Source organism: Leopardus geoffroyi, chromosome A1 (genome assembly GCF_018350155.1).
Source record: "Leopardus geoffroyi isolate Oge1 chromosome A1, O.geoffroyi_Oge1_pat1.0, whole genome shotgun sequence".
NCBI classification, from domain to species: domain Eukaryota; kingdom Metazoa; phylum Chordata; class Mammalia; order Carnivora; family Felidae; genus Leopardus; species Leopardus geoffroyi.
Window position 1 is genome coordinate 123,183,034 of NC_059326.1, and position 144,179 is coordinate 123,327,212.

The 144,179-nt window shown below is 37.8% G+C and overlaps 3 protein-coding genes, 2 long non-coding RNA genes and 1 pseudogene across 6 annotated transcripts in view; 5 read left to right on the forward strand and 1 right to left on the reverse strand.

The window, feature by feature from the left end:
• The first annotated feature begins 10,135 nt into the window (after positions 1 to 10,135).
• LOC123601652 lies at positions 10,136 to 11,087 on the forward strand (annotated as a pseudogene).
• Positions 11,088 to 14,089: 3,002 nt separating this feature from the next.
• SPINK5 (serine peptidase inhibitor Kazal type 5) lies at positions 14,090 to 90,770 on the forward strand. 2 transcript variants are annotated; one of them, XM_045493168.1, is made up of 33 exons: positions 14,090 to 14,223; positions 15,714 to 15,739; positions 19,610 to 19,737; positions 21,638 to 21,710; positions 37,580 to 37,707; positions 40,040 to 40,103; positions 41,200 to 41,327; positions 42,751 to 42,817; positions 46,611 to 46,738; positions 48,070 to 48,157; positions 49,463 to 49,590; positions 50,834 to 50,915; positions 52,304 to 52,431; positions 53,932 to 54,010; positions 54,334 to 54,461; positions 57,081 to 57,129; positions 59,128 to 59,255; positions 61,093 to 61,180; positions 63,891 to 64,018; positions 64,665 to 64,731; positions 65,842 to 65,969; positions 67,538 to 67,640; positions 69,270 to 69,397; positions 72,617 to 72,686; positions 73,586 to 73,713; positions 74,134 to 74,212; positions 77,317 to 77,444; positions 78,456 to 78,528; positions 79,611 to 79,738; positions 80,629 to 80,728; positions 85,022 to 85,152; positions 87,404 to 87,494; positions 90,470 to 90,770. In XM_045493168.1, the coding sequence occupies exons 1-33, from the start codon at positions 14,169 to 14,171 to the stop codon at positions 90,476 to 90,478; spliced, it is 3,186 nt and encodes a 1,061-aa protein (XP_045349124.1). In that variant the 5' UTR covers positions 14,090 to 14,168; the 3' UTR covers positions 90,479 to 90,770. The 2 variants fall into 2 exon arrangements, with proteins under 2 accessions (XP_045349124.1, XP_045349132.1); XM_045493176.1 differs by lacking the exon at positions 15,714 to 15,739 and having other exon boundaries at positions 14,100 to 14,223.
• LOC123605749 lies at positions 49,758 to 50,827 on the reverse strand. Its single transcript, XR_006715871.1, has 2 exons — positions 50,678 to 50,827; positions 49,758 to 49,943 (listed from the first exon to the last, which is right to left on the reverse strand). It is a non-coding gene; the product is annotated as an uncharacterized LOC123605749 (long non-coding RNA).
• A 9,853-nt stretch (positions 90,771 to 100,623) lies between the features above and the next one.
• On the forward strand, positions 100,624 to 104,274 carry LOC123601698. Its single transcript, XR_006714243.1, has 4 exons — positions 100,624 to 100,744; positions 102,453 to 102,495; positions 103,506 to 103,615; positions 104,104 to 104,274. It is a non-coding gene; the product is annotated as an uncharacterized LOC123601698 (long non-coding RNA).
• An 8,746-nt stretch (positions 104,275 to 113,020) lies between these two features.
• On the forward strand, positions 113,021 to 118,172 carry SPINK14 (serine peptidase inhibitor Kazal type 14 (putative)). The gene is made up of 5 exons (XM_045485380.1): positions 113,021 to 113,091; positions 114,176 to 114,321; positions 115,402 to 115,439; positions 116,549 to 116,685; positions 117,941 to 118,172. The coding sequence occupies exons 2-5, from the start codon at positions 114,252 to 114,254 to the stop codon at positions 117,984 to 117,986; spliced, it is 291 nt and encodes a 96-aa protein (XP_045341336.1). The 5' UTR covers positions 113,021 to 113,091; positions 114,176 to 114,251; the 3' UTR covers positions 117,987 to 118,172.
• Positions 118,173 to 141,797: 23,625 nt separating this feature from the next.
• The window catches only part of SPINK6 (serine peptidase inhibitor Kazal type 6), a 13,175-nt gene continuing 10,793 nt past the window's right edge, over positions 141,798 to 144,179 (forward strand). Inside the window, exon 1 of the mRNA XM_045485521.1 lies at positions 141,798 to 141,911. Within this exon, the coding sequence (XP_045341477.1) occupies positions 141,854 to 141,911 (58 nt within the window). The 5' untranslated portion in view covers positions 141,798 to 141,853. The remainder of the gene's footprint in view (positions 141,912 to 144,179) is intronic.

Consider the following 144,179-nt stretch of genomic DNA (forward strand, 5'->3'; position numbering starts at 1 on the left):
TGAGCCACACAGGCACCCCCTCTCTGTGCACTTTTTTTGATCAGCACTGGGTGATGTGTGGAAGTACTGAATCACCATATTATACAACTGAAACTAATATTATGCTGTACGTTAACTAACTGGGATTTAAATAAAAACTTAAAAAAAGTAGAAAGTAATGAAGGTGGAAGCTGGGTGAGGCACACTGGTCCTCCCCTTTCTACATGAAAACAAAATACTTTTATTTGTTACATATGTTATGGTTACATTCACAATCTTATTTGAACAAATTTTATTGTTTAAGCATTAAATTCAATATAGCAAAGACAGAAACAGTGTAAGCCCCAGAAAAAGAACAGAAGACACTTAGGAAAGTTCTAAAGGAACAGGAAGAGAGGAAGTTAGGAAAGCAGTCTTTGGAGTGGAAATTTGAGATAGGCCATGGTTACAACAGTGAAGAGAGTCAGAAATACAAATAAACCTTTAGAATGTGGCCAATTGTGAATACCTAGGTAGCTTGGTGAAGTTCCACCAAAGGTAAGAAGCCACTCAAAGAAGGTCCTTGGAAGTTAGATCTCAGAGGAGTTCAGCCATGGAGATGCTAATGACAAAATAATGATTGCAAAACAAGGAAGAAAAGGATAGAGAGAAGGCTAAAGTAAAATCTCCAGGGTTCTACATCTTCTCTTAAAAGTGTATCTCTGGCCAAGATGGATTCTGGATTTGTGTATACATTCTGCAGGCAGTTGATGGTACAATTTTTAAAATCAGAGATGAGAAACTGGCCAATCTAATAAATCATTAAAAAATAAATACTTGGCTTTTCTAACAGTACCCTTATGCCCTCTCTGGGTCACAGCAGAATCCCTTGTTCCAGAAATAACTGTCTCATCACCAAGATAATTAATAAAATTTGAAGCTAATTCTGGCTAGGAAGCATAAGGCAGGGTTTCTGAACATCTCTATTGGCATTTCGGACTGGGTAACTCTTTTCTGGGGGCCAGAAGTGCTTTCCTGTGTATTACAGCATGTTTAACAGCATCCTTGGCCACTATCCACCAGTGCCATGGAAGATCCCTAATTGTAACAACTAAAACTATCTCCAGATATTGCTAAATGTCCCCGGGTTGTGTGGAGAAGGGGGACAAAATTGCCTCCAGTTAAGATAGAGTAAAGCTAATAAAATGTAACCTAGAGTCCAAACCATTACATAAAATTCTATGTATAGATGAGTCTGAGTTTATTCCCCAAAACACAGGGTGTGAAAGAAGAGTCAATCCCCAAATCAGGCATGAGTAGGTGATTGAAAAGGTGTGGGAGAAAGCACATGGAGCTGGAAGTCAGGAGACGTGGAATGAGTTTCAGCTTTGCTGTTCTCAGCTGTTTGTCCTTGAATTTATGGCTTCCCCTCATCGGCCTTACAAATAAAATGAAGATTTTGAAAATACTAGAATATACCAAGACCCATTCCAGTTCAAAGACTATAAGTTTGTGACTATTCATAAATGTTCACCTAGTTCTTTGGCTATTGAATTCTCACAAAGACTAGACACTCAAGAGGGCTGAGTGTATTTTCTTGTTGAGGCCTAACCTGACAGGTTTCCCCTCTTTCTTTCTTTTTTTTTTTTTTTTCTTTTCTAACAGGGCTCCATGCTATATCTACCCTCACTGTTTAATTCTATGAGCAATGGAAGGAAAAAGTGTGCTCTGGCAAAGGCATCTATTTTGCAATATTCATTTTTTTTCTTTCTAGCAGTTTTGCTTATACAAGCACTTTTTGCTGGGCTCAGAAATGTAATTCAAGTGGGCAAGGAGTCAAGGGTGAACTTCCATGGGAATTGTTCTCTCCATTTGACTCTCTTCCCAGAAAACAAACGTCAGAGGATATTCTGCATTTCCGCCATAAGTAGGCTGCCATTTTCCATTGCATCACAACTTTGAGAGATTACTGTGACTCCCAAGAGTTGTTTTCAGAGCACACCAGTTAATTAGGTGACAGACAACTGGGTGGAGTGATACTTTATTATTCTAGATGTCTCCACACCCACGACGGATTTGGCCTGGTGCCACCACCAGCCACCCTCACAGCAGTGGCATCTTACTATTGCAGCCACACCCAGATGACAACAAATCATATTTTTTAAGAACTTTAATTAAAATTGCATATATTAATTAATCTAAGGGCAAAAAAAAAAAAAGAGTGTCAGCTCTTTCTTTCCCACTCTCCTTTTTTTTTTTTTTTTAAGATTTTGAGATGTAATGAGCTAGCCTTGTAAGTGAATGTGGCTAATAAATATATGAGTTGAGGCAGCTTGAGGCACATAATACCAGTATGGACCAAGAACAGCAATGAACTTAGGCTTAGCACCTTATAGCTCATGGAATACTTCCACTCTTACTGTTTAATTTTATCTTCACGACAAAACTGATTTGTAGATGGCAGTATTAGGTGTATGTTTTAAATGAGAAAATGGGCTAAGAGATGTAAATAAATAGGTTTAAAATTGCACAGATAACTTATGGGACTCATTTTTTTTTTTTTACTCCAAATCTTACACTTTTTTTCACAGCTGTTCCCTATGTGACTTAATGATAGGATATTTTAGTCCAAAGAGTCATCATGTAATTTACTATCTACTGAATGCTGTTCTAGGCATTGTTGCCTTTGAAGACTGTATTTTTTAAAACTTTTTTTTAGTAGGCCTTATTTTTTAGAGATGTTTTAGATTCACAGCAAAACTGTGTGAAAGGTACAGAGATTTCCCATATACGTCCTGCACCATACATGCATGGCTTCCCCCATTATCAACATCCTCACCAGAGAGGTACATTTATTACAATTGATGGACTCATCTTGACACATCATTATCACCCAAAGTCCCTAGTTTACTTTAGGGTTCATTCTTGGTGTTGTAGATTCTATGGGTTGGAACAAATGCATAATAATATATGTGTATCCTTATAGTATTGTACAGAGTAGTTTTACTATCTTAAAAACCCTGTCTGAAGGCAATGTTTTTATTACATTGGTTGATATACTTGATCAGTAAAATTTAATTAGTCTACCTTCATTTTGTTCCTTTTGTCAATTTTCCGAGGTGCCTTGCCTCATGAGTAATTTAGAAATTTAATCCATGTTCACAGTCTCACTTCAGCTAAAAGTGAGGACTGGAATTAAAATGCAGACTCCCAAATTCCACATTAAGTACTATTTGGCTGTATTCATGAACTTGCTAATGAGTTAAAGGCCTAAGATGGACTCTTAACAGTAGGAAAAGGCATTCCTCCCACCCCCATCCCCAGAGAGCTGATAAAATATTCCCTCTCTTTTAAAAGAGGAAATATTTGAAAATGTAAGAGCTTAAAATGAGCCCTTTCATTTTCTGACCTATTTGAAAAGGTGTCACTTTTTCATGTTTCAAATGACCTGTCAGTCCATCCAGCCACATGTGGCTATTGTTCATTGTGGGTGACCCAATTCCTTGCCAAGGCCTCACCACCTGGAGTGCAATAAGCTGTCCAAAGGAAGGGGCAATGATGAGGAAATGACTCCTCTACCCTGGAGGCTATTAGTTTGTACCCATAAAATTAGGCCCCGGTTTTTGGCACTTTCCATAAAATATTCAATACTTTCAAAGCCCAAGAATTGGATTTCCCCACCGTGATCTCTAATTCAATATTGTCAACAGGGTAACAAGAAGACCTTTCTAATAACATCTAACACTTGTACTCTCCATACACCAGGACTCATCTGAAGTCTTTACAGGAATTACCTCATGTAATCTTCATGGCATCACTATTAACAATTTTGAGTTTAGCAGTGAAGAAATTGAGACAGGGAGTTTCGGTCAATTGTCCCTGGCCACATATCACAAAAGCCAGTTTCTGAATCCAAGTAGCATCGGTACAAAGCCAAACACTTAACTTCGAAGTTTAAAGTACTTTTGGCTCTCAAGTAGTCTTCACTATGTAATTCACACTTACCAATATAATAGTGGCTTTGGCTTTTTCACAGAATCATCTCAATCTGCTTAACAATGCTGTCAAATGGATGATACTCTTATCATGGCTTGCATGACGTCAAAATGCCAGCAAGTCACCCATTTCCAAAAAATCACTGGTCTTCTATGGTGCACTTTGGAGAATTGATCTTCCGTACCCAGACATTGTCAGGCTCCACCTGTAGGAGATGGTTCAGGAAAATCCTAAAACATTTTACTTCATTTTGACTGGACTCTTGAGTCCAGTCCATTTCTTTCTTATTTTTTTTTTAATTTTTTTTTTTTTTTTTGAGAGGCGGAGAGAGACAGAGCGCGTGTGGGGGAGGGGCAGAGAGAGAGGGAGACACAGAATCTGAAGCAGGCTCCAGGCTCCGAGCTGTCAGCGCAGAGCCTGATGAGGGGCCGAACTCCCGGAACGCGAACGGGAGATCACGAGCTGAGCCCAAGTCAACCGACTGAGCTACCCAGGCGCCCCAGCAGTCCATTTCTTTCGATTGATGTTTCTTCTCATTACAGGTTCTATTTCCTATTACTCTGTTAAGTTTTTATTGTAGACTAGTCATTGTCTTTACTCTGTTGGGTGATAAATATTTTTGTATTCCTCTGTTCTTGAGCTTTGTTCTGAGACACAGTTAAGTTACTTGGAAATAGTTTGATACTTTGAAGTCTTGATTTTAAGTTTTTTTTTGGATGGAACCAAAGCAGCCTTTGGGGTTAATTTTGCCCCACTGCTAGAGCAATACCATTCTCAGATCACTAACTGAATGACAAGGTTTTTCCCTTTTACTGATGAAATACAAGGTATCTCCTCTCCTGTTTAAGTTCTGTATATTGTTCCCTGTAGGGTGATTTTTTCCCCTCAACTTGAGTAGCTTTCTCAATTACATTTACTTCTTAGTTCTCAGTTGAAGACTATTATTTGCAGCAGCTCTCTGAAGACCTTTCTTTGAAGTTCTCTTCTCTTAGTCCATGCCGTGTGATTTTTTTCTTTTCTTTTCTTTCCTTTTTCCTGAGAGAGAGAAAGAGAGAAAGAGTGTGTGCACACACATAAGCAGGGGAGGGGCAGAAGGAGAAAAGGAGAATCTTAAGTTCCATTCTCAGTGCAGAGCACTAAGCAGGGCTGAATCCCATTACCCTGGAATCATGACCTGAGCTGAAATGCAGAGTCAGACTCCAATGACTGAGCCACCTAGGCACCCCATGCCATATGAATTTTAACTCCCTTTGTCTCCCCAACTCTCAGCTGTGTATCTGCATTTAGGGAAACAGCTAGACTCTCCCTGGGTTTTCTCTCTCTGTGTAGCAGCCTGAAAATGCTCTATAGACAGTGAGCAATGTAGGTATTGCTTACTCTGTACTCATTCCCTCTCCCAGAGATCACCGACCTGTACTATCTGATGTCCGATGTCAAAAAACTGTGTAGTTTTTCTGTTTTTTTTTTTTTTTCAGGTAGGAAGAAATATCCTTTCCCTGTTACTACTCCATTGTAGCCAGAACATAAATCTTACTTATCATTTAAAAACAAACCAGTGAACTCCTTAGCACACATACTAATTTCTGTTTCTCTTTTCAGGATATAAAGCAGGTATTTTCCTTTTCCCACCTGTCTTCTCAAAGCCTTCTCATAATTTACCTTCTAATGAAATTTTGAAAAGTATATCTTTAAGCATCTTTTACATTGTTAGGAGACCCAAAGGTCATTGGGAAAAGACAATAGAATCTTGATTCATTAAATTCCTGTCTGATTCCAACTTTAACCATTTACTGCCTTTGAGAAATTTCCTGTATCTCTCTAAATTTCTGTAAAATGGGGATACTAACAATATTATATGTCTAACCTACTCACCAGGTTAGTAATGAGGCCCAAATGAGAATATGTATTTTAAAACACCCTTTCGTACTCTTTCAACATTTTCTCCTCTTTTTCTTTTTTTAATTTTCTTTTTCTCTTTAAGTAATCTATGTGCCCAACGTGGGGCTCAAACTCATGACCCCAAGATCAAGAGTTGCATGCTCTACCGACCCAGCCAGCCAGGCACCCCTCTCCTTCTTTTCTTTCCTAATATCACTGAATTAGTGTTTAGATCTATCAAATATGAGATTGAAAAAAAAAAACATATCAGAATAAAAGTCAAGAGACATGAATTCCTTTGCCAACTCTTTGGCTAATAGATTTGAGGAAAAATCATTCAATCATGCTGATTTTCAGTTTTACCAACCATGAAATGGAAATAACAAATTATCTACTTACTTTAAAGGGTTAATATGAGGATCAAATATATAAAATATAAACAGCGTACACATATTTATACTGTGTACAAATTGGTATTGTACTATACAGTATTCTATGAGTATTATTATTCTGGAATAAAATTTACATATAAGTACAGTATAATAATAAGGTGAATACCGTTATTAATGCTAGTAACTGCATAGAGTTCTTAAATAATTTCCTGTACACTTTAAAAACACTTCTCCCAGGGGAACCTAGGTGGCTCAGTTAGTTAAGCATCTGACTTTGGCTCAGGTCATGATCTCATGGTTCATGGGTTCGAGCCCCGCATTGGGCTCCGTGCTGACAGCTCAGAGCCTGGAGCCTGCTTCTGCTTCTGTGTCTCCCTCTCTCTGCCCCTCCTCTGCTTTGGGTTCTGTGTCTCCCTCTCTCTCCCATTCCCCTGCTCATGCTGTCTCTTACTCTTTCAAAGATAAACATTAAAAAAAAAATTAAAAACAAAACAAAACACTTCTCCCAGAAGCATAAGTAGTATATTCTAAGAGTGAGAGAAAAAATAACTGCTATCTTATACTATAGACTAAAGCTAGTTATTGCATTTTCCAAGAGTGTTCTTGTGGTTGGCAAATAAATGTCCACCACTTACAGCTCCTCACTCAGAAATATTAAAATTACTTTTAAGGACAAATATTTTCTTAACTAGATTAGTTTTTTAGTGAGGATTTGAAACGCATTAATATCACCTGGGCGATATCACTCAAAATAAACCAAAAACCCACTAGATTCAAAATCACTTTCACATTCAATTTTAATTTCAACTCCTGCCTAGCTGTTAGATAACTAACTAGTGATACAGTAAAAACTGAAAATATCAGATAAAAGAAATTACCAGAGCAAAACTTAGGTTCTCATAATTATTTAAGGAATGATGCATTCTGATTGTGTGAATTTTTCAGATAGGTGAGTTTAAATACCTATAATCCCAGATCATTTTTTTAAATTGAGCCTGATTTCATCAGGGAATCCCCCTTCAGAGGCTAAATACCTGTGCTAATATACTAGCTTTACTCCATGGACATTTTTTTAAAAAACACTTTCACAGATTTGACTGAACAATGATTTGTATGATTGTTTTCCACCACTTCCACTAGACCATAACCTCTTAAAGATAGAGGTAATGACTTTTTATTCACAAATCTAACACTAGCCTCTCACACAGTTCCAGGCAAACGTAGGCATTTAGTCAATATTTGTTGTATTCATGTGGGAGTACTATGCAATCTGCTGGAATACCATAGCACCTCACTTTGGACTCACATTTTTAACTTTTTAAATCATTTGGTCCTATACCCTAGAACTCTCTGATTTCAAGCTTACTATTCATCCCTTTATTGCTTTTTTCTGTCTAATGAATAAAGATTGTCACATGACACAATCAATGTATTACTTGATTGAATGAAATTTTTCAAGTCTTAAGACCTAGATACCACTCTCAGCTTAACCACCTACAAGCCAGGTGCTTGGTGTAAGTCACTGTGCGCATGCTTCACTGGTGTGTCCCTGCGTGTCCAAATCTCTCCTTATAAGGACAATGGTCAGTTTGGGTCAGGGCCCAACCCTAATAGCCTTATTTTAACTTAATCACCTCTTTAAAGGACCTATCTCCAAATGCAGTCACATTCTGAGGTATTGGGTGTTAAGGCTTCATATATGAATTTTGGAGGGACACAACTGAGACCATAACAGTGAGTGTCTGAGATAAGTTAATTACAGGTGTAGGTAACATGGTCTCTACAGTGCAATATTTAAGAGCATGGGCTTTGGAGTTTGACTGCCTTTACTTGCAATGTAAAATCTACTTCTTATAGGCTGTATGACCTTGGGAAAGTTACAGAATTTTACCAAACCTCAATTTCTTTACCTGTAAAAACAGAACAAAATGGTTTCCTTTTAGGTTTTCTGTTATACCTGTCAGTTAGTACACAATAAACGCTAGCAAATTAGGGGCGCCTGGGTGGCTCAGTCGGTTGAGCGGTTGAACGGCTGGCTTCGGCTCAGGTCATGATCTCCTGGTTGACGAGTTCACACCCCTCATCTGGCTCTGTGCTGACATCTCAGAGCCTGGAGCCTGCCTCGGATTCTGTGTCTCCCTCTCTTTCCGCCCCTCCCCCGCTCATGCTCTGTCTCTCTCTGCCTCAAAAATAAATAAACATTAAAAAAAGCTAGCAAATTTTATATTTCTTTGCAAATAATTTTATACAGATATATAAATCAAAAACACAGATTATCTTTTCAAAATTTTACTTATAAATATAGCAATTTTGTTCTTGCTTACTGTACACATAGACACATAAATATTTCACATATAAAATACACAATATTCTTTCAACAAAATTCATTATACTAGCTAGTTCAAAGTAATTCACTGTGATTTTTTCCCAAGGACCATAGCTCCACAAACTTCTGTTTTGTAGAGTCAGAATGACTCCTAGGAGACTCCAGAATGTACTGAATTTCCAGGTGATGGACAGTGTGGAGTCATGGAGCAGTGGTTCTAGTAGCATCAACTGTAGGGATATTGTATTTTAGAACAAATATAACCCAGTATGTAAAAGTTAATCCAGTTAAAAATTAGGTATTGAAACTTTCCTGTTTTCTTAATCCTAATCTAATAAAAGCAACGATATCTATAAATAGTAGGGTCTGTGATCAAACAGTGCCCATCCCATCTTGTTCTTAGATAAAATGAGATGCTTATCTATAGTTTCTAAGGCTTTGTGGACAAACAGAGGGGAATTTCCAGAGAGGGAGTGAAGTTAGTTGTTAATGGAACAGTGCAAGATAAGAAGGTGAGTGAAGGCTGTTTTCCAGTTAGCGTCTTTCAAAAAAGAGAATACAGACAGACCTGTTAATGGGGAAAAATATGAGAATTATAGAAAAGGAAATTAAGGATAAGAAAATAAGAAGTAAATTACTTCATCTTCTAAGATCTATTAGGGTATATACTTTACAGTCATGATCACAACACATTTATTTTGCCCAAGCCATTATGGGTGAATGGTTTTGTGTGTGTATGTGTGCAATTGTATGAGTGTGTGAGAGCAGGCATGAGAAGAACTAAATGATCAGTAGCACGCTGTCCCTAGTTTACAGCATTATAATGTCTAGATTCTCTTTGAACTCCCTAAAAGGCTCTGGGAGAGCTTTATCGGGTGTATAAGGTGAGCAAGAGGCAAGGCTGGGATTACTTTCCAAGCTAGTTCCTGATCTGGGGTTCATTCATGCTACCATCTGGGGCAGGTAAGAAAAGAATAACACGTACTTTGCTACCTCACCTGATTGCATAAACAAATCAAGACAGCTAATAATGGCAGATTGTTTTGAAAATGCAGAAAGTGATTTTATCTTGAGAGACTATAGTTATTTATTAAACTATGGTCATCATCAAGGATATCTCTGCATAGAAAAAGAAGATTTGAACCACGGTCTGATAACTTCGGATTTAGGAAATAAATTTGGCCTTTAGCAACACTACTGGTCTACAAAATCTCGTTTGCTTTTATAGTTTTCTCATCTCTTTCCTGTGTGTCAATATCCTTGATGTGAATTCAGATTCTGGACCACTTGATACCTGTTTTGAACTGTAAAGTTTATATTTCTTGTACTCTAGCTTCGTTCCTTCTTCATGAGAAGAAAAAAGGTTCTACATGTTTCATGAATAATTGAAAGAGTGAAGAAAAAAAAAAAAAGATGGAATTTGGAATTTAAGGAAAAGTACCCACGCTCCCTGCCTGCCTTGCTGGCGCGTCCCTGCACCTGCGCAGAACCTGCTCCTTGAACGCTGGGGGGGGGGGAGGTGGGGAGGGCGCGCTTCCGGAGCCAGAGGACGCAGGGGCCTGCCGGGCCCGCACCTCCTTGCGTCAGTCCCCAGCACTCTGCAAGACTAGAAGGGACAGAGGAACCTGTCCGGGTTCCCTGCAGGGCAGGAAAAAAGGGGAAATGTCAACATGGAAAAAACTCTACGATGAAAAGAAAGGAAAGCTGGAAGCCAGGCTAAAGCCGGAAGATGAAGGGAAATCCGACGAGGAAAAGAAGCTGGAAGTGGAGGGGGAAGCCAGGGCATGAGGGAAGGTTCCAGAATGGGAGACAGCCAGATGATGAGGGACAACCAGAAGATGAGGGAAAGCAAGAAAAGCCAGGCAAGTCCGAGAATGAGGGAAGGCCGCAGTGTGAGAGCAAGCCAGAATCCCAGGCAAATCCTGAGAGCGAGCTGTGGGATGCGGAAAAACGCCTGGCTGAAGATGACATGCCCAGGAAAGCAAAAAGAAAAAACGGACAGGGGAACAGACGATTCCCCCAAGGATTATCAGGAGGACTTACAGAAAGGGCACTCGGGCAGTGTGAGGAGATGATGAGAGAACGTGGAGATATGTCAAGGGCTCAGGAAGAGCTAAGGAAAAAACAGAAAATGGTTGGTTTACATTGGATGCAAAGAGATGTACGGGATCCATTCTCGCCAAGGGGACCATGGGTGTCAGGAAAGTCACGGGTGGAGGTAGGGGCCAAGTGGGTTTACATGATATCCCATATCTCTAATGCCTTTGGTCTTAAATTCTGATTTCTCTGATGGAAATATTGCTGACTCTGCTTTCCCTGGCAGGCATTTGCCATACTATGTGCTTTAACCTTAAGCTGATACTTTGCTTTAGCATTAGCTAAACTTTAGCTTTAACCTTTAGCTGATACCTTGCTTTAGCTGACACTCTTGTTGCCAGCAGCCTTTTGATCCAACTGCAGTGTTCTCTGTCAGTAGGACATTTTCACTCATGTGCATGGAAGAGGTTTTCATGGTACATTGTAAAATAACAATAAAGAAAAACAGTTTTCAGAACCACACTCACACACAAAAGTACTCTCATAACCCATAACCTCATTTTTCTAAAACTTCAATCCCATTCATTTGAATTTAAATGTTGTGGTTGTCAGAAACATGGAGTAACTAACAGAGTATGTGATGAATCACCTCTGGATTTAGAACATTCCTGAAATGAAATGGAGAAAAAGCCCTGATGTCAAGAGGCAACTGGTTTTCCTTCCAATATTGGGAGTGCTCATTGAATCTTCTTTTGGCTCCCTCTCCTCATAGAAGAGGCTATCCATTCCAAACTTCTTATTCACCATTTCAGACGTACTGGGTGTCATTGAGGAGCACTTTTCCAGTAAGAAGGAAACCAACTCCTCAACCTTTCCTCATAGCAGAGATTCTTTAGAGATGCAATAATTTTTTGGTTCTTTTGTTCTGCCTTCACACCACTTCCACTCCTGGGAATACTATCCATTTGGGCTAGGTTTGGGGTTCATTGGAGCATATTACACAGTCACCAATTCTACTTTAAGTCATTAAACTTCCTTATCACCAGTAATAGAGTGTATTATTGGGTCCCATTTCATATGAATTGACAGAGCAGATAAAAAATAAAAAATCGGTACTGGTGTGTCAATATTTAGAAGACACTTGTACAGAAAAAGCTAAGGAATCAATGGTGACTGAAATCTTGCAATGACTTTGACAAGTTTTAAACAGCAAATGGTCTGATTTGTTTTAGGTATTGTGGTTTAGGGCATAATAAAATGGGGGTGCCTGGATGGCTCGGTTGGTTGAAGGTCCAACTCTTGATTTCAGCTCAGGTCATGATCCCAGGGTTGTGGAATCGAGCCCCAAGTCAGGCTTGCACACCAAGTGTGGAGCCTACTTAAGGTTCTCTCTCTCTTTCCCTCTGCCCTTCCCCTGCTGGAACTTGTGCATGTGTGCACGCTTCCTCTGTTTAAAATAAAACTTAAAAAAAAGAAAGAGAGAATATAATAAAATGAAAAGGAGAACTTATATCTTGACTTTTTAATCTTAGTTCAGAACGTGTTGGGGGTGTTATTCCATGATGAGTAAACTTAAACCTGTTGTTGAGGTCCATGTCCAAGTGATATTGACTTTTCTTGGGATCTTTGACATTAACTAATACACCTACACCATTATAATAACATAAAAATGCAAAACCAACTATAATTAACTATAAGACTTATCACTATACTCAAAATTATTCTAAGCCTTACACACACACACACACACACACACACACACACACACACACAAGAATTTCCTCTAACTCTTACAACAATTGTATACTGCAATTTTATTACCCCTGTTTTGCATATTGGGAAACTGAGGCTGAGAGAAAATAAGTGATTTGCCCAAGGCAACATAGCTAGTAACCAATGAGTCAAGATTTGGACCCACATCTATCATACGTCAAAGCCAAGTTCATTTCCATTACGCTGTGAGGTTGCAAAGACAGGAATAGAAACAAATTTCCTGACTCTCTGTTCCATTCTCTTTCGATTACGCCATGATGGATATCAATTTTCTAATCTATAACAGTAATGCAGTTTGAATTTGCTTTCCGTAGACACTCATTTTACCAAACTATTGGAAGAAACAAAGCACAGACCTTGAAACCAATGATTATACTTTTATAGGAAATAAGTTATTTCATTAAAAAAAAAAAGGAAAAGGAAATACTCTGGCTTTGATGGTATCCAGAATATTGATATCATTCTCAAATTGGCTAGCCTTAGATCAGTTTTCTGGAAGAACCTTTAAAAGGGTTTTGATCCCATAAAGTTTAAAACTTTCCCTCTATGAATGTAGAGACCCTTTGGAGTACTGGAATCAAACCGTTGGGCTCTGGCTTCAACCATTTTTACATAATTTTTCAGGTGCTTTCTTGAGCTACTGGAGTAGAGTAAGCAGGTAGACAAAAGGCATTACTTGTAAAATGGAAGAAGGAACTAAGGAGAAGATACTATCTCTAGAAAAATGTTACATTGATATATTGGTATTTTTAAATACTTTATTCTTTCTTTCCTCCTTGGGAGACTAAATAATGAGTCAACATAGGAGTAAACTAAATTTAGGAGAAAATTGGTTGAGACAAATTTTTAAAACAGTCATTTGGGGAGTGATGGGTTGTGGAAACTTAAAGCTGGAGACTCTAATGTTTATGATTACGATGTTTGGTTAGACCAAACAGTGAGACCTTAGAATGTAAAATGTCCTTCAGGTTGAGAATTTTTAAAAGTAGTTATGTGCAAGCTTTGATTTCACACAGTTTCTGCCTTTACTAATGCGTGATGGAAGCCATGAAAAAAGTTGAAAAAAGTGTTGAACTTGTGGTCTTCTTCAAGTACCACCCTTGAGTCTTCCTTCTAAACTGTGTGTTCTGGGGAAAGTCAGTGTTCCTTTTCTGAATTTCAGCTTTCCCATGTACTCAGTGTTAGAATCTTGCTGGGTTAGCTCTGTGGGTTGTTAATTCTAACTTGTACATGAGTCCATGGCACTGAATTGAGACACTTCAAAACATCTGCGGATGGAAGCAACAGCTTCTCTCACTACAGGCAACTTTCTCCAGATGTGGGAATCTGTAAGTCTCTGACTAGTAGGGTAATCCATCTGTCTTTTTCCCTCCCCTCCCACTTATGAAGGGAGCCCAGTTAGAAACATGTTTGTCTGAAAAGTAATGTGTCTGGTCTTGGTGAAGAATTCAGTTCTTAGATACTAATAACCGTGGAGTATTAAACTTTAATGACATTCTTGGATTCAATCTATCGCTTTTTGGGGGAGGTATCATGAAAACATATTAGAACTGTAGAAATAAACATTATTGGTTCAAATCTGCTCCCTTGACAGGATGCTAAAGGATGGAAACTAAATTGATGTGGTGTATTAAGTCTAGCACGACCTTGAACAACTGGTTTTATAATGTTGCTTGTTGTTGTGGGTGTCACCAGTATTTGCCAGTATATATAAAAAGTAGGCTGCATCTCCACGGGTTCAGTCTTAGAGCACCAGCTGGTGAGCAATGCACGGAGCAGACTTGTAACCAACTTACATCATCTTCAACATGAAGATAGCCACAGTGCCAATGCTTCTGACCCTGGCTCTTTGCCTTATACAAGGTGAGCAATTTGCATGTAATCTAAGCCTCTTGCCACACATGGTAAAGCCCTAGGCAGGGACGTGTCTCCCTCCCCCTACTCCTAAAATGTGTGTTTGTATGTATATATGTATGTGTGTATGTATAATCTTGAAATATCTTGCCAGACAGGGTTTTGAAGGATTACATATGTGGCTTAATAAATAGCTATGTTGTTATCTTTAGAAATGGCAAGTAGTTTGACATAATCTGAATTTTTACCAATGAGAAATCCTTCTATTAATTCTTTATTAGTTCTGAAAAGCTAATAGATTCTTCTTCATCTTCCTGTAACCAACTACATCAATTCATACTGAAAGGAATTATGTATGTAGTAGATATTTAAAATGTAGATGTATATTTCATATATATATATATATACATATATATATAGTACTATATATAAACAATTAAAAATCAAATTCAATCATCTATTCCTATTTTAAAGTAGCAGTGCCTTCTAGTATATTTTATTTTTGTATTACCACATCCTAAATGGAATGAGAGCATCTCTCCTAAAGGGTAAGAGACTTTTATAAGAAGTGAAAGGTAAGTTTTTGCACTGGCTATTTGAATTTGAAGGAAACATGAATTGCCTAGGCTCAATCTTCTCTGAAGCATTTGCATTTTTTAAAAGAAAATCTCAGAGATGAAGAGTCTGGAGATTATTATACATAAATGATGCCACTTTCCTAAAATAAGTGTGTAGGTACAAAAGGGAGTCTGTTGGGGCGCCTGGGTGTCTCATTTGGGTAAGCAACCTACTTTGGCTCAGGTCATGATCTTGCTGTCTGTGGATTCAAGCCTAGCACCCGGCTCTGTGCTGACAGCTAAGAGCCTGGAGCCTGCTTCAGATTCTGTGTCTCCCTCTCTCTCTGCCCCTCCCCCACTCACCCTCTGACTCTCTTTCAAAATATAAACATTAAAAAAGGGGGGAGCTGGAGTCTGTTAATGAGAGAGTATAATAGCCTGGGATTTTAATTATTCTTAATTTTTGTCAAATCTCTAATCCTTGTAGCTGTTATAAGGAGGCAGAGTTGCCAGAATTCAGAAAATTTAATTTTATGTGTATATATGATATAAACTTTACGCTACACTATACTTTTAAATTATAATTGCTATGATAAACTTGGTATTTGTTACATTATAATTTTAAGAGAGGTCTCTCATACTTTTCTGTGAAAGGATCTTTTTGAAATCAGATATTTTGAGGGGGTAAGAAAGTATATGAGTATTATTTTCCAACGTAATTTAGACTTTTATGAGTGACTGGACCTCTGTGAGTGTACGTGCTGATTTCTTGGTGCAGTGCCTTCATTTTATTTGCCATTGTAAATTTTAATGTGTTCAAAAACAATTTGTGGTTTTATAACATATTGCCATTAAAATAAGCAAGACACTGCACTGAGTGAATTGTTTGTTTATTGAATAGTTTACATTCCCTTAACTTTGGTTTCTATATTTTTGTCCCAGATGCTGCCAGTGAGGGTGAAAATCAGGTTAGTCCTGCTTTTTCTGTTCATTGAATCCATTCCAAGATCTCTAAAGAAAAATGATCTGTGGCCAACACCTTCACGTTAATAATACAGACATATTATACTGATAGGTACTAATAGCTTTTGTTAAAAACAGAAACAAGTCTTTATGAAGGAAGACATGAATCATACAGACGCACACACACACACACAGACACGCATGTCAATGTACAAATGATGATGGATGTCTGCAAGAGGCAGTCTACCATGCTAAAGGAGTGCTTCAAAATTCCATAAACAGGGGCACCTGGGTGGCTCAGTTGGTAAGCTTCTGACTGCTGGTTTCGGCTCAGGTCATGATCTCACAGTTTGTGAGTTCGAGCCCCAGGTTGAGGTCTGTGCTCACAGCACAGATCCTGCTTGCGATTGTCTCTCTGCGTGCCGCCCCCCCGCCCCCCCCCCCCCCCACCGCGTCTTCTCTCTGTCTCTCTCCAAATAAATAAACTTTTAAAAAATTCCATAAACATACCAGTGAATTAGTATTGTTCAGTTTAACACCTGAAAAAGTAACAACATACATAGAAAGCTGAAGTGAGTGCTCTTGTGATTATTGCGTATAAAGGGGTTGTCTGTACCTAGTATATATTTGTATATGTATGTCAGTGTATGTATTTCATTCAGTTAATATTTACTCAGCATCTACCATTTGTCAGACCCTGTTTGAGATGTTGGAGATATTGGAAAGTAAGGAAACAGACAGGAACCCGGCCCTTGCGGAACTTGGATCTTAGTGGAGAAAAACAGACAAGTTAATGAGTCAATTAATAAAATGTATAGCACATTAAATAATGATTAGTGTCACAAGTAAAATGAAGTAGGATGGAAGGTAGGAATTTCTGGGGATGGAGGTAGTATCATTTCTTCTTAGGATAGTCAAGAAGTTTTCTCTAAAAAGACAGCATTAAAACAAAGATCCAAAGCCTGACTCAGGGCTCTGTCTCACCAACCGTGATGTCATGACCTGAGCCAAAATCAAGAATGAGACACTTAACTGACTAAGCCATCCAGGCACCCCCTGTAGAAAATTTCACCATAGTCCTATTATTTCATCTAAGTTTGCTGTCTGAGGAGAGGCTCAGAAACCTCTATGGAATAAGTAGGGTAGTAGAGTAGAGTAGAAAAAACTTGGATTTGAAGGAGTCAGAGAACATGCTCACTTACATGTTTTATACTGGCAAAAAGAAGAGTATTGTATAAATATCGCTGTGCATGAAGCCATAATTTGCTTTTTCAGACTCTATGATAATGGGTGGTGATTTCTGATAGACATTTCTATTTTTTAAAAAATTTTTAAATGTTTTTATTTTTGAAGGAGAGAGAGAGAGAGAGACAGAGCATGAGTAGGGGAAGGGCAGAGAGAGAGGGAGACACAGAATCTGAAGCAGGCTCCAGGCTCTGAGCTGTCAGCACAGAGCTGGATGCGGGGCTCAAACCCACTAACTGCGAGATCATGACCTGAGCTGAAGTCAGACGCTTAACCGACTGAGCCATCCAGGCAATTTTGCAAATGGGACTTTGTACAAACTCTATTTCTTTTAAAAATAAATTTAGCCACCCTTTATGTTGGCATAGGCAAGAAGAACACAAAGAAATAATTATGTCTCTGGAAATATTTCTGATAGCAATCTTTGTATTTTTTGTCAGAAATGAGAAGTATTGATTTAATGTTTCTTATGGTCCTGGAATTTTTATTTTCCAAATTCAGTATCTTGAGTTCTTGACAGCTCCAGAAAAGCATGTTGAATGTTATAAACATGACCCGGAACAGCACAGAAAATGACTGTAGTCATCTGCAAGGATCTTTACCATACATTTAAATTTGTTATCACAGAAGGGTTATTATAGTCAAAAGCACCTTGTTAGTGCCCTAACACAGAATGGAGGTGATGCCAGCTCCTGGTGGATTGTATTATGATGTTGGAGAAGAGACAGTAGAAGACAATGAGCTATGTCAGAGCCAGTAAAGGAAAGAGCTTGGCCCTGGAGGGCTTTAGTTTTTCTGAGACATGTGGAGAAGACATGAACAACAACAATAGCAAAACAAAACAAAATGAAAACAAGCCAAAGGCTGTTTTTTTCCAGGGAAAAACCCACCTCCTGCTTTTAATTTTTATGGCCTTTTTTCTGTTTGCCAAGAGAATCCATTGGATTATTTCACAACTCAGAAAAACAGCATTGAGTTCTATCTTAACTCACAAGGGATATGTTTCTATCACAAAAAATACCAAGCTCTTCTCTCTGTGACAAAGTTGCATCTAGAATTTTGCATTTTTAGAATCAGTTATGTCTGGCAAGCTAAGCAGTAACTTTCCATGTTGGCATAAGATACTGTAGAATCAGAGGCTCCTGGGTGGCTTAGTTGGTTAAGCGTCAGACTCTTGGTTTCGGCTCAGGTCATGATCTCACAGTTTGTGAGGCTCACAGAGCCTGCTTGGGGTTCTGTCTCCCTCTCCCTCTGCCCCTTCCTTGCTCATGCACACTCTCTCTCTCTCAAAATAAATAAATAAACTTAAAAAAAAAAGATACTATAGAATCAGAGACTACACAGAGCTCAAGCAGCCCAGTCATCAGTCAGTTGCCAGAAATTATTACTGTGCTACTCAGATAACATCACTGGGTGGTGATAATCATTTTCTGAGGTATTTTAGTAGGTCACCATTAGCAAAATTTCCCAGGGCTTGTCTCTGATATTATTTTTTTATTCCTCTTCTCCATTAATTATTCTGCTAGTGCTACCAACTGCCTCCCATGTTAAAGAAGCTAGGTGAAGTACATCATTATCCATTAGTATCCATTAGATGGTAAGCACAATTCAGGCAAGGATGCTCCTGCCTCATTGCTCTATCCATACACCTAGCTATATACATGGCACTTAGCAAAGTATATTAATATTGTAATGACTTTTTGTTAACTGATTGAATGATTATTATAAAGATATAGGAGGCTGGACAGAATTCTATGATCACTTCTTTTGAAGAGGTTGTATTTGTCAGAGTTGGACACAAAAGCATCGTTTAATTTTTTTTCTTATGTAAACATGTTGAGGCAGTATTTTTTTTGGCAAAATCAAAACAAAATAAAAACCCCACAGAACTTACATTATAAAGGCTTCCTCTAAATACCTAGTGGATTTTCTAAACTGATAGCAAGTATGACATATTAAATTAGTACTGTATGAGATAGTGCAAATGCACCATTGATTTTAAGTTCCTAGAAAATAGTGACATACAGAAAGCCTTCCATGAAATATATTGAATTAACCTTTTCAGTAGTCTTTTCATGTTCCTTTTGACGGCAATTATTATCGACCTACTGTGTGCTGGGTATCTTATATGCATCATATTCCAATAATAATAATAATAATAATAGCAACAATAATAATAAAGGAGGAGGAAGAGGGGAGAGGAATGTGATTATTGATTATTTACTATGTATCAAGCACCTTTGAATGTTTCACATACTTATAATATTTAATGTTCACAAGACATATGAAACGTATGAAACTATATCCTGTTTTTACAGATAGGGTAAGTTAGCCATTGAGAACTTAATTTGAGAAGGCTATTGGGCTTGGGAATGACAGCCCTGGAATATGAGGTCAAGTCTTTCCATTTTACTCATTGTTTTAGATGAATGCTTATTAAGTGGATTTTCAATCCCCAAGGGACAATCCAGTCATTATTTGAATTCATGTTATTTGTGTCAATTGAGTGATTGGCTTCGATAGAAAGCAGGTAGTGGTCATTAAATAATATTGCTCAAGGAAGTTCTTAGAAGGTAAAGCCTTGGTTTTATGAGCTTCAGTAAACACAGTTCTTTAAATCTTTTCCTTAGGAAACCTGCAATGAATATCGGGCATTGATGAAAAATGGAAAATTATTTTGTTCCCAAGATAAAAAACTTTTTCAAAGCCCGGATGGAAGAGCATTCATCAGCAGGTGTGCCACGTGCAAAATGATCCTGTGAGTAAAAGTTCTCGTTCTTTTGAGTGTTTGAGTTACCAGCTATTCTCTGAAATAGTAAATGTCTTCTTTTTATATCCCATCAAATGTACTTTTCTAAATCTAAATGGTTAAATAAAAATGCTTAGCAGAAGTTGGATAAGTACCTCCTACCTGGAAAGATTTTTTTTTAACTTATATTTATTTATTTATTTATTAATTAATTAATTTATTTATTTATTGAGAGAGAGAGAGAGAGAGCACGCTAGGGAGCGGAAGAGGGGCAGAGAAAGAGGGAGAGAGAGTCCCAATCAGGCTCTATACTGTTAGCGCAGAGCCCTGCGTGGAGCTTGATCTCAGTAACCTCGAGATCATGACCTGAGCTGAAATCAAGAGCTGGACCCTTAACTGACTCAGCTGCCCAGGTGCCTCCTGGAAAGATTTTTAAATCGCTCAAATGGTATTCTAAAACATTCCAGAGGGTAGAGGGTTAATACCTTATGTAGCACTTAATAGTCTTCTGAGGATATAGTTCCAATTTGAGTTTCCTGACTCTGGGAAAAAAGAATTCTTAGTTGTGTTAAGCCCTGACTCTGTGGTACCCTCAGGACTGAGAAAAGCCACCACCACCAATCCCCCCCGCCCCCGGGAATGATGCCAAGCTCTCCTTATGGCAGCCAAACGGTAGAAGGCTTTAAGCAGGACACATCTTGCACCCTGACCCTGTGAGCTGCCAGTGTCTGTAGACACCTAGGATTACACTAGGATGAGAAGGTCTAAAGAATTAATTTTATTTTCTACATCCCAGCAGCTCAGAAAGGGTGAGTGTCCTGAAAGTTTACCAACATCTATGTAATGCTTCTTAACTTGACTTCCTTCTCTCTGATGACACCCAAAGGTGGAAGAAGGCTTGTTATCAATAGAAAATCCTCAAATCAAAGTGTTCTATTTTGTTTTTGAATAGGGAGGTCATCTTTAATTTCTGACCACCATCAAAACTTCAACACTGATACTAAGCCAACACTAAGCTGATCCATTTAAGATAATTATGTTATAATTAGCTTTTTAAATGCTAATTAAATCTCAGGGGATTTAATTTGACATAGTCAATAATATTGGGATAATGAAGCCATGATCACACATGCTGCTGCTAGTGAAGAAACTGTGGGAAGATGAAGGAAAAAGATCAAGATTTAGGTGGGGATGTGGGGAGACCTATGGCAAATTATTCTCTTGAAACCTGAATGTAAACTAGCAGTTGTACTAGTTACTACAAAGCTTCCTCCTTGTTACATAGGATTGTCTTGACAGGAGACTGAAACTATAAACCTAGTACATTTACTGAAAAATAATTTAAAACAAAAGTAGAATGCCTTGAGACATACAAGGCAGTTTATCTCTTTGAAGTCATTCACTCAATTATTATTTTTATCACTTACTTAAATTATGTCGGAATAAACTCGGTTTCTTAATCTGGAAAGGAAACTGTGCAAAGCATAAAAGCTATCCTCAAATTTCTGAATTTTCTCTGTGGGACCTTAGAGTGTAGAACCAGAAACAAACAGACAGATTTTGGTTCAGTGTGAACATGGTCTTTCAAAGAGACTATTCCAACAATGGCAGAGATGGCTTGTAGAGTTGGTGACCACCTAGATGTTGAAAGCACTGAAAGGGGTGGGGGAGTAGTCATTATGCAGTTAAAGGTAAAGATTCTTGCCTTCTGTGGAACCATATCTGAGATATTTTTCAGTACTGAGGAGACATTTATGGTACCTTGGCTCATTTCTGCATGTACCTCACTTCCGATATACCTGATTGAGCTCAGGGTAAGAGTCAAAATTAAGTTTGACATGTATGCTATTATCCCCCAAATTGGGAAAACATATCTAAGCAAGCTATGCTCTTCCTTGCTCTCTTCCAGGGAAAAACAAGCAAAATCCCAGAAGAGGGCTAGGCATTTAACAAGAGCCACTCAGGCCGCTGCCCCAGAAACGGTGAGATTATTTGAAGTCAACTTGTCATATTTACTTTCAAGATTATGTTTGACTATTTAAAATTATTTGTTTATTTCCTAATTACTAGGTCATACCTGTTGTGAAGCCAACTACTTAGGAAGGGAGGGAACATGGCTTAGTCCAGGGGTGGGCTAACTATCTGGTACAGCTTGTCCCTATGCCCAACCCATGACCTAACTCTCAGAAAACATTTTGGGCACTGACAGACGCTAAGAGGTGGAGTAAGTGAGTTTGATGTCTGCCTTCCATAGCCATTTCTCATTCCTCCTGTCCTTTCTCGGCTTCACCAAGAGCCTTCATGGAACTATTAGAACTAAGCTCAAATCTCAGAACTCTTATTTATTGTCTATGTCACTTGGACAATTTATGTGTCTCTGCGTCTCAGTTTTTTCATCTGTGAAATGGAATGTGGACCAAATAAGAAACTAAGTTTAAAAAGCCAAGTACAGGGTTTAACATGTGTTAGCAGGCATCTGATTCCTTTTCTTTGTTTTTTCTTTCCTTCTTTTATTTCCTCCTCATGTCCTTTCTGATACCTGTAGTTTCCCTAACTCAACTAAAGTTGCTTGTTTGTACCTATTTTGTAGATTGGAATACAGGCTAATATTTGTTTGAGAAAAGTGCTCTGTGGTAAAAAAAAAAAATTTTTTTTTGATAAAAAATCAAATAAAATGAAACCATACAGCTTCCAGCCACCACACAATGATTTCACTTTTTATTTTTTTATGTATACACAATTTTTGTATTTCTACAAAAAAATAAGAATTCTAGACCCAGATTAAGGGAAATTTCTAGGGTACACCGTGTCACAGTAAGTTATTGACAAAGCTGGGGTTACCACTAGGAATCCTGACAACTCATATCACTATAGAGCTCCTCTGTAGCTTCTTTTCCAACATCTTTCTCCTCCACTCCTGTCCCTGACACATAATTAAAATGATCAGTCAGGGGAGGCACACCCAAATTGCTGTAACATCCCTGGGCTAACCGAGCTAAAATTTTCCCTGTCAACGTTACTCAGGTCTGTCTGAGAATCTTAGCCTCCACAGTAAATCTAGTCAACCAAATTCTTTGCTTGAACTCAACCAATCTCACTTCCAAAACAATAACGCAGTCACCACTCAATTGGTTAATCCCTGAAAATCCTTTATCTGAGCAAAAGCGAGCTGCTTCTGTGCTCTGTAAAGTCTGTGGAGATCAGAAAGGTTTACTGGTAAGTTCCAATTTTGCCCTTACTGGTCACATTTAGAGAGAGGCTCCTTCAGTAAGATCTATTCTCCTCCACCTTCTCTTCCCCATCTTTCTCCTTCATGAGAAACTAATCAGTGATGTTTTAAAATATAAAATACAAGGAAATACAAACCAAAAAATGAATTATACAAACATACCAATTTTAACAAAACTATTTCTAAATATTGCTAGTCAGATGTTTTCACATGTAGGCATATATTTGCTGAATTTTAATCAAGTAGGATTTTTAAGAAATAAAATTTTGGAATTTGAAGACATTATACCTTTCTGTTATCATTTTATGCCTGAGTTATAATTTTTACCTCTTAAGTTCTTATGGTTACTTTTTTCCTACCTAGGAAAGTACTTGTAAATTAAGGTAGTTCATATTTGTCTCTGGGCCTTTCAGATAATTTCTGTTTAGATTTTTACTTATTTGTGTTTGAATCAGTTCATGTAATTACACTGTTTTTGTTGTTACTTTCTGTCTACTATAAGAGAGAAAAATCTACCCACTTTTTGTGCTTAGATTCCTCCCATCAAAAATCAACCCTGATACTCACTTTCAGAATAAGGTGCTCTTCCAGTTCAAGAATTTTCCTCCTACAGAAATCCTTTCTCTCTTGCACCATCAATTTCTACTTCACTAGTATGTCATTTTTTCACTTTCCAACTCTAATATCCAGTCCATCTACAACTGTCATTGGTGTTGCCTCCAAAGTATATCCCAAGTATGACTCCTTTTTTACCATTTTCATTTCTACCACCCTCGTCTAATTCCTCATAATCTTTAATGTATTTGGTCTGTGTAGAGACTTTATTTTTTAATTGATTGACTCATTTATTTATGATTTAGGTTGCCAACTGTGTAGGATATTAAGTTCATATATGTGTATGTATGTGTTCCTGAGTTCCTAGATGAGTTCATTGCTTTAATAACTAATAAGGCAGGTCCCCTTTCTTAATTCATCTTTTTCAAAGTTGACTTACCTATGTATAGACCTATATTTCCCCCCTATATTACAAATAAACAGTTTATTCAGTTTATGAAAAAAATCTAACTTGAGTTTGGAAACCCAAAGTAATTAGGGATATGAAGAATTTATAAATTAATTTGAGTAAATTGACTTTTTAAAAATGTTTATTTATTTTTAAGAGAGAGACAGAGTGTGAGTGGGGGATGGGCAGAGAGAGGGAGACACAGAATCTGAAACAGGCTCCAGGCTCTGAGCTGTCAGCACAGAGCCAGGTGTGGGGCTTGCACTCCCAAACCACAAGATCATGACCTGAGCAGAAGCTGGACGCTTAACCGACTGAGCCACCCAGATGCCCCTAAAATTGACTTTTTATAGTAGTAACTTGACCAACTCAAGAGCACAGAATACCTTATCATTACTTCATAATAATTTCTGTGTATTTCATGAAATCTATGTTCTCCACAGAGATTTTTATGATTTTTGCTAATACCTACAAAATTTGTAATTTTATTGCTATTTTGATTGGTATTTTATTTATGGTATTTCTTTCTGGTTATTGCTGGTATAGAAAAATTCTTTTGATTTCTACAGGTTAATCTTACACTGAATAGCTTTATGGCATCTCCTGTTAATTCTGATAGTTTATCTATTAATTTTATCATTTTTTCTTGGTAGTTCATCACATTATCTGCATAATAAGAGATAGTAGGTGTTTCATAACTTCCTTTTGCATTTCATCACTCCTTTATTTCTTTTTCTTTTCTTGTATCATTGGCCAGGATCTAGAATTCAAAAGTTAAATAGTAGTGATGATAATGAACATCAGATTGCCCTCTCTTCATATATTAAAAGGAATATATCTAAAGTTTCTCCACTAAGTGTGTTTACTGTAGGTGTTTTTTAAATAAACTATAGCAGGTTTAGAAAATTTTCTTTCTGTTCTTAATATTCTAAATCTGTTTTGATCATTGTCAAATGCCTTTTCTGCAACTATTGAAATAATTTTCTAACTTTCCTCTTTCAGTCTATTAATGTAATAAATTTCTTGATAAATTTGCTAATGTTAAACTATTCATGTTTTCTTAGGGTAAATCATACTAACCTTAATATATTTTTAATATTTTTAATACACTGTTGAATTATAGTTAGTATTTTATTTAGAAAATTTGAAACTATTTTCCTAAGTAAAATGAATGTATACTTTTCTCTTTTTAATTATTCTTATCTGGTTTTGAAATCAATATCAAATTACCCTGAGAAGTGGCACTTAAGGCTATAGCTGAATAACAAGGTTAGCAAATCCTTTCCCCAAAAACCAACTATAAATCTAGACAAAATGGACCAAAACAACCCTTATAACATCTGGAAATTGACCAGTAGCCTATGTCAATCTGATAAGCATTTATGCTTGAAAAACTGCTGAACTTTGATTTAGAACAATGGGAGTCTGTGATGTTCTTCTTAAGGAAACTCCCATCTCACTCTTGTTGTTGGGTTGGTATAGAATGTCCACCAGTTGGGCAGACTATGAGGGTCAGCAACTGCACTGTCTTATTGAAGTAATTTAGAGCAGTGGGCAACAATTATATCCAGAGGTGTTTTCAGTAGATGTCATGATCTTCACCCAGAGTAAAGACAATGGCCTGAAGTGGTAACATGGTTGAGGCAAGCATATTTCTGGCTGGGTCTTCATACATAGGCAGCAGAGAGTAAAGAAAGACCGAGCAATTCACAAAGTCTTCGTTGGCCATAATATTGTGCACAAGCACTTAGAAAACACACATGAAAAAATCCCAGTGGAAAGCAAATGCCAAGGTAGATGTAAATGTATTCTGAACTTTGAATGTCCTCCTCAATATACACAGGCCTATCTGTAGGGGATGGAAGCGTTACTAGCTTGAGATGTTTGAGCACAAACTGTGTCTAATCATTGGCCATCTGCTAAGCTATAGAGATATGGAAAGAAAAACCTAAAGACCCAATCTTAAAAAAATAAAAACTATAAACATTTTTTTAGCAGATGTATCAACAACTGTACATTGTGGGACAGCAAGAAATCAGAGAGTTAGCCCAGCCAAAGATGCAAATACGCAACACAACAGCAAAAATATTCTTTATAGTGAAATCATTATCCAAAATGTCTAGCCATCAACAAAAATTATGAAATATGAAAATAGTAACTGGAATGTATGACCCCTACTCAGGGGGAAAAAAAGCCAATGGAAACTATCTGAATGCCTCTGGGGGTTAGATTTTGCAGACAAAGGCTTGAAGCAGCTATTTTAAAAGTGTTTAAATAGTCCAAACACTATTTAAATAATTGAAGGAAAGTATAATAACAAAGAATAAATAAATGCATATTTTCAGTAAATAGAGATAGAGACGGAGATAGACAAAGATAAATATCTCAAATAGAAATTCTGGAGTTGATAGCATAACTCACACAAAAAACTCAGTAGAGAGGCTCAAAAGCAGCTCTGAGGCTGCATAAAAAAGAGTTAGTAACTTGTAGAAAGATAAATAAAAATTAACAATGGAAGTAGAAAAAATATTGGTTAAAAATGGACACAAAGAGTCCCTGAGGTAGTAAGCATGTCAATACATGTGCAATAGAAATACCAAAAATAAAAAAGATCAAATAAACAGAACAATTATATGAAGGAATAATGGCCTAAAATGTATCAAGTTTGATTTTTAAAAACTTACTCTTCACATTCAGTAATTGCAACAAGTCCCAAATAGTATGAATACAAAGAGATCAACACCTAGGCCTATCATGATTAAAATGCTGAAATCAAGAGAAAAAATTTTAAGTGGAAAAAGAAAAATGACATGTTGTATATAATGGTTTCAATTAATGACTGGCTTCTCATCTAGAATAATGAAGGCCAGAACACAATGGTATGACATGCTCAAAGTACTGAAAGAAAAAAAATGTTTCTCCATATTCTATATTCACCAAAATTAACCAATAAAAATTAAGTCAAATAAAGACATTTCCAAATAAGTGAAATTGGAGAAAATTTATTGCCTTCAGACCTGTTTTACAAGTAATAATAGGGTAGTCTTTTAGATGAAAGGAAATGACTTCCAGATGGTAACTTGGATTTATAGAAAGAAGTGAAAAGAACCAGAAATGGTAAACACATGGGTTAAAATGAACTACTTTATAAATATATTTCCCTTATTTTTACCTAGTTTCTTTTAACAATATAATATTTTATAAAGCATTAACTATAATGCTGTTTTATTGGGTGTATAGATAAAATATTTAAGATAACCATAGTACAAAGGGGAATAAAGGAAATGGAGCTATATAGGGGCAAAATGTCTATATTTTACCAGAATTAAATATTAATCTGTAATAGATTGGGATAAACTGGGGTGAATATGATAATCACTAGAATAAGCAGCAATAAAATGATATATATAATAAATACGTAAAATCAACAGAAGTATTAAAAAGACATACTAGAAATATTTAACCCAAAAGAAGGCAGTAGTGGAAGAACAGAGAAGTAAAAAGGGTAAGAGTATATTGAAAACAAGCAGAAACATAGCAAATATAAATACAACTATATCAATAATTATACTAAATGTAAATGATTTAAACATTCTGATCAAAAGTCAGAGATTGTTGTTTTATTAAAAAAAAGCTACTATAACTATCTCCAATAGATACTCCTTAGATCTACAGACACAGGAGTCTGAAATGAAGAGTGATACCATGACAAGTATAACACTAAACAGCAGGATTTGCTATACTACTATCTAACAAAATAGACATTAAGTCAAATATTATTGGAGACAAATAGGGACCTTTTATAATTTTATTTTTTTAATGTTTTTATTTTTATTTTTGAGAGAGAGAGCGTGGGCAGGCAGAGAGAGAAAGGATGACAGAGGATCCAAAGTGGGTTCTGCAGGCTCTGTGCTGAAAACAGCGAGCCCGATGCAAGGCTCACATTCACAAACTGTGAGATCATGACCTGAGCTGAAGTCAGACACTCAACCAACTGAGCCACCTAGGTACCCCAGGACATTTTATAATTTTAAAAGTATTAATACATCAGGAGATATAACAATTATAACTGCTCTTACTCACAGAAGCTCGAAATGTGTGAAACTAAATATGCTATAAGTAAAGAAAGAGACAATTCAACAATAATAGTCAGAAATTTTAATACTCTACTTTTAAAAGTTGAAAGAGCCAACTAGAGAAAATACCATCAAAGATATAGAATACTTGAACAACACTATGAACTAACTGAAGTATAGGGAGTATTTCCCCAATGATTGCAGAAGGTACATTCTTTTTAAGAAACAATGGAACATTCTATAAGATATCTATCTCAATAAATCTATTATTTTTTTGAGAGAGAGTGAGAGAGAGTGTAAGTGCGGGAGAAGGAGGAGAGGGAGAGAGAGAGAATCTTAAGCAAGCTTCATGCTCAGCCCAGAGCCCAATGCAGGGCTGATCCCACAACCCTGGGATCATGACTTGAGCAGAGATCAAGAGTTGGGTGTTCTACCAACTGAGCCACCTAGGAGCCCGTATCTCAATAAATTTAAAAGAATTAAAATCATACAAAGTATGTTTTCTGAAAAATAGAATTGAATACAAAACCAGCAAGAGAAAGAAACTCTGGAAATTCCCAAATATTTGCATGTTAAGCAGCATACTCCTAAAAAATTGATGGATAAAAGAAACACTCCTGACAGATACTAGAACACAATTTGAATTGAATAAAATTTTTAAAAACATAGCAATTCGAAACTTAGGCATTTAGCTAAAGCATGCTATAGAGCTCTAAATGCATAAATCAGAGAAGAAAGTTCACAAGTTAATAATCTTAACTTCCGCATTAAGAAGCTTAGAAAAAGAAGAGCAAGCTAAATCTCAACCAAGCAGAAGGAAGGATATAATAAAGACTAGAGCAGAAATCTATAAAATATAAAACTTTATTAAAACAATAGGAAAAGTTAATAAACCAAATATTGGTTCCTTGAGACAAATCTTTAAATAAATTGACCTAAAGAGAGAGAGAGAGAGAGAGAGAGAGAGAGAGAGAGAAGACAATACTTACCAAAATCAGGAATGCAATTTGGGATATCAATATATGCCCTGGAGAAATTATAAGAATTATAGTAGAGTATTATGAATAAATTTGTGCCATAAAAAAGTAGACAACTGACATGAAATGGAAAAAATCCTAGAAATAAATGAATTATTAAAAACTGACCCCAAAATTAGAACATCAAAATACATGTATAGCAAGCAAAAAAATTGAATCCATTATTAAATCAAAGAAAAGTTCAGACTTTAGTGGTGATCCCCAGCAAATAATGAAAGAAGAAACAGTATCAATATTTTATAGACTCATTCAGGAAGTAGAAGAAGTAACACCAGCCAGTATTATTTTGATACAAATTCCAAAAGAAGTGGAGCATGTGGGTGGCTCAGTCGGTTAAGCATCCAACTTGAGCTCAGGTCATATCTCAGTTTGTAGGGTTCGAGCCCTGCATCAGATTCTGTGCTGACAGCTCAGATCCTGGATCCTGCTTCAGAGTCTGTGTCTTCCTCTCTCTCTGCCACTCCTCCAGTCTATCAAAAATAAATAATAAACATTATTAAAAAGTTTTAAAAAAAACAAAGGAAGATAACACAACTACAGAAAAACTACTGGCAAATATTACTTATAAACGTACATGGAAAAATGTTTAACAAAATATTAGCAAACAGAATCCACAACATAAAAAAGATAACACCATGACCAAGTAGGAATTACTCTAGGAATGCAAGATTGGTTTAACAACAGAAAATCTATTACACCACATTGATAAAGGCAAAACTACACCATTATTTTAATAGATGCAGAAAGGCATTTAACAAAATTCCACACTCATTCAAGAGAAACACACTCTCTTTCACACACACACACACACACACACCTACCAATAGACAAAAGTTTCTCAGCTGATAAAGGACATCTATGATAAACCTATAACTAAAATCATACTTAATGATTAGAGGCCAAAGAGATTGAGAAGAAAGCAAAGATGGTTGTTCTTACCGCTCTTATTCAACACACCACTTCTATTCAACATTGAACTGGAGGGTATAGCCAATATAATAAGGCAAAATGTTTTAGTTAATTAGAGACATTCTGCTTGGGAAAAAAACCAATTTTTTTCATTGTAGGGACATGATACTATATATAGAAAATCCAAAAAGAAAATAAACTAGAACTAATAAATGAGTTCAGCAAGATTTCAGCATGCAAATAAATAATGCAAATTCAATTTTATTTCTGTATACTAATGATGAACAATCGAGAAATTATTATCAAGATGACAATTCTCCCAAAAGTAATCTATAAATTCAACATCTTCCCTACCAAAATCCTGTGGCAGGCTTTTTCTTTGGTAGAAATTGACATTCATGAACATTCATGATTCATGGAAAGAGGTCAAAATACAGTATCAATATTAACAGGAGTTGAGAACCTCCATGGACGACTTTCAAGGGTTTAAGACTTCAGCAGAGGAAGCAACTATAGATGGGATGGAAAGAGCAAGAGAACTAGAATTAAAAGTGGAGGCTGAGATCTGACTAAATTTCTACAATCTTGTGATGAAACTTGAATGGATGAGGAGTCACTTCTCATGGATGAGCAAAGAAAGTAATCTGAGCTGGAATCTACTCCTGGTAAGACGCTGTGAGGATTGTTGAAATGACAACAAAGGACTTAGAATATTCCATAAATTTAGTTGATAAAGCAGTGGCAGGGTTTGAGAGGACTGCCTCCAATATTGAAAGAAGTCCAAATGGCATTGCATGCCACAGAGAAATCATTCATGACAGGAAGAGCTCATCGATATGGCACACTTCCTCGTTGTCTTATTTTAAGAAATTGCAACAGCCACACCAGCTTTCAGCAACCACCACCTTGATTATCAGCAGCCATTGATACTGAGATAAGACTCTCAACTAGCAAAAAGATGAAGACTCACTGAAAATTGAGATGATGATTAGCATTTTTTAGCCAAAAAAAACCTATCTTTTAATTAAGGTATGTACATGGTGTTTTTTAGATGTAATGCTATTGCACACTTAAAACACTAGCATAGTGTAAGCATAACTTTTGCAGGTACTGGGAAACCAAAAAATTCATTTGACTTGCCTTATTGCAGTATTTGCTTTATGGTGGTGGTCTGGAACCAAACCTGCCATGTCTCCAAAGTATACCTATACAAACATTTGGGCTTCAAATGAAATCCTTGAAACAACAGAAAAGCAACTATGGACTGGAAGAAAATTTCTGATTTTCATATATTCATATATTGGGTAAAAGACTTCTATCTGCAATATAAGGACTGCTTACAGCTCAGACATAAGAAGACAATTCAATTAAAAAGAGCTGTTACACTAAAAACATCTTAATGGCTAGTGCACACTTAAAAAGATGTTTTACATTGCTATTATGTAGGGAAATGCACATTAAAACCACAATGAGGTGCCATCACACACCCACTACAATAGCTATCATATTGTAATCATAAAGACAAAAAAAACCCAAAATGTTTTTAAGGTTGTGGAGAAACTGGAACACTTGCAGATTTCTGGTAAGAGTACTCGAGAGTGCAGCTACACTGGGGGCACCTGGGTGGCTCAGTGGGTTTAGCATCTGACTCTTGATTTCGACTCAGGTCATAATCTCAGGATCATGGGATCCAGCCACAAGTGGGGCTGCACGCTGAGTGTGGAGCCTATTTAAAATTCTCTCTCCCTCCCCCTCTATCTGCCTCTAGTTCCCTAAGGGGGGCAAAAAATGCCACTACTCTAGAAAAGAGGTGGTCACTTTCTTAGGTGAAACATCAATTGACCATATGACCTAGCAACTTTGGTCCTAGGAATCTGCCCCACTGATGTGATAACATATGTCCATATATATGCCATGCATGTGAATGTTCATAACAGCATTGTTTTTAATAATCCCAAACTAGAAATGATCTAAGTGTCTGAAAGTCCACTGGTAATGGAACAAAATGAGCTACATTTATAGAATGAAATATTATTCTCAAATAAAAAGAAAGTTATGATATGGATGAACCTCAAAAACATTAGGCAAAGTGAAAGCCAGAGTCAAACAATTGCATATTTATGATTCCATTTATAAGAAGTATAGAGGACAGGTAAATTTATAGTCAGAAAATTCTGTGGTTGCCTAAGGTTAGAGCTGGGAACTGGGATTAACTGTTCGTGGTCATAGTGGAAACCCCTTGGGGTGACAGACATATTCTAAAACTGAGTTATGGTGATGGTTGTAAAATTCCATAAATTAACCCAAAATCATTGAATTGTACACTTAAAATTCATGAATTTTATGTTAAGTAAAACCTCAGTAAAACTGTAATTGTTTTTCAGTTTACATGCTTTCTCAATTTTTGGAATAACATAAATTATTATTATTCAATATAAGTTTTTCTCTTAATTTGAAATTTTAGAAAAATTGATTTGAAGGCTATTAGGACTGTGGCATTTTGGGGAGGGATTATCTCAGACCAGTATATCAGTTGGATTAATGCTTTTGGTCTGTTCAACTTTTCTTATTAAACAATGGAGAGTGTTTTATACTTTTTTTTAAGCCATATCTCCATTTTGGTTTTCAGATGTTTTAGCATATGGATACTCCTAATATGCTTTTATTGTATGTATATCTCAACATTTACACATTTATTTTCAATGGTCATTGCTTGTATTATTTCCATATTCTCTTTCTCATATCAATTGTACTAGAAATCTATCTTACCAGCTGTTTTTGTTTATCTTCTCTATTGTTTATGTTATCTGTGTCACTCATTCTTGTTTCTTTAATCTTGTTGTCCTGCACATCTTATAATGGATTGCACAATACCTAGTTTAAAATTTTTAACTTTTAAAATTCTATGACCGGGGTACTTAAAGATATTGATGATTATCTAGAGATTGGTACTTCAAGTGTTTCCATTTGTCATTCTTTGCCAAACATTCTTTAATTTTCCTCCCTTGCAAAGTTATTCAGTAATACATTCTTTATATTATTGATTTGATTATTTGATTTTGGCCTATTTTAAATTAACTTTGATTTTATTGAATTTTGGTCAGAGAACATAGATCATATGACATTGATCCTTTGGAATTTCCTAACACTTTTTTAGTGACCTAATAAGTATTCAACTTTTATAAATGGTTCTTATGTCTTGGAAAAAGTGTTTATTTTCTGTGTCATGGATGTAGTTTTCTATCAAAATATAATGGCTTAAGCATCTTAACTTTTTACTCTTGATCTATCAGTTTCTGAGAAGTGCATGCTAAAGTCTGTAACTCCAGCTACTGATTTATCTAATTCTTTTTTTTTAATTTTTTAAAATATTTATTTATTTTTAAGAGAGAGAGACTGACGGCGCGGGGGGGCGGGCAGAGAGAGAGGGAGACACAGAAACCCAAGCAAGCTCCAGGTTCCAAGCTGTCAGCACAGAGGCCAATGTGGGGCTTGAACCTATGAACAGTGAGATCATGACATGAGCTGAAGTCACTTGACTGAGCCACCCAGGCACCCCTATCTAATTCTTTTTTTTTTAGTTTATTTTTGAGAGAGAGAGAAAGAGAGACAAAGAGAGACAGAGAGAGGGAGGAAGAAAATCCCAAGCAGGCTCCATGCTTTCAGCCCAGAGCCCGACGCAGGGCATGATCTCATGAACTGTGACATCATGACCTGAGCCGAAATCAAGGGTTGAATGTTCAACCGACTGAGCCACCCAGACGCCCCCTGGTTATCTAATTCTATCACATACTGATGGTTATAGTTTGACATAGTTAAAGCCTGTTTAATTAACTGAATGAATGCTCAGTGATTACTATGTCTTCATGTTCTGCTTTTTCTTTTACTTTATATAGAGTCCTTCTTTGTCACTTATGATGCATTTTGAACTGAATTCTATATTTTTCGTATTAATATTACTGCATTTGTACCTTGTATCCTTTCTTATCCTGTTGTTTTAGTATCTGTGTGTTTTTTTTTTTTAATTTTTTTTTTTTTCCTCAACGTTTATTTATTTTTTGGGACAGAGAGAGACAGAGCATGAATGGGGGAGGGGCAGAGAGAGAGGGAGACACAGAATCAGAAACAGGCTCCAGGCTCTGAGCCATCAGCCCAGAGCCTGACGCGGGGCTCGAACTCACGGACCGCGAGATCGTGACCTGGGTGAAGTCGGACGCTCAACCGACTGCGCCATCCAGGCGCCCCATCTGTGTGTTTTTTAATGTTAACTTTTCTCTTATTATCCATACCTGATTTGATCCTAATTTTTAAAATCCAATAACAAATTATATTTTAACTTGTGTGTTTAGCTCATTTACAGTTTATTTCTGTTTTTCTAGGACTTGGTTCTCCTAATGTTTCATAGTTTCAGTTACCAGACTTTAATAAAAACATATTTTAAAAGTAGTCTCTTTTTTCCAGCTTTTGTGTGATGATGAGTTAAAGGTCGCATATCTATTTTTGTTCTTATTATGACTACCCTTAACCAAATATCCATATTTATAATTATTTATCACTATTGCTAACATCTTTGTTAATTTTTAAATTTTTTTTTCAACGTTTATTTATTTTTGGGACAGAGAGAGACAGAGCATGAACGGGGGAGGGGCAGAGAGAGAGAGGGAGACACAGAATCGGAAACAGGCTCCAGGCTCCGAGCCATCAGCCCAGAGCCTGACGCGGGGCTTGAACTCACGGACCGCGAGATCGTGACCTGGCTGAAGTCGGACGCTTAACCGACTGCGCCACCCAGGCGCCCCTAACATCTTTGTTTATTGTCAATATCTGTATTTTCTCCCCTAACATATGTTAGGCTAGTCTGGTTTGCTTAAAATTCCCTGAACCTCCCCCAATTTGTTATTGACCAGATAATATTTTTGATTTGCTATGTCTATTTCTCTTTCTCTTGTTTTTTCAGTTTTCATTAGTTCTAGAAATGTTCCCTATTTCTTCAAATATTATTGTCTATATATGTTTGCCTCCTTTGGGGGACTTCTAATTCTATTCACCATGTTCTTTAAATGTTTTATTTTAAAATTTTGTTTTCCTTTATCATTGCCTTTTATAAGAGTTTCTTGATCTGATTGTCTGGTTCACAAATTCATTAGGTATGTGCACCTATCCTTCTTTTATTCTTTATATTGTTTTATTTATTGCCGTTTAAATATTTCCATATCTAAAACTTCCAATTTTTTTCCCATTATAACTTGTTTCCTGTTTCACGTTGAAGATGTTTTATCTCTCTAAAGCATAGTTACACTCTTGATAAATTATTTTTCTATGCATTCCAATAATTCTGCTTCAACTGATACTGAATATTGCTCACATTACCATATTTCTTTTACCTTGTTTTGCTCCTTATGTATACAAATATTTTTACTCTTAAGATTCCATGATAGCTTTAGTTACTTTTTCTGCTACAGTGAGTGAGATGGTGTTTAAGGCCACACTTCAGGCTCTGCCTCTCCTGTTGAGTGTAAGGATAGGAAAAGGGATGAAGCCCGGATCAGAATGTTCTGGAACCAGTGTTGCTCCTCCAGTTTGTTCCCTACTCCACAGGTTAGAAATCCATCTGTCCGCTCTCAGAATCTGTTAGCAATAGAAAGAGGTGTTCTCTGTAGGTTGTGATCTACCAGCCCTTGGAGTTTGGAAGGGGAGGAGGAAGTGGAGTAGTAACTACCTGCACCTGTTCTCATCACCTCACAGCTGGGCTCTTGATCTGCCCTGTCATCACCCTGCCAACACCTGTGACCTAGTATGCTGCCTTTGCTTTTGCTGGCGAAGGGGAATCACAGTGATTGTCCCAAGTTAATAAAATCAATCCCTATCACCCATGCTTCTGTCGTTTCTCCAGAAATGACCTTAGAGAGAAAGCTAGCAGCTCTCCTGCTTTTTCCTTCTACTTCAGCCACACTTCTTGGTGCCTCTTAAACAGGACAATCTAGTTCCTATCACAAATCCTTTGCAATTGTAGTTTCTCTATGCCTGAAATAGTCTTCCCTCAGATCTTCAGTGGCTGGCTCCTTCTCATTAATCCCATCTCACCTCAAATGTTACCTTTACAGAGAGACCATTCTCGACACTGTATTTAAAATCACCACTATTGTGGGTATTGTTCAGTTCATTTTTCATAGCATTTATTATAATTTAAAATGATTGTATTTATGGTCTTTGTCTTCTCATCAGAACGCAAATGAACAAATGAACAACCGAACAAGTGAAATAACACATAGAGCCATTACTTACCCTGTTTCGCCTCTATTTTAACTTCTTCCTAAACATATGACATGAATAGTTGGGCATGTCCCATAGCTTTTCTTTACTATTCTACATTCTTTTTCCTTTTTTATTGTCTTTCCAAGGTCCTCAATGTCACCTTTGGTTCACAAATTCATTATATATTTGTATCCATTGTACTTTTATTCTTTGTATTGTGTGACATACTAGGTCACAGGTCTACATTGTAAGTTTTCCGCATTTACATTTAAAATATTTTTGTTATGACAATAACATCAAAAATTTATGTTGCCCTCTGATAACTGAAAAAATACCTAGTGTTATTATTTGCTTTTAGATAGAAATTAAATGCAAGTTAACTTGAGGTCTTCTTTAGTTAACTCATGTCACAATAGTGTTGCCAAATAAGGTTTCTCAAGTGTTCACTTGATCCCCAGAATAAATCTGTAATATGGACAGGGTGTGAATTTCCATTTGTCAGGCAAGGAGGAAAGCGAGGTTCAAAGAGGTGAAGTGAGTGGGTGGCAGGTCTGAGATTCAAACGCTGGTCTCCAGGTATCACCTCAAGCAGTTGCTCTCTCCCTGCACAGCTGTGTCCCTAAGTACATGTCATATCACTAGAGCTGAGACTTGGGCATTTGTTCCGTCATCCAAAAAAGGTTGTTTAGTCTTATTGGCCTGATTGTCTGTGGGGAAAATGTTTAAAATAACAACAAAACAACAACAGTCAATGGTTACGGAATGCCATGCACTATTCTAAGTGCTGGGCATGTATTCATACATTGAAACCTCTTTGTAATCCTAAGAAGTTAGTAATATTGTACACGTTTTGCAAGTAAGAACACTACAGCCCAGAGGGGTTAAGTAACTCCCAAATCACAAAGCCAGTATGTGGGAGAGTTAGAATTATGAACCCAGCAATCTGGCTTCTGATCACTATCCTCATCTGTAATAATAAAAACTTTGTTACAGCCTATAGTTACAGAGAGTTTTCATATCCATTATCTACTGGGCCTCATTACTACTCTGTAGAGAAGACAGGCAGGATTTGACAGACAAACAGGAAACTAAATTTCACAGAGGTGCCTGACTTGCCCTACTGAAATCACATAGAAATTCTTTCTCCTGAAATCTAGTTGTATCTCTGTTCTTGGACCATGTTTTATTAGCCGTGACTTTTTTAGTATACTATAGTCTCCTAAACCTGTTTTGTTCTCCAGTGTAGTTATATTGCTGTGGGTTTAAAATATTAACTCATTTATGTACCTAAGGAATATTTTATCTCTTGTATTTTGATATTCCTTGATAATGTCTCTTGCAGTTGAATTGCGATGATTTCAGAAAAGGAGAAAGAAATGGGGGTTTTATCTGTACTCTGGATTATGCAGCTGTTTGTGGCACTGATGGGAAAACATACAGCAACAAATGTATGCTGTGTGCTGAGAACGCGTGAGTATCTGCAGCAGACTTTCTCCCTAATGCATGCTCTCCGAATAATTACAGGACACATTTTTTTCTTATAGTCTTTAAAATATCAGTTCATTTTGTGGGAGTTAGCCATCCATAAATTATTAGGACCTCTCCTTTTACTATATTCTTTTTAAATTTTTTTTAATGTTTATTAATTTTTGAGAGACAGAGAGAGGCAGAGTATGAGTGGGGTGGGGGCAGAGAGAGAGACACACACAGAATCCAAAACAGGCTCCAGGCTCTGAGCTGTCAGCACAGAGCCCGACGTGGGGCTCGAACCCACAAACTGTGACATCATGACCTGAGCCGTAGTTGGACACTTAACTGACTGAGCCACCCAGGTGCCCCTCCTTTTACTATATTCTTAGGGAAAAAAATATGTTGTGTCACACTTTATATTTTACAAAGCACTTTTGTGTGTAATTTATCAAATAGTTATCAGTGTCTCTGTGAAGTAGACATCTGATATATCTTGGTACATGCACAGATAAGTACACATGTATGTATATGCACATACATACACATACATATACATACAGACACCTATCTATTTCTATGTGTCTAGGAGTGTATCTTTTCTCACAGAGAATTATTTAATCATCAAAGTATTTTTTTATTAAATGCTCTGTAATTTATAATATTAGAGTAGATTAATTGGAACTTTTTTTTTTTTTTTTTTTTTAATTTTTTTTTTTTTTTTTCAACGTCTATTTATTTCTGGGACAGAGAGAGACAGAGCATGAACGGGGGAGGGGCAGAGAGAGAGGGAGACACAGAATCGGAAACAGGCTCCAGGCTCTGAGCCATCAGCCCAGAGCCCGACGCGGGGCTCGAACTCACGGACCGCGAGATCGTGACCTGGCTGAAGTCGGACGCTTAACCGACTGCGCCACCCAGGCGCCCCTAATTGGAACTTTTAATATTGAACTTCTTTCCATTTATTTGACCTTTGTCACATAGCTAAAGCATCTCACTGTCCAATATTTTATCCCTCTTTGATTCTTTCTCCACCCTCAATGCTAGTTTGGTTATCAGTTGTCTTCAATCAACAAGATGGCATACCTGCTTTTCAGGTTCTGGTTTGTGCCCTCAGTCTTGAATTGTCTACTCTTCAGTTTTTGCAAAAATGTTAAGAACCAGTGCTTGAGGCTAGTAAAGGATATAATAAATATTCGGTCTTCAAGCTTCTGCAAGCTTTATCTTTCCTTGTAATTAGTATCTTTACCAAAACACAACTGAATTAAATCACTCTGGTCCCTCACATTACTCCATTTTCAGAGATGCACTCTGAAATTATGCCTTCAACTCTCACCAGTGGCCAACATAAATGAAAACACAAATAGACATTAGGGAGAACAGACAGGCTTTGTTAGATATGCATTTTGTAATACTATTATGAGCACACTGAACAGTTAATGACTACTGTGCTTTATGTGGGGATCCTGTGATAGATTCTTTAACTCTCTGTTTTAGGTGTAAATTTCTCTCTCCTGATTTCTGGTGTACTTCTTTTATAATACAGTGATAGCCATACTGCTCATTGTGTTTCTGTCTTAGCTCTGTCTGCTAGAAGACTCTGCAATAACATTAGGATTCAACTTTTTTCTTTCCCTCAGTTGATATCTTTTGATATGACTTTTTTCTTATCGCTTTTAATGACTTCATTTTTCTCCTTATATTGGTCTTTTATTGTTACACAAATGCTGTGGTTTTTATCTTTTTATAAAGTAGAAAGTGTTTTTTACATTTATGGTTCTGTTTTCAGATATGGTTTAAAGGTCTATTAGACCAAATAAAATTCTTAGGACTTTAGGTACTTTCCATGATAACTAAAATATTAGCATCAACCAAACAAAGAATAGTATAGTAGCAAGTTACATCCAATAAACTTGAATTTGTATATTTAAAAAAAAACCATCAATGACAGCAGCATAGTTTTTTGGGGGCATATCTACTTACAAGGTGTAGTTTTTCCCTCTCTCCTGTTATGGATCCCCTCTAGACACAGGAAGGAAAATTCTGGAAATCATATTTTCAGGTCTGAATCTTATTAGCCCTTCAACGTGATTCTATTTCTTTGACTTCAAGGTATAAACATAGGCTCTCATTATAAAGAGTAAGTCAGGAAAAGAATGCAGTGTGACATCTGTTTTCAAGGGTAAAAGAGAATCATAATAAGTTAACTTACGTAACTTACCTAATAAGTTATTACGTACTTTCAAGGGTAAAAGAGAATGAAAATAAGTTATTTTTTGAATAGTAAGATGTTCTGTGATGCTAAACTTCTGTGTCTACTAACTTTCAATTCCAGCAAAACCAGGTCCCAAGTTGGCATAAAAAGTGAAGGGGAATGTGAGACCAGTAATCCAGAGCAGGTGAGGACAAGTGTCAAAATGATGGAAACCCTTGGGAGGCTGACCAGAGAGAGAAAAGATGCTCTCCTCTTCCTTCTTGGGTGGGGTGTGAGGAAGGAGGCAATTTCTGCTCATTTAAACATGGCTCATTTAGATGAAAAGCAATTGATAGTTCCTGAAACTGGAACCGCTTATTTTGGTAGTGAGACCTTTCAGCTCTCTTTCTGCTTTCTATGAAAAAGAGAAATCAATCAATCAATCAGTCAATCAAAACAAAACTACATTTGTAGTTGAAAGGGCATTATGCATCAGGCACTTAACCTGAATTGAAACCCTAGCACTGTCACTTGCTGTCGGGAGATCTTGGGCAAATTACTTACCCACACTGTACCAGTGTTACCATATCTAAAAGTGAGATTTGTATTGAATGGCTTTTCTCTAGGCTAAAATTCTATGCACTTGTGATGATAGGAGAAAGAAAGAAGTATCTCAGACATGTCACGTTTGACTTTTTCTAGCTGAATGTTTTGCCTAAGTCAAGGTTTGGTGCCCTTTCTATGCTTGTAGAGCACCTACCAAGACATTTAGCACATCATGTATATTTTTTTAAGTTTATTCATTTATTTTGAGAGAGAGAGAGAAAGCACGGGTGGGGGAGGGGCAGAGAGAGGGAGAGAGAATCCCAAGCAGGCTCTGCATTGGCAGCCCAGAGCCCAATCAGGTGCTCAAACTCATGAATTGATGAGATATGACCTGAGCTGAAGTCAGACACTTAACCAACTGAGCCATGCAGGTGCCCCACACATCATATTTTAAGTGTCTCTTTGTGTCCCCCAGTAGATCGTGAGCAAGTTGAGTGCAAGGACCGTGTTCTACCTTGGTTCTAGCACATACTAGGGTATCTGTGTTTAATAGTAAATGAATAGGTAAATGGGCACCATACTAAACCACATGATTAATGCAGTACTTACTAAGCTACTTCTAGGCATCTGGCACTGCTCCAGGTGGCTCTGTGCATTGGGCAGAGAAGCACTGAGAATTATAAAAATTCTGAAAACAGTGTGGAAGGCATTACAATCAGTATGGTGAATGTCAAGTTCCTTTCCCTGTTCTTCAGGATGTATGTAGTGCTTTTCGGCCTTATGTGAAAGATGGAAGACTTGGATGCACAAGGGAAAATGATCCCGTCCTTGGACCTGATGGAAAAACACATGGCAATAAATGTGCGATGTGTGCTGAGCTTTTGTAAGTATCGTCATCCCCAAGCAGGGCACGTAGGTGGACTTGGTGAGGATGCATTTGGTTGCTGTGTTGAGAACCACTCCACAGAGAGATACAGTCCTTTTCATGAAGCATATAATTCTTTGTCTTCATAAGGTGAAATAGTCCTTGCTCTCAGAGTGGCTTTTCTTTTTGATTAATGTCATCTGCTAGTGTTTCTTAAATGAAGTGGATGAGATGATTACGTTATTAAATTCAGTACTCTTAATTTGCTTAATTATAACGACAAGACAATGCACCATGTTTTATAAGGCACAATATTTTAAAATTTAGAAAGCAGTTTCATATGGAATAATCTAGGTCAGTCATTTGACATGCATTGTTTCATTTGAATATGTATAGCGACTCTTACTAAAAGTAAGTCTAATTTAAGATGATAATAATAACAATGTCATGTGGCTGAATTCATTATTAAAATAAAAGGTGGAACTTTATGAAAGGGAAGAATTGGGTTATCTTTTTCTGAGTGTCTGACATTGTTGTGAGTACTGAGGCTGAGATATGAAGACCATCCAGTGAGTCTTTTGAATATTCTGGCTGTTAAACAAGGTATGGACTCTCTATATGTCAGCAAGCTTTAAAATGTTCCATTTACCTCAATAGATTTAAGAGATTAATAAACTTCACACCTGCCTTTGAAAATTACAGTGTGCTCTTATAGAATTCAGGGGCACATCCTATCAGGTTTGCAAAACAGTGATTATAACCGGTTTCCAGACAGGAAATAAGCCTAATTTCCACTTTCTTATCTAGGAGGCATGTGATTTTAGTGTTCCAGCCTGCCTCAGTTCTGTGAGTTTCTGTTTCTTTTCATGCACTAGCTAAAAAAGAGAATTTGACCTCTCTAACTCTTGGTTTTCTCCTCTGTAGAACTAATAATGCCCATCTCCAGGGTGAGACTGCAAGTAGGTAATAGATATGAGAGGACTTAGAAGCTCAGTTCAATGTAGCTTTTTTTTTTGTTAACAGAGGTGCTTTTACATGAAGGCAAACAAATACTTTACAAGGTATAGAAAAGGTTTACATAAGGGCGTGGATGGCAATACTTTAAATGCTTAGTTTGGTTTCACTGTAGTCACAGCATTGTATTAAAGCTCTTAGTTCTGCCTGTTAAAGGGGATTTTCCTAACAATCTTCTGTTTGTCAATCAAGGAGCCACACCCATCTACTTTTACAGAACAAAGCTTCTAATTGACTGTCAGTGAGTCAGTTTCACACCCTTCCTTATCTTTGGCAATTTTCTGGCTCAATCAAGACAGGGAAAAGCTTGTCTCATGTAAATGGATCGGTTTAACCAGTTACGGCCAAGGATGTGAAAGTACCTAGCACAGGGATGCTGAAAATAGGATTGAGCCATAAACTGACCAACTGTTTTCTTTCTTAACAGCTTAAAAGAAGCTCAAGAAAATGCCAAGAAAGAAGGTGAAACCAGAATTCAACGAAGTGCTGAAGAGGTAAACTACTCACCAACATAATTTGGTTCTTGTGGCCAAAATATTAACAAACTTAGGTGTGACACTTTGAGGTAATTCAATAATGTCATGGTCCTTAATTTTTACAATAAATTGTTTCCCTTAATTTCAAACTTTACCACATTCACTATTCCTAGTATATTAATCATTAGATTCAATTTTAAAATAGCATTTCCACACCTAAAGTTCAAGCAATTTCCCTCCTTGCTTAAGAAAAAAAGAGAGAAAGAATGTAAGTCAGAAAGTATGCAAATTTGGGGAGCCTGGGTGGCTCAGTCAGTTAAGCATCCGACTTCAGCTCAGGTCACGATCTCGCGGTCCGTGAGTTCGAGCCCCACGTCCAGTTCTGGGCTGATGGCTCAGAGCCTGGAGCCTGCTTCTGATTCTGTGTCTCCCTCTCTCTCTGTCCCTCCCCCGTTCATGCTCTGTCTCTCTCTGTCTCAAAAATAAATAAACGTTAAAAAATTTTAAAGAAAAAAAAAAGAAAACATGCAAATTAAATTCTACTTAATTTCCTCCAGACTTCTCTCTGGTTTAGTGTAGATTAATTTTGCTTTGAATAAATTTTTTTAATGCAACATATAGACAGAATAACTTCTAAATAAGTCTAGAGTTTTTTATTTTTATTTTATTTATTTTTATTTTTTATTTTTTATTTTTTTTCAATATATGAAGTTTATTGTCAAATTGGTATCCATACAACACCCAGTTAGAGTTTTTTAAACAGTATATCACTGGTGTATTTTATGTATGATCCCACTGATACAAATTGGAGTTATTTTTCCATTATGGTTATTACATTCAATGAGGCCTATGTTTATAAAAGTATTGCTTCTGTTTAAACAACAACAACAAAAAAAAACCCACACAAATATTGAGATTGTGGGTTTTATTTTTATTTTATTTTTTTAAATTTATTTATTTATTTTGAGAGAGAGTGTTAGCAGAGGAGGAACAGAGCGGGAAAGAGACAGTCATTTGACATGAATCCCAAGCAGGCTCCATGCTTTCAGAACAGAGCCCAATGTGGGGCTCAGTCTCACAAACTGTGAGATCATGAGCTAAGCTGAAATCGAGAGTCAGATACTTAACTGACTCACCCAAGCACTCCGAGATTGTGGTTTTTAAAGTACCCTTTAAGTTTTTTCAAATTATTGTATGATTTTATTGTTGAACCTAGTATACAGAAATTATTCCTTTCGTAATTGAATAAGCATTGTAGATCATACAACTTGATTTCCTAAATCACCAGTTATTAAACCGTACTTTCAATGACAGTGACAGTAATTATGTTGCTAAATGACTAACTTTTTGTTGAGAAGTCAGAACACCTAAGTTTTAGCCATAGTTCTGTTATGCTCTGGCTCTGTGAAACTGACCAAGTCATCTCTTCTCTCTGAACCTCAATTTCTTTGTTCCAAATTAAGGAGGTTGGATAAATGTCAATTTTTACTTTGTTGTTGGAATGTGATTACACACTCTGTACCTTTTCATGCTAATACAAGTTTAGAGGCTGCTTTTAGACAATAGGCTTGAGCAATGAAATTTGATCAAGGCCAAAGGACCCACATTAACCCCTGGCTGAATACAGACAGGCCCCTGGGGCAACCCAGCTCAAAATATCCACAAGTCCTAACTAACAAATGGGCTACTTACAACGAGGCACTCTTACCAAAAAAGGAAAATTCCAAACATTCCCATACCTCCTCACTTTCCCTCTTTAAATACAGTCCCCACTGCCTCCTGGCAGATAGCCTCTCCTTTGCTCTCCTGTCCCCCACCCTTGTGATGTATTCAATAAACTTGTATCTCTTTTGTTCTGCCTTGGGTGAATTCTTTCACCCCACATTTGGGGTTCCCCATCAGATCGGGAGAGGCATCACAAGTATACTGTTTTTGTGGATGTTGGGCAAATGTTTTCCTATGATAGTCATAGGTCCAGTTTTTGGTGGACCTGGGCTAAGCTTCCACCTCATAATACTATTCAGTGAAGCATATTTTCCACCGTAAATAGAATGTTGAGAGTTTAAATGAAGAAAAGTGGAGCATTCAGAGTTGTCAGTAATTTGTTGAATACTCACTAAGATTTGAAAAGCACTTCTTTTGGTGGTTAAATTTCAGTCAAAAATGTTGGGTCATCTTGTAATATCGAGCATTTTATTACTTCAGAAACACAGATCTTTTCCATTGCCTTTTATCATGTCTTGGCTATTTTTCCCTCTTTTTCTCTGTAGCTGGGGTCATTGTTTTGGTGGGGTCACGGGACATGATTATATTGAATGGGGATGCTTTATAGTGATGGCTCAATAACTGCCCCATAATTAACCTGTCAGTGGTTTGCTCACAAAAGTATTTCTTCAGAATCTCCTTAGATGAATCACAACTTATAAACTGAAATTATCATTGTTTCTCTTATGGGAACGATTGAACAGTAATTTTGTTACTATGCTGTGATTATCAGGTGATTGTCTTCTATGTCTTTATTCCTAGATTATTATAACCAGGAAGTTTGGAGCACACCCACTGCTCCTCCAAAAACAAGTATCTTCTTATTAGGAGTCAATTAGAGTCCTTTTTTAAAGTGTCCTCATGAAATAGGAGTTCCTTTTTAAAAATTGAGAATACTAGATCTAGAAAAAGTCCTAAAGAGCATCTATTCCAAAAGCCTCATTGTGTAGGTAGGTGAGATTGAGGTCTCTAAGGTGATGGGGCTTTGCTGTGATCTCCCAGGGAGTTAAAGGCAATCTAGCTGCTCAGGTCTTCAGACTTCAAACCACGTTCTTTATGCTCATGTTTTCTTGGCTGAAATGGGAAAATGAGGGTCACACAGTTGAAAAAAGCTTTGAAAAGCATTTCTTGTAGGTTATATAGTAATATACACCATCACAAAACATGTTTGTTGACATGAGAGATCCCTAAGTCTAGAGCAATTTAGGGGAGGTATAGATAGAAATATAGACATAGATATGAAGTTTAGCCTTCATCTAATAGTAGGATTTCCAAAGAGAGAGAAAAACCTGAAACCACTGAACTAAAGCATTGGGAAATCTGGGTACAAACCTTTCTTGGAACATTTGGGGAAGTCACAGCCTTTTAAGGTTTTCTAAATAAATATTAGTCTTGATGTTTTACCTCTCTCTACAGTGGGAAGTGAGTGAAAATTAGATTCATTTTCTGTGCTTTCTATGTACTGTATTAGAAATAGATATCAATAAAGGAAGCAGAGCCCATAAAAATGAACATCAGTAAAGGAGGCCACAGATTCACAGAGAGAACAAATGAAAGAAAGTGTAATGTCATTGGATGCCACCTTATTTCCTTGCAAGCCATATTGGATTGTTCTTGATTCAGTCCATATTAAATAGTGTTTAAGCATCACATCTCACAGATTCTCTGTTCTGCTTTTGACAAATTTTTGCTTTTGTCTTGGCAGCTGCGTTTTGTTATGTCTTTGTTGGGACTAGTTGAAAGATCTTTTTTTTTATATAATCCTTTTTTCATAGACTTGGAAGTTAACAAGAGCTATCTCGTTTTACGAAATAAATGCTCAGACTTATTCTTTATAATGCTCTTTGCCTTTTAATAAACCAAATAGTAGATACAGGTACCAAGTAATGTCATGACATAATTACTATTTCTTACTAATCTTCATTAATATGTTACATGTTTACCAACATCTTCTACACCTGACATTCTGTGACTATAAATCCATGGTATACATTTTCTGTGTTAAAGAGTAGAAAAGTCCTAAGTGTAATTAGTTATCTTTTTGAAGGATTTTTGTAAGGAATTTGAAACCCAAGTGAAGAATGGAAGACTTTATTGTACACGGGAGAGTGACCCAGTTCGTGGCCCTGATGGCAGGATGCATGGCAACAAATGTGCCCTGTGTGCTGAAATGTTGTGAGTATAGATGCAGTTTCTTTGGAGTGAATGGGCGCGTGAAGTGGAGATTGATTGGCACAGTGAATAAGCACGATGTTGAGGTAGAGCTTTGTTGTTTAGAATTTTTTGAGCAGTTTTCTGCCCTCTGCAAAACATGATATCACCTAGTAAATAGATCCTCATGATGTATGTCTGTTTCTGAGTACAGATGGATTCGATTTTCCAGTTAGAAGACTGGATTACAAAATACTTCTTAATATTTCCTCCCACCACTTTTGTAAGCCTTTTTATGAGCTACTCATAATACAGAATGAGGGTAAAAGCAGGTACCAAGACTTTGACTGTTTTCCTTCAGTAATTATCCCATTGTGATAGACAGATGTTTACACCCACAAAAACTTGAGGTTCATATGTGAATGAGATTAACTTTATCTTTTCATCTCGGGCATCTGACCTTGGGGAAGGGCAAATCCCACAACATAGAAATCATGGCATTTATGAAGATGTCTCAGACAAGGTCTTGTCACTCATTCATATCCTTGATCTTTCCAAGCTCTTTTTTTTATGCTGTCCTCCAGCAAGTCTGTCTCAGTCTTGGCGAGCTAGTGTCTCCCCCTCTGTGGATTGCATTTCAAGATTATCCTTCTTTGGATAAGACTCCTGAAATTCCTAATTGAAATCAATCCTTGTAACTCTTAATTTTATTTCCTAACAATCATCACAGCTGGTAATTGTGTAATTATTCCTATGACTATTTGTTGACTGTTAGTCTTTTCTACTGGGTTCTAAATTCCAAGAACACAGGGTATGTGTCTGTTTTGTATGTTGCTGTAGTATATGCCCGAGGGTTTGGCCTGTACTTGACAAAAAAATTGTTACTGGCCAAATGTTGAACGAATGTACAAGTGAAGGTCCCTGCTCTCAAGAAGCTTAAAGTTAAAGAGTACAAATAAGTGCCTCCGCAAACACACACATTTCAAGACAGAGTGAGAACTATCCTATAAGAGAATATTCAGGTATGAAAATACAGTGACAGATATACAACCCATTTCCACTTTGAGATCTGGGATGTCTTCTCAATGAAGGTAGAATTTAAGCTAAGGGGATTTTAAAAAAAGGAAGATGACAAAAAAGATCACTGCAGTGGATACATGAAAGCAAAATGAAAGGGATTTGGGGGGTAAAGAGTGAAGATTTCAATCTAATTAGGAGCTTTAAGATGATTGGAAAATGTTTGTATTAGAATTCATGAACATGTGGCTGTTTTCCCACCTTCACCTAAATGACTATTTTGTAACGTAAAGATTTGAAGCATCTGTATACATTTATTTTGTCTTGTTTTTCTCCAGGAAACGGCGTTTTTCAGATGAAAAAAATAAAGCACATGAAAACCTAAGGAAGGCTAAAGAAAAAGTTAAAGTTAAAAGAGAAATTGAGGTGATGATTAGTTTGATCACCTTGTTTTGACTTTTGTGGGGTGTGTGTGTGTGTGTTTACATTTTACTCTAGAAAGCCTTTTCGATGTTGGTTCATTTTTCCTCCATTACTGATGGATCTTCTGGAAAGTGATTCATAGTTATTAATTCATAAGATTTATAAGAATAATTATGGCATTACAATTTTTAGCTCTATTTGGAGAAAATTAATCAAGTCATATTAGTAAAATAGTTCCTAAATGAAGGTAATATATCAAAGCACTATCTGAATTCAAAGTTTGATATGTGTGGTAGTTGTTTGGAGGTCTTCAGGGTAACATTTTAATATGCTCCCTTTGGGGCGCCTGGGTGGTGCAGTCGGTTAAGCGTCCGACTTCAGCCAGGTCACGATCTCGCGGTCCGTGAGTTCGAGCCCCGCGTCAGGCTCTGGGCTGATGGCTCAGAGCCTGGAGCCTGTTTCCGATTCTGTGTCTCCCTCTCTCTCTGCCCCTCCCCCCGTTCATGCTCTGTCTCTCTCTGTCCCAAAAAAATAAATAAAAGTTGAAAAAAAAAATATGCTCCCTTTAAAATCATACCACATTCTACTTTCTAAACATATCTTAACCAGGCATCTGTTGTTTTTTTTTTCTCCTGCTACTGACTTAGCTCATATCTCTAATAGATTTCCTTTGTGTGAGGGTATTAGCATTCTGCCTAGTCTCTATGTCTGTAGCCAACATCTCCCTCAGTCCTCAAGATTCAGTTCATCTTCTACATTGTGTTCATAGAGTCAGAAATATTGGCACAATCCAGTGGTAGTATGACAAGCCAACATTTGAAGGTATCCTGGAGGATATTTGGACCATTTCACTCCATGAAGAAACTCTATTTAAGTTGTTTCTAACAGTGAGTTAGCCCACCTTCTCTAGTGTGCAGTTTCACAGTTTCATAAAACAGCCTACCTCATTAGTCCCCTTCTGACTTCATGTAACTCCATCTTTTTGTCTGGCCCTCATCTTCAACTGATTTCTTTCCCACAGTCCTTTAATTTTAGTTCTCAAATCAAAACTATCCTTTTATCTTTCATTTCCAGTTTCTTCCTTCTTTCTCTTCCTTCTTTACCTTCCTTCCTTCACTCTCTCCTTCCTCCCTCCCTCCCTTCCTCCCTCCCTTCCTATCTTCCTCAATTCTTCCCTCCCTTTCTTTCCTTATTTTTTTCTATAATTTCTCTAACTTCAGTCTCCTATCACTCAAATCCTCCACAGTATCTAAAATGTATAAACAGAATAGAGAACTATATCTAAAGTGTCTCATTTTCATTATTTAGAAACTCTGCAGTGAATATCAGCATCATGCAAAGGATGGAATACTTTTCTGCACCAGAGAAAATGACCCTATTCGTGGTCCAGATGGGAAAATGCATGGAAACCTGTGTTCCATGTGTCAAGCCTTCTAGTAAGTATAGAATGTCAAAGTGTCTAAAAGAACACCAAAGAGAGAAGGGAACTTACAGATGGTCTAATAGAACTAGCTACTTTCATAGATGGGGAAGCTGTGGCTCAAAATAGGGAGAGGAGTTGAATAAGTTGAATACTTACATAGAATGTTAGCAATAAAGCCAATAAAGCTGGGAACTATTTATTCCTATATGTCTGTTTCCCCGACATTCATTCTCTTACCACTGGAACATCCTGACAACCATGAGCTTGTGCAAATATCAGATTCACTGCTGAAGCATCATATGTGAACCTGTTGTACACGTTTGTGGCATCTCATCCTCTGGAGACATTAGGGCCCAAAGTGAACACCTAAAGCAGAAAGTGATTATTAGAGTTAGTATTGCCCATGAAACAACCATGAACCCTTATAAAATTAAATATTACTATATATAATGTGACATTTCTCGATAAGTTAGAATTGACAGTTTGCTTTCAAAATTTGGAATTGCTCCCAGTTTATTTGATTGAGCTCAGATTAAGTAGTTGATTTACATTTCAAATCTATGGTCTTTTGTTTTGATTGACAGCCTTGTGTAATTGAAATGCCATTAGTTAGCTGTACATACTATGCAATTCCATTGTGCCAAGCAAATGTAAGCTCATTTGGTTTATCAATGTATGAAAATTATTGGCCTTTTCCCACCACCCTATATTTTGTTTTTAGATAACACAGCCATGAGTAAGCAATACATGTAAGGTGAATTAATAAAGCTAGGGTGTGCACGATGTGATGGATAGACTATAGACTTAAGAGGAGAGAACTTGTTTAGTTGTAGTCCTGTCCTAAGAGTATAGCCAAAACTGTCTCTGCCTCACTGTGAAACAAGGGAACCAGTCAATGTGCTTGTAAAGGCCACTTTCAGCCTCCAGGTATACTGTCACTATGGTACCAGTTTTGATACCTCCTCTGTGGACATTGATGACATTGCTTTTCTGACCTCAGGCAAGAAAGGTAATTTACAGAAAGCAAGTTTTCCAAATCCACAATCACTATATTTCTTTCAACGTTAAGCAAAAACTATGAAGAAGTTATGGTGTCTTACCATACTGGAGGCTATTTTGTTGTTTCTCATTGGTTTAGCGATAAAAGGCCAAAATTGCTCTTCCTAAAGAGGGAGGAGAAATTATCAATGCAGGAATGTGGACAAATAATTGCCTGTATTTGGTCCTATGGATTCTTCTCGTTTTCTCTCATTCAGCCAAGCAGAAGCTAAAGAAAAGGAAAAGGCTGAAGATGAAGCACGAAGTAAAAGAGAATCTGGAAAAGCACCTTCATATGCAGTGAGTGGAACCCACCCAATGAGTCCTACTGGGCACTATAATTTGAACATATTTCAGAGTCTATAGGGTAGAAAATTGTCCTGCAAAAATTCCCAGGAAATCTTAACCCTTTCCTCTGGAGATGACATTGAGATGACTTCTATGGGTGCTTGATCCATTCTCACTGCTTCAGAGACTAATCCTGTACAATAAGAATAACTTCTTTGAAGTCTGAAAAAATTGACTTCTAGTACTGGTTTCACCAGTACAGACTGTGCTAGCTTTGGCAAACCACTTTCCAGACACTCTACGTGTATATTTTCTACCTGCGAGTTTTGGAAATTTCACATCTGAGTTGGGATAAAAATACCTTCATTCTGCACACAGAAAGCCTGATTTTTATCCCTGAAATGTTATCATATTTGTTTCCATAGCCTTTTATTAAGTTATTATCACGCATTGTTTTGGGGTTTTTTTTCCTTGGGGTGTGTGTGTGTGTGTGTGTGTGTGTGTGTGTGTGTGTGTGTATTTGAGAGAGAGCATACAAGTGGTGGAGGGGCAGGGAGAAGGGGAGAGAGGGAATCCCAAGTAAGCCCCCACCCCCCCTCAGCACAGAGCCTGATGCAGGGCTTGATCCCACGGCCCTGGGATCATGACCTGAGCCAAAATCAAGAGTTGTACGCTCAGCTGACTGAGCCACCCAGGCCCCCCATCGCCTATTGTTTAGATGATGAAAGTCTCCTACTTCTCCCTCTAGGTTTTAGTCTTTCCCTTATCCAACTATCCTCCCTAACACAACTGAAGTTTCAAAATATTAATCTGCTTAAAGCCCACAAATGGCTCATCATTAACTGCAACATACACCTCAACCTCCTTAAACTATTTTATTTGGCTTCTTACCTTCATTTAGAAATTCACGTTCTGCTATATGCCCGTGTAGTTTACAACTTAGTTTCTCAATTTGTTTTAACAATCTAGTATGCGTATTCCCCAATTGTCTTCTTACCCACAAAATCCTGTTTGCTCTTCAGTCTCATACAAATTATTCCTGTCCCATGACATCTTCTCTGCTTTTCACCATCAGATCTCATGGCCTCAACCTCTGCATTCTCAGATTTTCTTGTACCTACATGTTTGCACTTATTTTATTCCATTTAGATTAAAATGGAGTTTACTTGCCCACCTCATTTATTATATTTTGACATCCTATTATGTTCTACTTGTTCCCATCTCTTAGCAAATGATGAGTTTTGTTTGTTGAACCGAATTTTACATGTGAGAGAAACACAGCTGAAATCCTGGAATCAAAGAAACATAACACTAGTTTCTGCCACTGTAGATGTTCCAGGATTCTGCTTGGAATAGGCATAAAAGCAAGTATCCCCAACTTGCTTTCTCTGTTTCGGCAGGAGCTGTGCAGTGAATACCGTAAGCTTGTGAGGAATGGAAGACTCCCCTGCACCAGAGAGAACGACCCCATCCAGGGCCCGGATGGGAAAATGCATGGCAACACCTGCTCCATGTGTGAGGTGTTCTTGTGAGTAGCGCTGTAGCTGGAAAAATGAGGGAGACTTTTGTCCTTTCTGCTTCATTTTTTAAATTTTTTAATGTTAGCTTTGTTGTATTTACTTCTTAAAAATTAAGTTGTGTTTTATTTCTTGTCAGTGGCAGTTTTGCACAGTGTCATAATTATCAGAGAATATTTCCTGTTCTGTCCTGAGAGAGAGGCAGAGAGGTCCACGTGTAGCTCCTTCTCTTACCCTTTTAATGTAGTCTGTCTTGGTCTCTGAGGTCCAGTGTGTGCTTCAGCCTCACCCCTGTGTTGTAGGATTCTCTCAGTCATGTCGTGTTCTTGAATAGAGGTCGGTTGTTCTCGTGAGGGGGAGGGAAGTTAGGAACCACCTATGTTGCCATCATGGTGATGTCACTCCTAACCAACTCCAAAGAATAATTCCTGCATATCAATCACTGGTTGAGTTCCTCTGGAAGTGTACAGGATATAAAACAAGGATCTCACCCCTACAGAGCAGGTTGTGAAGTCATCTGAAATCACACAACAAATCACAAAGCAAACATATCAGTATGCAAAATGGTACATTAGTCCACATGCAGGACCTGGGGGAACGACTTGGAATAGGAAAGATGAGTATCTGGCACAGTGAACCCCTCCATGTGTTGACTTGTCGGCTGAAACAATCATGGTGAAGCCTACTCCATGCCCCTAACCCCTCAATTGTTCCATCTTGGTGACGAGGACTTTCCTTTATAACACTAACCACAATTAGTATAGCTGTAAATTGATATGTGTGGCTATATGTTCAACATCTCTCTCTTCAATAGACAATTGTTGTTGTTATGGAAGGGATTCTAGAAAATGTAAGCACTGAGTCCAGATTAACTTTGTGTTCCTTTGTGAGAGCTCCACTTCAGCAGAAAAGCAAAAACATATTTAGAGGAAATGAATACAAACCATGTCCCCTGAGGACTGTTAAGACATGGCATACTTAGCAAGGGGAGAGTTATGGCCTTGAAATACCCAAGTATCTTTTGTTTTTAAATGTGGAATCAACACTGTAGGCTGTCTGTATGGATGAAAGTGGGAACAATGAGTCGAAACTCTGGAAGGGGTCCAGCTCAATGCCAAGAGCAACTTCCTAACAGTTTGAGGACTTCAGGGGTAGAATGACTTATGTGGGGTTTCACGAATGATGTAAGTAGAGAATTTACTGGCAGATTAAAGCAAAGCTAGATAGTAATGAGACATACTGAATATTGAAAATTGTGAGTACTGGAAGATTAGAAAACTGCAAGTGTCCTTGGGGAAGTGATCCATTCTGTCTGTCAGTTTTCTTACCTGTGGGGTCGTAATAGAAGTTTTACAACATGCAGTTGAGAAGATTTCAGGGTATGAGCACGAGGTTAGGTACATAGTAAGAACTTACTAAATGTTAACTACAATAATTAACTGATATTTGAGATCACTTTCAATTTGGGCATTCTATGATCCTTATTGATCTCTTTCTATATTCTCTTTTAGTCAAGCAGAAGAAGAAAAGAAAAAGAAGGAAAGTGAGTCAAGAAATAAGAGACAATCTAAGAACACAACTTCCTTTGAGGTGAGGGAAACTTTTCCAAAAGTCAGAGGCATGTGGACCTGGGCTCCATAGATGGCATTCAGGGAACTCATAAATCCCCTGAAGCTGTAGGAAACATTTGTACAGTTTGTGTTTGTTTACATGTGAGCATATACACATGTGCATATGTGACTATTTCTAGGTTAAGTGTTTATAACTTTCATCCTTTAAAAATAGTCATGTCTTCTAAGACCTATTCTAAAATAAGTCACTTGCTGATCCCCATTTGAGAAAAAATGCAGCTGTTTTGCCAGTCTGATCCAACCTATGTTCAAGACCTCGAACTTCCTTCCTCAATTTCACAGGAATTGTGCAGCGAATACCGCAAATTAAGGAAGAATGGACAGCTTCTGTGCACCAGAGAGAACGACCCCATCAAGGGCCCAGATGGGAAAGTGCATGGCAATACCTGTTCCATGTGTGAGGCCTTCTTGTGAGTAAAGCTCAGGACTGCTGATGGTGGGGGAGAAGGAACCGAGCGAAGTTTTCAAACATTTGTGAATAATCAGTTGTGAATAATGCATTTTTCTCTTCAGTACAGCAGTCATTTTGGGGTGTCACATTTAAATGAACTAAACACACACACACACACACACACACACACACACACACACACACACATTAAAATACAAAACCTAAAAGCAAGTGGAGAGCTTTCAGATGATGATGATTGCGATATAAAGAGATTTTAGAGAGAACTCAAGATCTTTGATTCAGAGAAGAGAATACTCTGTGGTAACCACACTAATTGCTTTTTAGTTACTTGAAGGATTATCAGCTAAAATAGGAAATGGATGAGATTACATATAAAATATCATTATGGTGCATGGCAGGTTTTAGGAGAGTGTTTTAGTTGACTACCTTTCTTCTTACTCATTCTGTGTGATCTTAAGAAGTAGAGTTAAAATGGATGAGAGCTATAGGGACACAGGTTTGAGCACAACACAAATAGGAACTTTGTAATATTTGAAATAGGTGAAGCCTGTTTTAGGAACAGTGGAAGTTGGATCCTTGTTTACAGGGGACTAAAGGGTAACTGTAGAATAAATGGCATGATGTATTCTCACAAAAAAAGAGTCTATGATATTCCTTAAGGCTTTGATCTTTGTCCCAAGAAACACTCCAATTGATTTGCTATAAACTCAGACTCTCTGAAAGGATTCATTCAGTCTTTCCCGGTAGAGAACAATATTTGTCCCATAGTAGTTGGGCACGGAAACATTAAAAACCTCTTAGATGGAAGTCAAGATGATGAACATATAATCATTATAACCAACATTTATTGAATGCATACCATCGACAAATATTTGCAAAAAGCTTTGCTGCCTAATCTCATTTGATCTTCAAGACAAACATGAAATAGATCTTTCTTACATTATCACAAGTTATAGATGACAAAATAAAGGCCCAGAGAGTTGGGAAAGTTAGAAACATTAGTGCAGGAAAAAAAAAAAAAAATGAAGAAAATGATGTTTCTCACCCTATGGTATAGATAGAAGATAATCATTTAGCAATGCCATTATCAACTTCTAGTAATTATATTTGCCTGAATTTAGGCTTGTTTCAGTCTGTTTTTCTGTGTCTCCACATCAGTCTTTCAGTGTTGAGGAAGGAATTCTGCCACCTAGTGGTCAGCTCTGCTGCTTCCTCTGATGATTTCCCAGGATGGAAAGAAAATGCTTCTTAAATATTTTAGTCAACTTAGACTCATGGCAAAGTTTAGGTCAGTTTCCATATAAAAAAGTATGAGAAATCTCATAATTTTGGAACTATTTTAGTACTTTTCTCCCATCCCTATAAAAATTCCTTATCAAGGGGCGCCTGGGTGGCTCAGTCGGTTGGGCATCCGACTTCAGCTCAGGTCATGATCTCAGGTCATAATCTCAGGTGTGTGGGTTTGAGCCCTGCTGACGGCTCAGAGCCTGGAGCCTGCTTCGGATTCTGTGTCTCCCTCTCTCTCTGCCCCTCCCTTGCTCATGCTCTGTCTCTCTCTGTCTCAAAAATAAACAAAAACATTAAAAAAAATGTTTTAATTCCTTATCAAAAAGAAATAAAGTTTTATTTATTACCTCATATTTTATGGGTATGTTAGCAAAGGCTGTTCCTTTTTTGAGAATCCTTCTTCCCTCCATGGTCTCGTCTTGCACACATTCATACCAAATGCAAACTGTCTTTTCACCTTTTAAGGAAGTTTAATTTGATCAATGGGAGCAAGCCTTATGTTGACTGAAACATAACCTAATTTTTACAGATTATCTAAAACATTTTTGCATTTTAAAATTAAAACTTCTTACATGTTGTTTAATTTTTTTTTTCCGTCTGTACACCAGGATTAAATTGTGCTGTAGGTTCAATTATGCTGAACTCAGTTTGCAGCCCTGTTAGTTATCCAAAATGGTTAAGATCCATCACCCCCACTTTATTTCCATCATATGCCTGTTTTGGGAGGATTGACTCGTAATAATAATTACAGTGATGATGACACCAATTGCTTTTGACAATCACTTTATCATGTACCGAATACTTATTCTACTTGTTTTACATGTATTAACCCATTTACACTCACAACAATCCTATAAAACTAATTTCATTGCTACTTCTCTTATCCCACCCTTCCCCTTCCCCATTTAAAGATGAGGAAGGCACAGAGAGGGTCAGACATTTCTTGTGATCCTTCTGCAGTTTGACTCCAGAGTCTGTCCCCTTAACCATGCCTGACTGCCCCACAGAAGCCAAATATTACCAAAGTAGAAGGAGTTATCGCAGATGCAAAAGAATCCGTAAACAGGAAATATTTTTTTATTGCAGCCTTTGCTGAGGAGCTAAATGGGTTTTACTCATGAAGGGACTTTTTCTTACAGACTATTATCTTGAGGTAAAGTGAATCATTTCAGTTTATTATCCACTAAAATGACAAACTACTATGAGTGGATCTTTGGGGGTGTTTGAGACCTGTTAAAGCAACGGATGATCAACCTGTACACGTTAAGAATCTACTCTGTTAAGACCTATTTCTTCTTTTTCTCTCTTTTTCTTCCCCTGCTCCTTACAGTCAACAAGAAGAAAGAACAAGAACAAAGACTAAAAGAGAAGCTACAAAGGTAATTTTCTCAGGACTGCTAATGCTATGCCTTGACATTTTTTTCTCCTTAAAGCATTCTAGATATCTCATTAGCAGAAATGTTTTCCTTTTCAATTGTCGTGCCTGAAATGAACAACAACAACAAAAACCCTGAAAAAAAGGTCTTGATTAGAAGTTTCCAGAGTATCAATTATATTGCATGATAATTCAAATTTTGAGTTTCATTTTATAAAAAGTAGAGGGTTAACTTACTTGGTAAGGTATATTCTCCATATTTGGCTTTTCTTAGATTTCTGTTGTCAGGCACAGATTATTAATATCAATTTTTACAATTTACTAATTTCAGTTTACATCATTCCAACCTCTATTATTTCAAATACACAGTACAATGTCCCTATTGCTTTCATTAGTCCAATTTATAAAACAAAGTACACATATATTATCATATTTTATCTTTCTCACCCTCTAAACATGGAGAAAGTACTAATATTCTCATCCTAGTTAATAATTATTAAATCCTTTGACTTTCTAATTATTCTTAATCTACTGTACATGATTAATTTTATAATTTTATAAGCAGCACAATAAAATCTGTCCATATATGATATTGAAATACTCTCATATAATGGCCATAAACAGGATTTACCTTTATGTGTTTTATTTCCTAACAGCTGCAAGGTGTAAGCCTACTATTTATTTGGGGAAAGTTGACACAGTTTAAAAGTTGACCTTTAAACTGACTCACTTGCTCATTAACTTTCTTTCTGTTAGTTGGAACCATCTTTTTATTTTAAACTGAACACTTGTTTTATCCATAATATCTGATCAGCTGCTAAGTCATCTTAGATTTTCCAAATGGTCCTAAACCATTTTTCCTTCTCTCTGCTTCTCTTGTACCTCTCCTGTATGAAATCTGCATCCCTCTGCTTTATCAAGTGACTCCCAGAAAGGTGTCAGTTTCTCCAAGGGATCATACTTGTTTTCTCCTCCATATCTTTTTTTGAAATATGTCTTTATTTCTTAGTTTGGGCATCATTTTCTTTTCTTTCTCAGCCTTCTAAAGACAAATTGAGGTTTACCAATAATTTTTGGAGACTATATTCTTATTTTAATTTTTTCCAGCTTTATTAAGATTTAATTGACATATCATGTTGTATAAGTTTAAGGTGTCTATCGTGTTGATTTGGCACGCTTATATATTATAAAATAATACTCCCATAGCATTACCTAACACTTCCATCACATCACATAATTACACAAATACATTTCTTTTTTTGTGGTGAGAACATTTAGGATCTAGTCTCTTAGCAACTTTCAAGTATACTGTATTGCATACTATTGTATCGTTAACTGTAATTACCACACTCTACATTAGATCTCCAGAACTTAATTCATCTTTAAATGGAAGTTTATAACCTTTAACCAACATCTCCCTATTTCCCCCACCCCACCCAGCCCCCGGAAAGTATCGTTCTACTTTCTGTTTCTATGAGTTCAGCTTTTTTAGATTACACATATAAGTGAGATCATACAGTATTTTTTGTCTACCTCACTTATTTCACTTAGCAGAGTTCCCTCTAGTTTCATCCAAGTAGTTGTAAATGGCAAGATTTCCTTCTTTTTTGTGAAGGCTGACCAGTATTCTCAGTTCCTCCAAGAAGCCTCTTCTAGGTCCATTGAACCCCCTCACCTTTGATCATTCAGTTATAATTTATAGACTTTGATATGTAACACAACACAAACACATACATTTTATATTGTTCTCTACCAATTTTGTCAGCCTTCTTCTGCACCTAGATTGTAAGCAGTCTCAGGGGAATGATGATGTTAAATATTTCCAGACCTGCTCTGGTGCCAGGACAATGCTGAGTCCGTGATGGAAGTTTTGTAAATAATTACTGATTTACTGCTACACGTAGTCACTTTTCCTTTTTCTTCTTACTCTGCATCACTTATTCCTCAGAATAAGCAAAGGAATAGTCAGGGTAAGAAATCATTCTGAGAAAATATTTTCCAGGAGCTCTGCAGTGAATTTCAGAACCAGGTGAGGAATGGGACGCTTATATGCACCAAGGAGAATGACCCTGTCCGTGGCCCAGATGGCAAAATGCATGGAAACAAGTGCTCCATGTGTGCAAGTCTATTGTGAGTACCTGTGCTCATCTGTTCTACTGAATCTCTTTATTATCCATCACGTCTGAGTCTCAGTTTCTTTAGAAATGTGTAGAATATATGCCATGGGTTGTGTGCTAGGCAAGCTGAAAAGCACATGGACAAGGCAGGAAGTAATATTGAATCACACAGTGACAATGTGATTTTCTATTCAGTTCTCTTTCTATCCTCTAGGTAAGTCATGGGAAAGTTTTAATTTAGTGCTGGTATGTTTGTAACACTTGATAATCATCATTCATAACAAAGAGGGAGCAGAAGTTTGATGATCTGGATGCAGTGATATCATTGGTCTCTCTCCCACCTCTGACATTTTATGATTCTGTGAATATATTCAAATATTGGCTAAGGAAGAACCAGTTGAACAGAGATCTATGAGGCCGGTGTGCAAGAACTGTTAGAATAACCTGAATGAGAAATGCAATAGAGAGAATTACATTTATCCTTTTAGGAACATTACCATGCCCAGGTGAGATAAATACTTTGATAAGTGGTTTAGTATAGAGAGTAAAACCCCTAATAGGCAGGGCCATGTAATAGGTGTTTATTGAAATGTCTTCTTGTGAAGCCAGGTCCAGGGACTTTTTTTGCTGCTGTTTTGGTGAGTCGGACCTGAGCTCCATTGTGTGGAACAGTATAGGAGAAATTGATTATTACCTCCTCTGGTTCTCCTCCTCCTTAGATTCTTAGTCTTCTACAGAGTCTCACGCTAAAGTAAATGTTGAGGAAAATGTTTAAATTTTTTTTATTATTTTTTTTAATGTTTATTTATTTTTGAGACAGAGAGAGACAGAGCATGAACGGGGGAGAGTCAGAGAGAGAGGGAGACACAGAATCCGAAGCAGGCTCCAGGCTCGGAGCTGTCAGCACAGAGCCTGACGCAGGGCTCCAACTCACAGACCGTGAGATCATGACCTGAGCCAAAGTCGGAAGCTCAACCGACTGAGCCACCCAGGAGCCCTGAGGAAAATGTTTAAATAGTATCTGTTGAAAGAGGTGCAAAGTTGATTTCTGTCTTGTAACTTTTTGCATGTCCTCGCCCAATCTCAGGTATATGCACATAGCTCCTTAAAGGAAAGGTTGACACACCAGGCCAGTAGGGCAGGCGATGGGCTCAGATTCAGGAAATCAAGGGTCTTCTCTTACTTGCTCCATTTGTTCATTCTGTGGAGATGACCAGATATAATGTGATCCATGCTATAGATTTTCAAGCTTTGATAAGCTGTGTATCAGTAGAACATGGCAAGAATGCCAGAAGCTTAACTCTTGATCAACCTCAAAATGTTAGTTGTTGAATTTTCTTGGGCTTGGATCATTATTATACTTTAAAACATGAATTCAACTTGAATATTAATGCCCTTAAAATAATATCTAAAGTTTTAATTTTATAGTGAAACGTGGTTTATTTTGACTAGGGCCCATCATCTGACTTGGTATCACCTCTGCTTTGATCATTGATATGGTTGTTATTTACACAGGAAAAATTGCACAGTTTAGAAAAATCAAGGCAATGTGGCTTGCCTAAAGTCAGATCACTAAAGTCACTGACTGATAGAAAAAGACTACATGAGGGTCACATACTGATAAAAAAAAAAATGCTAGTTTTATTTTTTTAAGGAGAATTGTAAACTACTGAATTATTTATTTTTTATTATTATTGTCTGCAAAGTAATAGCACCTCTTAGACTGGATAAATTTGTACCGAAGAGTGAATCTGACCTTGTCTCGAAGATCCTCATTCCTTTTTAAAATACATTACCAAAGAGAATCGAAAACTGTACTTAGCTTGTATCTTCTTTATTTTTGATTGCAGCAAACTTGAAGAAGAAGAGAAGAAAAATAATAGCAAGGAAGGAAAGGAGAAAGTAGGGGCTGAGAAAGTGAAGAGAGAAGCAGTCCAGGTAGTTGTTTCAGGCCATCAGAGCCACATAACTGTTCCATTCTCTCCAGGCAAGCCTTCTGCTCCCACCTCCTTATCCTATGTCCTTAGTAACTTCTCAGACTGAGGACATGTATTGGATTCTCGTGTATAAGGAGATCCCTTCTTCCTATTCAGTTTATTCACTCCAAGTATGATTCAGTTGCTTGTGCATTTGAGAAGACGTCAATCACCATTTTCTCCACTTACCATGTGAATTGTAGTATCCCAAAAAAGAAGCATATACAGATTGCTATCTTGTATGAATGCAAATCAATAGAGGCAGATTTCAAAGTTTTCTCCATATCTTTTTATATAAGGATGTTTAGTTCAAAACAAATAAAACAAAAAACAAAACAAAACAAATAAAACCTAAATTTTAATCCCAATTAATTATCTGTGAGATTTTGGGAAAATTACTTAGCAGCATTTTTGAGCCTTGGGTTTACATTCTCACGTAATGATGATGATGATGGTGATGACTATTAATCATTTAGTTGCTGGCATATGTCATGTGATATAACAGTTTTATGTCTGATCTTTGTAGTAACCATTCAAAGTATGTGATTGTTATCTGTATTTTATAGAAGAGGACTCAGAGGCTCAGATAAGAAGTTAGGAAATATATATAGTTAAAAATTTGAGAGCTAGCAATTGGACCACACGTTCTGGCTTGAATGCCCATGATGCGCCTTAGGTTTTGCACCTTATCACCATTTGTATCATTTTTACAGGATGTGTCTCAGATCTTCATTGTTCCTCTCCTGTGTCCTTTTCTAATTTGGAAGACCTCACTCCTTAGTGTTCTCTCTGCTCTCATCTTTATTTCCTACAATCTACCCTTAACTCCAAAACCAAAGCAGTTTTGCAAAACATAAGGCAATCTGTGCCACCCATGGCTTCTAACTTACTCAGAGTAAGAACCAAGGCCCTTTTAGTGGCTTATAATCCCACCCATGATCTGACCTCCGCCACCTCTCAGGCCTCATTTCCTATTTTCTACCCATTGCTGCCCTTGTGCCAGCCCTACTGGCCACCTTGTTGTTTCTCGGACATCCCAAGCATTAATTCAAGGTATCCCATCTCATGGATTCAGTCACATTGTGGTTAAAGACCTGGGCTGAGACTGTCAGGGCTCAAATACTGGCTGTCTCCCTACCAATAAGGCAGACAGTTAACATTTTTGCATCTTAGTTTCTTCACTTATAAAATAATAAACTATCTTTATGTATATTATTTTTATGAAGTCCCAAGAAACTTACCCATATATAACAGCACATGTCTTAAGTCTTCAATATCATACACACAATGAACTTTACTTTCTATATGGTTTTCCTCATACTCAGATATGATTGTCTTTGTCTTCTATCTGTCAAAATTCTGGCCACTTTCCATGGCTTGGAATAAGTATTAGCTGCTCTCCAAAGATTTTCCCCATTTATACAATATACTTAATAGCTCTATCATCTATTATGCCAGAAATTTTCCTTTATTTCTCAATTATCTCATTCTTTTTATTCCAAGTTATAGATGGTTCTATGCATTTTCTTCAAAGACTCTAAACACTCTGTATTTGCTTTTTATGATTGCTCCAACAGATTATCACAAACCTGGTGGCCTAAAGCAAAACAAACTTACTGTCTTTGGTTCTTTACATTAGAAGTCTGACCTGGGTCTCAGTGAACTAAATCAAAGGGCTGGTAGGGCTCTGTTCCTTTCTGGAATCTCTAGGGGAGAATTTGTCTCTTTGCCTTTTCTTACTTCTAGAAGCAGTCCATGTCCCTTCCATTATCTTCAAAGCCAACAACATCACATCTCTGACTGTTGTTCTACAGTTGTATTTCCCTCTCCATCTCTTCTGTCTCACTCTTCCTATTGTTAAGGACTGACCCTTACAGTTACATTGGACATACCAGGAGAATCCAGGAGAATCTCCCCATCTCAAGTTTCTTAACTTAATTACACCTGCAAAGTTCCTTTTGCCCTGTAAAGTAATATGATCACAGGCTCTGGGTGTTAGGACTTGGACAAATAGGAGGGACGGGAGCTGTTGTTCTGCCAACCACAAATTCTTTGCAAAACGAACGATAGATAATTCTTTCTTTCTTTATTTCTTTTTCTTTCTCTTTCTCTTTCTTTCTTTCTTTCTTTCTTTCTTTCTTTCTTTCTCTTTCTTTCTTTCTCTCTTTCTTTCTTTCTTTCTTTCTTTCTTTCTTTCTTTCTTATTTGTATTTTTTTAGAGAGAGAGAGTGCAAGTGGAGAAGAGGGACAGAGAGAGAGAGAAAGAGAATCTTAAGCGGGTTCCATGCTCAACATGGAGCATGATGTGGGGCTTGGTCCCATGACCGTGGGATCATGACCTGAGCAGAAATCAAGAGTCTCAACTGACTGAACCACTGAGGCACCCCTGCTCAATTCTTCTTTATGTATCTCACAGTATCTAGCCCAGAATAATATTTGAGTTGAATTGAAGGTTTTCTAATGAACTAAGTAATAGTAATCTTATACTCCAGATAATTCCTGACCTTAAAAAGTCCCTAAAAAGCATCTTGGCTAATGTTGACCTTCTATATCACCGTTTTGATGTATCTGCTATGTTTGGGGGCGTTGTATCATAGGTTTTATGGGGGTAATGTAGAGGAAGTTTTCCAGTATTTAGTTAACTGATTCTTAAATCCACCCTCATTTGGCAGGAGCTGTGCAGTGAATACCGTAACTATGTGAGAAATGGACGACTTCCCTGCACCAGAGAGAACGACCCCATTGAGGGCCCAGATGGAAAAATGCATGGCAATACATGCTCCATGTGTGAGGCCTTTTTGTGAGTAAAACCACAGCCACTGCTGCTGAGTGTGAGAGAAGATAGGCCTAGGACAGGCAAGGGAGGTGATTTTGAAGGTTTCCTCTAGGAGGTAGATATGGAAGCTATCTTTGCATTATTTTCAAGGATTTACAATTAAAAAGCCATATCCTTAGCACATTTCTTTGAGGTGTTCTCAGTGTTCTAAACTGTACTTGAATTGTTCCAGGGAGTACTATGTGCTAAGGGCAAAGTCCCCCAGAGTTAATGGCATACAAGGACTGAGAAATTTGTTCTCTGCTTACATACTACCATGAATAATCCAAAGATGTGATTGTTAGGTGCTAACAAATGGAACATTTGCTAACATCTAGTAAATATTTTCAAGCATCCTCATTGCTTTCTGGGGAGAAGAACCGTATCTTTATTTTCCAGAAAAATGTAGTGGTAAATTTGCTTACTGGTTTGCTATGACATGTGTGTCTTATTCTTTAAGCAACATTAAACACAGAAAACAATATGGACAGGTGTGCGTTTACTCTCCTACTCCCAAGCTAAGTTGGTAGAGGTATGGAGGTAATGGGATATTTCTATCTAGAGAGAGTTCCCATTTAGGATAACATGTACTGGGTACTAGGAATGATTCTTCTCCCTCCCCCTCCTGCAGCCAGCAAGAAGCAAAAGAAAAAGAAGAAGCTGAATCCAAAGCAAAAGCTAAGAGAGAAGCTGAAAAGGTAGTTGTCCTGGAAGTTTAATACCACACTAAAAGATGAGGTTTTGCAGTTTTTCTGTAAAAATAACATGCAATTACTGAAAGCCTGTGTCAGAGAACTCAAGGTTCATCGAGTCTAGGAATTGATACAATTTTCTTTAAGGATCAAATAGTAGATATTTTAGGTTGTGGCCATCCAGTCTCTGTCACAACTCTGCTGTTGTAGCTGTAAAGCAGCCATAGATGATATGCAGACAAATGGGCATGGCTGTGTTCCAATAAAACTTTATTTATTTAAGGAGGTGGTGGGCCAGGTTTTGCTTACAGGCCATAGTTGGCAAACATATGATTTACTTCATTCCCGAGTTTTAAATGAAGGTTTAAAATCCAGAAAGAAGGAAGAACTTGCTTACAAAGGCAGTGGGACTATTGGTATCTGAATCCACATCTTCATATTTCAAAGTACTCACAGTTAAAAAATGGAAACAAAAGAATTGAAACCTAGACCTCTGGACACCAAATCTAGCATTACTCCTAACCCACCATGTAGTTTTTGATGACCACATTTGGTGAAATCAGTTGTTTTCCTTGCTTTACCTTTATTTCTGGTGACAGCATTTGGGAGAAAATAAAAATAATACATTGGGTACACTAGGATAATCTAGGATAACATTTTCTTGGCTTCAAAAAGACTGATTCCAAGTATATTTTTTCAAATTTGTGGTCATTTCCTTGCCCCCATCAAAAACGAGTCTTATGTGTGATTGCAGATTCAGTCTGGATTTGGGGGTTACACCTCAAGGAAAAAGGAAGAGAAACCTCTTTTTAAATCGTGGTGTTTAGGGGAGGGTGGGTGATGGGTATTGAGGAGGGCACCTTTTGGGATGAGCACTGGGTGTTGTATGGAAACCAATTTGACAATAAACTTCATATATTTAAAAAATCAATAAATCAATAAATCAATAAATCAATAAATCATGTGTGTTTAGTAGGAATTGATTGAAAAATTCAATCGCCAGAAAAAAATATATCTGTAGGTCATTTTTTGTTGTTTCTAGGAAGCACTTAGTAGGAACCCAACAAAGTAATTTATAAGAAAATACCCCTACTCTTGCCCTTTCTCCTCCTTTAGGATACATGCAGTGAATTTCGGAGCCTTTTGCAAAATGGAAATCTTTTCTGCACACGAGAAAACGATCCCGTGCGTGGCCCAGATGGCAAGACCCACGGCAACAAGTGTGCCATGTGTAAAGCTGTCTTGTGAGTACACAAATGAAGCCCCTGCTGTGAGCTGGCAGATATGGTGGAAGGCAAAGAGCCAGGATAATAATACACATTGTGTTTGTCCTTTCTTTACATATAAAGGGAGCAAATTATTATCTGTAGAGCATTTTTAGGCAAATCTTCCTCTATAAAGGCCAAGATTTACAATTCTAGAAATAGACAATATATCTAGGTTGTTACATTCTCTCTTAGTTCTGGGGTAGAGCCTACCTATTAATAGATCACAACATCTTTCTTTGTAAAATTTTAGGTCCTTTGCTGTCAAATGGATCCCTTCTCTAGATTATAATTACCACTGGGAATATAATACACATATTTTGCTATCAGTCTAACTCTTCTACCTACATTTTTTAAAATACCACATTTTTCACAGAATGAAAATAAATTCTTTATACAAAGCTCAGAAGTACACATAAAATATTTAACTCATTTAATAGCCATTTACTGACTCTCTACAATGTACAATGTGAATAATGATTGTTCATAGATGGATTAAATAATCTCAGAAATCATATGGTTGACTAAAGATTAGACATGGGTACAAGTTAATAAAATATGAGGGGGGAACTGCTAAATGAAAAATGATGTGTACAGTGTATTATGGTACTTCAGGGAAGAGAGAGTTAATAGGAAGTTTTATGGGGGAATAGAACTGGTCTTTATAATTTGGATTAGATATGAACTGTACAGGAAGGAATGAGAGGGGCAGAGGGCAACAGCATGGGTAAAGCTCTGAAATTAAGAAAACAGTAATCTGAACAACAAAGAGCAAGTCATGTAGTTTAGTTAGAACTTAGCCACTTTGCTGGCTTTGAATGCCAGATCAAGGATTTTGAAGTCAATGCTATACATAGTGGGAAGCTGCTAACATTTTTCGGGTAAGAGAGTAAGTGGCATAAATATGGTTCCTTTGGGAAGATTCATACGTCACCAATAAAGAGGGGGGGGGGAAGAGAAGGAAAAGACTAAGATTCAGAATGCTACTGGTGATGGTAGGGGTTTGCAGGAATCCAGGAGCCACTAGATCTCATCAGAGCCAGAGAAATAAGAGGGAAGGTGAATGGATCAACATTGGAGATATGAAAACAGTGTCACAGTGTCAACAGCCATGGGGGCTGCGGGGAAGGGGACAGAGATGGCTCTAGTGTTTTCTTCTTCATGAAAAGAGAGAATCCAGGAGCAAGGACACATTTGGTGGAGGAGGTAGTTCTTGTTGGACCTCTTGAATATGAGGTGTTTGAGAAGAATCCAGCTGGAGAGTCACAGTGAGCATTTAGGAAGTGGTAGTAAACCGCTCACGTGGCCTTGCTTGTGTTTGTGTACATGTTGGTTTTCCTCTACAGTAGTGAGAGCTCTTCTAGGCAGAAGGACTCCATGTAATTCGTCTTTCTATTTTCAAAGGAGGGCCTGCAACCTAGTGGATGTTCAGTAAATGCTGGTGGATTCTGTACAAATCTATTTGGGTCACACGATGAGCAACTCAGAGAAATGGGCTCCGCTCTCTGTAATCTGTTATTCCGTACTTCCCCCTTTCTAATTTCCAGCCAGAAAGAAGATGAAGAAAGAAAGAGAAAAGAAGAGGAAGATCAGAGAAACGCTGCGGGACATAGTTCCCATGGTGGTGGTGGCGGAGGAGGGAAAGCGCAGGTGAGAGGACCTCTAATTTCCACGACCAGGGTGGACGCAAGTATCTGACAAGAGCACCATGGCAGAGCCTGGCATAAAGGGGAATGAATGTCAGGCTGAGTTTGAAAGCATTCTCTGAAGGACAGGGGAGTTTCCCCTTGAAACTGCAGGGTAATATCTCAGCAAATTTTAGTTTCTCTATGGCTCGTTTTGATTTCTTTAACCCTGGAAATAATGAACATGATGACCTCATCCCAGTCTCCTGACCCCTTTTTATATAGTGTAGCTCTCAGGCCATTAATTGATCATAAGAGTGTTAGGTGGTATAAACATGGAGATAGTCCTCAGCAGCATCACATGCTCTTTATTTTCTTCTATTATTCTCTTTCCTTCGATAGGGTCACTTTTTCAGGGCATTTTTTCTGTTGATCCAAGGCAGCATAATATGGTGAAAGAGCATGGTTTTCAGAACCACATAGTTTGGGGTAGACCCTGCAACCCATTATGCAGCATTGAATAAATTACTTCATGTCGCTGAACTCTAGCTTCCCTTATCTAGCAGTACTCTTACAGGGACAAAATAAAATAATTTAGGCAAGTTTTTAGCACATTTGCTGAGACATTTTTAAGAGTCAGAATGACAGTGTTGCCTATAAACCCAGTCCTTGGGCCTGTGAACACTCCTGCATAAGATTACAGCTGCTTGATTTCACTTCTTACGACCTTAGGATATCAAGATCCTCTCTTTGCTTCCAGATCTGACACAGGCCTGACATATGTCTTTGATAAATTCTGGCTATTCTGTTTTTCTATCTTTTCTCCTTAAGGAGGCTACATCCTCACTCTCAAGAATGAGCACTCAAAAGTCCCCTGTTTGTCTTCTCCACAGTTATCTTGAGCCTGCCTTCCTTAGCATTTTGTATAACTTTGTACTTTCTTCCAGCAATTCTTTCTCCCTTCTGTCTACACCAGAGGTCAGCTTTTTTTTTTCTTCTGTAAAAGGCCAGATAGCAAATATTTTAGGCATTGTGAGTCATATGGACTCTGTTTCTCCTATTCCATTCTGACATTATTGTGGGAAAGCAGCCATAAATATATCTAAATGAATGAGTTGAGGGTGTGTTTCAAGTTTTGATTTGTAAAACCCCCATATATAAGAACAGCTGGATAGATTAGTCTTTTTTTTTTTTTTTTAATTTTATTTTTGGGACAGAGAGAGACAGAGCATGAACGGGGGAAGGGCAGAGAGAGAGGGAGACACAGAATCGGAAACAGGCTCCAGGCTCTGAGCCATCAGCCCAGAGCCTGATGCGGGGCTCGAACTCACGGACCGCGAGATCGTGACCTGGCTGAAGTCGGACGCTTAACCGACTGCGCCACCCAGTTGCCCCTAGATTAGTCTTATAGGTTATAGTTTGCCAACCCTTCATCTGTGCTATTAAATCCCAGCCAGCTTTATAATTTCCTTGTGTAGAACCTTAGAGCATAACTATGACAACTGATCTCTTAGCATATGGGTGATTCCAGTCCCTCTTTCTCTGTAGATAGCAGTGCTGGACATTGTAATAACAGAAATTCAAATCGTTTAATGAATTTAACAATGCAACAAACCAAGTAATCCAAGAGACCTACTCTCCTCTCCTTTTTCAGGACCAATGTGCAGAGTTTCGGGGAAAGATGCAAAACGGAAAACTCACCTGTACTCGGGAGCGTGATCCTGTACGTGACGCTGATGGCAAGGCATACAACAATAAATGTACCATGTGCAAGGAGATACTGTAAGTACTTCTTTCAGCTGGCAGTCTCAAAGATAGTCCCCAGTTCCTCCTGAATGACTAGCTATTTCTCATTTACTTATAGCTCCCTCCTGAAAAATTGTTTTTGTTAATTCCCAAGTATTATCTCTTTCCCTTATATCCCGTAAGAAACAATGAGCCTTAGCAATGGCAGCTAATCATTGTCTGATTCCTAGTCTGTTTTCCCTCATAATTCTGTGACCTGCAATTGCCATCATGATAGAGCATTTCTCTTTAGAACATATAATGCCTAAGTCCTGGGGAGAGTTCACGAAGGTCATTTGGAATAGTTGACCAGCATAGTTTAAGAGGGTTGTTTCTTGCCGTGTGTGAGGAACACATTTATTGCATAATCCAGAGTGTTTCTTCTGTGTGTTTTCCCTTGGTGAGTGTACTGAATTGGAGTGCTTTCTGGTCCAACTCAGCCACTCTTGATTTGTGTTGCTGGGTCAAGGAGCATAACCACCCTTGTACATGGAGATAGTTTTCTGGGTGACCTTGATAGGTACTCATAGTTTTAAAATTTGATGCATATATCATAATGCTATTAATTATGACACTTAATTGATATGAATTTAATAAGTATTTAATGCTTCTCCACACATACATCTTTTTCACCTTTCTCCTTGAAAAGAAATTACAGTCTTGTGATAGTGTAGGCCATGTGAGAAAATCTGATTAGTTCAAATGTTGCATTTTACAGATGAGAAAAACTGAAATTTTTCTTTTTTTAACTTTTTTATTTTGAGACAGACAGAGACAGTGTGAGTAGGGGACAGACAGAGCAGGGCTGGGAGAGAAAGAGGGAGAGAGAGAGAGAAAGAGAGAGAGAGAGAGAGAGAGAGAGAGAGAGAGAGAGAGAGACTGACTCCCAAGCAGGCTCTGCACCATCAGCACAGAGCCTAATGTGGGGCTTGAACTCACGAAACCGTGAGATCATCACCTGAGCCGAAACCGAGAGTCAGACGCTTAACCAACTGAGCCACCCAGGCGCCCCTGAAATTTTTTTAACTTCAGGGTCTCATGGGGAAGTGAACTTCAGAGCCGAAATCAGAATCCAGTTCCTCTGAATACTAGCCTAATATTTATTCACATTATGAAAATTTGTCAGTAGAAGCAGGGCAGTAGAGTAGAGCAGTGCTAGGGTTTTAGCATCAGATAATTTCAGCTTCATGTTCTGGACAGGTTATTTCACTTTCCTAGGCTTCCATCTGCCCATATTTATAATGGTGGTAGAGGCAACAATAATCATCATAGCCTCTAGTGTTTGTTTTGAAAGGTAAATGAAAAGAACCAGGTAAAACTCTCTACACAGTGCCTTGCACAAAGAAGGCATTCAATAAATGTGAATTGTCACTATTAATGCCATCAGTAGTGTCCAGTAAATAATAGGCATCAGCATGAATAGTAATAAATAATAACTAATGTTACGATTTCCTGCACTACACTGTGTTGTCCTTTTGCACGACTTCTACTTTGCAGATATGACTAACATAACTGAGAGAGCATTTCACTTAGGACTTTGCTTCTTTTTGCCACATATATTAATAGATAATTTTGTTAAGGAACAAATGACGATTCTCCAATGCAAAAAAATGTGTAAGATAAAATTTTGCCAATGTAATCATTGTCATCTATATTATAAGATACTCATCTGGAGTATTTAACAAAACACAACATAGATGGAATATTTTTTACAATCTTTAGAAATCACTCATCTGACAATGAATGGTTTTTGACTGTCTGCATTGTAACAGGCACTGGTCATGGACAAGCATTCTTCATGTGAACAAGACAAAGTTCCTGCCATGTAATTATAATGTAATATAGAACAGACAAGTTATAAATAAATAAACAAATAACTACATAGCACAGGGATAGATGGTAATATGGAAAATAAAGCAGAGTAAGGCTTTATTTATGGTGTTCAGGGAAAGCCTGACGTGTGAGGGACACCCGTAAAGAGTAAGTGAAGTGAACCATGTGGACATCTAGAGGAAGAAAGTTTCAGGCAGAGCAAGAACCAGTGAAAACTTTTGAAGATGTAAAATTACCAAGCTGAAAAACAGAAAGGAGGTCAGCATGTCTCAAAATTATTGCATAGAAGATTGCAGAAAATGAGTATGGGGACATTAAATAAGGCTTTTTTAGGCCAAGAAAAGGATATTGGATTTTATTCCATGTGTGATCAGAGGTCACTGGAGGTTTTTGATCAGAGCCATGATTATCCCTCGAGTGGCATTAAACTGAATCATTACAGTACCCTCTTAATCCAATAGTACTTGATTAAAATTTCATGACTTTATATTTGTTTGAATCTTCAGGATCTATTTTACTGCCACTTCCCTATTTCTTATACATGCAAAGGGAACTCCCTAAAAAGAATATATACATGTATATATGTTATATACATACATACACATGTTGTTTTGTGTACAACACCAAATGAAACTTGGAAAGAAAAGTAAATGTACTAGATCTTGAGCCAACTGCATCAGAATGACCTGGCTTGTTGAAAATCAGGCTACAGAGTCCCAGTCTAAATCTTGTCAGTAAACCTGTTGGGATAGTCAGTGGATCTGAATTTTTAAAAGTTTCACAGGTGTTTCTTAATGTGCATGAAAACTTAGAGACCACTGGCATAAATATTTTATCAGAAAAGAGTTTAAAAAAAAAAAAACATGATCCTAAGGTATTTTCTAGATTACTTATCTTCTTTCTATCTTGGGTTCCATACTTTAAAAACTAATACCCTAATGGGTTGATCTACAAGTCAAGGCACTAGACTGGTGAATTGGTGAGGTATTAAAAACCACGACGTAGCATGAAAAGATGAGGACACTGGGCCTGAGACTTGAAACTTGCCTCTAAATATCTGATGAGTTAATATCGAGAAGAGCTAATGGGTTCAGCAAACTTGTTCTGTGTTGTCCTGGGATTGTGAAGACCAAAGGACGAAAGTTAAAGGTAAATTTGGACACAAATAAAGGAGACTTTGAAATTACTTGAGTTTGTCTACCTAGAATACCTATCTACCCTATAGACCCTGTGATGAGGAAGCTTCTTAATAACCAAGCTGACTCTCAGCTTTGAGGATGCACAGAGATTCTCTGTGAAGGAAACGTAGGATATGAACTCTAAGGCTCCTTCCAAACCTGAGTTTCTACTAACAGGATGACTATTGACTCTTGTCTCTTCCAGAGAAAGAGAAGCAGAGGAAAATAAGCACTCTGACTATAGATCAAATGAGACTCAATCAGCATCAGAAAAGGTGAGTCACTAACTAGATTTTGATAAAAATGGTCTTTCTGTAAGTCAACACTTGGCTATCAAAAATACAGAAAGAGAATGTCAATGTTGCCAACTAAGATCTTTGCCCTAAGAAGGTCAGAAGCCATCATAAACGTCAGTATTGCTGATAACTTGTTCAGTGTGGAAATTTCATGCCAAACGGAAATCTTTCAGTCTAACACATTACAAAGCACTTTTATAAATCGTAGTTTATTTAATTCTCTCAACAACCTGATCAAATACATTTTTTTAACCTTATTTTATAGATGGGGAGAATGAGGCTCAGCTGCTGTAACAAATTGCTATCGACAGTGGCTTGAAACAGCACAGATGCATTATCTTATATTTCTGGAGTTCAGAAGTCCTAACTGGATCTCACACTGTGTTAAAACTAAGGTGTCAGTAGGGCTGCATTTCTTTGTGGAGGCTGTAGAGAAGATCTGTTTCGTTGCCTTTTCTAACTTCTGGAGGCTTCCTGCATTGGCTCATGGCCACCTTTAAACTTAGTGGTGTCCACTTGAATCATTTTCATGTGGCATCACTCTGATATTGAATTCTCTGCCTCCCTCTTTCACTCCTGAGAACCTTTGTGATCACTCTGAGCCACACAGATAAATTAGGATAATCTGTCACCATTTTAAGGTCTGCTGATTAGCAATCTTAATTCTATCTTCCACCTTAATTTTTCCTTGCCATGTAAGGTAGCATATTTATAGGTTCCAGGAATTAGAATCTGGTCATGTTTGTAGGTCATTTATATTGCCTCCCAGCAAGGTTAAGTGGCTTCCTGACTCTTGAGTCAAAATCTTCAGACTTTCAAGCCCAATCAAATACTATGTGAAAATAGTCATTTCCAATATCATCTTTCCTTATTTTTAGGATACGTGTGATGAGTTTAGAAGCCAAATGAAAAATGGACAACTTATCTGCACCCGAGAAAGTGACCCTGTTCGGGGTCCAGATGGCAAAACACACGGCAATAAATGTGCCATGTGTAAGGACAAACTGTGAGTATTTTTCAAAAATGGGGCTTTAATTGTGAATATTACAGTATAATAACCGTTTCTCCTTTCTCATCAGTTTGAGAAAATGACTTTTTTTTTAAAATAGATCAGGGCGCCTGGGTGGCTTAGTCAGTTAAGCATCTGACTTTGACTCAAGTAATGATTTTGTGGTTCATAAGTTCGAGGCCTGCATCAGGCTCTGTGCTAACAGCTCAGGGCCTGAAGCCTGCTTCGCGTTCCATGACTCTCTCTTTCTGCTCCTTCTCCACTCATGCTCTGTTTATCTCTCTCTCTCAAAAATAAATAAACATTAAAAAAATGTTTTTTAATGAAAAAAATAAAACAGATCTAATTATTAATGAGGTGTTTGTTCACTCTGGCTGAAATGTTTTTGTTTTTTTCCCCCCCATTTTTTTCTTCAAGGGAAAGGGAAGCAGCTGAAAAAAAAAAGAAAGAGGAGGACAACATGAGAAACACAGGGGAAAAGAGCAATGAAAACCAGGTAGTGCGTGTTAGACATACTAACACTTAAAGCTGGATGTTTGATTGTAAGGTTAATTCTTTCAACAAATATTGATGGAATGCCAACTGAACCCACTCATTGTGGGCATAATGATAAACAGGAAACCATGGCCAGATGTGGCAAAGAAATAGCATGTGAACCAGTGCCCTAAAAGCAACTCTGATGCACTTAACCACCTGTTTGCAGGACCAGTGACAAGTGTCAAGTTTTGGTTGTTATCAAGGGGATTTCTTCTCTGAGGTTTTAAAACAAACAAACAAACAAACAATTAAGCAAAAAGACACCAAAATTACAAACAAGAAAGCAAATATCAAAAACTTGGAGCTCTGGGGGCGCCTGGGTGGCGCAGTCGGTTGAGCGTCCGACTTCAACCAGGTCACGATCTCGCGGTCCGTGAGTTCGAGCCCCACGTCGGGCTCTGGGCTGATGGCTCAGAGCCTGGAGCTTGCTTCCCATTCTGTGTCTCCCTCTCTCTCTGCCCCTGCCCCGTTCATGCTCTGTCTCTCTCTGTCCCAAAAATAAATAAACGTTGGAAAAAAAAAAAAAAACAAAAAAAAAAAACTTGGAGCTCTGATGATAAATTCTTGAATTGATGGTCCAGTGTCATCTTGTATTCAACTTGGGCTTTAAATTTTTTTTTAATTTTTTTAATGTTTACTCATTTTTGAGAGAGAGAGAGAGACAGAGTGCTAGTGGGGTAGGGGCAGAGAAAGAGGGAGACCCAGACTCACTGAAGTCTGAAGCAGACTCCAGGCTCTGAGCTGTCAGCACAGAGCCCACTGCAGGGCTCAAACCCACAAACCGTGAGATCATGACCTGAGCCAAAATCAGATCCTTAACCAACTGAGCCACACATGTGCCCCCAGTTTGGGCTTTAAAAATAATGTTCAAGGAGCAATGGGGTGTCTCAGTCGGTTAAGCATCAGACTCTATTTCAACTCAGGTCATGATCTCCTGTTTTGTGAGTTTGAGCCCCATGTCTCTGTCTCTGTCTCTCTCTCTCAAAAATAAACATTAAAAAAATAATAGAAAAAACAATATTCAGTGCTTTATAATACTAACACATAGACTGTGACACAGCACAATCTCCTCCAATCCATCTATGGACTCCAATTAGAAAAGAGAAATTGTGAAGTTTCCCCAGGGAAGTTTTCCCATTAATGAGGGAACTTTTCATTAGGTCTATACTGACTTACAAAATGAACCATGAATAGTAATTTTCATTTTTTAAAAATATGTTGGGCACATGCATTTTGGTAAATGAATGGGCTTGAGAAAAGATTTTGTTATCCAACTCTAAATGATCTCTTCGGGCCATCTATTCTATTTCTAATCCTGGTCAATATTTTTCTTTTTTTAATATCTATTTTAGAAATTTCAAACAAAAAATACTGTCTACATTCATATATGAAAAATATCCAGACATTGTCTGTGTGTGTTTTGTGGCAAAAAGAGAACTATGGTCTTACCTACAAATGCAAAGTAAAATTTTTCACAGAACACATGCATCATCATATAAACCAGCCCAGTAGAAACTTTTGGTTCTAGAATAAATGTCATGGGGATATAAAGTACACATGGGGAGTATAGTCAGTAACAATGTATTAACTTTATATGGTAACAGATGGTAACTAGATTTATTGTGATGACCATTTTGCAAAGTATGCAAGTGCCAAATCACTATGTTGTATACCTGAAACTAGTATAATATTGTACGTCAGTTATACCTCCTTAAAAAAACTAATAAACAGGCCTTCCCAAAATCAATGCAGTAGGCGGTACTGTTGCAATTTTTCAGTTGAGAAAAACTCAAGGGAAGTTAACTACACAGAGGTAATAAATAGAAAAGCCGGAGATTGCACCCATAAAGCAAAGATTGCAATATGGTGCTATCATAAACATAGAAGTGTGTGGCATTTGGAGTATATGGAAAAGGAAATAATTCCAGCAACTACCAAAAATGATGGCTGTGAGATATTTAGTATTTGGATCAAGTATTCAATTCCAGAGGACTTTTTTACTGCTGCAGTTAAAAGTAGTTCTGGAGTTGTTCATGGGTATCACACTTTAAAGAAAGAAGGTTAACTATCATCTAGGTTACTAGCGGTGTCTTTCAAGGGCATCTTCCCATATCTCTACTTTGGCTCTTTGAACTTACAATTTCTGTAGATGTCTAAAAATTTCCAGATCCTGTGAACTCCATTCCATTGCCTTTTTTTTAAGGTTCTTATTTTTCAATGAATGTACAAAGCCACATTACCTTCTTACAAGTGCTTAGGACTTTTATTCTCTGCCAGGTGAAAGCCCAGAAGACGGGAAAGCTTGTTAACAGATTTCTGAACACGATTCCAATGTTGAGTTTAATTACTTCATCACTTTGAGCCTTATATTCTCATCTGTAAAATGAGGATAATGAATGTTTATCTTCTAGGTTTTTTTATGACAACCAAAGGAAATCCACTAGAGCACACAACAAAATGCCTGGCATATGATAATACAGACTTGATTTTTGCCAAGAGAGCATCTTTCAGTTCATTCCAGGGCTTTTGTATGTGTGGAGTATTATGTAGAGGTGCAGGGAGACAGGTGTAGCACTCGGCCTGCTGCAAATTGTGTTAACACACTACAGGCTGCCTGACACAGTAGTAAAATTCCACTGGGATGCTATGGAGAGGATTCTAACTTCATAAACAGATATTGAATAAAGTTCCTTTGAAACACATTCCATCTCCAACATTTTGTTGTCTCTAGATTTTTATTTCCCCCCTTAAGTATTATAAGTTTATATCTCGCAAGTTACACTTAAAGTTTTAGAGATCAGGGGTGCCTGGGTGGCTTAGTCGGTTGAGCGTTCGACTTTGGCTCAGGTCATGATTTCACGGTTTGTGAGTTCGAGCCCTGCATCTGGCTCTGTGCTGACAGCTCAGAGCCTGGAACCTGCTTCGGATTCTGTGTCTCCCTCTCTCTCTGCCCCTACCCTGATTATGCTCTGTCTCTCTCCATCTCTCAAAAATTAATAAACATTAGAAAAAAATTTTTTAAGTTTTAGAGATCAGACTATCTAACATCTCTTTTTTCCTCAGGATCGATGCCATGAATTCCGGAACATGGTGAGAGAGGGAAAGCTTATCTGCACAAGAGAAAATAACCCTGTTCGAGGCCCCGATGGCAAGATGCACGTCAACAAGTGTGCTATGTGTCAGAGCATCTTGTACGTGAAGAGGTTTATCAATCACTTTGGCACGTTGTGCTCATTTGTGAGGAGATAGTTATTTTTTTTGTCTCTTTTTTAATATTTATTTTTGAGAGAGAGAGAGAGTGAGTCAGGGAAGTGCAGAAAGAGAGGGGGTCAGAAGATCTGAAGCGGGCTCTGCTCTGACACTGGAGAGCCCAATGTGGGTCTCGAACCCACAAATCGTGAGGTCATGACCTGACCCTAAGTCCGACACTCAACCAGTGACTGAGCCACCCAGGTGCCCTAGAGATAGTTCTTTTTAATTTAAAAGTTAAGACCCTGGGCATCACACATTAAAAATATAGTAGGCCTTCACTTTAGAAGAGGACAGTAAGCTTCTAGAACACTCTCATAAGAAATTTTCGTTTTGATAATGAGAAGCATAATTGTACCTGGAGCATCTGGGACAGGGAGACAGCTGTTGTAAAGTGTGCCAAAATCACGGACTTTCAGGAGCTGAGGAACACGGGACATGCCAGTTCACTCTGCAGTGTTTCACTTCCTCTTATATATAAAGGAAGAAATTACTACATAATAGACTTTCTGTGGGGATTCAAAGAGATAATATTTTTTAAACGTTTATAAACTTTAAAGCAATATAACTATATAATGAAAATGAATATTGGAGAGTTCAGTTCTAATTTAATATGAAAAAGAAAAAAGAGAAATGAAACATCACACCACATGAAGGCCATACAAATATTTTACTAAGGAAAACATGCAATGGCCTTCTAGGAGCATATATCATTCGGGTGACAGCATAGTAGCTGAATTTATGAAAGTTGATAACATTGCCACAAATGAATTATGACAATTCCAATAATTAGGACTCATTAGTAAATATATATATAGATAGATATTAGATATTTTTTAGATACGAGAAAATGGTGTTAGATTTGCTAAGGTTTAGAATTAGAGAAATACTTAGTTTAAAAAACTCACTAATAACCCTATAAAAAAAATGATCTAGGCTTTTTTATTCTGCAGTGAGAGAGAAGCTAATGAAAGAAAAAAGAACGATGAAGAAAAATCAAACACCAAGCCCTCAAATGACGCAAAGGTTATTTTTTCTTAATGTTTATTTATTTCTGAAAGATAGAGAACGAGCAGGGGAGGGACAGAACAGAGAGAGGAGGACAGAGGATCCAAAGCAGGCTCCACACTGACAGCAGAGAGCCCGATGCTGGGCTGGGAACTCACAAACCGTGAGCCCACGTTGGACACTCAACCCATGGAGCCACGTAGGCACCCCACAGAGATTGTTTCTTAAAAGATATGAAGATGACTATTTTGCCATCTATCCTCAGCATCTTACATTCTCCAGTTTTTTGATAATAAAAATGCTAATGTTCTGCTTCAAAGAAAAGAGACTGCTAATGTTTGCATTTTGGTTATAACAACATTTTTTTCTGTCCTTAAGGTTTAACATTTTTCTCAATTTTGTAGAGAATTCTCCTGCAGTGTGTGTCCACTATTGCTTTATTCTCTCCTCTTTGGGAGAAATAGGGATTGAAAAATAGAGTATAAAAATCTTTACAACCTCAACTGCATGCTTATCTCTGACACTAAATGTGAAATGAGGTTTCAGGTAGTTTGTTGACATTGATTTTTACAATTCAGGTAATATAAACTAATTTCAAAGCTTCCTCTTCAGCTTCTCTCCTTGTTGTCTTTTTTCTGTTTCCTCCAGATGGCTTTCTGAGCATCAATGACTCAATAGTGTGTATGTCTATGCTGCCTTTTCTATTTACTTTTCAATGCAAAGAAGACATGTTCAGTCCTTTGCAATAATAATCACATTTGTAGCATTAGATTCCTGTGATATTGTCCTTGGGTCAAGAGTACACCTCATGTGGAAAATGAGAGAAAGGAAGAAAGGAAGCAAGGAAGGAAAGGGTATGGGAGACAAGGAGATCTGTCAAGAATTACCTCCCTGCATTTTTGGGACCAGTGCAGAGAGATTCAGAATGAAGTGGGGGATGGAAAGTTTAAAGTCTGGGTGCTCCTTGGCCTACATTGCCAGGGGAAGTGCACTGAGTCTGAACTCAGAGCTAAGAAAAGACTTTCTGAAATCAAGCTTGAGAAAGCCACCAAGCCAAGAAGGGGGAAAATCCTGTTCACTTGCCCTTTCTCATTTTCTAGGATGAGTGCAGTAACTTTCGGGAGTACGTGAGGAATGATGAGCTCATGTGCACGCGAGAGAATGACCCCGTGCGAGGTGCTGATGGAAAGTTATACAAAAACAAGTGCTACATGTGCAGAACTATCATGTGAGTAAGAGGATCCTGTTACCCTCTTCAGTGGGGCAATTGCATTTTTATTTTTATTTTTATATTTTTCAATGCAAAAAGGAGTTTTTATTAAAGCATGGAGATAGGATATGTGGAAATTGCATTTTTAGGAGCTGCTGGTTAAATAAATGTGTGCACACAAATCAATGGAATCCTTAAAATAAGTCTTTAGATTCAAGGCCCTTAAAAGTTGAGAACACCTGGTATAGGAGAAAGAACACTTGGACTTGGAGACAGGAAATCCAGGTGTAAATTCTAACTATGATATTTACTAACTGTGTCACTCAAAAGAAAAATTTTTTTCAACTCTCAGGATCATAGCTACAAGAAATTGTTCCAAATCTTTGTTCTGTGACTAGATCAGACTTATCAGAGAAGTCTTTCTTTTTAAGAAATATAGATTTTTACACCCCAAAATATATTGTGAGAAAATTCAGAGCTAAGGAACTTGTTTTTTAGAAAGGGTTTCTAGGTTATTTTGACAAACAACCATATTTGGGGACAATGGACATGGTAGAGATTAATGAGCATGGCTATGAAAAACACTGTGTGAACATGATAATAATAATCAGTATTTTTTTTTAGCTCTTTGTAGTATGTTCCTGGAGATAATAATCATCAATAGTACCCTCTTTGTATGTTCTAGGAAAGCTAATCTCAAGGAATTGAAGCAACTTGTCCAAGGTTATATGTCGATTAAGTGATGAGCACTCTAAACCAGTTCGCCTTTGTGTACCTTTCTTTACATCATCCTCTGGTTGAATGTTCTATATCACATTTTATTCAGGGTTACTTAACATCCCCCTGGAAGTTATAGGAGGTAGTCTTTGTGGCTATACCTTTAAACTACTTTCTGTCTTCTTCTATAGTCAAAAAGAAGCTTTGGAAAGGGCAAGAATTCGAGAAAAGTCGTCCCACATTAGATCTTCTGCAGAGAAAAACAGCTCAGCTTCCTCCAGTTCTTCTCTGGTAAGAATGGCTGCTTCAGAAAAGATACTCATTAACTTAAAGCACCTATGCTTGGGGTGTGTTGCCACTCGCTCTCCATGAACTTCATTTCTATGGAAAGGCCTTGGAAAGGCTAATCCAGTGTAACTCCAAATCCTTTGTCTGTAGTTCATGCTCAGTGAGAGTTCTGGGATGACTGGGCATATTATTCTGTGCTCTTTTAGATTATTAGTCCTGCTCCAAACCAATTTAGTACGTTTTCAACATTTTAAAACATGAATGTGACTTATTGCTCATGTGGTCCAATAAATAATTTTAGCAGACCAGAAAGACTCCTCATCCAGCTTCCTTTTGCTCCCCATCCCCAAACCAGCCCTCCTCCCAATAGCCCAGAGAGGTGTGCTGAGCATGTTCAAACTTGTGAAATTCCACCAATCATCAATTCACAGTGGTTAAAACTTGCTTCTTCAAAATACAAGTTGAAGGCCATCAGTAATGTACACCTTAGTGTAAATTAGCCTGAGAGAGAGAGTTCGAGTGGGAGAGGGGCTGAGAGAGAGGGAGACAGAGGATCTGAAGTGGGCTCTGCTCTGCTCTGGCAGCAGAGAGCCCAATGTCAGGCTCAAATTCATGAACCATGTGATCATGACCTGAGTCGAAGCTGGACGCTTAATGACCTGAGCCAACCAAGGGCCCCACTGTTTGCTTTTTTAGAGCTTTGCCAAGGTGGGGACTAGAAAGGAGGAAAGGGGGGTAAGAGAACATGAAGTATACTCATGAAGTAGAATATCAAATTGGCCCCTAAAAGTAAGACTTAACACCTCGTCCGATGACCAAGAAAAAAAGAAAGAAAAGTATCAAACATGAATTTTATCTTATTATTTGCCCAATTTAAGTAGGATAATGAGTTGCACTAGTGAAATACATAGTAATGACATATTTCTAGTAAATTAGACACTTCGCTAGGAATCCCATAAGCATGAAGATAAACTATTCACAAATCTGTTCTTTTTTCCCCAGCTTTATTGAGATATAATTGACATATAACATTGTGTGAATTTAAGATGTACAGTGTGTTGATTTAGTACACTTCTTTGTTTCAAAATGATACCACCGTAGTGTTAGCAAACATTGCCATCATCTCACATAATTACCATTTTTGTGTGTGTTGAGAACATTTAAGATTCTTCACTTACCAACTCTCAAGTATATAATACAGCATTATTAGCTATAATCACCATGCTGTATATTACACCCCCAGAATTTATTTATCTTATAGCTGAATATTTGTACCCTTTGACCAATATCTCCCATTTCCCCCAATCCTATTTCCCTGGTAACCATCATTCTATACTCTGTTTCTGACTCTGAATTTTTGGTTTCCACATATAAGTGATATCATAGAGTATTTGTCTTTGTCTGACTCTAGCATTATGCCTTAAAGATTCATCTAAGTTGTCATAAATGATGGGATTTCCTTCTTTCTAATGGTAGGAATTCCTTCTTTCCAGTGGCGTGGGTGTGTGTGGATGTGTATGGGTGTGTATATAACACATATTCTTTTTTTTAAATTTTTTTTAAATGTTTATTTATTCTTGAAAGAGACCGAGAATGAGGGAGGGAAGAGCAGAGAGAGACACACACACAGAATCTAAAGCATGCTCCAGGCTCCGCACTGTCAGCACAGAGCCCAATGCGGGGCTCAAACTCACAAACTGAAAGATCATGACATGAGCTAAAGTCGGACGCTTAACCACTGAGCCACCCAGGCATTCCTATAACACATATTCTTTATCCACTCATCCACTGATGGGCATTTAGGTTGTTTCTGTATCTTGGCTACTGGGAATAATAAAATCTGTTCTTTTTTTAAAAAACATTTTACTGAAGTATAATAGTCATATAGAAGAAGTATGCTTTTCATGAGTGTACAGCTACATGAAATATCACAAAGGGACCACACCTGTGATAATAGCACCTAGGTCGAGAAATGAGATATTGCCAGCAGACCAGAAGCCTCATCAAGGTTCTTCCTAATGTACAATCTCATTTTGAGCTGAGCTTTTCCTTGGAGATGAGAACCATATCCATTATTCATTTCATCATCCATCCATTCATTCGACAAATGTTTATTGAACACCCACATTTTCCAAGCATTATTTATGTGTATGAGAATGATAGCCATAAACACAGCAGACGAAACTGTCTACACTCATGGAGTTTATATTTGAAGAACATAGGTAATCGATAACACGAATGAATAAAGTGTAAATCCAAGGGGATAATAAAATAAAATAACGATGTAGCAAATACTGGGATCGGAGTAAGGGGGGGATACAATTTTAAGTAGCCTGTACAGGAAAGCACTCTGAGGTGACATTTACACCAATGCCTAATGGGATTGATTCCATACATGTAAGTGAGAAGACAGCATTCCAAGAAAAGAATAGCAAAGCTCCAAGGAAGGGGTTAAAGACAGCAAAGAATCCAGTGTAGCTGAAATAGAGTAACCTCAAAGAGAGCCATAGAAGAGGAGGTCATTAAAGTAACAGAAGGCCATATTATATAGGATTTTGTAGACCAGACTAAAGATACTGAGGGGCCCCTCAGTAAAGATACTGGGTGGCTCAGTTGGTTGGGCCTCAGACTTGGGCTCAGGTCATGATCTCATGGTCCATGAGTTCGAGCCCCTTGTCGGGCTCTGTGCTGACAGCTTGGAGTCTAAGTCTGCTTCAGATTCTGTGTCTCCCTCTCTCTCTCTGCCCCTTCCCACTCATGCTCTGTCTGTGTCTCAAAAATAAATAAAACATTAAAAAATATTTAAAAAATAAAGACACTGACTATCATTCTGAACCAAGGTTTTATAAAGAGGAGTGATGTGATCTGATTTATTTTTTAAAAGAATAACTTTGCATAATATATTGAAAATAAACTACAGGGAGGCAAGAGCAAAATCTGGACAGCTGGTTAGTCATAGCAGTCATCAATGGAAGAGATGATGGTAGTTTATACCACGGCAGTGGTGGTAGAAGTCATGAGAGGTGGTTGGATCCTGGGTCTGCTCTGAAGGTAGACTCAACCATACTTGGTTCAGAGTTGTTATAGTACATAAGAAAAACGAGAAGCAGGGATGCGTGGGTTGCTCAGTCAGTTAAGCATCCGACTTTGGCTCAGGTCACGATCTCATGGTTTGTGAGTTCAAGCCCCATGTCGGGCTCTGTGCTGACAGCTCAGAGCTTGGAGCCTCCTTCAGATTCTGTGTCTCCCTCTCTCTCCGCCCCTCGCCTGCTTGCATTCTGTCTCTCTCTCTCTCTCAAAAATAAATGAACATTAAAAAAAAAAATTTTAATGTATAAAAAAGAAGAAAAAAGAGAAGCAGCCTGTCTTTGTTGTTTCCGTATAATGCTTTATCCTAGTAGTTTTGAACCTTGTAGCAGCAGATACATGAAAAAATACTAAGGATATATGTGGTTCAGTCCTGCCTTTGTCAGTGATTCATAGACGGTGCTTGTCTAAATTCTCCCTGATTATCTATTAATATGGAAATCATCATAATCTAAAGCAGTCCATTTGGATGTTTTAATTATTTATCTAAACAACTATACTAGCAAACAAGTATTTCTGTATGAATGGCTACAGATATGGTACTATTAAATTTTCTCTTTTCAGTCTGTTTCAAAGAGTGGTTTTCAAGGAATTTATTAGTTTCATCTAAGTTGTCATGTTTATTGGCATATAGCTATAACATATCCACATCATGCTTTAATATCTATATCTAGCGAAACCCCTTTTTATTTTTAATATTGCTAATGTATATTTCTTGACTTTTTATCAGTTTTGCAAATGGTTTATCAATTTATTAATCTTTTTAAACAACCAGTGGTTGGCTTTGTTCTGTTTTCTATTTCATTAATTTCTCTTCTGTATTATTGTTTTCTTCTATTTTCTTTGAGTTTAGTTTGTTTATTATTTGCTAGCTTCTCGACATGGAAGTTTGGGTCACTGATCTTAAAACTTTCTTCTTTGCCAATTATAAAATTGTTACAACTGTCCCCATATCACTGCTTTAGCTGCTGTGATTTGACATCTGGTAGTTTTGTCATCATTCAGTTTAAAACACTTCTACATTAATTTGAATCATGAGTTATTTAGAAATCGGTTGGTTGATTTTTAAATAGTGAGTGTCTATGACCTATGTTACAGTTCCTTTACTAATCTTTTATTCAGATGTGACTGAGGAAATCAAAAGGTTTTTCCAAGCCCATCCCTCTTGAGTGCCATTGACAAAATCTGATTTATGTTTTGCTTGCTCAGGATTCTGAGATGTGCAAACACTACCGAGTATTACCCAAGATGGGTTACCTTTGCCCAAAGAATTTACATCCTGTCTGTGGTGATGATGGCCAGACATACAACAATCCCTGCATGCTCTGTCATGAAAACCTGTAAGTCTACAAGTTGCACTATTATATCTTCAAGGGTAGAGGTTCTTGACTGTGGTGTTGACCCACAGTACTGCACTGATAGCAATTTGAGGTGTGTTGTACCAATTTACTAACCATAACAGTTAAAAATTCAAAATTTGTGGATGATCTTATTCATATATAAAATAGAGAAGACTGAAGATTATCCTTTTGGCTAAATTGCTTACATACTTTACTGAGTAGAAGAGAAAGGAAAAGTGGTGGGGTTATAACAATTAGAGAAAGTCTCTATTAGCCCATGTATACTCAGGAGAATGTGAACATCGTCCACCCACTATATAAAAAGGAAAAAGTTGAGAATTATTGCTATGTTGAGTCAGCCCAGCCTATAATCTCTACTGGGCCTATTGACTACCTGATAGCCAGGTATTTCAGATCCTCTCCAGGTCTTCTTGGTGAAGAAGTGGTGTCATGCAAGAGAAAGCAACTGGGAACAAATGGCAGACTTGCTGTGGGCTCTCAGATTTGTGCATCTTGGGCATATTATCATTCTGAGATTCAGTTTTTCCACTGGAGAAGTGCACACTGTTCTCTGAGCCAGCTGACTTCACTAGGTTGTTAAGAAGAATTGCCATTTTTATTTGAAATTAAATATAAGGGATTTGTCTTAATACTGTCATCATTGGTTTTAGCTCTGTTGCTTTTCTGCTCAAATACTGTCTTACCCTCCCCTCCGTTCCCAGCCTCCATTGGGCCAGCTCGAAGTGAAAGCATGGTGACAAATCTTGACTTTTCCATCCTGCCTCACCCCACCTAGATTTACACTGTAGTCCATTTATGTTCTAGTCTTCTGAGGACACTATAAGCAAAGGTCAGAATGTGAGGAGGTACACTCTGCAGTTCATATACTTAGAATAACATCTGAAGACTGTTTTGTGTGTTCTCACATCTGTAGGTAAAGCACTTGCACTTTAATCCTCTCACTGAATCCTCACTATATTGTACAGAGGATGAATCTGAGACTCAGAGAGTCTAGGTAATTTGTTTAAAGTCACAAAGCTAGGAAGTAGATCAAACAGGATTTTAACCTTATTGGTTTAGATCTAAATACAGTTTTCTTTTCTCTCCACTACACTACTGTTATTTCCAAGGTGGTAGTTCTTTAAGCATTTGGGGATCAAAAATTTCTTTGTTGATATGGAGAAAGTTACCTCTTTCCAGATAAGAAAAAAAATGAAGCAACATTAATAATTTGTATGTTTATTATCTATGGGCACATAAATCTCTTGAAATCCATCCATGGATCTTACAGAGTTTTAAGAATTAAGAAATCTCCATTCAAGAAATGAATGCAACTATTCAGGAATTTGTTTTATATATGCCTTCTCTTCAGCCCAGAAAATGTTCAACTTCCCATTATTGTAAAGGTCAGAGCCTAAATTATCCACCCAGTGTTCTTTAGTCATTCCATTAACTGTATAAACCCATAACAAGTGATACTCTAGTCAAGGGAACATTGAGTCACACACTTCAATGGTAAAAATATTAATAAAGCATGCCTCAGGATGGATTTTTTACCTAAAGGAACTGGGAATATATATTACGGAGAGAAGATCCAGTCTATCCAAGCAAGAGAGAATAGTACTGGTTTCTGTGTTCTCAGAGGAAGTTAGAGGGAAGACATTTTGACTTGAGCAATGTCCAAAGACAAGGCAAACTATCTTGATAGATAGTGAGTTTCTTATCACAGAGGCAAACAAGTAGATGTTTAATATATGATATTTCTTAAGAGAGGCATTAAAATTTCATACCTTTTAAGATTTTTCCAGCAATAAAATTCAAACTGATTATGTATTGTTGTATTTTATAAAATCTATATTCTATATTTAGTATATTTTACATATTTTATTATGTATATGTATTATATTTTGTAATCCCACATTATCTAGTTTTCCCATCTGTAAAATAATGGCTTTGGACTAGATAGTTTCCAGGTTTATTTCCACCGTTGAACAATTTCATAAGTAGATAGGTGGATTGAAATGCGATGGAATGGATCTAGGACTGGGGAATGAATTTGGAGCTGAATCTGAAGAGAGGACTGAACCTGGGTGATCCCTACTGGAAAATAGTTGAATTCAGATCCCAGGTCCTACCTTTAATTTCAGTTCTGGTGTGATGCCCAGATGTCACCCACATTGATCCTTGTTGTTGTTTTCTCATTATAACTGTGAGTTTTTCCAGCCTTTAAATTTCCTCTGTTCTCTTTTAGAATACGCCAGACTAGCACACACATACGCAGTGAAGGGAGGTGTGAAGAGAACAGCACCCCAGGAACAACACCTCTCGATGTGCCAGCATCTGTAAGTACACCACATTCGTGATTACAGTGTCAGAGCCAATTGGTTCTGCTTCTGTGTCTTCCACTGGCTGATGGACGTTTCTCGGCTAGGGAAGTGATACTGGGTCACGTGACCCCAGAACTGGTCACGTCTTCCTTGTGAAGATAATTAAGTAATTACTGAAATATGCAGGGATAATAATATAATAGTTAATATTTTAAAATATTTACTGTTTACTGGGATCATTAATAGATTGTTTATAAGCAATGTCCCTGACATAAGACTTTTGCAAAGTGGGTTTTATTTTCTGTGATCTACCATAAAAAGACAGGACAAAGATTGAGAGTGGTCACACAGTGACAGAACCAAATTTCAACCATTTCTGTGTAAGCCACATGTTCTTGCACTTCATAGTGCATTAAGCTGTTTCCCGGCATGAACAGCTGGTCTTTCTTAAATCCCTGCAAAGACGTTTTGACACACATTATTAGGTTTGCCATTCTCCCTGGTGATTGCATTTGAGGATGCTCTTCCTCAGGCAAGATGATATGTAACTTGGGGAAAAATGTAGGAATTTTCAAATAAGAGAAACTATTCAGGTAACTAGGGGTTTAAATTCCAGTTTTTTATATTCCTCATATATGAGACCTTTGGCAAATCAAAGATGTAAACCAAAGATCTCACCAAGTTATTGAAAATATTCAATAAATACTGACTTTTAAGTATTTGGCACAGTGTCTACAAACTAATGGCATTTATTATTATTATGTTGTAGAGACCAAAGTATGAACTTAGACAAAGAGTCCATAGTATAAACTTAGAGTAACAGACCCTGGTAGAGTGCTTATGTATTTTTAATAATATTAACGAATTATAGCTTAAAAAATTTACATTTGATGTTAAAATATATATTTGTATTCAATAAAACAAAATATTTTAATCAATTACATTTACTAAAAAAATATTTCTTATTATTCACAACTGGTTTCATGCCACTCCACTGCCGTAAAAAGCTTTGGCAATAATGGAATTGGAAACCTCTCTGCCAGATTTGGGGCTCTGAAGTAACACTAGATGAGACCATGTTCAAAAGAACTACTCAGTGAGCCTTGACATGGCAAACTGGAAAAATAAGAGGCATAAGCTAGGTGTTTTGGGTTTTACGTTAGCGGCTAGAAGGCCAGGTAGAGTAGGCAGAGTATAGCAGTGAAATCAGGAGACCTTCCTTTTTCCTCGTGTGTGCTTGACAGTCATCTCTTTTCTCTGGATTCTACACATCCATAAAGAAAAGGTATAAACTTTTGCTCTACTCCTATTATTGTGTTTGCTGTCTTATTACATATAAATTCTTTTTTAACTATTACATTAAAATTCTTAGTGGTTTGTTCCTTATTGACAGAATATACTATCCCTCCCATCTCACAAACATACCCTGTTACATATAACTCAGGGCAGGGACGTAAAAATACTCTTTATGTGAATCCTAAAGACCACACCTCAGACCATATCATGCTGTTATCTCATGTAGACAACTTGACAAAAAGTACTTTATGAGGAATTTGCCATAGGAAATACTGATAAGATGTATTTATTCAAATAAGGAAGAATCTTGCCAGGGCTAACTAAGCATTGTAAAAGGTTTTGTAAGAGAGTGCCTTCCTTTCATTTTTGGGTGTGTTCTTTCCACTAGAATTATGTAACAGACGTTATTAACAACAGGACTTATTTATGGTGTTAGATGATGGAATAAATCATTAGAACAAAAGATGTCCCGAACATGGGTTCAGTTCCCTCTGTAGGATTCGTGGTGTGATCTTGGATACACCAAGGTGGTACAGGTGGGTGATGGCCCAGCATTGCTCTGATGACTATGATGATGCGTGTCCTGGAGGTCGAAACCTATTGCCTGAACTTTGTTCCTGTATAGAAAGATTCTATAAGACAGTCTGGAGTCTGAAGAATGAATTAAACGCCAGATCACAACTTTCCTGGAATAACAGACCGAGGATCCTAGAACGCATACTTACATTTAATATCTAAGAAGTATTTTCTATTGTATGATAACTACTATGATTTATGTAACTCAGAATTTTATGTGCTCTTTCCTTGTGCGCATCTTCACAGTAGGCCTGTGATTAGGACAGGGATTATTATCTTTCCGATTTTATAGAAAATCAGCCCAGGGAAGATCCTGCAATTACCAGAATTATTCAGTATTACATTTTGGGTCTGGTATAGGTCTTCTGACTTCAGAGCTTATGCTCTGCTACTATCCCTTGGTTATTAGGAGATTCTGAAAACCAGGAGCTCTAGAAAAGGGATTACATATCTCAATTAAATAAAAATTAGCTACCTTGAAAGGAAATTTCCTGACAAAGATTCTCAAAGATGTAACGAGACCATAGATTTCCACTTTCAAACCAAAGTAAATCTCCTGGGGTGGATGTGAGGACTAAACTGGAGGTTTAGGTTTGGAACAACAGTGCTGCTGGTGCTCCAGGTGGTACTAGCTGATAACGCACAGGAATATGGAAGAAAACTTCCTGAGGCCCTTGCCTTCTTCTAAAAATCAGAGAGATGATTAAATTCTTACAACCCAAAGAAGCTATAATAGTAAAGCATTAGTGTTGGAGGAATTGGATTCAAGGTCTGACCAAATGTGAGACCTTGGCAAGTCACTAGCCTTCTCTGGAGCTCAGTTCCCTGCTCTGTGAAATGATATTAATGACACCTACCTCTTTTCATTACCATGAGGACCACATGTAATCAAGCACAGAGTTCGTATTTGTATCTGTCTCAACAGGTAGTATGTACTAGGTGTTCAGTACTCATTGAATCAATTGAATAAATGTGGAAGTGATTTTAAATGGTGAGTTCTTGGCAGAATGCAGTGATCTGTGGATTTCTCTGACTACAACATAACTATAAATGTATAGCCCACATCTCTATTACATCTCTGAGTTTCTAGCACCTAAACTATCCATCTTCTCTTCCAGGACAAATGATGGAAGAATTGGTGAAAGCCATGAGGGAAAATATATGCCCTAATTCTGAATCGCCTCTCACCATCTGTATATACAAAGAATTCTTCAGAGCTTATTATTTACTATAGAAAATGATACAGTGCTGTTGGGGGAATGGACTCACTGACTTTCAGTCTTTCCCATCTCTTTCCTCCTAGAATCTGTGATCCAAGGGCACAGAGATATCTCCATCTGTCTGTGCTTGAAAATCTCCTGATCACAATGCTGTCTGTTCAACTACTTGTTCAATAAAAGTAAACCCAGCAGAACACTATTTCTGGGATTTCTTCATCACTGCCTGGATTTACAGGCTTTACAGAAGCTGAAAACTACCCTTTTGTCTTGCTAAGCTATTGGTGGACACAAAATGCTCACTTTTTTTCAGTTTCAAGTTGCTGTCCTAGTTAGAAGAAATGTCTAGAAGAGAGGTAGGGAGGTATGGGCTCCAGGCATTCAAGAACTGTATAAAGCCAAACCAGTTATGAATCACCTTCCGTACCTGTCACTTTACCAGCTCTCCTATGTAACTTCCGTATTTCCATGCAGAGCGTAACTACCTCTGTGACACAGATACCATCCAAAGACACAAACCAGTAGTTTCTCATATTCGGTCGTGTTGCCTATTGACCATTTCCTATATCACAGTCTGGGAGAAGGCTAAGCAGATGAGAATTACCAGTGTGTTGCAAGTCTCTAGAGCAGCACAATCCAATAGAAAAAGAATTCAAGTCACATGTAATCTCAAATTTTCTAGTAGGTAAAGAAATGGGTAAAATCAACTTTAATAATGTATTTTATTTAGAACCCAGTATGTCAAAGCTCTTATCATTTCAAAATATAGTCAATATACACTTTCATTTTAGCAGGTCATTGATATTTTATATTCACAGCATACCTGTTTGGACCAACCACATTTCAAGTGCTACATGTAGCTAGAGGCCACCAAATGAGACAGTGAGCTAATGCACTTGAGAAATTAACCAGGGAATACAAGTGCGAGGTAGGGGTGGGATGGAACAGCTTGTAAGCTCCTGCCTCAGCGCTGAAACTCTGTCACGTTCAGCATCTTGATACTGACGTCCTGTGACAGCACCTAGATGGGATAAACACATCCTAGAGGGAAAAAGCTATGGAGAATCCATCATGGTTGAAGTTGTTCTCAGCCGAAGAACTGTACCCAGAATGGTAGGTCTACTTGGATTTGGGGAGTTAACTTTGTTTTTTTCCTCTCCCCTTTTCTCTTAGATAAGTTGTTGCTAGGGCAATTACAGTTAGGATTTTGTAATCATTGTCCATTGTAACTGCATGAAAAATCAATTCTATGCTGTTTTTCCCCTTATGTTATCATTAAGGTAACAGAAAAAAAAGAAGAAGGTTATAAATCCTTTTTTTTTTTTCAAGCATGAAAATACTGTCATTTCTGGAAAGAAAAAAAAGTGAGAAAACAATGTTGCTATTTTCTTTGGCAATTCCAGGATATAAGGGATGGGTTAGAGATTCTTTAACATGAGATTGTATCTCCTAAGTGGGTAGTTCTCGGAAATCCAGAAACTCTATTTTCATGGCCAAGACATATTGTTTTTTGAGAAGTAGTTGCTTTTTTATGTCACTTTGAACATTTGAAATATAAACAATAAACCGTTTACAAATATTCAACTTTCATTATTTTTTCTATTATTATCATTATTAGCTAATATGCACAAAAACTTTGTTACCCATGTTTAAGACTTAACCAATCCTTGATAATCATTCTGAGCACCAGGGCAAATGTGGCTTAGGAATAGGATGGAGTGGAGGATAAGATGGTCTGGAGTGGGATTAAACAGGGAGATGGAAAAAGGCTCAGGGACCCAGGGAAGGTCAAGAGTAAAGTGGGGGGGGAGGTGCAGATGTCAGGAATGGGATGGGTACCAAGAAAAATAGAGTGGACTGAGATGCAGGGATTGGGGTTGAGTGTGAATGTGTTGAACATGTTACTTGGAATTTAAAACAAAGCTGAAAGTTGATTTTTTTGGTGGGGGGGACACAAACTAGAGGTGAATATAAAATGTCATCTGTGTCACAACGGTCACAACAAAATAGCTGCATTAATAATCAAGTAAACTAATTTTTGAGTTGCTTCTTGAGTTATGTCTTGATGGATGGTAGGCAGATGAAAACTGGACCCATCTCACTGAGGTTACACAAACCAGCTCTAAAATTGTAGACCAGGACGTGACAAATGATCCTGTGTTGGAACTAAAAAAAAACAAAACTATTTATATCACCTCTTCTTGGTCACTCTCACAGACTTATGCATTTCTCTATAACTGATGCTCTTTCAGATTCCATTTTCAGAATATGGGTTTTCATAGATCTACCACTGTCAACTCCTTTATTTTCTCATGTAAGGGACTCACCTGAGATCTTCCTCTTTCTCTCAAGGCTACACAAACACCCAAGGAGAATACTTATCTACACTATGGGTAGGGAAAATTTTTCTGTAAACAGCCAGATAGTAAATATTTTAGGCTTTGTGGGATAAATAGTTTCTGTCACAACCACTCTATGCTGTTGTTGTGTCAATAAATGAATTTACATTATGTAAATAAATATACGTGGCTGTGTTCCATGTATATTTATAAAAATAGGTGGTGAACCAGGTTTGACCCGTGGGCTGGAACTCACTAATGGGTAGGAATCTGTCAGTTGTCCCTCTTCTTTGTAACATGTTTGTCTTCTCTTTGTCCCCTTCTGTACTTTTAAACACCAACCACACTTCTCACTCCATGATAATAGAAAATAAAATAGAAATATAATAATAGAATAAAATAAGAGAAATAATAAATGTTGACATTTCTAAACATTTAATATGTGCTTGGAACTGAAAAAAGCACATGGCAAGACTCACATTTGTACCCCAATCCAATATTCTTTGTGGCCTTCTTGGTTGACTTTGACCAAAGACAATATCATATTTTACACAGAGATAATGGTAAATGAAGTCAATATGTCCTGTGGTCTTTATAATGATGAGGGTATCTGTTTTCTTCCTGGAAAAAAAAAAACATAGGAAGACATTCCTGTTCTTTCTTTGATGCCATTGTGGCACATAAGTCCCTTTTTCTTTCCAGTATTGAAATGAAAGTTCTATCTAAATAACATGTGACTATAAATCATTCTTTGAGCATGAGGAGAGAACAGAGGCAAGGACTTTGTCATATGAGGATTAGTCCCAGGAAAGAAATCAAACAAAATATTTGTCATCCTTAATGGAAATTTCATGTGACCATAGAGCTCCTTCCAGATTATTTTGAGGGATAATGTGCTGTCTTCCTCCAAGTCATTCTATTCTATTAACTACTTTTCATTATATCTTTGCTTCTCCTGTATCACGAAGCTATCAGAAAACAATGCACTTTTGCCATTCTAATCTGTTACAGTACTTGTAATATTTTTTAATGAATTTTAGACCCTCTTTTTCTCTCCAACAGAATTTTCCAATGGCCTTTCAACAGACTTGTTTGTTTCCCTCCTTTACAGCTCTCTCTTAAAACAAACAAACAAACAAACAAACAAACAAAGAAAAAACTCCAAGGGCACCTGGGTGGATCAGTCTGTTAAGCATCTGACCCTTGGTTTCCGCTCAGGTCATGATCTCATGGTTCATGGGAGGGAGCCCCATGGGATCACTGTTAGCACAGAGACTGCTTGGGATTCTCTCTCTCTCTTCTCTTTCTGCCCCTCCCGGCTTGCGTGTGCACTCTTTCTTACTCAAAATAAATAAATAAACTTTAAAAAAAAAAATGAAAAACTCCAAATGACTTCTTCCAAACACAGATCTGTTTAATTCCCCAGTTTAAATTTTTGAAGACTCCTATGAAGTAGCCACACTGTACCAGAACAAAGCAAAACGAGACAAAACTGAATTCTAGACATTCTCTTCTATCTTCTCCTCTCCTTTTCATCCTCCATAGAGTCAATCACCGCATCCAATAAACTCCAGTTCAAGCCATAGTCAATCCCTTCATGACTGGCCATATCATCCTTATAAATGATCTCCCTCTGCAGCCTTCTCCCTTCCATTGAATTCTTTACTGTAGGCAGGGTAATGCTCTGAAATCCAAATCTGATGGTATTATTCTTAAAACCTATAAGTGGCTTCTCTAGCCCCCAAGATTAACTCGAAACTTTTCCTGGTAAAATAAAAAATTGCTGACACTAATAGCTGAAAACAAACTAGTTACTTGAAAATATGAACTTACAAGATGTATCTCCCTCCCCACTACCCCTGTAGGCTAGATAGATTCATGAGGCATTTCTCAGAAATATTAGCAAAAGCTGCAGCTGAAGAGGAATGCAAAGAGTAGCATGAGCCCAGAAAATATGTTGTGAAGTGTACTGTTGTAATTGACATTGTACTTTCAACCAACTAATTTTGTTATCAGCTAAATATGTAATTGACAGAGTTAGAGAAAAATTAGAGATGACTTATCCAACATGTTTCAGATATGGGAATCCTGAAGCCCAGAGGTGGGGAAGTGATTTTCTGAGCTTACCCAAAATCAGAAATACAAATTCAGCTAAGTGGTTTTTAATCTCATGTTCCTTATACCATTCCCTCTGGCTTCATGAACCCTAGTTCCATGCTTTTCATACAAATAACATTATCTGATTATGTTTTCAGATAAAAAGGAATGGATTTTTCATCTAGTGATCCAGAATATTGCTCATGTCCTACAGAAATGGTCACCTCTGTTTATGTGTGGAATAATTCAATTCCAAATCTAGGGAGTGTGTGGCAGGAAAGAGAGTACATGTGCTGATTTTTTAGCACATAGTAATGGGATTAGTGATGAAAAGTGAATTCCAGTGGCTTGACTTACATGAAAGAAGTCTTGGAAGCAGTAATAAAGTAAGAAGTTTTCAACTATTATATTCTCACCTCTGGATCAATTTTGTGCCTGGAATTTTAAGTGTGAAAGTTGCCAGAACTTCTGTTCTGAGAACAGAACTTGCCACAGTCTCTACAAGTGAGTTATGGACAAGGTGTGTTCACAGGGGATATTTGCGTAAGTCACAGCCTTTGATCACAGGACAGACATTAATAAATCAAGCAGGAAATGCCACATCCTTCTCCACCCAGAAGTTGTTCCTATGCATTCAAAAGAGGAGTAGACAGCTGAGTGATTTCCAGTTATAAGTGCCCACTGAAGATTTGCTGGTGGAGCTATATGGCCCAATTAGCACTTAACCAGAAGCACAAGATATTCCAGAGAAAACAAACATTGATAGTCATTTTAATGTCAGTATGTCAAGTCAAAGAAGAAATAATAACACAACATCTACAATAAGAGCAATAGTCAAAAGCTGTTAACTAGGTTTTTTTTGTATCTTTCCTTCCCCTCTATCACAAAGCTCTAAGAAAACAGTGTGTAGTTTATTTCAGCTACACTGGACAAAGGCATAAATAATAGGCAAGAAATTATCCTTCATGGCTTGAGTGCTTTGGGAAGTAACCCAAATAGTAAAATTTTCAAGAGAAATGAAAGCGACCAAGTTCTGACACTGCCTAACACTGCTGCCTGGCAACATCCTCAAACGGCAAAAGACTGCTGATGCTTGACTGTAAAAGGTGTCTGCTGAACCCTGGAGTCAACAGTTCTCAATCTCAATCAAAAATCACTCTGTCCCATGAGTGGCACAGAATCAGGGAACAACTTCAGGGAAGGGAACCATTTATGTCTGGATTGGACCATCAAGATGCAGGCAGCCGCCATGACTGTCTACAGATCAGAGGGCCTCTTCTGATTTTCTGGGCACCTGCTTAAACATCTCAGATCCTCATAAACCCCAATAATGAATGAGACCAAATGTCCCCAAAACCCAGCAGAACAGAGGACTTGGAATCAGTTTATGTAGAGAAATTTTATAATTTTATTTGGAGAAAAAGAAGGAATAGATAATTTTGTACATCTACATCATTGATCAAAGCTCACACCTACTATGTGTGGGATCTTATTGAGGGTTGCCAGGAATTCATGTGAGATTCATACCCACATCAAGGGCTTGCTTCCCTTGAATCACAGCCAATCAATTATTTTTGAAACAAGATCTTGAACCTGTAAAGGAACTGGTAACAGAAGTTGGTATGGATTTGAAGTCGCTTTGAGACAACTTTTGATTTGGGCAATGTATTGTGATGATGCTGAATTTTACACAATCCTACACACTCATTTTAAATCTTTAGACAGTTGCTGAGTAGATGGCAAAAGGAAGAAAAATGTAGTGTTGGTAGAATTTGTTGACAGGGTTAATTTCTCTGTCATTCCTGTGGGAATTTCCAGAAAGGAAGGAATATGGGAAGTAGATTTATGAGGTATTATTCTTGAACACTGAATTAAAAAAAAAAAAACATCAAACAAACAAAAACCCTTATATTCTTTCTGGAGAGAAACACACACACACAAATTAAAGCCTAGTTGGTGAGAGATTGGCTGTGAGTATGAAAATCAGAAGAAACGAAGACTCCTCTAAGTTTTCCTGGATTGGGTTGCTACTGGCAGATATTAGCAGAGTGAAACTGGAGAGAAGCCACTAAAAATGAGATTTAGCAACAAAGTTTGCTAGGAACATATTGAACTAGAAGATCCTATGGGATGCCAGGATGGTGATGTCCAGATAGCAGTAGAGAATTGAGTGCAGGACCCAGGCAGCAAATACTTCCTCACCTTCTCTGGGATACCAAGTCGGGACAGAAACCCCATGCTGACCCAGGGCTGTGTGATGGTTTGAGAAGTTACGGCATTAGCAGAATAAATCCTGCGCTAGAATCTAGGGATCTATTTCACTGCATGGTCTTGGACAAGATATTCTCCCTCCCAGGGCCTCACTTCCTTTTGTGTGTGTTTTGTAGGTCAGTTTTCACATGGATTTGCATGGAGCCTTATAGTATGTGGTGGAAAAGCAGGGGCTCTTGAATCCTGTCTTGCTTCTATTTAAGTGACTGCCTTTTTAAAACTGTTTCATTTGTTGCTTACCGCATAAAATTACATTTAGAAAGAAATGTAAAGTTCCATTTCTTAATTAAATAACAGTAATGAAGAGTTTGAAAGTCACAGGCCTAAATGCTTGCCCCTGGCCTTGCCAGATCCAGCATCACTGAGCCATGGTTCTCATTTCTGTTATCTACTTAGAACTTGTGACTCTCATCAGATGTTCCACTATAACTTGGGAAGAAGATAATTTACCCCATTAAGAAGAGTTTCTGGAACACATTTCATTATAGTATACATATTTCAAATGCTGAAGAAGGATTGAAATATGGGTGAGGTGTAAGTACTCAAATTTCACAATAGGAGAAACCAAAATTATAGAATTATTTCTGAGAAAAAGAAGTGATATTGGAGATGAAAAGTGGGAGATCGCAAGTTCTGAAATTTGAAGAACTAGTTCTGGATCAAGATTCTATTACTCATTAGCTGTCTACTTTGGGCAATTTTCTTAATTCCTCCAATCTTTGAGGTTGTCCTTTCGGAATTATCTCTGTCTTAACTCCACAGTAAATTTATCTTCTGGACAGCTGATGTTGATGACCACATCTAAGTACTTGGAAATCATTAGGCCTATATTATTGGAAAAAAAAAAAAAGGTTGGTTATCAGACATATATAGATAGGGGCACCAGAGAATGTGTTAAGCAGAATATTGTATTTGTAATCTTAAGAAGTATGACACTCTATGCTAAAATCTGGATTTTCATTATAAACAATCATTGTTGCTATTGACATAGCATATATGAATAAAAAAATACAGAATAGAAGCATAAGTCTAGGATTCTGGAGGACTGGCTCTTACAACTATTAACTCTATGACTAAATAGACTAACTCTATGACTAAACACTTAATCTTTCTGTATTTGTTGTCCCATCTGCTAAGTAGCAATAATACTGCATATTTCACAAGTTTGTTATAATCACTTAACAAGCCTTCATAGAATATTGAAATTGTCTTCCTACTCTAGAAAAGCAAGGTATTACAGTGTTAAGTATTCATGTTGTACCACTGTACAACAAGAAATGTCCTCATTGCTTCTGTTTTCTGTTTCAACTTTCCTACATTTGATATCACCTTAAAACCCTTTACGCATACCATCTTAATGTTTTTTTTCTTTACTACACCTGTGATTTTTATTTGTTCTTAAATATAGCCATGCTTTTGTATTTGCTAAGAGACCAGAGGATTATTATGCAAGAGAGCTTCTGGTAGGTGAGTTTCAGGGTATAACTATTACCACTGGCTACAATTCAAGATAATAAGGAAGTTTGTGAAGTTAATACCCTAGCTTGGGTTAGCAACCAATCACCACTGAAAAGGTCGATTTTTAACGAAGGTGGGACCCTGCCTTATGCATGTGTGTATATATATGTGTGTACGTATGTATTTGGCAGACTGCTTTCTCTCTCTTTCTCTGGACTTCCTGTCTCAGAGCAGCATATCTCTGCCACCCTCACTCATCATCATGATGAAGAGCATCACTGCTTTTGCCATCATCACTCTGGCAGCCACCACGTGGGCTGCCTCTCCTCCTGGTGAGTTAGGACTCCTTTTAGCATCCATACCCATGTGTTAGCTGCAATTTGTTCAACCTCCAGTAAATATAGGATGTTAAAGTCAGAAGAAAATTTAGAAGTTAACTATCTGGATTGTTCTGATTAACAAAGAGGGGGTGGGGGTCAGACCTTCCAGAAGAGAAAGAGAGACTGAGAAGAAGAATAAAAAGATTGCCATGGGAATAAAAGGTACAGCATAGGGAATATAGGCAATGGTACTCTAATAGGGTTGTAAGGTGACAGATGGTAGCTACATTTGTGGTGAGCCCAGCATAGTGTATAGACTTGTCAAATCACTGTGTTGTACACCTGAAATTAATGTAACATTGTGTGTCAACCATACTTCAATTAAAAAAAAAAAGAATAAAAGGACTATGGGCAGCCTGCTCAGTTGCTGATCGATGTCAGGCTTCTGAATTGTCCTTTCAGAAACAACTTATGCAACTTTGAGACCGTAACCAACCCCTACCCTTGACATGCTCACAGGAATTCCTAGATACCTATGACAGACTTTTCTCCAATGACCACAAATTTCCCCCATGTTTATTTATTTATTTTTTAAGTCAGAATTGCATACATTTCTGGCTTCATCCTGAACTGGCCGTAAGTAAAGAAGTGACCCCTTAGGTCTGATGGGGGCAAGGGATGTTAGAAATGGGTTTTAGTTACTGTAGACCGTGAATTCAACCTTGCATTTCTAACTGTGGAATTTGCTCTTTCTCCACTTCCTTCTGTTCAAATGCGTCTCATGCCACACTCTTCTGGGGATCATAGAGGTGAGTATAGCCCCTTTCTGTGGGGTCTTTGTAAAAATAAAATCAGAGCTAATTCGTAAATGGGGCTGTGAAAGTAGGTAATCTGGATCACTGTGGATGGAACTAATTCCTAGGGAGGTAAAACCAGTCCTAATTCCACTTCTCCTGGTGGTGTTTTTTTCTTAAAAGGCTGCAAAAAGAATCTCTTTGCAAATGGGGAACAGCAGATTAAGGAAACTTTTACCTTAGGTAGCTTTAAAAATTTTTTTTTAATATTTATTTATTTTTTTGAGAGAGAGAGAGAGACAGCATGAGTGAGGGAGGGGCAGAGAGAGGGAGACACAAAACCTGACGGAGCTTCAGGCTCTGAGCTGTCAGCACAGAGCCTTATGTGGGGTGTGGACCCATGAACTGTGAGATCATGACGTCAGCTGAAGTCAGACACCTAACTTACTGAGCCATCCAGGTGACCCTTTAAGTAGCTTTTTAAACTTTTCACATTCATTATTACATTGCACTCTCATCATAACTCTAAAAGGAGAGGTTAACATTTCCTTCTTAACCTGTTAATTATCATTTTATTTACAGATTATTTCAGGTCTGACCTAGTTGTGTAGCACAGCACCTGGACCATACAAGTTCTTCTAGACATATTTGCTAGAAAGTTGAACAGACTATGGTACTCTTTTCACTCTCTTCTCTTTCTTCCCAGCTTCATAGAAGAATGGTTATAGAATTGAAGGAAAACAATGTAGGCCATTACTTTTTATTCTAATTATAGGTGAACTGCTCCCAATACAACAGAAAAGGCTCTGGGATTACATGCTCAAAGGAGCTGAAACCAATATGTGGCATAGATCATAAAACTTACAGTAATGAATGCATGTTTTGCCTACTGAACCAGTAAGTATAATACCCAATTTGGAGCCCCTCTTTTTTTAAAGATTACAAAGTCCACATTGGCTAAAATCTGCTTGGTTTCTAACAACATGGTTTGATAAATCCTACCTTTTGTCACACTCCTCCAATACCTTTTGGACATTGCTTTGTTAAAAATAAAAAAGTAAATAAGTAAACAAATAAATATCTCTAAGGATATATATGTTTCTTTGCTATCCAGCCAAATTCTCATTCACATATTACACTGTCCTTCAGGCATTAGCTGTTACATAGAGACATTTTTATTTTCACGTTACATTTGAGGAAACTGAGTCTCAGGCAGAAAATGTATCTTGGTTAAAGTTCCATAATCTTCTGTTTATATCTTTCTTATTGTATAATGAGAGCTCAGAAGACAACTCTCTCTCTTTAGGCTGTTTGCCATGGGTACTATTATAACAATCTGATCTATCTTTTATAACCCAGAGAAAATCCATGTTCCTTCTTAGAATTATCTGGAAAAGTCTAAGGAAGAGATTAAAACTACAAATGGGTAGTTGGAATCCCCACCAGCAGACCCACAAATGACACAAGAAGTCCTCACTATAAACAACATCTCAGCCTCTAGGCAAATGAAAGAAACATTATTACCAGCCATTCCATGAATTTGAATTCACCACTTTATGGCTACTGGTTAAAATCATGCACTTTGGTGTCACACATCCGGATTAGAATCCAGATTGCACTTAGTCAATATGTGACATCAGACAAATACCCAACCCACTACATACTTCACTATCCTCATTTGTAAGATATAAATTATTTTTTAAAGCTTATTTATTTATTTATTTATTTATTTATTTATTTATTTATTTATTTATTTAAAGCATCAGTGGGGAAGGGGCATTGGGAGAGGGAAAGAGAGAATCCCAAGAAGGCTTTGCCCTGTCAGAGCAGAGCCCGATCCAGGGCTTCATCCCACAAACCGTGAGTTCATGACCTGAGCCAAAATCAAGAGTCAGACACTTAACCAACTGAGCCACCCAAGAGCCCCTGTAAGATAGAAATTATAATGGTGTTTAGGGTTCACTGTGATAAAACATATCAAACCTTAGCTCTGCAGCTAATACAGAAATGAGCTCTTCTTCCTTCTTATCATCTTCCCCTTCTTTTCTAACCCTTCTTAAAATTTATAGTCAAGTATAATAACAAGCGTTATTCAGAATAAAGTCTCTCAGGATATGCAAACTCATGTGCTGAAAAAAAACACAAGAGATTAAAGACTGATGAGATCTTATTGATTATAGCATCACCTAGCCTCCTTTTAGGAAACAGGAATCTAATACAAAGAGGAAGTGACTATAACAAAATTACACAGACTGTGAGTGCCAGAGATGGATTTGAACATATTTTGTTTTCCTTAACTGCAAAAAAATGTTTTCACACTATATGACACCTTTGATTTTCATGTGGATATTCATGGACTATTTTTTAAATGCCCAATCTCCTCTTAGTGCTGATTGTATTTTCTCATACTTTTATTTGTTTACAAAATGATCACCCATCAAAGATGTTAATGGTCAGTATTAGCCGACTAGAGTAGAATTTAACCAGAACTCCTCATTCTCAGTACAGGTTAGACAACATAGAATAACATATGACTGTATTTTACTCTATAGATTGTGAAATGTCAAGTAATGCATTACCCATTCAATAAAATCTTTTCTTTCAGAAATAAACGATTTCAACTCAGAAAACTTTATGATAATAAATGTGTAAGTATACACAGAAATTTCATTTATGCTCAATATAAAATGTTATAATTCTCACTTTATGAAAGTTTTAAAATAGGTATTCTAGAAACTGTCTATGACTATGTATAGACAAAAAAAAAATCAAGAACACATGTAAAGACAATTCAGGGGTAAAGAGCTATGTGAATGGGTTAAAATATTAAAATAATTTTAATAGAGTTTGAAACGTGACAAGAGAATTATACACATGGGATTGTGGTAGTAAAGATTTTAAGGAGGGGCATCTACACCAATTTGATGGGTGAGGGAGAGAAATATCATCATGAAACTGTTAAAAAAGTAGTTAAACTGACTTTTAGGGACTAAGAGTCTTAGGAGTCAGTCTGATGGAGAAAGGGGGTAAGGTGATGCAAGATAGGAAAAACACCTTAAGCAAGGGCACAGGGATGTATAGGAGCAGGAAACACTCTGGGAATTCAGTTGTTAAGTTTAGCTAGAGTAAGAGGCAGAGGATAAGAGAGATAAGCCAGGCTCATGAGGGGACTTTCTGTTGACGGGGAATCAGTTAAGTAATCAAAAAACAAAAACTGATTTTGTTTTTTGAAAGATCACTCTGGCGTCAGTGTGGAGGGTGATTGAAATCTCAGATGAAGGTAGGTTTAGGGCAACAAACTGGCAGGCAACTGTGACTATGCAGGCAAGACCATGAGGACCTGGATAAAAGGGATGACAGCATGGTAAGGAGAAGACGGGTTCAAAAATTAAGTACAAGATAGAAGATGTATTCTATTCATCAGTTCCCTGAGGAGAATGAGGGAGAGGGAAGCCGTAACCTCAGGCTAAGCCATCTCTTTCTGTGATGAGAGTGCCACCATTTTGGGTCAGATTTTGTAAACTGAAGAGGGTTTGTCTTTTTATGAGTGAGATTTGGAACTAAATGACCTCTCAAGACCTTTAAAAAGCTCATTTTCTGTGATTTAACAATTCGAAATTGTTCTTTCTTTTTTTTTTTTTCTTTTTTTGGACTGGAGCAAATTGAGTGCACCAATTATTCTGCCATCTGTACTATGGAATATTTCCCTCTCTGTGGATCTGATGGAAAAGTATATTCTAACAAATGCTCATTTTGCAATGAAGTTGTGTAAGTGCTGAATTTAACATATTATTTGCAGTAATGGCCTCTCCTGCAGAGCTTGAAACCATCTTAGCTACCTGATAAGCTTGCTGCTCCTATGAAGTGTATGAGTGTATACACTGCTATGAAGTGTATCAGTATAGCTTGCTGATAATTATAATATTTTACAAAAAGAAGCAAAAATAAAGAGAAAGAGGCAAGAGAAAGAATGATAGTGGATAGTAGGAAGAAAATGAAGCTCGAAAAGGAGACTTTATCAACATCATAGTATTACTGAATGGCAAATAGCAAGAGATATTTAAAGACTTTTTTGGCTCCTAACACTGGCTTTCACTAGCACAATGAATTCCTTTTTCCCCCTTGCTGGATCTCAGTTACTAATTGCTCACCTTTCATGCTCTGTGCTCATTTGGCTGGCTTGATTTTAGAATATAAAAGTTTCAATTTAAGATCTCCAAAGCCTTCCCTTAAAAAAAAAATGATTTCTCTTGTAGGAAGAGACGTGGTACACTTTTTTTGGCAAAGTATGGACAGTGCTGAGTCTCCCTGATGCTCAAGGGCACCAAGTTCCCTTTGGCAGATTCCACATAGAGAACCAATCCCTCTCAGATGGCTGTGGGGCAAATATATGGCTTGATTCTTCAATAAAAGATTTTTAGCAGAAAGCTTTCAGGCATGTCTTTGTTTTTTTTTGTTTTTGTTTTTGTTTTTGTTTTTTTTGTTTTTTTTTTTTGTTTTAATTTTTTTTTTTCAACGTTTATTTATTTTTGGGACAGAGAGAGACAGAGCATGAACGGGGGAGGGGCAGAGAGAGAGGGAGACACAGAATTGGAAACAGGCTCCAGGCTCTGAGCCATCAGCCCAGAGCCCGACGCGGGGCTCGAACTCACGGACCGCGAGATCGTGACCTGGCTGAAGTCGGACGCTCAACCGACTGCGCCACCCAGGCGCCCCCAGGCATGTCTTTGGATGCAACTGTAGTCTCTTAAGGAAAATGTCTGTGGTCATTTCTCTCAATAAGTGACAAGGAAAGATTTCTTCTATTTCTACTCAAGTTGGGAGCTGGAGAGATTATATACACACTAATGGGAGAGGAATCTGTTCATAGCATCCCATTTTACAAAAACTCACAATTTTTAAGTAAACATGGGTCAAGGGGCAGATCTGACCATTAGTCTTAACACTAGTACCTTTAGCAACACTAATGAAAAGTGGAAAGTTCAGCTTTGGAGGAAGATAGAGTAAGAATCCATAATACTATCAACTAATCAGACCAGGAATAACATTAGATGTTAGATACCATTATTTAAAGAGGACTCAGTCACAGGTGGGAATCCACAAAGGAAGGCATTTTGTTGGTCATGTTGGGAAGAGACTAAAAATAATAGAATTTGATTAAACTGTTGTTGAAGTCTTTAAAAGGCCAAGGAAAGTTCAAGGTAACTAGAAAAGATGAGGACATATGCAGGACTATCACAAGAGAGATCAGAACGTTCTCATTTCTGGGGCTTCATAGAAAGGAGTCATGTCATTAACATAATATGCAAAGACAGATATTTTGCTTACATAAAGAGAAGAATTTTCTAACAGTACATCTGCAAATAGGAACAAAGTTATGCCCTATAAGTTCATCAGTCCAATACAATTTGCTTTTGTAGTAAAGTCTGGTTAAATGCTTGCCAGCTATTTTGTGGAGATTTGTGTGTGTTTTTTAACAACACATATAGAAAGATCACTATGGGTCAAGCAGTGTGTTGTGTAGGGAGAGGCAATACAAATGGGCAAAGATTTCATGTCAGTAAGGAGTTTGTAGACTAGTCAGAGACAATCTTTTGAAGAGTTGATTACTATGCAATGAAAAAAGACTATAATCAAGAATCATTAAAGGTTCAGTAAAAACTGAAAGACCTGACCCTTATGACCTCATTTAACATTAATTACCTCCTAAAACCCTATCTCCAAATACAGTCACACTGATGGTTAATGTTTTCACATTTGAATTTGGAGGGGACACAATTTCATCCATAGCAGCTAGGTTGCCAGAACTTTATTTTCATTTTTCATATGTGAAAATAAAATGTATGACAGCATAAACACAGAGAGAAGAAATGAAAGTATTCTATTATAAGATTCTGTGTTAAGTTAAATGATATAATACCACTTAAAGGTACACTGTGGAAAGTTAAGAATGTATATTATAAATCCTAAAGCAACACTAAATATGCCAACAATGAAGATAAAATGGAATAATGAAAAAAAATACTATATTTGTGCAAGAGAGACAAAGAAAAGAGGTAGAGAGGAAAAACAGATTGGACTAATAGAAAGCAAGTAGCAGGATGGCAGACTCAAGGTAATTGTGTTAGTTAGGGATTCTTCAGAAAAACAAAACCAACTCTGTGTGTGTGTGTGTGTGTGTGTGTGTGTGGAGAGAGAGAGAGAGAGACAGACAGGGAGACAGAGACAGAGAAAGAGACAGAGACAAGAGAGAGAGAAAAAGATTTATTTTAAGTAATTGGTCCATGTGATTATAGAAAGTGAAATTTGCACAGTAGGTCAGCAGACTGGTGACCCAGGGGAAGTATTGATGTTGCAGCTCAATTCTAAAGGAAGTCGAGAGGCAGAATTCTCCTTCCCTAAGAGATCTCAGGGTTTTTCTCTTAAGGCCTTCAAGTGATCACAGGAGGCCCACCCACATTACAGAAAATAATATGCTTCACTCAGAGTCTACAGGTTTAGACACCTCACCAAAGAGGAAATCCCAAAGGTTAAAATATCTCTCTTTGGGGAGGCATATATAGGTAGTAAAACTATTAAAAATGCAAGTGAGTGATTAACACAGAAGTCAGGATAGAGTCTGTGAGAGGGGGCTGTAGTTAGGCAGTGCCTTAGTCTGTCTGGGCTCCTATAGCAAAAATACCATAAACTGGGAGGCTTAAACAGCAAATATTTATTTCTCACAGTTCTGGAGTCTGGCAAGTCTAAGATCAAGGTGCAAGGGAGCTCTCTGGGCTCTGCCTTCATGACCTAATCACCTCCTAAAAGTCCTACCTCTTAATACCATCACATTGGGGATTAGGCTTCAACATATAAATTTAAGGGGGACACAAATATTCGGTGTATAGCTGGCAATAACATGTGAGAGGCTTTTAGGATGATGGCCATTCTAGCTTGTCACTAGGATGTTGGGTACATAGATGTTGACCTTATAATAATAAATAATTTAACTACAGACAACAATAATAACAATGAGATCTACTGATTTAAATATTGATCATATCAGAAAAAATACCTTCACAGTGATATCTCAACTGGTGTCTGACCAAATATCTGGGCACTGTGGCCTAGCCAAGTTGACATATAAAATTAACTGTTACAGTAAGTATATCAGTTATCATATTAAATACGAATGGTCTAAACACTAATTAAAGGAAGAGATTTCAGACTGGATTTTTTAAAAAGTGAGTGTGTTTATAAGAAACACACTTTAAACATAAAAGCACAAATAGGAGAAAAATAAAAGGATTACCATGTTAACATTAGTCAAAAGAAAGCTGGAGTAGCATTATTGATATAAACAAAATAGATTTTAGAGGAAAGACTTATTCAAAGGATGAGAGTTACATTTTATAATGATAAAATTCTCAATTAATTAAGAAGATACAAAATCTTACATGTTTATGAAACTCAAGATTTACAAATCAAAAATGAATATAAGTGCATGGAAAAATAAACAAATCCATGATTATGATCAGAGATTTCAATATCCATCTCTCAAAAATTAATAAAGCAAATAAGTAGAATATCAACAATTGTGCAGCAGAATTGAGTAATACAATCAACCATGTGGCCTGATTGACAACCACGTGACCCGAGAACACTGCCTCCAACAAGAGCAGTGTAAACCTTCTTCTCAAGTAAACAAGAAATACTTACCAAGAAAGACCACTTTCTTGTCTGTAAAACAAATTTCAATATATTTGAAAGGATTCAAGTCACAATGGCATTTGTCCTCTGACCACATCTGAATTGAATAAGAAAACAAAAAAATAAACAAAAAAAGTCTCTGGAAAATCCTGAATATTTGGAAAATAAACATCACACCAATAAATAAACCCTGAGTCAAAGAAGAAATCAAATGAGAAACTAAAAGTATTTTGAAGTAAACGAAAAGAAAAGAGAATAATATTATTTGTGAAATTCTCCCTAAGGCATTAGTTAGGGTAAAATTTATATTACTAAATATGTATATTAAGGAAAAAATTACCAAGATGGAACATATCCTGTGCCTTAAAACAAGTATAAGTATATTTATCTAGCATTACTAGCGCTAGTAACACTTGATTTGAAAACCTATTTTCATGACACATTTTGAATTACGATTGCCCATCTGCTGTTTTCCTCTTATGCCAACCGCGTTAGACTTTACACTTAGACTTTTCATAACATCAGTGTGTCATTTGAAACACTCACCACAACACTTTGCTTTTTTCAAATGTTGGTATAAGTTAGATTCATTCTTGGGGGTAGTACGGTATGTTGCAACTAGCCCAAGTTTTCATTCAGTTCTTCAATAAACATAAGCTTAGGTGCCTCTGATTTTCCAGTTAACTATGAAGAAGAAGAGAGAAGGGTTCAAAGTAGGGACATAAGAAATGCTTGTTGAATTACTATTCCAATAAGAACAAAGCACTATATTAGGCTTTTGGCAGAAAACATGAAAAAAAAAAACCAAAAAACTTGTTTTCTCCTTGCAAGAGGTACACAGCTTGCAAATAGCAAATTTTTGTTTCCTTACTTGTAGGTGTATCGTAGAGGCTTTGAAACTTTATTGAATGTGACCCACAGTGAACAAAATATGTTATCTCACCACCTAGAAACACACACACACACTATTGAAGTTGCATTGTCATTTTTATTTTATTCTATTCTATTTACTCTGTTTTACTATATTTTATTTAAAAAATAGTGATGGTAACAAAATAAGTTTCACAGCCCACGAAAAGGTCACAATACGTAATTTGAAAACTTCTACTGTACTGTACCATCTGAGAATTAACACTTAATTTTGTCGAACATAAATCTGCGTCTGTGTATGTGTGTCTGTGTATGTGTTAGGTGCAACATTGAAAAGGAAGAGGGATATCTTCAACTCACACTGATCAGAACATTGCAAAGGAGAGTTGACCCTAAGGGTCCACGCTTAACCTGGGCCTTCACAATTTCAATTGTCAGAGCCTCTCTTCCAAATATTCCATAAGATATTGTGGGCAGGATTTGCTGCCTCAAAGAGAAATGGAGAAAAGCAAATCAGTCTTTGAAAAGCCTGAGGGAAGAGGAATCAGATGAGACCCTGGGGGAGCTCACCATCAGGGCCTTGCCTTCAGGACTTCTTAGTTATTTTCCTTCTTGTCTCTGAGGAACCTCATCTCTATGTTATAGCATTTTAGCTTTCCCCCTTCTCGGTAATTCCCTTTAAAGATTTTCCTTTCTCCAACCTGTTAGTAAAGAAATTCATGTACATCTGTACAGCCAGGGGAGGGATTTTAGGGACAACAAAGGATTAGGGCAAATAAAAGGGAAGCGTGGCCTGACTCAATTCCACCTGTTGGTTAGTCCTAGAGGACAAGCAGTAGATGCTAGGAGCTGCCAACAGGGACCAGCAGGCCAGTGAGTGGGTAGCTCAGGGCAGACTTCTGAATGCCAGAGAAGAGTAAATAAATGGGCAATTAAGGAAAGAAGTAAGGTTAACGAGAAGTGAGTGCGTCCGTTTTACACTAGAGTATTTGCATGTCTTCAAGGTAGGGAGATTGACACTTGAACTACACAAGGTTGAGGATTGGTCTTAATAGGAAATAGCCGCAAAACAGTAATTGTGCCCAAATGAAAGAGACAAGAAAACTCATCTTACTTGAGCTGTCAGCAGAGACCCTGACTCGGGGCTCTGAGCTGTCAGCAGAGACCCCGACTCGGGGCTCTGAGCTGTCAGCAGAGACCCCGACTCGGGGCTCGAACTCACAGACTGCGAGATCATGACCTGAGCCAAAGTTGGACTCTCAACCAACTGAGCCACCCAGGCGCCCCTGGTGTCTTTTACTGTAAACAACAAGGAGCCTTCGGTCTTCATTTAAACCAAAATCATATTTCGTATTTTACGCTCAAGGGTTTTTACCGGTTCCTTTTTACACTCCTTCAAACAGTTTTTTAAGTCGTTTGGAACAAGAGATTTTTTTTCCCTTTCCTGGCAGCTTTTAACATTATAGCAAACCTGTGTCTGAGCAACTGCAGGTCACTGTCTCTCACAGTGGCAGATCAAGACATTTGCAAACAAGAACAAAAAAATGTGTTTTGTATTTGAAACTGCACTGGATAAACGGTATTTGATGGCTGCTATATATAGTTTTAAATGGTTTATCCACCTTCTTGAGTTGTACTTATGGCGGGGGTGGGGTTGATAGAAGTTTTTAATTCCAAAGTCACAGGACTTTTTTTTTTTTTTTTTTTTTGGTAACTGAGCTAAAAAAGGACTCCTTTTTGGTGGGGGCAGATGAAGGCTCCCAGGAGCCCTTTCTCTCGGAGGGAATAAATACCCTTTCCTTATTTCTTTCAGTTGAAAAATGTATTTCAGTTGCAGTCACTGAAATACTACTGAAGTTGAAAACTTGACTTTTTCTTTCTTCTTTAAAAAAAAAACACGAATAAAACCTACTTGCCCCTCTTTGGGAGGCTGTGTGTCAGAGAACCAGGGTCACATACACCCCCCTCTTCCTGCTGAGCTGACATTGTTAGTCATTGTAGCCTATGCAGGCAAGACTGCACTCTCCTACAGACATTTCTGCTCTGATCTTCATTATTTCTCTTCTTCTGCTGGGTTTGGGGTGTCTTTGCTCTTCTGCTTCTAGTTCATGTGCAATTAGCTGTGGTGTCGTTTTTTTGGCACATAATAAACACGTTGCAGCAGGGGGGAAAATGGTAATGCTGTCCTATGGCTTCCATGAAATCCTTGAGAAGGGAAAGACTTTGTCCTCTAGCCCAGGATTGGACTGACATTTGTGTGGTGGCTGTTCTATGGGGGGGGGGGGGGGGGGGGGGGGGAAGGGGGACACAAATGTCGAGGCCTAAAGACAGGCAGCTCCATGCTCTGGTGGGATTGTGACTGGTTAACAGAATGGGCTAGACTATGAAAGTTCTGTAATTAATGGGCTGCGGAGCTAAGTTTCCTTTCTGTGGGAGAACAGTAGAACTGTAGGTTAAATCCTGTAGAGGATTTTGGTGTCCCTGAAAGGTGATAACCATCTGCTTTGGACTACATTGCAAGGAGCTGGTTTTTGAAAATGTTGTTTTGAAGTAACTTGAAACAAAGGTAGGAACAGAAGCCTGACATCCAGAGGAAAAGCCCCATGCTATAGCTTTTAGAATTAAGCCAGGGGGTGAGGCGCCTGGGTGGCTTAGCTGTTAAGCATCCGACTTCCTCCTCAGGCTCTGTGCTGAGGACTCAGACCCTGGAGCCTATTTTGGATTCTGTGTCTGCCCCTCCCCTGCTTGTGCTCTGTCTCTCTCTCTTTTTCTCTCTCAAAAATAAAATAAAAACATTAAAAAATAATTTAGAATTAAGCCAGGGATATGATAGATGATGAGGAAGTCATAGACTAAGGATTTTCTGACGGGGATGTGATCCCTTAATCTTATTTATTCTCCTCACCCAATACTATTAGTTCAACTGGAATTTGGGGGAGTTTGGAAAAGCTAAAGCTCTTTTAGGCTTATTTCTTTCCTATGATGTTTTATTTCCTCTGCAATCCTTTCTATGCAATGGAGTCCCTCTACCTCTCTGAACTGGGGGACAAATGATTCACTTAGTAAGGTGGCCTTGTATTTTCAAAATGCTCCATGTTAGATTACAAGCGTGGAGCCCACTAATTGGGTGAAAACCACCGCTTTCATATTCTAGGTGACTCAGGTCCTTCTGGAAGTTTCCAGTAGGTTTGTTTTTGGCACTTATTAAAATTATTTAATAAAAAGTACATTAAGTGAGGTAAATAAAAATTTGTTCTTTCTAGCATTGTAATAATATTGAAAATTGGAATCAACCTAACTGAGCAACAAGGGAAGAATTTCTTTTTGAGAGAGAGGGAGGGAGCAAGTGAGCAAGGGCAGAGAGAGAGGGGGAGAAAGAGAATCCCATGAGGGGCAGAGAGAGAGAGAGGGAGAAAGAGAGAGAGAAACAGGGCTCACTCGAAGTAGCGCTCAAGCTCACCCGATTTTGTGGGGCTCAAACTCAATAACTGTGAGATCATGTCCTGAGCCAAACTCAGATGCTTAGCCAACTAAGCCACCCAGGTGCCCAGAAAAATATTAATATAATAAAAATCCAAATATGTGACAAAATATGGCACCAGGCCTCTAAATTCATATTCTATATGATTATATTTGAAGATCAAGAAAATGTCACAGTACATTTCTAAGTGAAAAGGACAGAAAACAATATACAGTTCTACAAAAGTTTGATTTTTAACAACTGGAACAATATAATTCAATATATGTTTAACAGTTATGTCTGGGTTTTGAGATTTCATGTGTTCTTATTTCTTTTTTTAAATTTCTATTTTTTCAATTTTCTAAAGTTGACATATCTTTCCTTGTTATAAGAACAATTGTTCTTCAAGCGCCTGGGTGTCTCAGTCGGTTAAGTTTCCGACTTCAGTTCAGGTCATGAGATCACGGTCCGTGGATTCAAGCCCCTCTTCAGGCTCTGTGCTGACAGCTCAGAGCCTGGAGCCTGCTTCAGATTCTGTCTCCCTCTCTCTTTGCCCCTCCCTCACTTGTGCTCTGTGTCCCTCTCTCTCTCTCAAAAATAAATAATAAAACATTAAAAATTTTTTTAAAAGAAAAAGAACAATTGTTCTTTACAGAAAGGAAGATGAACACAGGGCATTCAGACAACAGGAGGAAACTCGGTTATGACAACATATCTTCCATGTTACAAAGCTGCAAAGGCTGTGGATTACTTTAAGAACCAGGTAGGACTCACTGCAAATGGCGTCTAGAGACCTCATTCATCATCAATGTCCTTCCTTACTCAGCTCTTTCCATGTTTTGCATGCTGGCCAAAGGTACTAATTCTTGTGGAACATACTCTGCTTTTTCTGTTGTGCTCTCCCCTACCGTGATGTGTTTCTTCATGCCATTGCCCCTTTAGATTGCCTGCCACAGGCTTCCCTGTCCAGTGATCTGTTCCCACCCCCAAGTCCTCTAGGCAGCTCGGTGCTTCCTTACCCAATGCCTCCTGCTGAGGTTTGACTTTGATTTACCCTGAATATTGGGCCTCCAGGGGCTGCTCCTCCCAGCACACAATGCCTCAGTGACCTCTCTCTCTTGCATAGCTATTCCACCCCCTCCTGAGGCCCTGATACCTGCTTCTTAAAAGAGGCAAGAACCACAGAGAACATGCCACGTCTCTCTTCCTTTCTCTTCTTTCCAAGGTGGGTCGAAGAAGGGGACGTGTGTGTGTGGTAGGGGGAGTGGGCATCTGGCATCCTGCTTTACTGCAGCTGGATCTTCCATTGTTGCAGCTCCATTCCCAAAGGAATCCAGGGAAGATGTCAGGAAGAGATGGGGTGTGCTTAGCAAAAAGCGCAGGAGCTCCGATTGTCTCAGGAGCAGGCAGGGTAGGAAGCCCCGGACATTATGCCAAGCACCTCCAACCATCTTGGGAAGTAGAGTACCCTAGGGACATTACCATGTCTCACCTATCACACCACAGCATATCGCAAATGGTTTATGTCAGTTGCCTATTCACATATGCTACAAAGCAGAGAAAAAGGCCTGATGGCATAGGGAGGATCAGGTCACCTCCGTAGGATTAGGAAGATAGGGGAGTTCAATGTGGTCCTTGCGCAGGCCTGGAAACTGCATACCATTCTCTAGCGTCAGACGGGATCCTCCCACAGGAGGATTTGCTCACTGATTTCTCCCTTTCTGGATGTCTAAATGAAAATAACTTTGGGGCCCCCGTGAGATAGTGTGGAATGGTATTTCTCCCTGTGCACTCTCTCAGAGTGCTCCAGGAGAGCTGAGCATTCCACACCAGAAGATTCTAGCACAGCCAAGTAAGTCTGGAATATTACAATCTTTGCCTTACTCCAAAGAGACAGTCTCAGCTTCATGAGCAAGTAGGGGCCTGCTTCCTCTGTTGAGAAGCTCTTATTTTCTGGAAGCTTCTAGTGGCCTCATTTTCTTTGTATCCCCTCAAAGAACAAATTTGGGTTAATCTTCAGGTAAGGGGTTGCCTTTTAAAGACACTTAAAATACCTCCATACTAAAATAATATAATTATGCCCAAAGAGTAACCTCTGATTGACTTCTGTCTTCTACGTAGTCACAGGTCTGTCACTGAGTTCTAGACTTTTATTTATGACCAGCCAATTTTATTCCTGAGCATTTGTTCTTGGGGAAGAGTGAAATAATAGGCTTTCCAAGTGTGGTATACAGAGGTTACAGTGGGCAGGCTGGAGATGGATATTCACCCTAAAGATGGTCTTAATATCTTGAATACCTCTGCTTTAGTGATTGTACTAGAGGGGAACATCCCAAGGCAATATCTCAGAGCAACACTCTAAGGACATAAGCACCAGGAGGAAAAATGACCAAATGTCATCCAGTATTCTGCTCGCTTTTGTTCTTCATCCTGATACATGGGGCATTACCTTCTGGTGAGTAATTTGGCTGGTTCTGGCATTTATGTAAAGTTGATTTGTGAGCTTTGACACTGTAATCTGAAAGAATGCTTTAGAATTATTTTGTGTTTATTTGTGTAAGAGTATCATTTTACTATATCTGTATCTATAGAGAGAGACTATGCAGTTGGTCCACAAATAAAAGACTCCGAGCCAATGTGCAAGGGCCTTTGTTTCCCCATCTATTAGTGCAGATTATGAAACCTAATTTATGGGGACCAGGGGGCTTGGGCAATTCAAGGTAGAATGTGAAAGTGATTGGCAATATGCCCACATCTCAACACATCTCAAAAATGCAAAACTTTTGAAAATGCTTTGCCATGAATTTCAGTAGGTCATTACCTTTTTTGTCCTCCTTTATAAAAGAGTCCTGTGGGGAGTTTTAAAGAGACCTAGCCTTAAGGACTGAAGAATTTGATTTTTTACTCATCTACCATGAAATCCTGGGCAGTAGCAATTGTCTTTCCTCTCTCTGTAAAATATGGGGATTAGGCTAAAGGCCTCTTTAAAGTTCTAACATTTCTTAATGTCTTTTCTTTTTGGCTGCCTGTTCTGAATCCTCTCAAGCCCAGGATAACTACAGGTTAATCAAAAATTTACTTGTTATACTAGACTGGCAACATATATGAGACCAGTGATTGCTTGCCACTTATCCATCAGGAGTAGAAGAGTTATTCCACACTTTTTGAGGGAAAAAAATGAATGCATGTGTAAATAAAACAGTTTTGGAGTGCCTGGGTGGCTCAGTCAGTTGAGTGTCCCACCCTTGATTTTGGCTCATGATCTCACAATCTATAAGTTCAAGAGCTGTGTCAGGCTCTGTGCTGACAGTGTGGAGCCTGCTTGGGATTCTCTCTCTCTCTCTCTCTCTCTCTCAAAATAAATAAATCTAAAAAAATTATAAATAAATAAATAAATAAATTTTTAAAAAAGGTTTTCTGTTATTGCAAGCTTTCTTGGTAATAAATTAGAATTCTTTAATTCTGCCAACAGATTAAGCTATGGTTTACCAGGCATTACACTCTGCAACTATTTTCATTTATGTCTTGGTTTTAGAACCTCGACACTGGTGGCCACCACATGGAGCTGTTAAGGTAATCTTTCACTATATTTCTCAGGATTGAGATTCTAATTTGAGTTTTCTTTGGGTTTGCTGTTTTAGAATCTTACTTCAGGAAGGTCATCTGTGATGTTCTCCAAAGTCCACTCACATGAACATGGCAGGTACACTGTAGATACATGAGCCCCAAGTAGACTGATCCAAACTGGGAACCAAGATGAGATTTGGTCATTTGGACACCAGATAGCCCTCCATAGTGCCTAGAAAATGAGTACCAACAATTGCCAGGGGATAGAGGAAGTGGAGGGATTAGTTGGGTGACAGACATACAAGAGGCAGATGATGGTGGCCTGGCCATGGTGGTGGTGTTGGATAAGGATGAAGGAAAAGAGTTTCTAAGCTCAAATATGATCCCTCTTTCTCTACTCAGCCGAAACTCTCTCCCACCTTGTATCAGAGGCACATTACCAATCTTTCTATGACACTCATAGAGCCCCTGAGACCATCTCCTCAAGTTCCAGCAAACCAGAGTCACATCTTCAAGCTGCCACTGATACCAGCATTGTGACTGGATGTGGGTTTTCATCCCTGATGAGACATGTCCCTTCTTTTGTTTTTAGTTTTCCCTAAAAAATCAGGGCATTATGCTAAATGCTTTCACATTTCACAACTTCAAGAAGAGAGTTGACTTGGGGATTTTGAGAGTGGATGAAATATGATAAGTATTTTAAATTGAAGCCTATGAATGTCAGTGAAGCATTTCTTTCCAATTATGAGCTTTCAGGGTTTTTTGCCCACTTGGCCCAGAAATCTCTAAGACTTTTCCCATGTCTAATACTCTGGGAATGAAGGAGATTGAGAGAGAAGCTAAATTTCACAAATACATCCACTCTTCTTTTTCCCACCATAGTGTAGCAGGCCTCTGTACCCCGTTACCATCAGGAGGTCCTCACAATGAAGGTGTTGTGGTTGTCAGACAGGATAAATTTAGGTTTGGCCTCCACTGCTTTGTGAAGGGACAGCTGTAAGAGCTTTGTGTGACTGTGATAGGATGCTAACTATGTTTAGATTTTCCTAATCAAGTCCAGATGTGACCTACCTGTTTGTGTGATTCTAATGTCATTCTTTTCAAATCAATTTCAGGTGAAATGTCCATATAAGAAAGTAAACTTGAGTTGGTTCACTGGAACAGTGAACCCCTGCCCTGGTTTATATCAACCCATCTGTGGCACTAATTTTGTCACCTATGAAAACCCCTGCATCTTGTGTGTCGAGAGCATGTGAGTACTATTTGGGGGGAAAGAAGAGAAGGAAGACAAACTTAGTCCACCACAGTTACCATGTACCTCTTCTGCCAAGTGTATCAGCCTTGAAGCCAGGAATTTGCTCCAGTTTGCAGAGATAATAATCAGTTCCCAGTCATAAGAGCATGTGGTAATATAAAGCCCACTGGGGTAGAAAGCAGACTCAGTGTACTCTGTGGTGTTTCAGGGCCTTCTGTCTGAGCCCTCACATTCCCATATGCCAAGTGATGGATCAAATCCCCTATGCTACATGAAGCTTTGGTTATTCCTTTGAGTCCTGAAATTCTTTGGTTTGAAATTGTGGTTTGCCTTCTCTAAGATACCTTCAATCTTTTATGTGTCTGAAACTCTGAGCTATGATGAGGTGACTGCAAGGTTTGGGTCCTTTTGCTAAGAGCCCCTGTTTAGGTTTTTGGATTTATGGGACATGATTATCAGTAATTAGACACTGAGATCTCACAAAACCACACCTTCAGGTTTGACCTCTGTTTAAGCCAGTGCAGTTCACAGGGACTAAAATGATCCTCATGGCATCATCACAATGCCAACAATCATTTTGTAATTTTATACAAGGATCAGTGTCAGGAATGTGTAAATTCCACATCATCCTGACTAATGAGGAATTGGGCCAAAGTGTGAGGGTGTTAACAGAAAAAGATGAGGACTGATATGCCTTATACATCACAAGCTCAGGCCTGACTAACTTATTTTCTTTCTTTCTTTCTTTCTTTCTTTCTTTCTTTCTTTCTTTCATTTGAGAGAGAGAGAGCAAGCAGGGGAGAGGGGCAGAGGGAGAGAGAGACAGAGAGAGAGACAGAGAGAGAGAGAGAGAGAGACAGAGAGAGAGAGAGAGAGAGAGAATATTAAGTAGGTTCATGCTCAGCACAGAGCCCGAAGCAGGACTTGATCCCACGATCCTGAGATCATGACCTGAACCAAAATCAGTAGTTGGATTCTCAACCAACTGAGCCTCCCAGGAGCCCCAAATAACTTATTTTCAAAGAGTTTGCAGCATAGCCCATAACATCTTCCATGGCATCTTAGAATCACGGAAGGATAACTGGATAGGAAAATCCAATAACCTAGTTTTTGTATGTAGTCAATTCCCTTTATGCTCTGGCTCTTAGTTTCCTTAAACATAAAATAAGGATGGTAGATAAAATAATTTTAAAAAGTTTTTGTAGGTCTGACATTTTATTAATGCAATGTTGATTCTGATTCTTGCCTTTAGGAAATCTCATGGGAAGATTAGGTTTCAAAATGATGGAAAATGCTAGCTGAGTGAACTTGGATGTCAAAGAAGATATCTTTTTTTCTCTATCATGACAACCCTTCCTTGCATTTGATAGTGACAGAGACCTGCCCCTGCTGTGCTTGTATCAGATAACTAAAGGTTCCTTCCTTAGACTTCTTTCCTCATTGATGCACTGCCTTCCATATTCTAATAAATAAACTTTTCTGGAAGTCTGATTTAACTTGGTCCTCAGATCTGTGTCTCAATTCTCAGAAATAGAACAAAATGAACATTTGAGCCAAAGGTCAAAACCAAACAGTGGGATTCATCAGCTTCTTGATACTGTGAACGGCGAAGGAATCTATATAAAGGCTCCAAGTTGTCTTCCAAGGAACACAACAGAAATTTCTTCCATATTCCTATAGCATTTCTTAAAAAAACAACTACTAGGAACTCTGGAGCATCATGCTCTTCCTGGCCATTCCTCTTGCCCACTTGCTGCAAACTCCTTGTTAAACAACTTCACTTTTAGACTCAGTTTTGAAACAGAGACATTTACACACATCTGGCTTGACTCTGCAAGACCCAACACTTCCACTGGCCCCACTTTTCTCCATAGAAGGAGGCCTACATCAGTGGCATCCATGAATGTTCCAGTGGTTTTTTAAAATTCTCTTGACACATTTTAACCTCTGAAACCTATTGGGACATGTTCTTCTCTGGGCTATATTTCTTCTGTGTATATATTCATTCCTAATATGGAGAGAAGATTAACGTACGCTAATATGCTCTCTTCCCCTCAGCCAGCTTGCTCCCTGCTGACTTGGGAAGAGCATCTCTTCTGCCTCTGAATATCCTTGTAAGACTGTGGTCAGTGTTTATCTGTTCTGTTAGCTCTTTGACCTTAACTACTATGCTAATTACAAGGTAGACACAGGGCTCCAGTAAAAAGGAAAAAATCAGCTTTGGTCTAGAATATGAAAAGCAAATTGCTCTGGGGGAAATGAAATAGACTCTACCTTTATGTATGTCCATTTCCACCGCTCTAAGTCCTAGGTCATGCAGGAGCACTGAGAACTCTGAGGAGGATTGTATTCTAATGCTATTGCCTTGACTTCATGTTCACAAATCTTTTCTTCTGTAATGATTGGCCATGAGCACCATGCAGTAGATTTTTCATCTCAAACATTTTAATTTTCATCTCTACAAGTTTGATTTACCTTTCATGTTTCTAACATTTTGACATCTGGAATATAATTATAATAACTATTTTTATGAATGCTAATTCTAATATCTGTGTCAATTCTGGGATGGTTGATTTTCTTTTCATTATGGATGATATCTTAGGATATGCACATTTATGAATGAATTTATGAATGCATAATTTTATGAATTTTATCTTGTTTGACTCCAAATATTTTGATATTTATAGAAATAATCTTGAGTTTTGTTCTGAGACACAGATCAATTACTTGGAAACAGTCTGATCCCCTGGAATATTATTTTTAAGAGTTGTTAGGTGGGACCAGTACAGTATTCACTAAGTGGCTAATTGTTGGTCATTATTGAAGCAAGCTCCTGTTGGGTACTCTAATCAATGTTCCCTGAATTATAAGTTTTCTAGTATGTCTCACAGGAACAGCCACTATCACCCTATATGAGATCTGGGCTTTGTTACCTCTAATCCTCTCTAGTGGTTCTTTCCTGGCTTTATGTATTTTCCTCACGCACAGGCATTGATCAGTGATATGCTGAGGTTTCTGTCCAGCTCTTTCATGCTGTCGTCCTGCAAACTATGGCCACATTGGTCTCTCTCCTCTCAGCTCTGTCTCCTCAATTCAGGGAATCTACTTGCTCCATCTGGGATCCTCTTTCCTTTCCTGGGAATCTCCCACAATGCTGAAATCAAGGCCAATCATAGAGCTCACCATGTTCATTTCCCATCTCTCAGGATTTGGCATCCTTCAGTGCCTAATGTCTAGTGTCATTGTTTCATATATTTTGTCTGATTTTTTGTTGTCTTTCCAAGAAGGAGATATATCTGGTTTCTCTTACTATATATTATCTGAAGGTAGAAGTCAGCTTCATCTTTATCATGTCATGAGACTTAGGTTTTCCTCTGACACCTTCTGAAGTCTAGAGTAGCTTAATCAATGTACTTAGTTGTCATTATTCTCCTTTTTCTAAGAATTCTAAAGGATTAGACTCGTTTTCTGTAATAATACAAAATTTTTCAGTAGATAATAAAATATTTACTTCAATGTTCAATACACAGCAGTACTGTGTATATTTTTTTCTGTTACTTGATATTTTTTCTGTTACTTGACAGTAGACATCTCCAAAGAAAGAAAGGAGGGCAGCATATTTATCCAAATTCAGGACTCCCCTCCTTTCAGTGCTGTCTCTAAAACCTAGTCGTTGTCATACACATGCTCTCATTGCCAACATTAAGGGAGCTTCCCGGTAGTATTCCTAGTTCCGGCACCTGTTTTGAATTTTGAACTCCTGCCGTCACATTCCCTTTACTTTGCATTCTCTAATTATTTATCAGTCCCAGGTTTTTGTCATTGCTATCTTCCCTTTCCCCATCTTGCTCTGCTTGATGATCCCACTCACATCTGCAATTATTCTGCTGTCTATACACTCATAACTTGCATATTCACATAAGACTGTGCCCATATACTTAGTATCAGATATTAGACATCTTAATTTCACTGGCTCCTGGAATTACCTCCATTCTCTTGTCTCAACTATAATCCTGCCTCCATTCTATAATCATTTAAACGTGACCTGTTAAAAACAATTCTCTCCTGTGAGTTATAATAGAAAAAAACATCTTAGTATGACTTGTAAGATATTTGTTTCATCTGCTACAGGCACTGCTGAAAGCCTAACTTTAGCCATAATGAACACTTAGGACTTGCAACAAACCCTATTTACCCAGAAGGTGGCAGTAAAGCACTGCCATTTAGACCAATAACTGACCAGCCCTATAGCGGACTCCTCGCGTACCAACCATGTGATTTGGGACAAGTTCTAATGCTCTATGAGCTACAGATTTATCATCATTTAAACTGATCATATTAACAGCACACACCTGATTTTGAGGAGAAGTGAAGCTCCAAAATGTTTAAATAGGGATGACCAGGTGAGTAACAAATGGGGGCAAGACCTCGGGTAGAAGCAAGAGAGATCTCCTTCACTGCCTGCATGTGAATCCCTGTTCATGAACCTAATGAAGGGGAAGAACTTGAGATGAAAAAAGATTTCAGCAATTTCTGATGTTACTGTCCTATTTTTCCCCCAGGAAGGTGAAATCTCCTATCATAGTGCATGAAGAGCTCTCTCTATGGATGAGAGAGTTGGGAAATGTTGTATCTAATGGACTAAATATTACTCTTAGAATTCTGTGGAGTTCTTTTGTTTTTCTGATTAGATTTTTTTTTTATCCAAAGAAAGTTAATCAACTCAAAGGCACAAACTTGAGTAAATTGTTTATCATATATTTTCCAAACAAAAATTAGGAATTTCTTGGAATATGGGTATGTGTAGGCAGCCAAAGAGATTCATTGAAATACCATGCAAACTACAAGACCAATCTACACCCTGGTTCATTTTCTTTTTTTTTTTTTTTTTTAATTTTTTTTTTCAACGTTTATTCATTTTTGGGACAGAGAGAGACAGAGCATGAACGGGGGAGGGGCAGAGAGAGAGGGAGACACAGAATCGGAAACAGGCTCCAGGCTCTGAGCCATCAGCCCAGAGCCCGACGCGGGGATCGAACCCACGGACCGCGAGATCGTGACCTGGCTGAAGTCGGACGCCCAACCGACTGCGCCACCCAGGCGCCCCCTGGTTCATTTTCTTTAATTGAAATTTTTAATTTGTAATTTAAAATTATTTTGCTTTGGGATAGTAATATGTACTCTTCAGGAAGAATTCAGAAATACAGAAAAATACATTTTAATTTAAAAAGTAAAAGCAAGCAAAACGTTACAATCGAGACTTACTGTCACTGATTTTAGATTAAAATCTTTTCTGAACTCTTCCTCTTTCTCTCTTAATGACTGTGATAGAAATAAAAATAGGATCACACTACACATGCTACTTTTGAAGTGAGAATGTACTGAATAGTAGGTCAATATGCCATTGAAGAAGAAGAAATTATATCTAAATGGGTGCAATAAATACATTAAAGTGAAACTTATTTAAAGATACTACTTCCAAGAATATCAAAATAACAAATGTATAAGGAAAAAAACTCTAACAAAAGGTATGTATAATCTATACCTTGAATATTATAAAATATTTATCAAAGATTGTAAAGAAATCCCAAAGAAATGGAAGTACATACCCATTCATCAATTTAAAAATTCAATATTATAAAGAAATACATTCACTCTAAATTGTTTTATAGATTCAGTATAATCTGACTCAAAAATGTGGCAGGAATTATTTTTTTGTTTTTGTTTTTGTTTTGGTAGCTGGAGTGTGTGTTTTTTGTTTTTTGAGAGAACAACAATTTTATTTTCAAATTTGTATGAAAATGTAATAGGAATAAAGAAGATAATCTTGAGGAAGAACAAAGGTGGAGGATTCACATGACCAGGTAATAAGATTTATTCTCAACCAATAATAATAAAGAAAATATACTGCTGCAAAGATAGACAAATAGACCAGTGGAATGGAATTGAGAGTCCACAAGCAGACACACACATGTATGGTCATTAGATTTATGACAAAAAGATCCTAGTAGTAGTAGAATTTTGAAAGCATGTTCTCTTTATTAAATTATACTGAGTCAACTGGATATGCACATGGGAGAAAGTGAATCTTGACTCAACAATGTCAGTTTGAATTGATATTCAAAAAATCTTTTAGAAGGAAATAGACTTTCATGAATTTAGAGAATACAGATATTGCTTAAACTAGCAAAAAAAGGCATGAAGTGTAAATAAAAATATGGTAAACTGTGCAATATTAAAATATTAAAATTAAAATTCATAAAAATTTTAGCAAATTAGTAAATTAAATTAGTAAGATTAGTAAAGTAAAAGGTAAACCACCTACTAGGAGAAAATGTTTCCAATACATGTATCCAACAAGAGGCTCTTAGAAATACATGAAGAACTCCTGTAGATGATAAGAAAAACACAACACCCCTATAGAAAAATGTGCAAAATAAAGGAAGAAGTTATCAAAAGGCTAATAAATTATGCATTACCTCCATTTTTCTTTACATTTCAGTTGCATTTTCCTTATCTAGCTTTTGATCTTATGTTATAATAAGTCCTGTTCTTTTACTAAGGTGAAGTTCTGAAGACAAATGTAATTTGTGTCCTTGGATTATATTTATTTTCAGACAGTCGTCATCATGTTTCTTTCATATAACACAGCTCTCCTTAATTTTTCTTTGGCTATATTATGATCAGGGACTGGCATACCTTTCAGCTTTCCCATTTTAATTTCAACCTCAAAATGTACAGCTCTAGCCATACTTCTCTTTGACATAGAGTGAATTAATTTTCCTTAATCATCTGTATACTACTAAATGCAGCTTTATTGCCTTGCCATTTGATCTATCAAATAAGGGCTTATTTTATTTCTCTCTCCTTTTTTCCTGTGGTGAGAAGTTTGTGATTAAATGGGGAGAGCTCAGCTGGAAAGAATAGGGCCTTTGCTGGAAGAATTAGGCCCTCTCTGCTGTCTCTTCTCTTTTTCAGTTGACATGAGTGGCAATTTATCTTATATACATGGAAAGAATAGCTTTGTATTGATTCATTTATTTCCCCTTTTGGATGTGGGAATTTGGAGTGTAAGTTTCCATCAGAGATGAGTGAATCTACTTTTTAAAATTGGCTTTTTTCATCCTTCATCTTATAGCATCTTTTTTCATTTTTTCCTCACCTATCCAATCTATCAAAAGAAGAAAACAATTTAAAAAAAAATTTTTTTTCAACGTTTATTTATTTTTGGAACAGAGAGAGACAGAGCATGAACGGGGGAGGGGCAGATAGAGAGGGAGACACAGAATCGGAAACAGGCTCCAGGCTCTGAGCCATCAGCCCAGAGCCCGACGCGGGGCTCGAACTCACCGACGGCGAGATCCTGACCTGACTGAAGTCGGACGCTTAACCGACTGCGCCACCCAGGCGCCCCACAAAGAGGAAAACAATTTTTAAAAAAAACGTCTTCCTACTCTTCAAATAGTCTTTTCAATAGAAATTGTGGAGAAATTTGTAATCTTATAATTTCTGCTTCTGAGGGCAAGTTTCAACTTAAGACTTAATCTTTGACATCTCAGGTTGTTCTTCTTTTCTTATTTTCAAATTTTGCAATGTACTTCAAGATCTGGTCCCCAAGCATTCTTTTTTTTAACATGCTGACATGAAATTTTGACACACTTCTTGTTTTTGCGGTTCATTTGTTAAAATTCAGAAGAAGGCAATTCTGTGGTCTGGCTTTGCTGTGCCACCCTGCTTTGGTTATCTACTGCTGAATGGCAAATATTCCAAAACTGAGCATTTTAAAGCAATAACAATTTGCTATTTTCAAAATTTGGGGAGTTAGCCATTTCATTCATCTGCTTCCTGTGGGGTCAGCTGGAGTGCTGGCGTGGCCAGAAGTTACCCCTGCTAAATTCTATTTTGATGAAGTGGCTTCTGGAATATCATATATTTCATAATAGATATAGGATTATATATACAGGAATATTATGTATGTGTGTGTGCACCTGTATAGGTAGAAAACTTAATGAAAAATATGGGACATTGGAAATTGTATAGAAAAACTTGATCGAAATAATGAAAGTGCTAAAAATTATTCCATTTTTAAAAGGCAAAACTGCATGGATGCCTGGCTGGCTCAGTAGGTAGAGCATGTGACTCCTGACCTCGGGGTTGTAAGTTTGAGCCCTGTGCTGGATGTAGAGATTACTTTAAAAAAATAAAATCTTAAAAATAAAATAATTTTAAAAATAAAAGGGAAAACTGCAGACATTTAGCTCATGGAAGAGAATATTGATAGAGAGCATGAGATATGTTTAGGAAGGAAAGAAACAAAGAAAGGATATGGGAGAGAGAAAGGAAAAGAGGGAGAGATTCTATCAAGGGACAGAGAGATACACTGTGATCTGTGTGGCTTCAAGGTAGAAAATTAGGGTAATTGAATCATCAGAAAGACAGGTCTCAACTAAAATTAGGGAGGCTTTGTCTAACTGTGTAATCTAACAAAGGAATGGGCTTCGCTGCAAAGGAGTAAAGTCCCCGTCTTAATAGTCAAGTAAAGGTTTAATGACTGCTCTTACAGAGGCTGTGGGAAGATTGCAGCCAGGTGCAAGCTTTGTATATCTAAAATGTTTCTCAGTCGTTAGAAATTATGTTTATCTTCTCTACGCATGCAACTGCACCACATGAGACAAAACTTAGGACAACTGAGTACAGAACAGAGTTTGATCAGTGACCTGAGGAGGACAGATTCTGTTGCTATCCAATTCTTCCTGTCGCAAACCAGCTCCCCAGAGCAGGCTCTCATGAGAAGCTGGGTGGGAGAACAATCTCCTTGTGCCTGCTGTTAAGCTAGGGTTGATGTCATACCTTGGGTAGTATTCAAGGGAAGCAGAAACCTGTGAATCACAGTCTGGTTCCCAGAAGAAAAAAGTATAGGATGGAAGCTAAATCTGGGAAATAAAATAGCAGGTTATAATATTTTTGCTTGTAGCTATGGGGAAGAAAAGGAGATAAGCTTTCCTCAGGCTTCCTTTTCTTCATGGATGTTTCTGTTGTCTAACCTGTTTATTGTACCTATCATATCACAAGGATAATTTTTACTAACCTCTTTTCCCATAACTAGATCATGAGCTTCAGGAGAGCAAGGACATTTTATATCACTGTTTATGGTAATATTCCCTATACCTACTCTAATGCCTGGCCTAATGTAGGTGTGTATTCAACAAACGAATGAAGAAATAAATGAAAAGGACTTAACCACCTGAGATCTATCCCCCCACTGAAGCCGTAACTAACAATATGATGTCTGGCTCTAAAACATTTTCATAGTATGTTTTAAACTAAGACATGGCAAAATCTTCTCAGATTGCCTCTGTGCTTCATCTCACCTTGTTATGATGGCAGTTGCCTAACAATAGGAGTAGGAAGGAGAAACTTCCTCAGATTATCTGCTCTTTTGGTAGATGGAGAACTTCTACTTTATATTTTGAAGGTTTCAACTTTCCTAAAACTTGCTTGTAAGTAGATCGGGCCCTTACTGGCAGGATTCAGAAAATGATAGAAATAGAAATAATTATCAAGGAATGATTATAAAATTAAGAAAGCAATTAAGTATTTGGAATTGATTTAAAAGTTATAGAATACTTACATATTCAAAAATGTTCTGCATTGTGTGACCTATTCAACATCTATATGATTACTATCAGATCTTTGAAAAAATTAAAAATTAAAAAATATCTTTGAAATCAGACCTTTGCAAACTTCATGATTTATGATTCCTCCTTTCTTAGAGATGATTACTAAGGAAGAATATGCCATCTTAATGACTAGCAGTGTAGAGGTATAAAACAAATATAAGTTTGAGATGAACACTCATCTATAAAGATACTGCTAATCAAATAAAAAGACATGGAAAAGAGGCAGATTCAGTAGCAATCAAGAGGGGTTTAGGTTTTGATATAATATAGGCTAGAAGCCCCTGGGACTATCAAGCAGAAGGTATTTATACGTTAACATAGCTAAACAATTCTTAACTTTTTGGTGTTGTTGAAATACCTGTATGACCAAAGGGTGCCTGTGTGGCTTAGGCGGTTAAGTGTCCAACTCTTGATTTCAGCTCAGGTCATGTTCTCACAGTTTGTGAGATAGAGCCCCATATGGGGTTCCATGCTGACAGCACGGAGCCTGCTTGGGATTCTCTCTCTCACCTCTCTCTCTCTCTCTCTGCCCTTCCTCCAACTCACACACATACTGTCTCTCTCAAAATAAATAAACATTTAAGAAATAAAAAAGAAATATGTGTATGACCAAAAGTAAGGCAGGAATAGGTATATTGCTGTGGCGAGGGCTTTCCTTAATTTGCCAAACACTTTCTGACATTAAGAGAGGAAACTGCTCTTAAGGAAAGATGTCAAAGTGAGACTTTTGTGTGTATGTAATCATAACTTAGCTCCAATGATTACACATTTACTCAACCTCCTCCTACGTCAGCATGCCAAGGGAAATTATGACTTGTTAGCATCGTGACTAAGTTTTAGGAGAGGAAAAGGCCCCATATTTCAGGGTTTCATCCTAATGAGTCAAGCAGAAATTTTGTGTCTTATTTTCAGTGAAGTTGTGCAGAGTTCACTCTTTTAGAATAACTCCCGAGTAAGGGGAAAAGTCAGTGTACCCTTCATGGGGGTATCTACCATACCCTCCTAACACATTTGTTAAGTGACTACATATTTTGTCTTCACATAATTCATATGTCTTCCACATAAGAATTCTACACAAGGTGATACTGTGTCAATGTAGTGCCCTTTGGGCTAATTCTAGGAAATATTGGCTGTTTCATATCTGTTATGAAGCTACTTACAATCTTGCTAGTCAGGCATTGCACATGGTTACAGCATGTGTAAAACGAGATAGCAGCTCACCTATTGATAAGTACCCCCAGATTGTGAGACTCAAAGTGAGACAACACAATGAATGTGCGTTTTCTAATTTTTTTTATCATTATAAGTATATTCTTTAATTCCCATTACCTATTTCACCCATCCCCTCACCCACCTCCCCTCTTGTAACCATCAGTTTGTTCTCTTTAGTCAAGAGTCTGTTTCTTGGTTTGTCTCTCTCTTTTTTTTCTCTGCTTGTTTGTTTTGTCTCTTAAATTCCACATATGAGTGAAACATCTGGTATTTGTAGCTCTCTGGCTGACTTATTTTGCCTAGCTTTATGCTCTGTAGCTCCATCCATGTTGTTGCAAATGGCAGGATTTCATTGTTTTTATGACCTAAAAATATGTCACTATATGTATATATACCACATCCTCTTTACCCATTCATCTATTGATGGACATTTGGATGTTTCCATAGTTTGGCTGTTGCAAACAATGCTGCAATAAACATAGGGGTGCATGTATCCCTTTGAATCAGTGTTTTTGTATTTGGGGGGCAAATACCCAGTAGTATGATGACTGGATCATAGAATAATTTTATTTTTAATTTTTTTTTTGATATATGAAGTTTATTGTCAAATTGGTTTCCATACAACACCCAGTGCTCATCCCAAAAGATGCCCTCTTCAATACCCATCACCCACCCTCCCCTCCCTCCCACCCCCCCATCAGCCCTCAGTTTGTTCTCAGGTTTTTTGTTTTGTTTTGTTTTTTCAATATATGAAGTTTATTGTCAAATTGGTTTCCATACAACACCCAGTGCTCATCCCAAAAGGTACCCTCCTCAATACCCATCACCCACCCTCCCCTCCCTCCCACCCCCCATCAACCCTCAGTTTGTTCTCAGTTTTTAACAGTCTCTTATGCTTTGGCTCTCTCCCACTCTAACCTCTCTTTTTTTTTTTCCTTCCCCTCCCCCATGGGTTCCTGTTTAGTTTCTCAGGATCCACATAAGAGTGAAAACATATGGTATCTGTCTTTCTCTATATGGCTTATTTCACTTAGCATCACACTCTCCAGTTCCATCCACGTTGCTACAAAGGGCCATATTTCATTCTTTCTCATTGCCACGTAGTACTCCATTGTGTATATAAACCACAATTTCTTTATCCATTCATCAGTTGGTGGACATTTAGGCTCTTTCTATAATTTGGCTATTGTTGAGAGTGCTGCTATAAACCTTGGGGTACAAGTGCCCCTAAGTATCAGTACTCCTGTATCCCCTGGGTAAATTCCTAGCAGTGCTACTGCTGGGTCATAGGGTAGGTCTATTTTTAATTTTTTGAAGAAACTCCATGCTGTTTTCCACAGTGGCTATACCAGTTTGCATTCCCACCAACAGCGCAAGAGGGTTCCCTTTTCTCCACATCCTAGCCAATACTGTTGTTTCCTGTGTTTTTTATTTTTTGTGCTTTTTTGAATGAATGCATAAAGAAAGGTGAATGCATAGGAATACCTTACTTTATAGAGAAGAAGAGACACAAAAGCAACCGTCCTATTTTTCTCACATTTTCACAAGTATTGTGTTCTGAAATGTGCTCTGAGCTCTCAGCTATCCTGTCTCAGATACTCAAACTCAAATCATTCGTCTGTGACATCCAGAACACCAAATCTGCTTTTTCAAATGCAAATAGTTAAGATGACAGGAATACCTCAAATAGCAATCATTATAATAAATATACTAGTATAATTACAAGAAGATGAAAATGTTACAAAAGTCACGTTACAAAAGCAATGTGAAGCTATACATAAAAATTTGAAAAACACCAAGTATGTCAAAACTATATAAGCTGAAATCAAGTCAGAAAGCACTAGGTGAATCTCATTCAGCATCCTCACTCTCAGATGAGGAAACTTCCTCTTTGAGAAAGTAGAATCAGTTCTGAATGGCCTGCTTAGCCCCTGACCACCATCAACCTGCAGATTGCACTCTGGCCCGTTACTGTGGTACAACATTCAACCCAATTCTGAACATTTTCTTCTTTTGTTAAAAGAAAGAAGATCTAAAGTCAGTGACTTCAAATTCCACTTTGAGAAGTTAAATAAAGTGGAAGAAACAAAACAAAAGTAAGTATAACAGAGGAAGTCAGAAATAGCAAAGAAGATAATGAAGTAAAAAGAAAAACAAAACAGAAAATCAGTACAGAAAGATCAGCAAAACCAAAACCTAGTTCTTGGAGAAGATTAGTAAAACTGATAAAAATCTAGTCTGACTGATTGAAAACAAAAAAAAGAGAAGACATGAATTACCAATATGAAGAATGACAGCTAAAACATGTTGAAAATGGCAGGATCTGCTTCATTTTTAAGATTGAATAACATTCCATGATTCAGTTTACATATATCAACAGCATTTCGTGTAATGAAACACTCCCTCCTCTATAAAGTACTTTTTTCCCCATCACACTTCCAAGATGCTCCAGTTCAGTCTCCATGAGTCCCTTCATCAGGTGGCACCTACAAGGTTTCAGCCTTTGAACCCATACTGGATTTTTCCCCATACTTATTCCCTTAGTGATCTCACCTGCCACACTAGATTTGTACCCCCAATCTGTACCTCTTCCCTGAAATCTAGATTGTTGTATACAACAGCCCACTCAGCACTTTTATTTGAATATCTAGTCAGAATCTCAACCTTATTGTGTCCCAAACTGAGCTCCTGACATTCTTTCCCTTCACCATTGTTTCTTCCTCATTGCTCACCAGCTCATAAAATGGCAACTCCAGTTTTTCCGGTCGCTAAGCCAAAAACCTTATAATCATACTTGACTGCACTCTTTTTCTCACACCCAGCATGCAATCTGTCAGCAAAGTCCTTTGGCTCCATCTTCAAAATATATCCTACAGCTAACCACTTTTCATTACCTCACTGTTAATTCCTCAGTGCAACTACTGTCTTCTTTCACTTGAATTATTACAGTAATCTTCTAATCACCATCTTGCTTCCACTCTTTCAGGATGCATTCAACATTCAACATTACACATCAGCACAATATGTTCACCCAGAATAATTCCATATAAGTATAATTTCATCATGCCACTTCCTTCATTACAAATCTCCAGTAATTGGGCACAAGTTGCTAGTTTTTCTTTTTCTTTTCCTTTTTTCTTTTTTGAGAGAGTGAGAGGGAGCAAGGAAGGGACAGAGGGGGAGAAAGAGAGAGGGAGAGAGAGAGAGAATCTCAAGCACGCTCCACACCCAGTGTGTTTTGTGTCTTAAATTCCAACGCGGGGCTTAATCCCACAACCGTCAGCTCATGACCTGAGCCGAAATCATGAGTAAGACACTCAACCAACTGAGCCACCCAGGTGCCCCTACAACTTGCTAGTTTTTGATAAAGGCCCCACACTGCTACCTGGGATTAATTCTCTGCCCTGTCCTCTGGTCTCTTGATTATTCTCTGAGTTATCTTCTCTGCTCCTCCACGCCTAGCACATACTCAAGTAAAAAATGGCCTGTGTTTACAGCTAAGTAGTTTTCACAGCCTGCCTCCTGCCCATAGATGTTTTGTATTGCAGGGCACAAAACATGGCCTCTACATTTCTTACTATCTCTTTCATTCTAGGCTTGTTCAATTTCTTCAAAAATGTTTTGGGTTCTTTATGCATCAGTCTGCATAACACTTTATTGAACAAAAGTCACACTTCAAATCTATTCAAAGTGCACACCAAAAAGGAGCATCCTAAGAACAGGTGTTTTGACAGGTGCACACTGTGGGGACTTATATGACCTATAACATCTAGTAGCTTACCCAGTCTCACTTTGGCATACTCTAGTGACTGACTCCCAAACCTGCCCAGACTGAAGGAGACAGGCTAAGGGCCTTACCCCTCAATGAGTGTGAACACTTTTGAGACTGGCTTTCACGACTGCCACACCATGATGAATCAAAAGCTATCCCATGTGCCTACTGAGCCTGTAATTCTAGGGAGAAAGATTGGAAAAAGTCACAGTGAGAGTATATTCTGAGTTTTATTTTCTTATTTTAACATATAATGAGAAAGACATGAGTTGAGAAAAGTATTTGGAATCTTACCAGTAGAAATGAAAGGGAACATAGAGAACCCTCAGAAATGTGAGGCTTCCGAGGAGATTGAAAAGCTGTTTGCTTCTAAACACCTGCATGGTAAGAAGCAGACTGAAAAAGCCCCATTAGTAACCAAAGACACATGCATTTCCTCCATTGAATAAAGTCACTCAGGTTTGTTGCCAAGATCATATTAGAAATGTTGCTTCCCGGCCTAAGCTTATTGCTTCAGATGGTCACAAACTATCCACCCTTAAACGTAGAGACAGGGACTGGAGATCAAGAAAGAAAAGACAGGGGCACTGTGTGGCTCAGTCGGTTAAGCATCTGACTCTTGGTTTTGGCTCAGGGCATGATCTCACGGTTTCGTGAGTTCCAGCTCTGTGCTGACCAAGCGTGGAGCCTGCTTGGGATTCTCCCTTTCCCTCTGTCCCTGCTCCTCCCCTGCTTGCTCTCTTGTCTCTCAAAATAAATAAATAAACTTAACTAAACTAAACAAATAAAATAAAATAAAATAAAATAAAATAAAATAAAATAAAATAAAGAAAAGACATAATGTAGGCCTTAGAATTATGGCTATAGGAAAGAACTTTGAACACAGGCCCCAAAATGGAAGCAAGTAAAAGGAAATAGTTTAGGAAACATCTAAAGTTTGAGGATTTGTATTGCCAGAGAAACCATAAGTCAAGTTAAAAGAACCACTTACCTTAAATAAAGTTTAAGTCCCCAGGGGCGCCTGGGTGGCGCAGTCGGTTAAGCGTCCGACTTCAGCCAGGTCACGATCTCGCGGTCCGTGAGTTCGAGCCCCGCGTCAGGCTCTGGGCTGATGGCTCAGAGCCTGGAGCCTGTTTCTGATTCTGTGTCTCCCTCTCTCTCTGCCCCTCCCCCGTTCATGCTCTGTCTCTCTCTGTCCCAAAAATAAATAAACGAAAAAAAAAATTATAAAATAAAGTTTAAGTCCCTGAACTTGACCATGAAGAAGTAGATTTTAAAGTAATGTAGCTCCACAGTAAACATGTTTCCCAAACTCCATCTTAGATTGGTCCTTGATGAAACAAAGGCCAGTAAGATCCTATCAGAAGGCAGAGCCAAGAACTGCCAACAACTAGGGAAAGGGGCATTTTTTCAAATAATAGAGACAGAGTATCATCAAAGAATGTGCCCCGCTACAAGCAGGAGACTTCACTGGTCCAGGTAGGCAGATTTTATCAGCGCTGTGTGCCAGTGATGGTCATGTGGTATCTCGTCACTCTTTTTTTGACTGGGAGCCTGACTTGTGGTGACCGTGTTCAAGCTCCTCCGTTACGTGTTAGTATGGGAGAGGAGATGACGGTTGGCAGCACACTTCATAAGGTACAGGTCTCCGTAGGGAGCTACTCTCAGGAGTCAGAACTGTTGGCTGGTTGCAATGACTGGATAACACTTTAGATTGTCTCTTATGAGGAATCAAGTGAGTATGTCCTAAGAGTGGGAAAAGGGGTGTGCATGGTATCTGGTGGCCCTGGGGGCTAATTGTCTATAAAATTCATGCTCCACTGATAGAGTATAGAATCAGTGCTGGGAAGAGAAGGCCCAACAAGCAAAGTGATTTTTCTACCCCCATTCCATATAGCTGTGATCAATGTGACTAATTTTCAACAAGGATGAGTGTGTGTTGTGTTTCACTTTTAAGCCAAGTTGGTGAAGAACCATGTGTGAACAGCTTCACGATATTCTTCTTCTTCCAACTACCTCGATGCAAATGAGCATAGCAAATTTGAGCCACATGTGGAAGCTCAGAATGAAAGGAGACTGGGTCTTTCAATACTGCTTGGAGAAAAACTCTCTACATATCAGAGACGGTAACTTCTTCTTGTGTAAGTTATTATACGTAGAAGTAATTTGTTGTATCAACTGGGATTATCTTACGTAAAACAATTTGTAATAAAAGGTATGGTGCAAAATTTACCTACATAAGGGAGTTACTGGGTTGTATTATCTGATAGATACAGGATTGTTTCTCTTATACTCAGACAATGAGCCCAAGTCCTACATACATATATGAAACATAACCAGATAAATAAATCTAGCTTTTGAAAACTCACTCATGCAAACATTTATTCTTCCACCCAACATAGTTATTTAGCATCTCCTATCTTTCTTACTGTTATTAAACTCTTTTTTTAATGTTTATATATTTTTGAGAGACTGAGACAGACAGAGCATGAGGAGTAAGAGAGAGGGGCACAGAATTGGAAGCAGGCTCCAGGCTCTGAGCTGTCAGCACAGAGCCCGACACGGGGCTCGAACTCACCAACAGTGAGATTATGACCTGAGCTGAAGTCAGACTCTTAACCGACTGAGCCACCCAGGTGCCCCTCTATTATTAAACTCTTAGTTATAACTCCCACTATTTTTGACTGTCAAATGTCAAATAAATCTCTACCCTGAAAAGGCCATATAGTATTTTAAGTAATAATGAAGTAGATACATACTCATAATATACCCATGTGCTATATGTCATGAAAGATAAAATGCTTTTTTTTATTATAAATAAAATGTTTAAATTTTACTATAAGTTAGAAGAGAAAGACTGATTCCTTCTCAGGCAACTGAGGAAAACATTTTATAATAGGCTTTACCTCAGCTTAGTCAGCAAAGTTGAGCCAGATTCTCAGAGGCAGAAGGAGCAACAATGTGTTTTAGAAAGAGAAAATATTAGTGGTCAGAAGTTTAGGAAGAGAGGGATGATGGGGCACCTGGGGGCTCGGTCAGTTAAGTGCCTGACGTTGGTTCAGGTCCCGATCTCGATCTCGTAGTCGTTGATTTCAAGCCCCTCATTGGGCTTGCTGCTGTCAGTGCAGAGCCTAACTCAGATCCTCTGCTCCCTCTCTCCCTGACCCTCCCCTGCATGCGCTCTCTCTCTCTCTCTCTCTCTCTCTCTCTCTCTCTCTCAAGAATAAATAAACATTTTTTTTAATATAGGAAGAGAGGGCCGCCTGGGTGGCGCAGTCGGTTAAGCGTCCGACTTCAGCCAGGTCACGATCTCGTGGTCCGTGAGTTCGAGTCCCACGTCGGGCTCTGGGCTGATGGCTCAGAGCCTGGAGCCTGTTTCCGATTCTGTGTCTCCCTCTCTCTCTGCCCCTCCCCCGTTCATGCTCTGTCTCTCTCTGTCCCAAAAATAAATAAACGTTGAAAAAAAAAATTTAATATAGGAAGAGAAAAATGAAGATAACTTGGGATTTTAGTGTTTTCAGCCTCTGACCTTTGGCAAGGAAACTAGAAGGTGAAATTGAGACATAAGGTATGCCAGATCACCGAAGAACAGTGAATCCCAAGCTAATGCAAATTTAATTTTATTGGCTAAACTTTGTTAAGCAATGGGGAGGCACTCCCATTTATTTTTCCCTGAGGTAGTTCGCCCCGGCCCCGCCTGCCCGGAGCTGATAGGCCTGGAAGACAACTTGTATAGCAGAAATAATGGGATTGTTGAACTTAGAAATAAACATTCTTGCAGAGGCATTTTCCCAAAATTTAGGGCAAACCAAATAATGATTTGTTTGAACTAAATCACCTGACCTGGGCAATACTGCTTCCTTGTCGTTTTAAGACTTTGGCGAATTTTCCCCTCATATTGTAGTATGTTGGCAAACATTTAAGAAGTTGCTTCTGACAGTTATAATTAAGCTTCAAAGGGAACAGTCACAGCCAGACATTTAGTTGGGCTGAAATGATTTCCTTTTTTCCATTGTTACCAATGTGCAACTCACCCTAGCTTGTTTCCCATCATGTTTTCCAGAGGGCGAAGAAATGTTTCAATTTAGGATGGTAGGAAAAGTCAGTATGCCAGCAAGAATTTTTATTGCCATCTGATTCAGAGCTAGCTCTGAATCACCTTGGGCCACTGCACACTCCAAAAACCCCATGACATTCCAGGAACTACTTGGTCCTGTCCCCTCATCAGTGCCCTTCAACCAGGTAGACCATGCTTCAGCCTGCAGAGCTATTCAGTGTTCATACAGTCCATTGTCTTCCCACATCCATGTCTATTTGCATGCCTTTTAGTTCAGTTGTATCCATACCTGTGTGTCCTCCTCTTCTCCAGCATGCCCCCTCCACTACCAACCAGCCTCACTTAACCACAGAACTCTTATTTATCCTTCAAGACTCATGGTTGTGCAGATGTATCCTTTTTAAATGAGACCTTCTCTGATGATACTTAGAAAAATTAACTGGATCCTTATGCACTCATAGCACTTCAAAAACTAAACTGTTTCCAAATGAAATTTGAATTGTGTTATATGTATCTGACTTGCAAAACTGTGAGCTCTTGGAGTACAGGGATGGCCCAACGTTGCACGTACCAGATTGCCATTGGGAGGCGGAGGAAGGAAAGCCACACAAACCTCCAGAAACCACTGAGAAATGTCAACTTCAAAGAGGGGCATAGAAGGTTAGGAGGCGGCTTAGATAAGATGGCCAAAAGATTAATAAGTAAAGAATGTAAGTAAATATGAAAATATCTGTAGGAGAATTTAAAACAAAATAAGGTAAACCCCCATCTTGCTTTCAAGATTGTTATAATCTTGTGTTGTAGAAAAAGCTACAGAACAACACTCCTCAGTAAATAGAATAGCAGAGCAATCCAGTACCGATTTCTGGGGAACAGGTGTATGGAGGTTCTAAGAGAGAGATGAATGACCAGCCGTGTGGACTCCAGCCGTGTCACCTTGAGCGCTCGAACTGATAAACTTGGTGCAATCACCCAAGGTGATGCTGTGATGACTGGCCAAAATGAGCGAGATGAAATGCTCTCGATAGGAGTCAAGGAAATGAACCACAAAAGGAGAGGATAACACGGAGATAATTTCCTATGTAAAGCGTGCTTTCTGTGTGTCCACTGTGTCAGTTTCTAAAGTACTGACTGGGACAGTAGTGTGCTCTTCCCAGGTGTGTGAATTCATCCATCAGCACCTTTTGTTCAGTTGTTGAACCAGTTACAGTAGTCCACTCCTGTATCTTTATACTTTCACAATTACAGCGCGAGAGACTGTTCAATCCATTGTGTATATTCTATACCTCGAATCTACCAGTCTAGTTACCTTGTCAAAGAAGAAAACGAGGTTATTCTGAACTTCTTTTGTTTTTGTTTTTTGTTTTTTGCTCCTAAGGAACAATGTCACCCTTTCCTGGTGCTCCTAAAGTTATGCTGTGGTAACGTCTTCTTGAATCTTATCCTAATTGATATGGAGCTGCAACACTTAAATGTAAAAAAAAAAAAAGAGGTTTGGGGAGGCTTACTAAGAAAACACACATGCAAAATTCAACTGCAAAAACTGTGAATTCATGAAGAAATACACAAAAACATAGAAAGAAAATTAGGAAGACAGAAATCTTTGAATGAAATAGAAATTTTCTTAATACTGTGTTAACATCAGTTAACTTGCAAAAGTCCTTACTTTATGACTTAGTTTGATTTCCATTGTGGCAAGAGTAATATAAGGAAATGTAGGTAGCCTTGATCACAATGAAATGGGATATGAAGGGAGTGTGGTCGGTGGAGCAAAGGCAGTGAATGGTGAAAGTTATATGAATTGAATAGAGAGAGAATTGCCACTCAATGATCTGCTGGTTGCAAAATCTGACTCCCAGTGTTTGATCGGCGGTCCATGTGTTCTTGCATGAGAGCGAGTATTAGGACCTAGTTCCTCTTTCTCAATAGAAAGCAGGTAAGTAAGTATATAGGGGCTTGTAAGTGACATTACAGTCCTGTTGAAATATATCTGTAGGAAACCAACAAAATGAAAGGAATGTTAGAAAACTAGAGAGCAAACATCTACATGTGTAAAGGAAGGAAGAGGATAGATTTTGAGAAATGTTGTCTTACAATGGTAACTAGTGATCTCTGGTGAATATATAGTGCTTATTTTGTAAAAATCTTCTTTGTTGGATTGATGGCTCAATAGGTTGTGTCTGACTTCAGCTCAGGTCATGATCTCACAGTCTGTGAGTTCAAGCCCCACATCAGGCTCTTTGCTGACAGCTCAGAACCTGGAGCCTGCTTCAGATTCAGTGACTCCCTCTCTCTCTGCCCTTCACCCAGTCTCACTCTGTCTCTGTCTCTCTCTCTTTCTCAAAAATAAATAAACATTTAAAAATTCTTCTTTGCTTTTTGAATAAATGTGGAATAAATGCTAAATACAAGACAGAGATTTGGAGGATAAAATATTAGTAAAATAGATCTAGACAAACAGACAAATAGATGTCAGATGGGCATAATTTTACAAAGTAACACAGTTTTTCAAAAAAAGTAAAGTTACATATCAAAAGAATTAAAAAGAATAAGTAGAATTACTGTCAAAGCACAAGATTCTCAAACTCAAAATGCTTGCTAGGGCCAGCAACAAACAAGGCGAATGAGTGAACCAATGACACATTTAAATGAAGCCCTTACCCTAAACTTCAGCTTAACTTTCACCCGGCAATGAGGGGTCCAAAAAAAGTTTGAGAAAATCTTCTGTTTTACATTTTGTTAAATATTCAAAATTTAAAAGTTATGGACTCTTTTAATTTTTTTAAACCATTGTGTGGGTCAAATGAAATGCATCAATAAATCAGAGTTGATCTTCATGCTACCGGTTTAAGATGTCTACCTTAGAGGATTAAGAAATGTTCTGTGCAGTGTAATATCACTTGCACTTCTCATTGTGTGATATGTAGAATATAGGCATGTAGAATTTAGGCATGAAGCAATTAAAGAAAAGAACATCCCAAGCAAAAGCAACATCATGATGTAAGTTAGGAAAATACAAGTGTAATGGAAATAAATGAGAAACTATGAAGAACTTATTTTGAAAGGGGTGCTGAATCTATGATGGGGAGGAACAGGAAATATGATAATATGAGCACTTAATAAAGAAGGTGAGGATAGTCAGGGCTGTGCATAGATTCTCTCAAAGCAAGTCATGTCCAATATGCCTCGTTGTGTTTCATAAGGGTGGGAGCTTGGTACCATGCCAAAAAATGTGAACATTGATTTCAGTAGAGTAACCTTGGAGATAAGTTGATGAGATATCTTCAACCCTGTTTTGTTCAACGTTTGTCAGTGATGTTGATGATGATCAAGGAGACCTTTACTAGATTTATAGCTGATACAAAGTTGATAGGGATCACTAATGTGATGTCATACTCAAACCTAAATAATTTTGAGGCTGAATGCAAAATTTTAATAAAACACTAAAGGAGGAGCTGAGGAAGTTAAATAAGTATAACATGCATGTAAAGAACCCAGAAATCCACCTTATTAAGAATATTAAGATTTGGAAAAACTAATGAACATCCCTCATATCATACAGTTCATGGCAGAAGTGGAATGAATTCTTTGAGTCTATCTGGAATCAAAGTCTATGTTCTTTCTTATCCAGCACAGAACAGTAAGTATAAAAGTACCAGGTACTTTTCTTAGGAGAACTTTAGCTTATATTTTGTAGTGAGTGTAGTGAGTGAGAGATTGAGGTAAATGTTCTTTAAGGTCATAATTAATTATAAAAATCTATGTTTTATTGTTTTCTGATAACACATTAAAGAAGTTTGCACCTAAAATACTCAGTAGAGTGGATCCAATTGTACATAAGCTAAGGTTTCTATGTCAAAGAATGAAATGTTCTTATTTCTATTGTTCTTTTCTTCATTTCACAATAATAGCAGAATACACTTGTTTTGCCAATGAAAGATGTTTCCATCTCAGTTATAAAACAAACATTTTCTGAGCGCCTATTAATTGCTAAGCATATTTGGAAGTACTGTAGATACCACGAAATTTCCTCCCATAAAGCATTCAAGAAAAATTTAAATACAGTTTTTAAGGTTCTTCATTGGTTACCTTTGAAATTTTTAGTGTCTGACATCTGACCTATAACTTTCTGTAAAAGACTTTAAGATTATGTGTATGGGAGCATGTATATGTCTATGTGTGTGTTACACCACACTCCTTAGAATGAAAATACTGAATGCTTGCCTAACACATGCCTTTCGTTCCCTCTTCTTCCTTTCCTCTCTTTCCTATCCGTACTCCTCACTCCCCATTTCCTCCACCCGTGAAATTCACATCTTTCAAAACTGTCAGGGAAGTAGTTAAAAGCAAATAATTCTTATTTTTGTTATTTTGTTCTTTTGCTTCACTTTTGATTAAACAGCAATATCTTACCTGATTACCAAATTCAATACAATGTATTGACCGTTTCCAAAGACAGAAAATGCATCCTAAATTATGAGATTAATCAAATTAAAATTCCTAAAAACATGTTCTGTCCAAAAAGAAAATAAATATCCTGAAATAAAAGGAACAATTTGTGAACTACATATGTATTTTCTTTGCTTTTTTCTTTTTTTAAAGTTTATTTGTTTATTTTGAGCAAGAGAGAGAGAGAGAGAGAGCAGGGGAGGGGCAGAGAGAGAGAGGGTGAGAGAGAATCCCTAGCAGGCTCCACACCATCAGCATGGAGCCCGATGTGGGGCTCAAACCTGCAAACCATGAGATCATCACCTGAGCAGAAACCAAGAGTCAGGAGCTTAACTGACTGAGCCACCCAGGCAACCCTGAATTCTGTATATTTTTCTCAAAGCTATTATTATAAAAGGAAGTCCATTGTTTAGAAGTATGATTTTAAGTTATTTATACACACAACACATCAGTCACCTGTGTTTATTTTTTATTTTTATTTTTTTATTTGATTATAGCCAACACACAGTGTTACTTAGTTTTAGGTGTACAACATAATGACTCAGTTTCTCTATACCTTACGCTGTCCTCTCCAACAACCTAGCAACTGTCTGTTACCATACCATGCTGTTACAATGTCATTGACTCTATTCCCTCTGCCTTTTATTCTTGTGACTTATTCATCCCATAATTGGAAGCCTGTATTTCCCACTTGCCTTCACCCATTTGTTCAACTACCCACACCCTTTCCGGCTGGCAACTGTCAATTTGTTTTCTGCATTTATAGACTTAATTCTGCTTTTTGTTTGTTTGTTCATTTGTTTTGTTTTTAGATTCCACAAAGGAGTGTTTAAACTGGGCACATTTGGCATGTTCTTCCAACACTTTAAATTGTACTTTTCTTCATGATATTTTAAGTAGCTGTTTACGATTTGAAACTTTCTCATTATCATTATACCCATTGTTTATTTTTGTTGTTATTCCCATAAAGAAAGTTATGGCATCCAACTCTTTGATCTCTCTTGCAATTAAATTGGCCATGATAGTCGATGGGTCTATGTATATGGACAGTGTATTTTCAAGGAGTTAAAACAAAAAGCTTTAGTATGACCATTCTTTTTTTACTTCACAGAGAAAAGGGAAATATTTAATATACTGTATTTCAAATATTCCTCGATTGGGTAACTTAAAAAAAACATTTTAAGTTTTTTTGTTTAAATTCCAGTTAGTTAACATACAATATAATTATTAGTTTCAGGTGTACAATATAGTGATTCAACACTTCCATACATCACCACTGGTTCTAAACATAGTTTTTGCAAATAAAAAACATACATTGATGGACTCCCTTCTTCATTTGACTTCAGAATTGAAACTCACTGGCATTTGACAACGGCAATTATTTTCAAAATTAACAAGCTGATCCCTCCCCAGAAAGTGCTTTTTCAGATGTAGTCCTGGTGACAGTGTAGGATACCCATTTTTCTGGGGTACACCTTGGATGATGTGGACTTTGAAAATTCAAGTTACACCCAAGATTCCATTCCCTGGTGGTTACTCATCTGGACCACAGACATGCAGGACCTGTCTGAAAGAGACCTAGGCATCAAGCGGGCTCCACCAGTGAATCATCCCTTTAATACAGCAAAACCTTAGAGGGAAGAGCAGGGAGGATATATTGGTTGTTAGGAAAACGTAGGCTACAGGTGGAAAATGACATCCTCAATTATTAATAAGACCCAAGGTGCGAGTCACATAATTGTTCTAATTTTTAAGCATGATGGAGAGCATGAAGCCTTTCTTTAAGTTGGTAAGAGGTCCCAATAAATGCCTAAACTTTACAGATTTGCATGTGGTTTTAGAATGTGATTTATAAAGAAGGTGGAGATCCCAACTCCCTTGATTGTCTGTCTATATATATATGTCTCATTGTGTGTTTTAGTGCTCTGGGAAGTGTCTTGACACAGAACCTGAGCTGGACAAAGCACTCTTGACCTGAGTGAGCTAACTGGCACCATGAAATTATTGAGTATCTTTCTGCTCCTGTCTCTGGCTCTTTTCAGCATTTTTTCAGGTGAGTTTTTTTTTCTTAAAATTATAATCCAGTATTTATACTTAACTGGAAATAAGTGTATTTCTCTACCATATTTCACAATTCTCACGATTTTGATATTTAGAAAATTCTGAGATCGCAATAATGATAACGATTGTGATAATGAAAATGGTGATAGTAATGATAAACATAACTTTTGTGTTGAGCATATACCATATTCCAGGCATGTACTAAGGGCTTTTATGCATTATCTCCAATACACATGGCCAGGTATTTGTATCTATAATCCATATATAAAAAGAAGAACATGGCTCAAAGAACTTAAGAAAATTGCCAAAGGACTTGCAACTAGTAAGTAGAATTTAGAATTTGAATCCAAGACTTCTAGACATTACAGTTGATATTTGTTCCACAGAACTAGTCTGGAGGATGAGTAATCGTTGTAACTATTAGTTTGGCTTCTGAGACAAAAGGAAGATTTCCTGTCCTTATTATTCTTATAACTGGGCTGCAAATAACTGAAATTGAAGCCAGGAGGAAAAAGGCCACTCAGAGAATGCTCCAGAAAAGTGAATGAATCCTAAAATGCAGAAACATATAGGCTGGTAGCTAATTAATCCTTCAGGCAGGGGACTATCTTTTGTCACTTTAATGAGCAATGGTCATATATTCTATCAATTCAGACTGTTTACAGGGTCATTACAGTTCAATCTGGCATTTTTCATCACAGGATCATGTGCACAAACGGGGCCACTGTACCTGTTTACTTCCTTCTTTATTATTCTCTTCTTTGCTGTTACAGTAGACAAAGCACATGCTAGAGACTCGAGACCCAACACCTAGGCCCAAATCTGCCACTAATGGCCTGTGTCACCTGGAGAAATAGCACAACATTTTGAGATCTTCTCTCCTTTGTAGAATACTAGAAATGTGTGGGTTCTGGGAACTTCCATGTCTGATACAACGTTTTCCAGTGACAAAAGTGGTTGAATTTTGCTGCTATCAGAGATTTTAAATGGCAGAACATGTAAAAAAACAAGAATTTTTAATTGAAACTAAGCAGATGGACAAGTCATGGTTTGCCGGGAACTGGTCATATTTATGTAAATAAATACACTTAGAAATATTTTTTTAATTGGATATAAGATTTCAGTGATGCTTTTGAGTGAGTTTGACTGCGTAAGCCAAACAGCTTGAGTGAGTGGTTCAGTCAACTGCTGAAGTGACATAAAAAATAGATCTATAACTACATTAAAATTTACTTACAAAGATAGTTTCAGAAATTAACTGATATCCTTTTATTGCTTCTCTTTACAAAAGCTAATGGATACTCTCATTGGATCTGATTGTCCAACACCAAACACTAACACAAAACTGAGTCCCTCACAGACTTATCCGTATTTGGGAAGGCACTGGGCCTGGGAGTCTTAATGTGCCAAGGGAAATGAAGATCAGTCTTGGCATTTCCTTTTTACAGCTGTGTAAACACTGCTGTGTGTCATTTTCCCCTTCTATAAAATGGGAATGTAAAAGGGCTGGCCCTACATGGCGGTTTAAATGAGAAAATGCATGCAAAGTCCTTAACATAGTGAGTGGGGCATAGTAAGAGTTCGACAAATGCCTATTAATATTGCCATTATTAAAGTTTAACAATAAGAATACTGGATTGGACTCAGACATTGTACATATTAATTCTGCTTCTGCTTTGGCATTTCCTACCTAGGAGACATTTGGTGAAATCTCTCCTCTTCTGATTAAAGACCTGTACAGTGGAGAAATGATGAAAAATTATAACAATGTATTGTCATAAAAATCATTTGAACCGGTCATAAAAATATAGGCTTCCAGGCCCCATGTGATCTTATACAATGGAGTTTTCAAATGATTATCCTTAGAATCTATACTTTGTTGTTGTTTTGTTTTTGTTGTTGAAATTGTGCTTTACTTATTTTTTTAGTAGAGAAATCCTCTTTTTTTATTGAATATAGTGGGCACACAGTGTTACTTTAGTTACAGGTGTAGAACATAGTGATTCAACAAGTCACATACATTATGCTCTGCTCACCACAATTGGAGCTACCATCTAGTAACGCACCACACGGCTTACTGCAGTAAGGTTGGTAATCACTACAGCAGATGTTCATTAACATCTTTTAAAAGCCTTGTGCTGACCAGAGCTAGAAAAGGATCACACTTACTCATCGACTTTCTGTCATCAAAGTGGCCTTGGGCTTACATGGGAGAAGTGTTGTTGACATAGAAGTTCCACAGAAATGGCCAGAAATCAGC

What these genes read in the sequence shown, in the direction of transcription:
- SPINK5 (XM_045493168.1), top strand. Translation starts at nt 14,169, where the DNA reads ATGAAGATAGCCACAGTGCCAATGCTTCTGACCCTGGCTCTTTGCCTT. An exon ending in GAAAAGCACCTTCATATGCA is followed by an intron (nt 50,916 to 52,303) that starts GTGAGTGGAACC and finishes CTGTTTCGGCAG; the next exon opens with GAGCTGTGCAGTGAATACCG. An exon ending in CTCAATCAGCATCAGAAAAG is followed by an intron (nt 72,687 to 73,585) that starts GTGAGTCACTAA and finishes CCTTATTTTTAG; the next exon opens with GATACGTGTGATGAGTTTAG.
- SPINK14 (XM_045485380.1), top strand. Translation starts at nt 114,252, where the DNA reads ATGACCAAATGTCATCCAGTATTCTGCTCGCTTTTGTTCTTCATCCTG. An exon ending in ACATGGGGCATTACCTTCTG is followed by an intron (nt 114,322 to 115,401) that starts GTGAGTAATTTG and finishes TCTTGGTTTTAG; the next exon opens with AACCTCGACACTGGTGGCCA. An exon ending in ATCTTGTGTGTCGAGAGCAT is followed by an intron (nt 116,686 to 117,940) that starts GTGAGTACTATT and finishes TCTTGCCTTTAG; the next exon opens with GAAATCTCATGGGAAGATTA.